Source organism: Crassostrea angulata, chromosome 1, assembly GCF_025612915.1.
Source record: "Crassostrea angulata isolate pt1a10 chromosome 1, ASM2561291v2, whole genome shotgun sequence".
NCBI lineage: Eukaryota > Metazoa > Mollusca > Bivalvia > Ostreida > Ostreidae > Magallana > Magallana angulata.
In genome coordinates, this window is record NC_069111.1 from 12,359,093 (window position 1) to 12,503,271 (window position 144,179).

Below are 144,179 nucleotides of genomic sequence, written 5' to 3' on the forward strand. Positions count from 1 at the left end.
CCCCCCCCAAAAAAAAAAAAAAAATTACATAAATAAATAACCACTTATCAAATTCTATTAACTTCTAAAACTATTCTATATGGTTCAAAAACACTACTTTAAAAAATCTTTAAAATCATAAATACAGAAAAATGGAATTATTCTTCATTTCAGCGCAGCCGTTTCTAATAATATATAAACCTACAAGAGTTACCTCTCTTGGATAACTGATACGAATTTTTTTTAGATGGTTCCGAAATAAAGTTAAAACAATAAACCAACAAGTAATATATTTGTTCTATACCACAATTCTTACATAACAGCATAGCACAATGCTTTAGAATGTTAACTATCAAATCAGATTGGTTAAATATGAATCTGTAAGTTGTCATTTCATCATATTGTTTTGATGGGGGATCTTGAATTCATATTATTTTTTGTATTAATTTAAACTTCTTGACTTGCTCTTATTTTTTTTTAATATGAGAGAGATTTTTTTATGTCATAAAAGAAATTAACAGACATACAGTTTTTCAAATTCTTAAGTCGAAATATGCTTGCGCACACATCTTTATAAGTCATTTGAAATAATAAAATTGAAATACATACTATGCAGTAGTGACCACATGCATGTATCTCTAAATGTTAGTTTCTTTATCTAGAAATAAAATTAACATTCATTCTAACTGTCTACCGGACGGTTAGATTCAGCTTTATCCGAATCATGAGGCTCGTAGAACCGAGTTGAAGCTTATCTCCGGTTTCCTCGGGTGCTAAGCGGATGAGAGTCATTGACTCCCCCTGGATGGGACACCAGTCCATCACAGTTTAGGCTTAACCCACTGCAGCCGGACGGATTGAGACAATGCAGATAAAGTGCTTTATCTGAAGACTTAACACCCACATCAAGTGATTCAGCGGGGCTTGAACCAGTGACATTTGAATTACTTTTAGTACTATCCTTTAAATATGACAACCGCATATGCACATAATTTTTTTTCCCAAAACTTTCACGTATGATGTTTTATCTATTTTCTCATGATGCATACATCTACGACGAACCGGCTAACAAAAAAAAAAAAAAAAAAAACCCAAAAGAGAAACAAAAACAAAAAAAACCCAAAAAAACCCCCAGGAATCACGAACTTACAAATTAAATTTTTTGCATGAAACGCATTCTCAAAATTTTGTGAAACCTCCACAACACAATGTGAAGTAAACTTTATAATTACATCTAACCACACACACACACACACGAATATATTTATTAATTACATCTAACCACACACACACACACACACACACACACACACACACACACACACACGAATATATTTATTAAGTTTTATAAGTTTGGGAAAAATTATAAGTACATGTTTATGGGGTTACAAAAAAGCTGATTAATAAGAAATGAGTCAAGGATTCGGTTTAGTCTCTGGAATAGTTTTACTTTCATTTTATTTTTATTATGAGGGGGAAAGTGTGGACAAATATTTTTGGACCCGAGTATCGGACACATAATATATTATGTCATTTATGGTCAATTGAATACTTTTAAATAATGACTATTTTGTAAATGTAAAGAGTTATTCTTCTTTGCATGTTTTGGTTTGTGTTTGGAGGGGAGGGGGCTTGTGTGTAAGTGTGTGTGTGTGTGGGGGGGGGGTGGTGCAGAAAGAAACCCATGTGTCACATCGCCCACCTAAAATCATTCCTTCTGAGATCGAGAAAAAAATAGCAAGTCATTGATGGCTTTACATAAAGGAAAAAGTTTGAAGATGTACAGAATTAACAGTCCATGTATAATTTTTATTCAACCATTTTTCAAAATAGACCCTGGTGGGGTTCAGATAACCGCTTGATATGTACAAATAATAATTATGACAAAATTTTAAGGAACACGATAATATTTGATATGATAATATTGATCCCTAGATATTTTTAAGGTCACCTGAGCTAAATACTCAAGTGAGTTTTTGTGATCCCAATTTGTCCATTCTGTAAACGTTTGATTTTACTTGTTCCAGCCTCTCCTAAACATATGGACCATTCTAAACCAAACTTGACACGGAAGCAAATTGAAAAAAAGGGGGGGGGGGGCTAGACTAATCCTCAGAAATCTTGACAAAACGTAATTCCCAAAATCATGAAAATCCTAATTCGTGGGGGAAGTGTACCTAAAATACCTCCGGGGCGGGGGCTAGTATGCCTATGACTCCAACTTCTCAATATTTCAATCTTTTCAAGGTAAATTTAAGAACAATTATGTTTGTTGCAGCGAGAAAAAGTGTGTGTGTGGGGGGGGCGGGGCTGAACCCTCTATGATGCTATGTGCCTAGGTCTAACTTTGCAACAAAAGTGGGGGGCTAAGCACCCCCGGTTCCGAGGCCTATGTTTGAAAATAAACATCTTTGAATAGTTTATTATTGGTGGTTCATGAATAGGACTGAAAAAATGAAGCCCCAGTATATCCCATGCACTATCAAGATACTCATCGTATACATGTATATTAGTGTATAAGATATTTAGTACTAGTAATTCTCACTTACGATTCGGACATACATTTTGAACATTATATTACCATGATCCACCATTACAAATTGCAATTATTTATTATATTGACCAATCGCTGGAAAAAAGCTATCTTTTTTTTTTTATAATGGAGACCATTTTCCCCCAAAGAATCACAGGCACTTGTTTCTGAGAAAAAGTGTTATTATTATACCATAGGGTAAATTTTTTTTTCTCAGAAACAAGTGCCTGTGCAAAGAATATTGAAAATGAAAAAAATTATGACGTATTTTCACTATATTTCTCAAATGTGAATCATCTATCCTCCACAATCTAATTGTAGTCTACAAATATAAATAAATGAATTTATTTCTATCGTCTTTAGAAAGCCATCGTTTAAAACACTCACTGCTACTTTGACAAAGGCTCAAACGTAATTAATTAAGCACCTTCTGGAACAATTACAAGATAGCTTTTTGCTTTTTTTACTCACCAAATTAGGTGTGTACAGTGCATAATTAACCTAGTGTATTAATATTGTATGATTGTAATTAAACTTTTACAAATATTTCTTGTTTGGTTGAAATTACCCCTGTGTTTCTAGAGAAAATGCACTCCAAAATGTGATGTTAACATGTACATCTAGACCATAGACAGACGCCATACAAAGTATTTGTTATTAGAATAAAGAGAACCAGTGTAATCTATAAAGACCACTCCTGTGGTATATAACTAAAAACTTATGTCATTGATAATACCTATGTGTATTGTAAGTATATTGTATTATTGAGAGCATTTCGTCTTACTGCAATCACTATCCATGACACTAAACAAAAGTCAAATGAACTATCCGACTGTAAGTACTCCATAATTTTGATGTAGTGTTTTAGCCTAATAAGTATCAAGAATGCTTTTGAGTTCAAAATGTGCAACCTCTGCGAAGAAAATGGAAACCGCAAATAATAGGAATTTTTCTACGTCCAAGGGGCATAACTCTGACGAGAATTGCTCTATCGTACCCAAAAATCGAACTGATATTATTATGTCGAAAAATTATTCGTCGAAAATGAAAATCATTTTGTACTTTACTGTTCTGTGTATGACTTTCTTCGATTTCATTATTGTGATATTTTCAATGATAAATTGTACTGTGGTATTGATCCCATAAAAGAAATTGTTAATCCATGTGATTATAATACTACAAAACGTCTATGAATGTTTTATGCAGAGAAAACAGTTCCAGGGACTATGAAGTATTGTATAAAACTGTCTTGCATGCTGTAGCGTTTATGTTATAATTTTCTTTTGTCTGTCATTTGATTTCATTTTGACTGTATGCCAACATGGTGATGTCAATAAACCATTGAATTGAATTGAAATTATAAATCTGTATACCAAATTTCATGCAACCTCTGCAAAGAAAATGAACTGAAATTGTTGGTGCACTGGCCGACAGACAGCAGCAAAGCAATATGGCCTCCCTTCTTCTAAGAGGCATAACAAATTGTCTTGCAATTTATATATGGTAAAAGTTTAGAAAATCATTTTATAATCAATTATCCCTCGTCTTACATACACCAAATATCAATAACATTACCCTGTATTACCTTCATACTATATTCTATAGAAATACTTGATATCACCTCTACTGACTGTATTTTGGAGAGGGTTTACATAGGTTATACCTGTAACCTAATCCATTTGAATTCAATAAAATATGTTTTAATCAAATTTCACTACTAGAGTATTTTTTATCCACATGAACCATAAAAAAATTGTTATTGTTCAAAGAAATTGAAAATACATGTAACACCTATAATCTAAATTCACTTGTTTAGTATATAGTCGAAAACAGTGAAATGATCAAAGAACTGCTTCCATTGTTCAAAAATTAATATCAGATGAAAGAAATGGAAAGTAAAAACACAAAGACTTTTTCAAGGTTTGACACTTTACTTCTTTAAAATGTTTATTAACAAAAGGGTAACATTTCTGCAGTATATGTTTGGCAAGGAAAACCTCTACACAGAAATAATTACATAAAATCTGTTCATTTAAAATATAATCATGACTAGTAATTAATAACTAAAAAGACAATGCTACAAGATGTCATGAAAAATATTTCTAAAATGCCTCAAATAGAATTTCCTTTGTACAGTTTTGTTTCTGACAATATGATCTTTGATTTTTACCGGTACACATTAATCTATGATAGATTGTAAATACACAATAATTAACAAATGACGGCTGGAAAGAGACACCAAATTCATTGAACAGAAAAACTACCTCTCGAATATCGAGTACAAAGTGTGAAGATGTTAAAATGATATTTGTATCACAAATGTCGGCACTTTTATACATGACTACCATTTGATTAGAGGTCTGTTTTCAGAACGAAAGATTTGTCCCTGATGTATAGAAAAAAAAATATCACTGATATCAGTTAGAGTATTGGTACAAAGACACCACTAAATGCTGAACAGACAACAGGATGTTTTCTTTTACTGCAGACAATGAATTGGAACACCAGTGTGGTCACACACACTCATACCTATTATGCTAAGAGACATTAACAAAATCAAAACTTTAATTCAGATTCTAAACAGTATGCATTCGGTATAAAACAAAAAGGCAGTAGCTTTCGTAAAACTTAATTGGTATATTTCTGACATAACTAAACTATCATTATACCTAACTAATCAGTTAATATAAAATCAACATTCCTGGCATATACATGTTATGATGTACATGCATGTTAAAACAAAACATCATCTACAACAGACCTCAAAACTTTATAAATGTATGTCAAAATCACCATCACAAATGGTGGCTATGAAATAAAATGCACAAAAACTCATCCACTAACAATGGAGGAATACAAGTAATACAGCATTGCATTGTGGGATGCTTACCGGTAATTCACACAAGAAACTATAATGAGTGTGTTAAACACTGCAGCCAACAGCTGAGCTGCTAAAAAATGCAAAGGGAGTAGAGTCTGGGAGGAAAAAATCTGCCTGCAGAATGACAAACTTAGTGGACGGCTATAAAAGCACAACAAAAATTATGGCATCTACAGATTTGTGTCTTCAGAGTTTAAACTTTCATTGTATGAAATTATCTTTATTAAACCTCGGAAAAGACAACTGTTTAACACTTAACTCTTGTGTTAAAATTTTTGACCCCAACCCTCTCCTACCTCCCCCCCCCCCAAACATTTGCATTAGGAGATTTAATTTTAAATGAATGTTCTTTTAAAGATGTAAGATACAAATTACAAAAGTTTTGATTTTTATTGCATTCATATTACCATCATCGTTTATTGCCTGCTAATTCCTTGATTTGAGTAGTTTGGATAGAGCTAGTTCAATCGGTTACAAAGCTCTTAACAAAATATACTAGTAAATTGTTTGGGTTAGTTGATTTCCAGACATCACAACACAAGAACAATGCAGTCACACAACAGATTCACTGAATTTACATAAGCGTGACCAATCAGTTTTCACCCTAATGAAAAAATTAATTTTATGTTGCTTTTTTTCACAGAAAAATTGATGTCCTTTGATCAGCAAATAAAAAAAAAACACTTGTACAAACACACCGTCCTCTGAATGATGAATCACTGGGATGCAGCTATGAGCAAACTGAACACAAAATCTGAGTTATCTTTCCTTTCACAACTTGGAAATGTCCGAACATCCTTGTAGCACCTTGTTCAGCAGTTAGTAATTTTTCCTTGGCATGTTCGAGTTATTTTTTTAATTTCATGAAGTCACACGCACACAATTATACACAGAAACCATTTATTCATTTTGCTGGTTTTACCGTCTTCCCCACTTGACTGCGAGTAATTCTGTCCCATACATATGGAAGATGATGTCTAGCCTCACTCTGATTCAGCTCCTCACCACTTCCACTGTCAATCTTCCCTTTGTTCAAGGACTTATCAGTCCTTTGATTTTCTGAGTCTTCAGCCATTTGAACTGAGTTTGAGTCTGACTCCAAACTTGTACAAGAATTTGAACAGGGACTATCTACACTAGAGGACAATTTCACTTTCTTAACATCGTTACTTTCATTTTTCTCTGATGAGAAAGCTTTCCTTTTGAATTTCTTGTGAAGGTATTTCATTTCTGAGCAGTCTACGGATTTATCTGATTCCGAGTCACAACTTGTTCGTCTGGAGACGACAGGTGGTTGGGACTGTTGAGTTGATGACTTCACCTCTGAAGGAGAACTCTGGGAAGTAGTGACGCTGGCTGTTGTCTGGCTGTCGGCCTGAGAGGATGCAATTGGATCACAGCTACTGTCAGGACTAGCAGATGTCACTGCATTGTCAGCAGACATCTTCATGATCTGAGATGTTGGTATAGCTTTATAACTCTTATCCAGGTCGCTTGGAATATTCGCTGATTCTGGATCAATTCTCCCATCCTTTCCTTGCTTGACAAAAATTTTTCCCTCCTTTTCAATGGAAGTCTCAGGACATTTAAATTGGGAGTAACTGGGAGCAGTCAGATTATGCATTTTCTCCATGTGAATTTTGAACTGATCATAGAGATGAAACTTTCCATTACAAAGAATACAGATAAGCTTCTTCGGTTTATCTGGATGCTGTCTGGAGATGTGTTCCTCTAGAATATTGCTCACTTTACTTGTATATGTACAGTACTTACATACATAAACCTCTATCATAACTTCTCCATCCTTACAGCTAGATTTACCATTGGATAATGTCTTGTACTGTTCCTCTGATGGATGCAGAGGAACAGAGTTGTCTGTTATCCCACCAGTGAAGGGATCCAACCTGGGGTTTCCATGAGTACGACAATGTCTTTTGTAAGATCCAAAATCATTGAGCTGAAATGTCTGTCCGCATTCATGGCACTCTAAATACTTGGGACTGGTTTGTTGTTCTGATTTTTCCTCAGGTTTGAGTAGACGCTGAGGGTCAAGCGCAGCGCTCTCACTAGCTGGAGTGACTTGTGGAATGGTATTCGGCATACTCTCTGGCCGCCTTATTTCATTGCCTGTAGGTGAATAACCATAATTCCCAACACCATGTCTGATACTCATGGCACTTGGAGGTCTTTCATAGCTGTTGGATGAACTACTATGGGATATGTTGTACTCTCTTGGACTCCTACTCTTCGGGTTTGGAGAAAGATGAGAAGGAACTACCATCTGGTTCATTCCTTGCATCTCAAAATGAGGTCCAATGGCAGGTGATTGTAAGGCCTTCGTACCGGATATAGTCTGTACGATTGTGTGCTCTGATCTTGGTTCAAATCCATGCTGGTTGCGAAAATGTTTTCTAAACCCATAAGGGCTTCCGTACGTTTGATTACACAATCTACAGATGAGATATAGGATGTCATTGGGAGAGTGGTTTCCGATAATGTTCTGAATGGGCTCATGCCTGGACACACTGGCTGATCTCTTGATGCCCGAGGAGGTAGCATCTGAGGGAGATTCCGGAGCCTCTTGAGGAAGATGATGATGAGGAGAAGGAATGGGAGGCCTGATAGGCATTCGAGGTAAATGCTGCTGATGTACTGGATGGGGTCTGACAACCTCTAGTCTTTCTTGCCCAGGATTTGGCATCATGGGTGGATTGTTGTTTTTGCTTCCAGAGCGTGAAACATTAGACCACTGTGGATGATTTGCCATCAAAGATGGAGGATAATGTTCATGTACTTTCATGTTTGGTGGCATTCTATTCATAGATATGTCTACACCAGGGGTTGCTGGCTGACAGAATTTGTCCATGCTGTTTTGTAGCTGACTGATGTGAATACTTTTGGAAATATCATGTTGTTTATCCATTTGCAGCGGATAAGCCACCCCAGAGGAATATGCTGGATTTGGATGAGATGGGGAGGTTTTGGGTTTCTTACAAGTGAGGTCCAGAGGCTGTTCCTCATTTCCTGATGGAGATGGCTGCTTTACTGACAAATCCAACCCCGATGCTTCACGTTTTCGCGAGTTACTTTGACTGGATGGAGAGAGATCTTGTCTTTGCCAGACTTGCTTGGCCTCTGGTTTAACAGGCTGGTAGACAGAAGGACTAGCCTGTCTAGGACTTCGTGGGGATGATGGAGGGAGATGATTTGGAGAGGAGTTTGGCAACACTGGAGACTTCGAAATGGAGTTCCTATTACCAGGCACCAAGAGATGGTCTTTTGTGTTTGTTGAGTTGTTGAAATATTCTCTTGGTGAAGGTATGGGAGGGTTGTTGGGGTAAAGCTGTGGCATCCGGAAATGAGAATTTGGATGACAATATCGTTGTGCTGGTAAAGGTCCTGGTGCCATGGCTGAGGGGATGCTTCCTTGGGATAAATCCTCCATAGGTTTCGATGGATAACGCATAGGAGTTGGATGAGGATATTTAGATTTATCCATTTGTGGATACTGTGGCATCATGTGCATGTCGTGCATGTGATGAGGTGAGGGATGAGAACTCATATCCATTCTGTTCCTTTGAGGACTTTCACTATTTGACACTGGTCTTCCAATTTTCTCACCATTCTTAAGTGGATATCCAAGATAATTTGAGTAAGGTTCCAATTTGTTATCATATTTTGTATTTTGTTTATAGGCTGTGGGATATTGTGAATTCGGTTTCAGATATGGGGGATAGAAGTATGGAGGCTGTGAGGCAGCATGATACATTTCTACATGATTATTCCCTTTCCCAGAATTTAGCACCTTTTGTTGATACGAATGTTTCATTTCCTGATTTTTCATTCTATCTGTCCGAATTTCCTCGACACTGTTTGAATAACCCACTGAGTCACATTTCAGGGGCTGCTCCGGTTCACACTCACTATACATCTCCTCTTGTAAACTCTTCCACTTTTGGTCTTTAGGGTATGTCTGTGATTTCTGAGGGGGAAAGCTATCGTTTACAGCTTTCTTGATGATCCGATCCACCACAGTCTCGACGCTGTGACATTTGGACTTGGTAGGAGTGGGTGACTGGCTGTTTGTCTGTGGGGCTTTACTCACAGCATTGAGCACTTTGTTCTTTGAGCTTTCAGTGGAGTCGTACCCACCACTTGATGTAGTCACAGTGTTCTTCTTCACATCTCCCAAGCTCTGGCTAGAATTTACTAACTTTGAGAGGGGCGGAGAGTCGGATGATGCACTGTCTTTACTGAGGTGCTCGTCGATAAGCTTTTGCATGTGTTGTTCCAACGTTAGTCCAGGAGTAAGTGCCACTGGAGGTTTGGATTTTGTTTTCACTGAGGTCTTTGAGTCCTCATTTGTGTCCTCCTTCTTACTCCCGACATTAGGAAAGTTTTTCTCTAAAACACGCTCAATGTGATCCTTCAGAAACATCACATTCTTCTTGGAAAGACTCATGTCATCACTAGCTTTATCACTGACACTTTCACCCTTTTCACTATTCTTTAGAGCTTTATGTTCCTCTTCACACATTTCTAATATTCGTGTCTTTTCACTGTTATCCTCGACATTCGTCATGGAATCCTTTAATGCCCGTTCAATCATAGTCTCAAACGAAGCCACATTGGACCCTGCTCCATCAGCAGATGACCCAGCCTTAGTCTGAATTTCCTCGGTCTTTGGAGGAGATGAATTTCCGTGACTGGAATCCCTTTTCGGAGAGCCCGATTTCTCGCTCTCCCGTGTTCCATTCGTCACAATCTCGTTATTGTTCTCTACTTTATTTTGTACCGTTTTCAGTAGACTCTGGTCAATCAGGAACCCCTGCTTATTGTTCCCGTCGCTAGACGACTGACTCTCTCCTTTATTCATGTCCGGAGATTTCAGGTAGCCTTCAATCAATGTGTCCAGCTTCTCCTTGATGCAGGACGAATCGGTGGCCACCTTGGAGCTGGGTGGGGCCCCCGAAGGATTCATCTTGATGTGATCAGGGCTATCTTCTTCTGTGGGAGTGATCATGTGGTTACCCATCAGATTAGATCAGGTCAGCATTATATCTGGAAATACATAATATCAAAACATACATTAATAACTGCCCAATAAAGAGTCCTTGAACAAATTACCAGTAACTATAAATATTTTTCACTATCATTTTAAACAGTACACTTCTTCAAATTTCAGTTGTTTTCCTTATTCATCCTCCAAAGCAAAGTACTGGTACAATTTTACGTGATAAATGAGTCAGCTGTTGAGACTTAACTATTTTTTCCTCTCCAATTTTGTGGCTTGGTCAGACATAAGTATCTATCAATGGGAGGTGTGGAAGAGAATGTAGTAGACTCTTCTTAAAATTGGATCACACTTCCTCACAAACCTCACAAATTCAAGTGACATGCAATTTAAAACTTAAGAGTGTAAATTCCCAGATGGATAAAAATGACTCCCATTATTATCATTCATAAGTACGTGACATAAGACAACAATAGCTGGATTATCACGTACAGAATTGTTAGTTGATAGCACTTGATACTGTACTTTTGTATTAAAATATTACCTGATAATGAAAAATATTGTACTGAATAAATGTTTCAACTTTAATTGCAGAAAATTTAGCTTCTGATCATTGGTACACAATAAAATATGACTCAAGAAATTTCTCTGCTTTTCACAGGACATCAAATTCCCTAAAAAGTACACTTTATATTACAAATTGTCCATATGGGTTGTATTGCAATTAAAATGCATAAAATACCTTGCAAGACAAATTCTGACAGAGAGTACTGAAGAACTTGACAACGTTAGGAGGAAATATTAGAAATTCATCTTTATAAATTTTTTTAAAAGTAAATTTTCAATATTAATGTCTTCCTAAAAGTAGTACGATTTTAACATGGTTCATGCATTTATAGCCGTGAATGCCCCTGTGGCCTTCTTTACTCTATATGTCATCTTCCAGAACAACAGAGATCCAACCTAAATCTACAGGTAGAAAACCAAACGTCATTATAAATGATTGCTTAATCTTCAAATCTAGAGAGCCTCCATTTATTTTATTAGATGCAGATACCAGTCAACTAGAACAAGTATATTTTTGTAATCTGAAAAAAAATTTCCAACTTCTCCTTAAATTAATATCTGGGTCAGGTACTGGGGTCATTTTGGGGTCAATATTTAAACGATGTGTATAAATAAAACAACAACTACCATCTGAGACCAAAATATACAGTGTCCGACTTATCAATGACTTCCACTGACTTTCACTCTAACAATTGGGTTGGAAAAAATAACAAAAAACTAGTGCAATCAATACAAGAGTAGAAGGCAATTTATCCATCAGAAAATGTAAATATACATCAATATATTCAACTATAGCAAGTGACCTTAAAACCTATATGGAAAATTAGAGACGTCAATCGGATAAAAATGTTAGTCGAATCTTGACAAATGTCAGACAAACTTTATAAAATGTCACACTGAATTTCTGCATTATGTCATGTTGGAATAACCCAGGGGCTACAATCTCAGGAAACCAATAAAGATAAAAAAAATAAAAATGGCAAATTAGACTGAAAAGATTCCTCATTAAAACTATCACCGACCAGATTTTCAGACATAACATGAATTCAAAATCCTATTACAACATTATTCTGAAATCAATGATCAATCAATAAGTGCAAGAAAAATAAGAGTCAAGTATGAAGGATCTTCTTAGGCAGTTGGAACCACCAAACCCAAACTCAAATACATCAAAACAATTCAAACTTGATGTTTTATTTTAAAAATCATTTTGTTTGATTTGATTTGGTATTTTCTGAAATGTAAGTTATGTCTGAAATTTGAAGAGACATACCAAGCTATTCTGATATACATGTATATGAAGGGCTACAACATCATATTCTGATATATTTGTATATAAAGGGTTGCACCACCACTTACATGTTCTACTTAATGTCACACACTTCCCTTTTACAATATGACTGATAAAGCTAAAGTACTTTGAGTACATTTGGGGACTTGAGCACTAGTAAGCAGTGACCTTGACATCTTGCATGATACTATGTATTCAGGTCAAGGACATGATAGATTACAGTCTAAAAGGTTCAAGAGAATTTACACCCATGCCTCAAATCCAGATTTTTAATCTAAGAGAGACACTCAGAATTATCTTATAAAATTTAGATAGTCTTTGATCTGCCTGAAAATATAACACAGTAACACAAACCTGTACTCTCCTTCCTTTAACCCGCCCTTCCAATTTCCTTCCAAACCTATTTATCATGAGGGTGTTACATATTTTCTTGTCATTTCAGTTATCACTAAATAATTCAGAGGGAAAATCAATCAAATTAAAAGGCACCAATAAAACCCCTTTTATAATCCAATCTTATGATCAGTCATATCACAGAATAAGTTCTATTTTGACCGTATATGGTAAATAAGAATGGTAAAATCTCAAACACACACACAAAAAAAAAAAATCCTTAAAATTTCCAGAATATAAAAATGAAATTACCATCCACTTCATGACAAAGAGCTCTTTCAATGGAAGGTGATTAATCCTGACAAACAACCACGAATACACGTCTCCCAAATGGAATGGAGGACTGCAGACACTAAAACGATTGCCTTCACATTCACTAGGAGGCCTTCACCTACAGATTTAAAAATATGCCACTCCAACTATTTGTTATCTAAATAGCTCTCCGGCACACAATATCTCTGGTTTACTGTAACATGACATAACCAATGAACAATCTCTTTCAGTATTTCCTGCAGATAAAAATAGATTTAGTGTTAGTTCACTTGAGCCGGCAGGGAGAGAGCCTGAGACAAGAAAAGTCACACAGGTATAATTCCGTTGAAATTTATGTTCTCGGACCAGAAAACTTAATTTCCATAACAATCAAAGCATGAAGATGATTTTCCATTGCAAATCACCAAATTCCATTTCACACACAGTAAAAAAAAATAAATTCAGGTAAACAACACATTAGAATTCCCGACAAATAAATTGAAACGTACCGTACAGCTTTGTCAATTGGAAACGCGCACTTATCTGACGTTCGTCTCCTACCACCTTTATGCCACCAATGAAGTCAAACACCGATGTCTTAATTAAAACTCATTTCTTTCTTTTTTCAGACTTGTGGCCCCGAGCTCTTACTTTTTCCTTCCATATTTAGAATGCCACATTACGTCAGTTAATTCACAGACAAAGATGTATTATTTCCATACCAAAGCCAACATTTAAACCCCCTTAAACCAAGGTAAAGGTAACACTCTCTACGTGTTCTTCCCAAACACTTGGGAGATACATAAAATTACAGAACATTCTTCAAGTCTTCCCCTAGAGGCTCTTCAATCATACATACAAGTTATTAGAATTTATTTCCATCTAATCTCGATGGCAAGTGTCTTCATTACTTTAGCAATGCCTTAGCTTCCTTAATACCAGTAATAATGCCACACTACTTAAATTCTGTCACGACTTTAAAATGGAATTCTGGCAAGAATGCAATAAAAAATAAAACAAAAATAATTCGCTGCATTCACACATAAAACATCACGTTACCTTTTTGTTCCGCAGAGAGCACTCCGGCCCAAGTTGTTTATTTTTACCCATGCAATCCTGGCCAGGAGACCCCATATCTTGTGATACTATTGTATTCAAGTGAAGGTCACGGTCAATAGCCATTGAACCTCTCTCTCATTCTTTAGCATGACAAAAGCTTATTCATACAGTGTTCATGTGCACTTAGAAATAATCAGACCACGTGATTATGGGAGCCAAAGGTCTCTCTCCATCAATAGAGTGAGACTGCTGGCACTCAATGCAGAAAGGGGGATTCTTTAAAGTATTTATGTGCAGCAAGGGTGGCTGAACTGTTGGTGTCAGGTTTCCCACTCTTTGGGTTATAATGATCCTGATCTCCTGTTTTATTCATTGTGTGCATTCAGCAGAAAGAGTCAAAACAAATTCCTTTAAACTCGGTCATCCAATTCAGCAGACGATGCACCCAAGCACCTGTATTAGACCACCGAAAAAGGAACATGCAAGGATCAAGTCAAAGAATCAGCAACAGATTACTTTACATAAACATTTTTTGCCCTGACTTGCAAAGTCATTTTTTCATTGCTATTACCAATGCAGGTTCAAAAAAAAAAAAAAAAAAAAAATTTCACTGAACATGACAAATTCTCCTTTAAAATTCGTGGAAATGTTTCTCTGTGCACTTTTGTGAAAACTGGTGACGAGTACGTTGAAAGGAAATATCAGTGGTTATCCTACCACAACAGTCGTCCCGGATCTATATTAATAGCCCACTTTGATGGTACTGATTTAACGTACAAAAAAACTGACAATAAACTCTCAGGTGTGATGAATTCATAATCAATCTTTGGAAATCTGGAAATGTCACATTTAAATTTTAAAAAATCATTTTATCCAAGCTAGCGTTGAATATATAATACATGTACAGTGACATATTAAATTTAATATGAGGTTTACACTAATTCCAAAGAGCTTAATGTTTGTCCTCTATATTACAAATCAACAACTGTCTGTTCATTAAAATAATCCATAAACATGAATGAAACAGACAAGAAATACTACACACCACAAAATGTTCCTAAAAATTACCCTGTATATAATGATCCCTACCATGGCTATCAATCTTTATTGACTGGAAACATTTTTATTGTCTCCATGAAATATGGATTTTCTCTCTCCATTCTGTTTTTATCCACAGAGCTGTGTCTTTGTGTAGGATGTTCAAAAGCTACCAAGGACGTCAAACAACGATTGTAATTTAACATGGCCCAAGGCCCGGCATATTGTTTATTCCAAAACTGTTACAGTGATTTTAATTTGCTAGAATAGCATGCATCCCTGTCTTGAAACTGGAACTAAAATTAATAAAACACCATCATAATAAAACCATGCACTATTCTCTAATACATGCAAAGTCTTATTATTGCATACTGTTAGTAAATTTTGCAAGTGGTCAATGTACAATTTTACCAACTATACAATACTCTCTCTCTCTCTCCCCAACATCTGGGAGGAAAAATAGATAAAAAAACACCATCTAACATTATAACATAAATACCAGTATATTATTATAATACTTGTCCAAGAGAGTCAACCGATGCATTAAACATTCCCAGTAATATGACCTTTGAACCTTTTAAAACCTCGTAAAAGCATTAAATAAAGAATAAACTGACTAAAATTATCCATGTCAATGACAAGTTTACTGACCTGCTCAGCAATGGCACAGGGCTTATGACGTCTGACTTTTACTGTCCTGACTCATTTCTATATTGTTGGAATAGTGATGGGTTGATACGCTTTACAACAGGTTCAATGGGAATTTTTTTGGCGGCAAAAAACCACTTCTCTTTACCTTGACATTGCTGTTATGTCAATAACGAGAGAGATGGGAGAAGAAAAAAAAATAGTCAGGCATTCAGCCTTTGATAAATAGGAAATATTGGCCTCTTTTGTTTGAACTGCTCAAGGCACAAAATGGCATTTAAAAATCATTCTCTTTCAAAAACTCGGCCTATTTCGCACTGTAGAAGTACACCTAAATTTAAACCGCCAAACAAATATTTGCGATTTGTTTCTTCAATAAAAATGCATTTGCTTATTTAAAAGGCTTGCATTGTGCGATTTCTAATCCCCAACCTTTAAATCGTTCAAGCCAGTTCTACCTTTGATCCATTAGCTACCCCTACAACCTTGTCCTTTTACAATGGAGTCTATTTACAGCAAGGCGATATTACTCAAAAAATGGAGGCTTATTGTGCCTTAGACAATAGATATTGACAGGCCTTACAATGCTATTCACTATGTCCTGGTCTCCTTTTTTTTTTTAAAGAACCCCTAGTCCAAGGGTCAACCTATTCACAAGTACTTGTGACTGACCTATATATTGTTTGTATTATCACGCAACACTATTACAATATATTGAACTTGACAGTCTACTTTATAGGTTCTCTCGTGAGAGCAATGTGAAGTTAACAATTCAGAGATAACAGGTCTACATATTAAGTACATAAAGTACTTAATACATCCCAAAATCTACCATGGACAGTCAATCTAAATTAATGCGCAATAAAAAGGAGTCATTTTCTCTCATAGTGCCTTCACTGACATTGGGCAAATTTAAAACTGGCCTTATTGAAAACTGCAAAGATACTTCTTTTTAACCGCAAGTGTATTAGGAAGAGTTCAAAATGGGACATGATTGGGCAATAAATAACAGTATAAAAATAGCCTTGTATACAGTTATCTAAAGTTCATCTGAACTTATTGAAATACTTTGGCAAGTATTATCAAATAAAACAATGAAATTGATTTTCCGACTTCTGAATGCAATGTACCAGGTAATTCAAATTTACTTACAATGCATAACAATTCTGAATAGCTTATTTCGATATAATTCCCCCTTTTGTATTCATCAGTGCATGAAGGTTACTGAGGGTTTAACTGAGGAAAAGAATATATGTAAGTAAAATCCTATTACTGGAGGATTTAAAAGATATTACATGAAACAAAAACAAATAATGCAATGATGTAAGGGTGATTGAACTACTTTCACTAAGGTTTGTAATTCTGACCCCAACTGTACTGTACGCTATTGACATTTTTCAGAGTTTATAGCTAGTGTGAATGACTGTCATTATTATTTTTTTAGAATTAAGAATTTAGCCTCATGACAGAATGCTGGATAGGATTTTTCATTTCTTGTTCAATAAATTTTCTTGTACGGCACACTGAACGACATGTAACTTTGAAATAAATTTATCTGCATACGAAATGGTACAACAAAACGATTAACACGATAAGATATACGGAAAAACTGCTGTAATTGAACGATAAACCTGATAGGATTAACACATGATACGATAGGATTAACACACAATAGAACAGTATACACGCACAATATGATAGGATTGATACACGATACGATAGGATAGGATTGTAAAAAATAACGTTGCAGGTACTGTATAATCACAGTGGTACGCAGTTATAGGCAAGTAGGTTAAGACTATCTGATTAATAAATGATACATTATCTATCTTGTCATCACTGACACATGAAAATAAGACATTAATTGTCAATGATATTTTAGGAGATCCAAGTTTATCAGTGGCCTATATATTCAAGGATCAATCAGTGTTTTATTCATCATGGAATAACAACATTTGGCAATCAAATTCTTCTCTCCTTTCATTCCTAAAATCCTGACATGAATAAAAATTCTACAGCTGCCCCCCCCCCCCTTTCATTTCAATACAGTTGCACTTCGATATCTCGAACACGGACATCTCGATTACAATGGATATGTCGAAGTGATTTTTGAGTTCCAACCACTCATTTTTTAAGGATTTTACCGTCCATATCTCGAATACTCAGATATCTCGAAGTTTTTCAACAGCCCCATCTAGTTCGAGATAACGAAGTTTGACTGTAATTACCTGTGGTCTCCCTTACACTTTTGTTTCAAGATTTAAGAAATAATCAGGTCAGCCTAAGTATATGTATATAAAATAGAATGTCTTTTAGAACTTTGAACTCAAACACAAACTTACAAGTGTTCTAAGGTTGAAGAACCTGAAGATGTAACTTCCAGTGTCTGCCAGCCATTGTTTTACATGTAAGGTGGAGAAACTTTAAAACACGATACTGAAGGTCACTTGAAATAAACAGGACAGATGGAAAGTCATTGCAAGATGACAATATCTTAAACAATGAATCATATTCTGAAAAAAATGTCTAACCTGACTAGATGACAATTCATTACCCATGAGGCATTAAGCTAAAAATCATTCGACAAAAAAACCCCCAACAATCCAAAATTTCTCCGGGTCAGAGATCTACAGCCCATTGTGATAATACAATCATAATACCAGGTAGTATAGTGGAGAGGTAATAAAGAGGTCAAAAAGATGTCCCGTAATTCCCAATGTCCAAAAACGAGCACACTCTATTTGTACAAATTGCTGCAACTTTTCTAAGCGTTGTTAATTTGCCAATTTCAGACAGACGTCCTAGGAGAAGTCTGCATAATTCACTCTACAATTAACTGTTTATTTCCACTGTACAAACAAGGTGTGGGAAATTTCATATCATAAACAGTATTTGTTTTGAAGGAAAAGTCTACAAACAACACTGGAATACTTCAAGGCAACAGACTTAAACTGTATTGCTATATATCATCAATACATTACCAGTATATTTGCTCAGTGCAAAATGGGTGCAATGGGAATGAAACTAAATGGTGAAATGGTGAGGTCTATCAGCATAAAAAAGATTCTCCATATATCACATAAATATAAATGTGTATCACAATCTTTTAAACTGCACTGAGAATCCCAATCAGATGACCAATAAAAAAACCCATGCAATTATAAAATTATATTGATTAAAAAATACATATATGTCATTTCTTTTTAATGTTGAAAATCACTGTGACAATAAAAAGGTTAAATTTTCTGCTAGAAGGATGTCTTTATGCAGACTCTGTGACAAAACATGATGGCTGCACTTAACAGTATTCATGTATCATTTACTTTTTTTTGTATACTTTTACTTACACTATTTTTAATCAATACATAAAACAATCTTTATCATGATGACTATTCCATCAGTATTCAATATTAATAATTCATCTTTTAAATAATTAGGTCAAATAAATAAAAAAAAACCCATCATAAAATATTTACATAAAACAATTTCTATTCAATTTGCTGTTGTTTCATTGTTACATTCATAAAAATAATGCTATCTTTTGTGGACATTATTGTAGAGTTGATCGATCTATACAATTCTCAAAATAAAATGCTCATCAAAGTGAGAAAAGTGGTAAAATTTTTATAAATGAGAATTCTCAAAAGTGTGATTTTACTAAAGCCACCAAAACTGATTACCCAAAATACATTGTATTATATTTAAATGAAACCACAGTACATGTTTAATCATACTGTGTCATATAACAGTATATAAATAGTGCCTGTTTAGGAGGGTAAGAGTTGAAAATGTAACCCCGAGAAAACTACTGTAAACCGACGCAAAGCGGAGGTTGACAATGGTTTTCGAGGGGTGTCATTTCAACTCTTACCCTCCTAAACTGGCACTATTTATTTTATTATACTGAATCTCTTAATTTAAAAAAAAAACTTAACTTCTTTTATATGTGAATAACGTGAATTCTGTGGCGAACCATACGCCCATTGTTTACGCACATGTAACAATTCGTTGTGTTACCCGTTGCTAAGTGTGTTGCTAACGCTGAGGGTAATAGAACGGATTATCAACTGCATCTAAACCAATCAGATTTCAGTATTTAACATGAAAGTATAATAATATTATATGCTTTCATTTGCAACACTAATACTATAGTTGCTTCAGTCACTTAAAATATGTAGAGAAACAAGTGCAGTATCATGAGTATGTCAAAAAAGAAGGAGTAAATAAAATATATTGACGTGTAAATACTGGAATCCAGATTTTATTTCTTTACACTACAAAAGAGTTGCTCCGGGAATGGTAGTTGAACTGATATAGGGTACGTGTAAAACATTTCATGCTGGAGACTCGGGCCCCATAGAGCTAGCTCTGGGTACACAGAATACATGAATCAAATTACTGCAGTGGATTGTACTCAATGACAGAACCAGGACAGATTCATAATGGCTGCGGAGACACAACAACAGGACATTTTTATCTCTAAAAAATCAAAACTGTACTGTATGTACTCATGACTCCTGGTAGCCCTGTGCAAGTATGCACAAATCATCGATTTGCTATAAAGATTTGCACAAAGGGAGCATCAAGTACTAATATACCTTTTTAAAAGTCTTATGTATAATATGCACCTTTTTTCAGCCAAATTTTTATCTAAAGTAGAGGGTGCGTCTAAAACAAAGGAAGCTGCAGAATGACTGCCAATATCACGTGTTATGCAAGTTGTATGAGTGTATAATGTACACTAAACATCAAAAATACCATAATTTTTAATTTTATTTCCATGTACTAGAATATTAACAGACCACTGTTCCTTGCATGAGACAAGTTCTCACCAGTGTATTTGCCATTCGGTAACCAGCCACCTGTTGACTCGTAGCGTGGTAGATGGCATTGTTCCACTCTAGATTCAAAAACGGCCTCTTTTATCACAATTCTTTAGAAAAAACTCAGAGCACCTGATCCTTATGTGAAAAAATAAAAGAAATCTGAGTCATCTTTAATACAAAACATGCTTTTTAATATCAGCATGTGATACTAAACAATAACATTTCTATTTTCTAAACAGAAAGGATCTAGTCATGACATAGAATTTATGGGTTTAATTTGTACCTTAATAAATGGAATGTCAATCCTATAAAACGACATTCTTACCAGTAAACGTGACACTGACTTTATCTGTTGGGATACTAAACAATATCATTTCTATTTCTAAACAGAAGGGAGTCAAGACATAGAATTTATGGGTTTGTCTACATTAGTTCAAATATACTACCCTTCAATATGCTCTAATTTCTTATAAACAGGATATTAAGATACTGGGGTCTGAAATGCTTGAACAGAGAGCGGATTTTTATAGAAATCAATCTTTTGAGTTTTGTTTAAAGACAAAATACTTATCTACTCTCAATTCTTAGTTTGGAGGCAAACTATCTTGATAAATTTTTAATGTCAATGATAATATTATACTGAGCCTTGAAACATAATCTCTAAAACTTTTTGAAACCGAAATTCAATGTTTCTTATAATTGTTAATGTCAAGCAGTGAATCTTTGGTGACCTTATTAACACAGTGATCACAACAATTTTGAAAGTCATTTGGCAAGTCAAGAAAAACTACAGGTACTGTGAGCAAAGCCCACAAATGATAACCCCTGCTAGAGTGCCCAAATCTCCTTGATGCACCCTCAGGTCATAAGCAATCATTAATTGAAATATGAACTACGCTCCAATGTTTCTTCCAAAGAGAGATATATACCAGAGAGGCAGATCAAGACACGATTGCAGACAGATGGATAGACAGATGGACAGACAGGATTGACAGATGGACAAGGTGATTCCTATAAACCGGTACCCTCCAAACTTTGTTTGGAGGATGTAATCAGGACTGTCAATTCTATAAAACGGCATTCTTACGAATACATGTAACACTGACTATCTCTGTTCATTCATAACTGCTCACTTATACTTACCATATAAGAAGTGTAGTTACAAGTACTCCCCATTACACCAAGCATATCATTTATCTTGATTCATTGAGTTCCATAAGAATTCAATTTATATTCTGTTTTTACCCGACATTTTGAATTTCTTCCCATAAACATACAAGTGCACATTAGCTTTACACCAAAGTCTATCCCATTTATTTGGACTATCTCTCCCTACCACTTTTAATAGATAATCTACACATTTTTTTTTCTTTTCTTTTTTTAACAATATATTGGTTTTTTGTTTGTTTGTTTTGTTTTGGTTGTTTGTTTGTTTGTTTTTTTTTTGGGGGGGGGGGGGGTCTAAGAAGTCAGTTTGGAAGCCTTTCAATCAAAAACATGATCAAAGCTATATGTACGTGAATGTAGAATAGTACTTAGCATTGATATTGACAATCATCTATAGAAAATTAGTGCTTCAACACTCTTGATTCAATTCATAATAAAAATTATCTCAACAATATTAATACGATATAAGCTCATTTCTAATTTTGATAACATAAAACGTTTATGTCTGAGATTATATAGGAGGTTGAAACTTCAACCAAGAAATTCAAAATTTTCATAAAAACATCCATGTTTAATGTAATTTCCAGTACCATTTACTTAATTTCTGAGGAAAGTTTTAAACCTGTGATCACAGTTTTTGAGTTGATAGATCAAAATAAGACAGTTGATTGGTGTTACTGTAACCTGGCCCACCAAGTATATTAAATCCAGTTTAACTTGACATAAAAGATAAAAAAAAAAAAAAACTTTGATTCTATGAGAATACTGCCAGGCTTTCAATGATAATGAAAACAGAAATAACAGCTAGATCCTAAAAATCATGAATTTTTTTAATCCATGGGGATACTGACCATGAACTTAAAAAATTTATTATTATTATTAATAATTAAGGTCATAATTACCGTGACCTGCGCATTGACAGCAACCAAAAAAAAAAAACAAACCATAAATACCATCATACCTTCTGTCGATCAAATGCCATTTCCTTAACAGATTTTTATCTAACACAGTTGGAGTGTTAAATCTGTGTCAATTCTCTTCCGTTAGGAGTACACGGAGGTACTAAGTCATTGCGTAGGTAAAGCAACAGGTACAAGATAGGTCTCTATTGGGGTTAATGGTGTACTCTTCGTGTGTTAGATAAGTCATGCTGATTAAAGTATAACATTAGGGTTTTTTTTTGCGTGTTAGAATTTCAATATAATAAGGACATAATACAATGTAATGATAAGTTGCAATATCAATTTTTTTTCCCGATTTTCATAATCATACATACTTATGTATTTTCTCCTAAACTTTAAAAGCCTTTAAAAGTTTGCCTTTATACAGCCATAACAACAATAGTACTTTCTGGATAGATCTGGTTAAACAATTATTATGCCAACTGTAGGAAATGACCAAGTACAGAGAAGTAATTCTAAGGTCAAATGTACACTATTTATTCCATCTCAGATAATATTCAATTTTACTCACTACTGTGAATAATTAAAAAAATAGATGTAAATCTAAAAAAATATCAATGGTTTCTTTGTTGTTTTATTGGGGATATGATTGCAGCAACAATAGTAAACTGAAATTACCATACATATCTATGAAACCCAATGTCTACTTACAGTTGTTACAACTGAGTGTATGAAACAGTGAAGAACATTCTATCATAGGTTAGTTGAAATAAACACAATGTGCTAACACTCTGTAAATTCATGTAATAAATTCATTGAGCAAATACTGCACTGTTGCAAAGAAAACTTTCATGCAGTGCAAAGGCAATGCAGAGATAAACATAAAGAAGTTAAAACTTTGCCGCACTTATTGAATAAGACATACTTATTGTAAATTAACTACCGGTATGTAGATGAAAAACCCTATTAAAAATGTACCATTATGAGATGTTATATGGGAATTAGCTGTTATTGATTTTTTAAAATAAAGAAAAAAAAGAAGAAAGATCTACTTTGCTTAATTGACAACTTTAAAGCATCACCAAGTACTGATACAGAAAATTGCCACGCTTGACAGGGAAAAAACTCCCCACAAAATCTCCCTGTGGCTAGCCCACAATCTAAAACTCATTACATATTAATGAGGCACACTTTTGTTTTGAAGATGACGCATTCTCCTCCATCTCCCCTGAGCTGATGAAATCACAGGATTGCTACAATGAACAAGAATGTGTTCTATGGTATTTACCCCCCATAAATCACAGATATCATCGCTCTCAGGTCAGGGTCACTGGCAGGTGAACTCAGGCAGCCTACTTTTGAACGCGACTTGACATTTCTTCATTATATTATTAGCATACACATAGTATCATCTCCCATCAATGTTAACGACCTCTGATACTCAGAAGGAAGTAGTGACTTGTTCATTTGGAATGCAAAGCAATGGGGAGCTAGCCACTCCAGCTCCTCTAATCGGCATCTTCAAAGATGATCCTTAATATTTTTCGGCTATTAATAAGAACTAAATTCTCACCTGATCTAAATATAAATGATTTATTATGCGTTTTAATGATCTGATAAATATAACATCTATGCCCCTTATCTTCCATCTTAATCCATTGAAACCCAAGGTTAACTGATTAATCAATTCTAGGAACAAAAGCATCGCAAGAATGGCTGGGGACGAAGACTTCTTTTTTGTAGAAACTATAATTAACTAAAATCAATCAAAATCTTTTTCATGATGAAATACCAACATATTTTTGGGAAGAATGTTTTTGAAAGATTGGAACAATGATAATTGTTCTTTGAATTCAAACTCCCTCATAAACATCACATTTCTAGAGTACCTACATCAATTATTCTTTTGGCCCTCCTCTCCACCCATGCAAACAAACAAAAAATTGAGAAATAAAACTGCCTTTTTTGCAATTTAGTCTGTAATTACATTTCTTTCTATATTTGTCCTTTTTTTTTCTGATTAAAGTATATTGATTGTTCTTTTGTTTCCAATATTAGACAGGTCACCATCTATTCAATTCAAATAATATATTCTAGTACATGTATACAAATATATACATACAGATTTTTCCTTCAAGGTCTTGGTAAATAAAAACCCCTCCATAACAATTAAATGATGCATGAAAATAAAAAATATCAGAGTACTTGCATTGTCCCTGACCAATACACCTTTCTGTATCCTTATTACATCTATACTACCTACCTCTGTTGAGCACTCTTCTTTTACTAAGTAATAGGTACAAATTCAGCATCATACGGATTCACACAAGTAAACACCTGTGTTGGGATGTCAGATGAGTCTCATTAAACTTATCCATCTTCATTATAAAAAAAATTCTACCTTACCAGTAATTGGAAACAATATATTACTTGTTTTAATAAAAACAACGCAAAAATTTATCCCCTCCATAACCTTATTAACATTACATAGTCAGTAGTTTCAATATAGAAAGCAGATCTTGTTATTTTATAACGCAGAATAGCTAAAAATGGTTGGAAGCTGTGAGCTTTAGGACTCTTTTGATATAGCATCTGCCATAACACAGTTCATTATGAGGTAGATCTATGCTTTAACCTCCCCCCCCCCCTTCAAAAAAAGAAGAAGAATATAATGGACATATGACAGAAATATCCAAATCTTATTATGTGCTATGATGTACAATTTCACTTTATACTTCAATTGCCATGATCTTAGAATCCTGACCTCCAATTTTTTATGTTTATATTTACCATGCCATATAATACATCAAAATTAGCAAAGAATACCTCATGCATGCATCAAGGTTTTTGAGACACCAATTACAAATGAATGATAGGGTGTAAAGCCCAATAATTTGCCTGCATGAATGCCACAACGATGGATTTAGACCCCACGGTAGACTTCTCATGATAATAGGAATAAAAGATAAGACCTGGTATTGTGGAAGATTAAAATCCCGATTGATCATAAAACTGACAACCCTGAGTGTGACCATGGTGACTCATCAACGGTCAATAACATGTTACCTACTTCAAAACACCACTCCAATAAAACACAAATCAAAATTTCATGATAATCATGATCCCCCTCCCAAGTCTGCACTTTTAAGCATAAAATTAATTCTGTTCTTTATTTGTTTGCACTTTTTTATTTCTTCATCAAACAAAAGTACAGTGTCGTTTGATACACGATGCTAAATGTTAAGCCGACTTTTCAATAAGCCTTCTTCTCAATGGGTTTTATTGACAAAGCAATCATCCCTCCCATACCGAATATTATTAACTATGCAATCAGCAACAACCAAAATGAAAACTGCCAGGTAATTTTTAATCTGATTGCATTTTATTACCATAGTGTAACACAATTTTCAGTATGCAGTAAATAAAGATTTTTTCTGACCTAGATGGAGACACAAAGTGCAAAGATACAAAAAGATCTAAGATCTAGCTAGATTTCCTTGAATGATAAAGATTTTCTATAAAAATATGAGGAAATCAAGCCAAGATTAAAACTCAAAGAATAAATTAGTATTCCTCTTTTTACGCAGCATGTTGAAAAATACCAAAAATACTTTAAGTATATTCTAAGTTAGAAGATAATCAATAGAGAAAACTTGGGCAACATTCTAAACTCCTCCAAGTTATTGCATATTATATATAATTATTTTGAAAATCATCACAAATGTAAAATAAAATAATATTCACCAAGGCCTTGCTTTCTTCAAATTTGAAGATTTACAAGGTACTCATAATAAGATCATTATTTGAATATTTAGAAACAGGTTGACAGATTTATTAGTATGTACTAAGTAGAAAAAGTCTACTAAACTTTAGTCTACAAAACTGTGCTGTTATCTTTACTGTTCGAGCATTTAGATCTTAAATGTTTACCTTAGCGAGTCTGAACAACTTTCTGGATCTCTTTTGCAATACAATCCAGCTGGTCTCTACAAGCAACTAGCCCCAGGCCAGTTCTTGTTAAGTTTTCCAAAAAACAAAACAGCATCAGACACTTCAAAATTTTGGATATTGGATAAATTGTATGCATCAAATACCATAAATGGCTCTTGGCAATATCAAACTTGTCCCAAAATTACTGTATCCAAAAATACTTACAGAAAATTCAGACTTTGTCATGTACCATGCATATTCTCAACTACATGAACAGTACCCGGTAAATTCTTTTATTAACATTAAATCAAGCCATTTTTCAGTCTTCGAAGTACGACACATCATAACAATAATAAGCAGTAACCCCGCCTCACATTGGTCCAAATTAGCATGTTACAGCAGTTTTCATCTCATTCACTGATAACTTTTCTCTTATAGGTGTATCTCACGCGCCCCTTATTCCAAACAGACACAAACAAACACCTAGCTCTGAATGCCATTCAATGACTGGGCAATTAGCATGCTGATCATTGCTATAAGTCTTTGGTATCTAATTCAAACCATAATTAATAATTTTGTCTTCATTCTGAAACAAATGAATTTTCGGCAGAATTATTATGCTATTAACACTTATTAAACAAGCATTCTGAGAGTATTGCATAAGCAATACACGTCCCCTACCGGTTTGTAGAAATTTGTGAAAACAATGCACTGTTATTCTTACCGTCTCAACAGACCAACCCGATAACGAACCCAATTGTAATTATACAAAAAACCTGTCGATTAAATTTACAACACAATGCTTGATTTTTACATAACTTATTTGTTTGTTAGAAACAATAAAAGGAATGGTCCAAGTAATGCACGATATTATTACTGACAACATACTTTCCTCGTTTATCTGATACACACCGAGCCCGATAACGAACCCGAACATTAAAAAATTGGAATATAAAAAATTAATTTTCTTGAAAATATGTCAATTAGACGCTACAAAAGTGTAAACTTGATCAGTAGTTTGATATTTTGAAGCTGCTCAGCAAGTTTCATATCATTCGTCCAACGCATAAAGAAAAAAACAGTGGAAAACTGAAGTGGCCCGGGACAGACAGACGGACAGACGGACGGACTGATGGACGCAGAGGAAAGCTATAGTCCCCTCCGGTGAAACCGGTAGGGGACTAATAACACTAGTATTGCACTATGCAAAAGAATCATAAATTTATTTCATGAAAATAGTGACTTCCGCTAGATCAACTTCGAAAATGTACTGCAATATCATTTCTAATTCCTTTTTATGAAATGAATGAAGCCCATAGATTTCCCTGTTGTTTTTTGTTTGTTTTTTTTTATTCATGAAAAGGTAACTTTTTGGAGAGATGAAGGATAATTGATAAGAGCAAAGAGTGCATTTCAGCATTTCATAGGAGAAATTTCTCGAATTCTTTGACTGAAGAAAAGCAGGCACCCAACATCTATCTTATATTCATTCAGAAAATTGCTACTAATCAGTAATCAATGGACATGCACTGAAATCAGATTGGAGGGTTCATTTTGTACATACAGTAAAGCCTGGGGGGGGGGGTTTAAATATTTGTGGTTTGAGTTAACAAATTATCAGCTTATGGGAATTTGATTTCATGGTTCCCTATAATTAGGAAAGAAGCAATTGAACTTGTTTTTTTCCAGTTCAATATGGCATTCATGGCTCATGGAAACAAACAATAGAATCCCCTAAAATTGAATGCTTTTTTTTTCTTTTATTCCTCTGAATGTTCATGCATGTAACTCCTACCTTAATGCATTGAAAAGAAATGAACTGGAATGATTACTTCTGAAATCAACTTCTGTTTGATTTGTTTGATACATGTATTATATTGATTATTGTAGTCAAATCAAAGTAACTTTCTTCTTTTATAGAAACCCAATACAAGGAGCAAGAAATACCGTTTTATTAAAGAATATAATGCTGAAAAGGACTTGCTAATAAGTGGTGCTTTGACCTGAACCTTTCAACTGTTTATAAAACTTAGTTAATTAAAGGTAAGTTCTACAAATAATTTACCAATACTCATGGACTCTCTTTAGTTGATGTGTGAATTAAATTTGGGTAAGGAAAAGAAATATGAATTCAAAGGACATTCTACACAGCCATCTGCTTTGACCTTGACCTTTGATTTACAATACTAAACACTTATTGGGTGAGGTGTAAGATGGCAGCAAGGAAAGAAAAAAAAAACATGCTCCAGAAATGGTTTTCTGCCAAAATCTTCTTTGCAGTCTCTGTGGGTGAAGTTTGAGGTAGACTGAGTCAATGTGAGAAAAAATATGCCACAGATTACTATTTTCTAAAAGCCTTAGACCTTGGATCTAGAACTACAGTGTAGGTTCAAAGATCATTACACATTCTTTAGCCAAAGTCACATACTATGTGGGTGAAGATAAAGCTAGATCAGTCCTAGGGGAAATTATATGCCATGGACAAGGATTTACAGAAATTTGCTATAACCTTCACCTTGGACCTAAAACATGAATCAAGGTCACTACACATCCTTAACCTATATAAAGCATTCTTTGGGTGAAGTTTGAGCCAGATTCCTGTGATTTTAGGGGAGAGAAAATAAATAAATTTTATATCAGTGCATATATTGCTGACTGGACTGATGGAAAGATGGACAAGTTAATCACTATACTATAGGGTTCATATACAATGTTCGCCCTTATTAGTGATCGACAGCGCCACTTCCGATTTCATTATAATCGTAGATTTATGTCTTAAAAGTGTTTCACAAGTTCATTACGACTAGAATAGTCACTTGTTAATTCACTGATAATGCATTAAAGATTTTAGTGGACAAATAATCTATGTGACTTCAAACAATGCCAATAAGATCTACACTGTGGACCTATTGGCACATAACTTTCTTTCAGTTTGCCATAAGTTGTTATATTAGTGAGTTACAAAAAACTTTGTTTATCATCGATCACAAAAAGGATTAAAAAACAAGCACTCTGAGAGTATTGCATAAGCAATACACGTCCCCTACCGGTTTGTATTATTCTATGAAAGCTTCCAAGCACACAACTATTTCAGAGCTATTTTAAACGAGATGTCATGCTTTAATTAGAGATAAAAGAACAGAGGAAATTAAAACTATATAGCTGATATAGAAATTATATACAAAATAGGTAAAATAATACTCTTTATTTCATCTCCTGTAATTTCGCCAAGTCTATTCTGTATTCGCTGGTAAAAATTTGTGAAAACAATGCACTGTTATGCACAATACTATTTCAGAGCTATTGTAAACGAGATATCATGCTTTAATCAGAGGTAAAAGAACAGAGGAAATTAAAACTATATAGCTGATATAGAAATTATATACAAAATAGGTAAAATAATACTCTTTATTTCATCTCCTGTAATTTCGCCAAGTCTATTCTGTATTCGCTGGTAAAAATTTGTTAAACAGCCCAACCCGACTACAAACCTGATTGTAATAATACAAAAAAACCCTGCCGATTAAATTTACAACACAATGTTTGACACTATTTTACAGAATTTATTTGTTTGTTAGAAATGATAAAAGGAATGGTAGAAGTAACGCACGATATTATTACTGACTACATACTGGCCTCGTTTATTCAGTACACACCGAACCCGATAACGAACCCGAACATTAAAAAATTAGAATATAAAAAATTAATTTTCTCGAAAATATGTCAATCAGACGCTACAAAAGTGTAAACTTGATCTGTAGTTTGACATTTTAAAGCTGTTCAGCAAGTTTCATATTATTCCTCAAATGCATAAAGAAAAAAAGTGTGGAAAACTGAAGTGGGACAGACAGACGGACGGACGGACGGACAGATGGACTGACGGACGCAGAGGAAAGCTATAGTCCCATGCTTAAAGTATGTGAAGACCTGAATTTTGCACCATCAGAAGTAGGTCATAGAAAAAAAAGTTGTGAGAAGATCAACCTTCCTTTCATGTACCACTTAATCATTGTGTAGGCCAGTAATGTTTTTCTTTTCAGGTAAAATTTAATTATTGTCAGATTTATACGTATTTCATGTGACAAATGTCATTCTCTAAGGGCATCTTTATCACAATAAACCGGATGTACATAAGAGTTTAATGCAGAGTATACAGCAAATGCTTCTCTCTTTAGAGAAGTAGACAGGTATGTAGAGAGAGCCATTTCTAGCTCTTCCATTAAGAAATGAAGACAAATGTCCAGCTACCTGCAAGAGAGGAAAGCTAACCCAAATGCCAGTTCTCTGCACATGCTTTATAACAACGAGGGAATTGATTTTGAAAAACATTTTAAAGTGCATGCATCATTATGATCCACAAAACTCAACAGATGGTATACTTGTGTCACCATCGGTAACATCTGTATACAATATACATGTTTGCATGTTATCATTCATTTGAAAAAAAGGGGCTTTCTCAAAAGGAAATAATCTAAACAAAAATTCTAGGGAGGAAAAAACTACTTAAGGTGGAATAATTAACACATCATCATAAAATGGCCGACTTCTGATCAAAACGACATCACGTAATATAAAAAGGATTTTGTCAACAACAACATGTACCTTCCTTAATAGCCGAGTGGATAATGTGTCTGGCTTATGATCCCTACGTCATGAGTTCAAATCCAGCAGGGGCTTCTGTTTTTACTTTTTGAATCAAGTATTTTAGATATTCATTTTATCCCCAAACTGCATATTTTTCGCTTATTTGACATATGTACAGTTTATTTATCATTATATCTTTCATAATCAAATAACTTACTGTTAATTTGAGTAACTTTTTCCAGGTGTGTTATTCCACCTTAATATGTAGTTTACCTTTAAAGGTGTTGCATTAATCTGACTCTTAATGATGCTAATTTCTTTTATAAGAATTAACGATGATGAAAATCAGAGAGTACCAACTTAATGGGTGAACCGTACCACAATAAGAAGACTCCCTGCCATCACATAATGAGGGCTGACCTTAAATGACTGTCAACGACCCCACCAGTGAAACAAACATATTCACAGCAAACAACGACTCAGTAGTAGACTTTTACCTCTCTGCCCTTATTCATCCAATGACAGCATGAGCACAGATAGCATGACTTTTTATGAAGCTTGGGCAGGAGAACACTAACATTTCCCTAACTGTTGATGTCATTAATGATTTGAATATTTCAGCACAGGTACACGTGCAACAGAGTACATTGAAGTCATATATTAATTATTATGTGCCAAAGGTTCAGTTAATCAGAATTAGCATTTTGTTTTACATAAGCTTTGTGTTTTGTAGAATGTAGCTTTACAAGTAAAGGCCTTTGGCGTGATCGAAATATAGGCCATTCATTTGATTGATTCAAGTTGGGTGCAGGGTGTAACAGGGGTCAGGTATTAACAATATTACTTATCTTCCTAGTTTAAGAGAAATCTGCTATATTAAATGTTTTGTTGTCATTTTCCTTTATTTTATTTTGAAGTTTTTTTTTTTAACGTGTACGTAATTTGGTTTTGAGCTGATAAACAAACAATAATAAGTTTTGCATTTTAATGATTCTCATAAAAAACTTATTTTCTTAGTTGTTATGACTCGAAGCATTAAATGTGCAAACTTTGAAAAGCATCACAAGTTTTCCCATGACATTTATTTAAAGGTGTGATTTTTCACGGTAGAAGAGAGTTGCATGCATACTTAAAGGAATGAAAATAAATGCATGTTGTCTGTTGGAAAATAACAACATAAAAGAGCAATATCTATTTATATATTCTTTAAATCTGTGAAACACTTTAATAATGGGCAGGCATGTGGGACGAACATCAAAGAATAAAAATCTGAATAATAAATACAGGTAAATAATGTAATATTGCACTTTAGAGCAGTGATGCAATTATTCACAGAAATCATGCATCAACACTCACAAATAAAACGGCCAAAAATGTCGGTTAAGAAAACATGAAAGGTTGCCTGTACATGGTTTTCCTGTGATCAATTTCTGTTATCATATACCAAGGGCTGCTAGCTCAAAGGTCAATGTAGACTGTCAATGGAGTGTACTGTAACTATTCTTATATATGTTAAATCCAAAATAGTATTCAATAGAAGTGTGTCAAACAAAACTTTAAAGAGAGGAAGAGCATGAGCTAAACTCGATACCTCTGATAAATTTCTCTTTTTGCCAAGTCCTGCTAATTGCATCTACTCAGAAAGAAATTTGCATATATCTTCCCTACAGTCTCGAATGCTATATCTGTACGTGTATTACGTTAACAGGTTCCATAAATAGACTGGGTCAACTTCTGCTGAGTACATATTATTTCTGTGGCCCAATCAAATATGTGTTAGATTAACAACAAGTAACTAAACTCTCTAATGATCAACCTTTATAACCACCCTCTGATGCAAATAGCTAACATTTCTACGGTGATTAATTAATTATTCAAGCTGTGCACACTCTTCCCGGCCTTGCAGAATAAAAAAAAAATAAAAGTGAACTTTTTCCGATGCTTTACTTTCTTGTAATGCATCAATCAGGCGGACATTTTTAATTACCAACTGACCTAAAAGAACACGACGTGTCTCAACTAGCTTGGTTTTTCGTGATCACTTGTGATCCGGTGATTGTTGTGCCTGTGTGTGCCTCAGACCTGACAGACGACTCTACGACACATCCTTCTTTTTGAAAATGAGTTAATGAGACTTAATACCCATTCATCAAAATGTCTTCATAAATTAATGGACATTTGATATAAATAAATTGTTCAATTTTTTTCCCCCCGAAGTCAGAAAGGCAGACATGAAGTGAATTTTTTATGCAAAGTCTATTTCCTTCTGGAGCTAACGATTACCATTTTTCTATGATTTCAAAGAAAAAAAATTACAAAAAGGAATATTTTTTAATTAAAGCATGTTCTAAAGAATCTGTATGCTAATAAATTTATATATTTAAGCAAGAATAACGCCAGTGCATTAACCTTTAATTACCAGAATGATGAAATCATTAGAAATTCATTAGTTAAAATGTAAACACAAAAATAAGCCCTTTATTATACATACAGTCATGTCAACATCCTAAATTGCCTTAATACTGTCTGAAGAATGCATGAACACATTGGGATGTCAACAAGTTTGAAAGAGGAAATCTCAGCAAAACCCTCAAGCTATTTTTGGTCTTACTATAAATATTGTGTTTCACTACAAAGAGTTATATTGCATAGGCGTATAGGGATATCCTGTTTATTGGGTAATTTTGGCATCAAGAATATAGTGTACTTAAAAAATTCAGTCTACAAAGCAACTTGATATATTTATGTTTTGGTGTAGTATCAATATATTGTTTTTCAAAGTGTTGGCTCTTTTTTTCCCTTCATCTTACCCCCCACCCCCAAAAAAGTCCAAAACATCACACAAGTTATGGTGTCCTTAATCACCCTTGCATTTCCATTTTATGTATTCCAGATCTTAACAAATCTTTATTATGCATTTATGGGTTAATCCTTTGATGGCTGTGTTTCTACATTATGAAATTTTACTTTCAACTTTTTTATCTTTTCTTTATCTTCTCTCCGTTTTTTTCTTTTCTACTTGGTTGAACAAGATATAGTTGAAATGTGCAACTAATTCAAAAATAAATCACATTCACTTGTTATTCAGCATACAAATGTTCCCTATTAATTATGACTGAATGCATGAATATAAATAAATCATAAAATATGATTGGGAATCTGAATTCTAAGTGCAGTTTTCTAACACCTTGCTGTCCTGGCGGACACGCATTCCATCCTTTAAAATCCACCTACACCTTTTTTATATGTTACCTTCATTAAAAACACAGAGCTACATTTACTGACAGCATATTCATCCAAGTCATCAGTTTTATACTCATCAAATGAGTTTCTTATAATATCCCCCCTAAATGGCAGCCCGAAACAAAGCCTATGACAAAACAACATACCTTATGTTTTAAATATCCTCATAACTGTCAGATGTTTCAATGGTTTGCTCATTCTCTTCTCAGTTTTTTTTCCCTGTGGTGAAAAAAAAAATCAATGAGTTACTTTGTAAAAAACTATATGTCTACATTTATTTCCAACAAAGAATTCCTTCAACCTACAAAGACAAAAAATCCCGCCAATCTTATCTAATGACATGCATTTTTTCCCTCATTATAAATCATAGGCAAGCAAGAATGGCTCTAAATATAGAAAACAGCTCTTTATGAGTCGGCAAATGGAAGGTTAAGGCCATCCGCAAAGGCAGACGTCATTTTTCCTCTAGGAAAAATCACTTCCTGGCTGCCAAATCGGTGATATCACATCAGACTGCGTCCGCAGTTTTATTATCACACCTACATGGAACAATTACAGAATCTGTCACCAGGAAAATTCAAACAGAAATAGTCAAAGCCATCCTCAATAATCATTAAGTGTTCAGGAAATACACTCGGGCAATATAGATTTATTTTTATCAAAAAATGTTTTAAAAATTTGTGTGCACTCCATGTACACATAAAGCCAGGTGGTTAAGTACAACTTCACCTTATCATCATTCACGGCTGTCTTATCTCATTCAAGTTAACTCGTGTTTGATTTTTTGGCCCCCTTAATATTTAAATGCTTTGAAGCCTGAAATGGATGTTGCGACAAAGCAGATGAGTGTATGTGTCCTAACTCTAGATGGAAGGAAACCAAAATTTTACACATTCCGCTTTCCTGGTTGGTGACATTATCATTCAAGAGAATAATTATCTACAGGATGAGAGAGAGAGAAGTCAAATCCATACAACATGACCCACTTAAAGCAGTACTTATGATATAGCCCATGCCAGCCTAAACATTCACCTAAACATCACTTATTGTTACATAAAATTCCTATCCACTTCATGTGTGTTCTTCCGCTAAAAAATAGACAATGTAACCTTTCACACTTCAGTACAACAAGTATTCTTTTTATTCACAGTTTTTCTAATCAATGGCTGCTTCCAAAAACAGAACAGTGACATTATCTGTAACATGTACCAGGTACTATTGTGTCATGGAGTCCCTCTAATCTTGAAGATCAAAGGTAGTACGGTTCTGACATTTCACTCCGACATGAAATATCTGCCAACATCATGATCTTATGCATAATCTGAATGAAACTGCCATGTTAGAAAAAAAAGAAGGTCTGTGCCTGAATCATGGCACGGAATCAATACAATGCAAGCTCTTCAGCTCCTCTGGGGTGCACTCATAGACCATATATGCCTTGCAGTCCTTGTGATCTCCTCGAGGCTAGCATAAATGCAATACACATAGAAACCTGCCATTGAGAGCAGTTCAAAGGATTCAAAAACATCCACATGGTGCAACATTTATTCTTTTGAGACCAATATTTTGGTCAGGAAAATACTCAATATACGAGATTCTAATGGAGAGATTGGCAATTCTTGCACTAGCTTATTGCTTTAAAAACCCTAGAATGTACTTCTGAATTTTTAATAATCCCTGCCATTGAGAGACAAGAGTACAGAGAGATCTTTCCCCAATGGTCAAGGTCACTAGATCGATTGAAGACAAATTATCTCAGTGACCAACATTCACCTAAACATCCATTATTGTTACATAAAACTCTATACCTTGGACACATAACAAGAGCTATTTATATCCACTGGCTGTTTCCCATCTCCTGGGGACAAGTCCTTTTAAAAAGTACATCAGTGGCTCCAAGTATAGTATTAGTAAGACATATATACTTGAAAAAGTGAGAAAAATAATCAGTCTACCACATGATCTAGAATGACGTCAATATTCTAACAGAATGTATGAACAACTGACACTCATTAATACTTATCACTGAGGGGAAAAAAGGAGGTCATATGCAAAACATTTGGCCTCATCAAATACTAATAGGCTGTTCTCATAAACCCAGATACATAACTAGTTCTTAGTATTTATTTGATGCAAAACGTGTATGGTAATTAACTAATTCAGGACAAAAAGGACAATATTGCACCCCCCACCCCTGAAAAAACCTCAACAAACAACCCCCCCCCCCAAACCAACCAAACAAAAAAGAACCAAAAAAAAAAACTTCTTTAACTCTTTAAAATTTTTCAATTAAGGATGTTTGTTACACAAAATGCTTATACAAATTGATCAATTCCAAACTACATGTATTCCAATCTCTAATTTGTAGATATAAAATTGGAAAGTTGAACCACTTATCTGAAATAGGCAAAATAATTTGGGTGCAAATAAAAAACCGAATAAGCACTTGCGTCACAAAACACATTGAGACATGATCATTGGGACAAATATTTTTAAAATATCAATGTATCTGATCATTTAAATAGCAATGTAATTAAGGCACAAAATCCTAATAAAGATCCAATACAAGAAACATTAGTGCTTTTCTATCTTCCATTAATGTTGTGTCTCTATATCCTGTTTTTATTATTTCAACTAGCCGCACTCTACAATATCCCCCCCCCCCCCCCCCCCCCCGCGCGAAAAAAATGCCTTCTATTGTTCATACTTACAACCAATTTTGTAAAGTGAACAGTGCAAGTATCTACAGCTAATCCTGCAGGCAACCTTTACAGCAGCATACCTATATCCAAAACTATAAATTTTCCCCAGACATTTTAAAACATGGTTGTTGACAGTCACAGGATATGTTCATCCCAAAGAAAGTAGTTTGTACTTAATGCCTAGTGATGGGGGTTTCAATTACACGATTAACCATGTATTTATCTTTTCTTTTCACTTGGGGAGTTCACGATAAACCAAGTAACCTCAAGATATGTATCATAATACAAAACTTTTATTCGTTGACATTAGTATTAAAACTGATTCATCATTCATTGATGCAAATAAATAATCTATAGGATATGTACCAGCTCATTATTTGGCTGTTAGCTGAGACCGGCAAAATGTCACGTCACCAGTCTTTTAAGGCAGTGTTTTTTGTGGCCTGATTTGGGTCCAAAATTAGGCACCAGTCCCAATTGGAAGTTTCCTAATACTTTCCTAATTTTGGACCCAAAATTCCCAATTGTAATTTTTTTTAAAAATTGGTATGAGCAGTCCAAAATTTTCAAGAAAGACTAAACAGAATAATAATAAAATTCCAAGAACTCTAGAAAAGGAAACACTGAGCTTTAATTAGTATTTCAATAAATGATATAAATCATTAAATTTCATTATGATTAATAAAAATGAATTTTCTCAAATTTCTTGTTTTGTCACTAGTTTTCCTAATTGAAAGGGCCCAAGCCCCCAGTCCCAAATTGGTGAAAAAAACCCCACTCTGGTAAAATAATCCTCCACAAAACAAGATACAGCTTTTACCATCTCCACTATAATTCACAATTTTTAAAGGTGTTTAGGTACATTAAATTATTGTGTTATTTTTTAAAATTAAATAGTTCATTTATTATATGTTTTTCATCTATTTATTTGAATTATTTACACTCAAGATCACTGGAAGTAAATTACCTCAGAAGTGATGCAATTTCTTTAAGTCAAAAATTGACATTTGGAAAATATGGAGCCATGCATTGAACAAGAACAATTATTTGGCACTTAATATAAGCCTTGGATGGACACATCTTTGATGAAAATATTTTGTTTGTTCATGTAATCGCTCAATGTTTTCTGAAAGAAAAACGGGTTGCTGGAAAACAAGCTGTTTTTATACTAACAATGCAAAAATGACAGGAACAGTTTAATTTTTGTTGTCATATTTAGTGGGCATTTGGATCAAAATTAATATTAGGAAAAAACTTCACATGTATATCCGTACATTAAGGAAGCAAAGTATTACAGTAAATTGATGATGTTCATTTTAGGGGGCCATAATAGGCACATGTCATATATAATATATGTAGTCTTTCAATATAATTTTTAAAGCATCAATTAATGACAATTATGAACGTTATTTGATCATACTTGCACGAAGATGACTTAACAATCTGTTCAAATTCTCAATTAAAAAGGGGGGAGGGTGATGTCATTGAGAAATCTTCATTCAAAAATAACGGTAACAAAAGGATATGATGGTATTCGGAAAATAGAAATCATTAGGTCTAATGCACAAGTGTTTTACTATTGAAAATGAAAACACTTTAGGGTGCGAATTTCACAATAAGTGTACTCATGTAGTATAATTACGTTTGCCATGCTTGGTCAGGTCATATGATGGTCTTTAGCCTACAATCACACAGTAAAAGCCAAAGGTCAAGTCACTACTCATCAATTTGTTCTGTTAATTTTTTTCATATGCGCAAGACCACATTTCATCATTTTGAGAATGCATGAGTTATGACAAAATTATTCTTTTGATAAATTGAAAAAGAAATGCCACACCCAATGAAACCTATTGCTATTATACCAGAATCAAATTCTTCACCAAAAACAGCACTTGACATTCCTGCATTTCTTAATGATGCCATGTTATATGAAGTGCATCAGGCATTCTTGGTGCATTAACTGCAATTTAATCTTGCATCTTCAGCTAGCGAAACTTACATCGTCACAAAAACAGAAGACATCATCCCAAACCCGATGATTCCAATTATCTTACACAGAGACAGTTATGGGAATATCTTTGTGTTTGAGCCATGCATTCATTTTTTTTTTCATTCATAAATTTGTAGCACATGCTTCTTTGTATCCTACCCATTATTAGGTCAATCATTCACGAGTAATTACATGCATGTTTCGTATTTTTGATGATCTTTAAAATAAATCAAATCAAAAATAGTTAATTTACCTTAGAAATAACGTAAGTCCAATTGATTTTCAACCGTAATTTGAAGATTTTTAAAGTGCATCTCTACATTTCTCTTCTTCCTCCGCCATTGGAGGTCTCAGACGGTGACAGCAGATTTCGTCCCCAACATATTAGATTCCAAAACAGTATTCGCACCCAATTAATTTCGCTCCGGATAAAAAATTTCAAAATCATACCTGGACACTAGCCAAAGAATATGATAAACATTTTACTAGGGCAGACAAAATAAACTGATTAATATTTCAATTTAAAATGACAATACATAAATAGTGCCTGTTTGGGAGGGTAACTGTTGAAATTGGCACCCGGAGAAAACCATTGTCAACCGACGCGATGCGGAGGTTGACAATGGTTTTCGAGGGGTGTCAATTTCAACAGTTACCCTCCCTAACAGGCACTATTTATTTTATTATACTGAATGTCTTATTTTTAAAGAAAATTTTACTGCTTTTTTATAGAAATAAAGTGAATTCTACGGCGAACCGTACGCGCATAATTTACGCACATGTAACAATTCGTTGTGTTACCCGTTGCCAAGTGTGTTGCTAACGCAGAGGGTAATAGAACGGATTACCAACTGCGTTTAAAACAAGCAGATTTCAGTATTTAACACAAAAGTATAATAAAACTGATTATTACACACAATAATATGATATACAAAATACACATATAAAATGAATCTTATTATTTTTATAAACAGTATATCAAATTTTTTGGGATGACGTGTTGTAGACTCCCTGACAAGATACATCCTAAATTTAACAATTAATTAAAACATCACAGAAAAATTGGTAGATGTAAGATAACCCAGTATTTTATATAAATTACCGCTGTACTGCGAGTGCAATACGATTAAATTGCCTTTTGGATACAATGTAACTGTGAACAGCAGGCTGACATACCTGCTAAAGCACCTATTGTACAGATTGGTTTATAATAATGGTTTATAATGCAGTAAGGAGGAAGTGCATAGAATTCTCTTTTGAACTAATCCCAAATGTGTTTAATGGGATCAAGTTCAGGGGATATGTAGTACAAGACATAGGGCATACTGTCATGTAATTTAGTTGCTGCAAAAATTGAGTTGTTTTACCATTTAAGTAAGGAAGCATTATCTTGTGAGTGAAATCCCTCCTCTGTTAACTGTGATATGAGGGCCCCGAGCAAGAAAAGGTCTAATTACAGTATATCCTCATGATTCTTTGCTGAAACACTAAATTGTTACGGTCATCAATTCTTCAAACAACCTTCCAGGATAATTTATTTCACTACGGTATGGCAAATGAAAATGACATATACCCTTCCTTAGAATAAGGCTTCATTGGTAAACTTTTTATTGTTTCATTATATCATCATAAAGGACTTTTGCCAAGTCAGCTTGAATAAACTTGAGATGTCTTCATGCCCATGCCAGGTGTATGACTTGATGTTCCTGGGTCAGAGCCTAACAACTCCTTTTACAGCAACTGTGTTTATGTATCTCTCAAAAACATTATAAAAGTATGTGTATGTGATTGTAAGTATGGAAGGCCAAGCACCTATCTTTATAATATTTAATCTTTATTTTAAAAAAAAAGTTTAAAGGAGTTCAATGCATTTACCAATACTTTTTAAAATAGAAAAAAAAACCACTTTCATATTGTACAAGTTACTGGTAATTCACTGACACAAGCCAAAAGTTAATTTGTATTACTGCAGAACTAGCATTCCAATACATTTTGTTTCATACGTGTAAAGTGATGCATGTTAGTAATTTAATTCTGGCTGTAATGCCTCATTTGATTGGCTAAATTAATTTATCTGTATCATATAAATAACTTAATTGCCTATGTCACAATATAAGACAATACATATTAATCAGCTTGATGTTACCATTAAATTTTACACATTTTAATGTCAGTTTTCAAAATAATGGGCCTTATTTTTTTTTTTTAAATTTAATTGTAGAAAATGAAATTATAAGGAATAAATTTATTATTATCTACCTATTTAACATATGTATAACATATAACTTGGGACATTTTTAATTGTTCAAAACCACTTTGGGATTTATAAAGTGTAAACTGCCTTAAGTTATCATATACAGTTGAACTTCAATATCTTGAACACTGATATCTCGAATACAATGGATATGTCAATGCGATTTGTAAGTACCAACCACTTATTTTTTTAAGTATTTTACTCTTGATATCTTGAATACTCGGATATCTCAAAGGTTTTAAACAGTCAAATCTAGTTCAGGATAACGAAGTTTGAGTGGATACGCATAGATAGATAGAAAAATTCATTCCTTAAATATAAAAACATCAGTAATTATAGAATTTCAGTGATTGTAGTACATGTATTAACATAAACTAGATCAGTCTCTAATAAACTTTCAAATCATATAAAGGAAAAATTTCAGCTTAATTCTATTATAAACAAAGCCAACACATATTCTCTTTTGTTAGTGATATATTTTCTGACAAAAAATTGCATAATAACTATTTGATCACAGCTACATGTATAGGTTAACAACCAGACAGAATTACACATAAGTTCCCATTGCCTCTGAAAGGGGCATACACAAGATGTGGGATCACAATTGTTATATTCTATTTATCACTTTTTTTGCATATAATGATTAACTTGGGCATTTCCAATGCTTCACAGAAATCTGAATGTAGTTTAGTTACAAGTGAGTTATGGAGTTGGAATTCATTGTTTGTAAATAAAGCTCAAGCCTTGTTTTTGTTTACATAGATGTTATATTTTTCATTCAAATCTTGTTTTGTCTGGCATGCAACATTGTACAACAGGTTGTCTTGATTGTCAAAAGTTATTTGTTTTTAAGATAACATAATTTCTTCACAGTACATGATATGTAAAACCAAAACGTAATAAGGAAAGCTTTCTTTACATGCATATGTATAAACAAATAATAAAGAGCTCAGTATCTTTCCATCTATGCAAGCCAAGGCTTTTTCGGTCCACTCTGGTAGCAAAGATGACTTAAAACTTAACCTCCTTTTACATTAAAATCTTGGTCAAGCATTAGAAATACCTAAATTAATCATTAAAAACTGAAAAATAAATTTCATTTTTTCATGCTCAAATTGTTTCTTTGTCCCTTTTAAAACAAATAAATATTTTTATCAAATCATGAAACCAAGATTTATATTGGTAATTAGCCTTCATCCTTTTGGGTTTGGATATAAAATTCCAACCACAATACAAAAACAATTAAATGTTATGGAAATTCCACATATATTGTTAATTGTTTTATAACGCATAATAATACCAAACACTGGTCAATATCTACCCCACATTTGACAGTATCCAATGTTATGCTCGTCATTAAATGTTTTCTATCAAAACTGATAATTTTCTTGTTATTACTATCCTATATGGCAGACGAAAGTTCAAATTAACACAAATCTACGTGTTGATACATGTATTTATAAATACAATGTACTTTTCCAAGTGCTGGTTAAATCAGGAAATCATTTAATTGACACTTATGAAAAACAACAATAAATTTCACTTTAAACATAGCTTTCAATACTAAATATATCTCTATGATTATCTAAAGAGAAACAAAGATCATGAGATACATGTTCTAGTGAAATCTTATCTCCGAAAAACTGACCAGTAAGGTATTGTGAACAATAACGTTTTGTCTGATCTTGACTTGTACTGACATTACACTTGTGCATGGGTCATACATAATTTAAGCAAATTTGATGCTTAGTGAAAATGTACATTCTCATGATAATTTTCAGAATTGATTCAAATAAATCATAATTTCAGCTTCAAATTAATAGAGAATCTACCTAAACATATGTATAAACATTCAGCCTAATATTGACAACTACTGTAAAATCATTTTTATTCGTGAGGGTCAATGTTTGTGGGTAGCCAAAATTTTCCCGGTCCGTGGGGACGTAATTTCGTTGGTAGTGCAATCGGGATAATTTTAATAAATATTAAACAAATAATTGTGTATAGGTTCGTTGGCAAGGGTTACCCACAAATGCCACAAACATTGGTCCCCACCAAACAATGATGATTCCACGGTATTAGAACAAGAAGCCTGAGGTTCAATGTAGTCATGGCACAATCATCTTCAGGATGCATCAGGTTTGAGTTGTAAACCAATGTCAACCAGTACCACGGTCATTGCAGCAGAAGTTCGTATGACAATGAAACTGTACAAAACTAATCTAAATGTAATACAGAGATTTTTGCGTCACTTCACCCTGCCAACAGTTTGAGGGCACGCACTGCTGGAATGATCTGGTCCATTCTTTGAATATCTGAAACATTGAAAGGTTTTGGTTGAATATCATCTACCAGTATCACCTGTCATTAAAAAATATGTTCTGGAAAGCATGCATGCTAAATTCTACATTATCATAGTTTATATTAAAACCATATTTATGAAAAGCTAATTTTCTGGCCTCAAAACACTCATACAAATTTTCAATACCATCACCAAAAAAATTAAATATCTTTAAAAATGGTGGAATTCAAAGATAAAAAGAAAACTCATAATACAAATGTATATATGATGGTTTTTACTCCATTCATTATTTAAAAAAAATCACCTAAAATCTCGAACAGTTTCCTGACAATTTCTTGAAATGCTGGGAAGAAATCACTGTGTTCCTCAAGACGTCGTATAACTCTGAAACACATGGATATAAGGTATAAAAAAAATGAAAGTGTATTTTGATAAATGTGAAAGTAATACATGTATAATCCAATTTTCAAATTCATGCTGGGCTGTTCTTTGTCAATACATGTACATGTATAAAACTTCTATTGATCTACTTTAACTAAGGAAAAATGAATTAAAAATCAATGCTCAATTTAAACATTGAATGACGAAAGCACGACTTTTTTTAAATTTCATGTGGGGCATATGTAAATCCAAAGATACATCAAGTACTATTTTGATATTCCAAACATTAATGTGAACATAAAAGAACAATGATAACATTCAATAGAGCTTTGATGTATGAGCATCTACATCATGTAGCATTATCCAGTTCTTATATTTCATGCCAAGTTTATGGCCATGATCAACTTATGGTAATTCGAAACGACTCCACCCAGCAAATGACATTTATAACTGTCTGCGAAATGGTGGAAGGCTGTCCTGTAGACTTACAGGACTACATGAGCTGCTTGGTCGTTGTGCGACATGACAGTGACATAATAATTAGTCCTTGACATTTGGTGCTTACCCCTCAAGGTCTTCGGTCTGTAGTAGAGACTTCAGCTGTTTGGAGGTAGTGTTCCTGTAGGTTTGACACAGATGGCCTACAGCATCCACTATCTCTGAGGACTTGGCATCTCGTTCTGTCATACAGTGTAAAAAAAAACATGTAGCATCAGACAAATTCACACAAGGGAAACTCCTCTGAGTCAGTCAATAGATGACTGAAATGGCATGAAAATTATTCATGAAATTTAGAAAAAAAAATGTATAATGTTTACTTTACAAATTATTTAAAAAAAAAATCCTAACAGAGTTTACAACAAATTCAATTTTAATTTATAACCAGACTTTTGACCTGCCTAACACAATTGGATCCACCTTAGTTTCCTCTTAGCAGTTTTTTGATACATGCAAACTTTTTTATTGCATGTGTTGATATTTCTAAATTTCAAAAGTCTTTTATATTGTAGTTGATATTGTTAATTACATGTACTTATCAGAAACCCTTACTACTTATGTAAGCTAGTACATAAAAATATGTGCTATCAAATATACGCGAAAAAGACCACGCACAATGCTACCGCCTCTTGGTTCTAAATCTACATCTTTTTCACCACTGGAGGTTAACATGTATGCTCTTACCAAGTCCGAGCAGATTCCGTAGAGTATTTAGGACGTTGTGGACCTCCCCCAATTTTGTGTAGATGTCATTCATTCTTGGAAAAACCCCTGACACCGACGGAACATCGAACAAAGTCTGGAAGTGCTGCACGATGTTCTCCAAAACTGTACGGGATGGGTGCTCCTTTCCATCCTGAATGAAAGAGGTAAGTAATAATTCAAGAAATTGTAAAACACATGGATGAAATGCAACCTGATAAACATAGAAATGGGAAGAAGGGGGGGGGGGGGGGTCAATCAGACGTTAGCTTTCCAAATGGTACATGTATTACAGATCATTGTTGGCTTTAGTACATTTCAGGTCTCTCAGTCTTTAGAGATTTTAAAATATGTTCTTATACAACACATGTACCCCAGTACTAATAATGGGCAAGAAAATACTATGTTTGAACAAAATAGTTTACATGAGAATTATCAAAACCAAAATTCTCTCATGACCTGTACATGATTCATTTGTGAATTTCCACTGAGCTGACAAGATGGGGAAAAAATGATCTTTTGGTAAAGAATTTAATTCATGCATTTAAAAAAACATTTTTGTTACATACTAAACAATCATAAAACTAGAAGTCAAATAGTGTGTGGAACCATAAAAAATGTCAGATATAAATTTAGTTAATGCTGCACCTTCTCCCTGATAATCCCATCATCATATACTATCTTATCCACCGCTGAAATAATCTGGGTCATCGATGAATCACCACTCATGCGGATCTTCAGCCATGGGGCCACTCTCTCACCAAGTCTGTTTATGGAAATTTGTAACTCCTGAAAAATAGGTTCCATGATTAAAGCACTGGTTAAACCTTTTGAGAGCAACATACACATTACAAGATAAAGAAAGGGAGGAAAACGACATACAGGTGAATAAAGACGTACAGGTGAATAACACAATTTATGAAAACATTTTGAGAGAAATATCTATTACTGATACATGAAAGGTCTCAAAATTGCACTATATCTCCCAAATGTTGATACATTTTATTAAGTATATATTATTTAACACAATGTACATATTGCTACATCTAAGACAGTGACTTGAATCAAGAGCTTGCTCAATCTGTTAGCATTTGGTAATTAATATTGTTATACTTTCATGTTAAATACTGAAATCCGATTGGATTAGACGCAGTTGATAATCCTTTCCATTACCCTCAGCGTTAGCAACACAATTAGCAACGGGTAACATTACGAATTGTTACATGCGCGTAAATTATGAGCGAACGGTTCACTCTAAAAATCACGTCATTCCTATAAAAAGCAGTAAAGTTTTCTTTAAAAGTAAGACATTCAGTATAATAAAATAAATAGTGCCTGTTTGGGAGGAAAACAGTTAAAATTGGCACCCCTTGAAAACCGTTGTCAACCTCCGCTTCGCGTTGGTTGACAATGGTTTTCTCAGGGTGTCAATTTCAACTGTTACCCTCCCAAACAGGCACTATTTATATACTGTACATTTAAAACTATTACCAGTTACTAAATATATGTTATGTTTGCAAAGTCTAATAGATCATCACACTCATGCTAAAACATGAGTTCAACATTCTGTAAATTAAAATTAACTTGATATATTTAGCACTGAATGAAATTTGCATGAAAAATAAACATTACAGTCAAAATTTTTTGGATTTAAAGCAATTAGAAATTATAATAGGTGGCAAAACTTTTTGAACCTTATCAATAGAAACTTTATTTCCCCACATAAAAAATACATGTATTTACTTATTTTATGCAAAATCTATTACAAAAAACTTATGTTTTTCTCTAAGTTGAAGCTAATTTTATCACATATTTTGTTTTTTAATAATCATATGCAAATTAATGATGATCAGGATTATAAACAGGTCGAAATAAAATATAACTATGCACTGTAATTTCACCTTGAGAATGTTACTTTGATATATACTAGTATAACCTTAAAGGTCTCATTCTAATGCAAACATATTCCATAACCCTGACGGGAAATACATTACATGTAAATTTCATGCATTTCCAAATTATCTCCATAGATCATCAATTTGGGTCAGACCAAATGTAAATGAAATTCAGGTCAAATAAAAAATGCAAAACTTCAGTGACAAAGCAATATTATGAGCCATTAACAATGTAAACCGTGACCTTTTCGATATTCTATAGATGACGTAAATCATCAGTAAGTATCCGATTCGACTGTCACTGATACCAGCCTGTATTAGGAAACCTCGCCTTTATTTAGGTCTAAGGACTGTCACCAAATCTAGAAATTAATTACACTCCCACCTTAGCTTTAAAACATAATTATCATGTTTGCTCCAAGCTATGAATCTCCGGAAATGATATGTATAAAAAAAGGCCCGATATAATGTATGATGTAATGGTAATGAATGGCAGAGATGCATTATTCATCAACAAAGCCCTTCCAAAGTACACAATTTTCATTAAATTTTGATGCATGGACTTTAATGACATATGATGAATGAACCTTTTATATTCATGGTGGTGAATTTTAACCAGCTTTACTCCAACGAGCACATTAATGTCTTGAAGCAGTTCCGGAAATATCAGCTCTCCTGGCATTTTATTTTCTCATTAAAGTCTATTAGGCCATTTTTTGTTCTTTTATAGCTTTGTAATGTCATGTTTTGTCCATTATGGCTTTATTTCTACTAGATCTCCAAATTATTCTGAATACACATGAACACGGTTATAAATCAGTACACACAACTTTTAAACCTGATTGGATTTATGTAATCACTAATTAATTAATTACATTCACAGGCATACCAACATTTATTTTGTTTATTACTCAAAAGGAAGGAGTAAGTAGTGCACTTTTTGGAGATCTATTTTACCATTGTAATCAAAAGTGAATGACCCAGCTTGAACTAAAACAATACACCATTTATGTAAATTGTCCTTTTAATTTGTTCATTCTAAAATACATTGTCATGAACTCCTGTCGGCAAGACGGAAAAAAGTGTACCACGCATGTCATCCAGAACGCTGACATTTTACTGATGTATTGCCGTTTAAATTTTCAAAGAAATTAGGTTGTTGCCTTGGCATTCAGTCCCTCTATAAGGTAGAGGTTGGTCATTCATCACAGCCATCACTTTTTAACCTCAGAATATTTTGATATAAATTCCTGTGAGAAGACATTAGCATGTCCCCAAGACAGGCGTACTGTAGTCAGCTGACATTTATCATTCACGGAGAAAGGGAATTTCAATTTTTAATGAAAACCAACTTGTCGCCAAAACGCACAGGCCATGAATAATAATGGCCAGAGAGTAACTGCGTGAGTGACTCAATTGATGTTTGGTTAATCGGTTTTGACCTTTATTCCTATTCGGATGGAAAAAAAAATTCTTTAAAATTGTTTGACAGTTTTTGAAATATGTTATAGATATTTTAATTTTTAAGTAAATAATTCACACTTCTTCTTTCGCAATGGCTATGTGAAAGCCATGTTGTTTCTTTTTATAATTAAGTTTGTCAGTTAGTTGACACTTTTACTATCATGAGCTAGCAATAGAACTCTAGGAATGTACACAATTTATAAATTTTTTTTGGATGCTTTGAATATTATTTAATTGTGTAAGCATCATAAAAAAACTTTTTTTGGACATTTTTATGCAAATATATATTTCAACATGATTATGGATTTTGAATAAAAATTCTTCAGTTATAAAAAGCTTGTTTGATAACTGGTTTTTAGTGTCAATAAAAAATTATTATCTCTATTTTGTCCCAGTTTACAGTTTAGTACACTATTGTACTGGTAAGCAAATTGTATAAAAAAAAAAAAAAAAAAAAAAAATTGCAACAGGTCAAATTTCAGTAACGTACTCATTAAATACTTGGGATGATAATAAATATGGTGTGAGAAAAAAAATAAGATACATGCAGTACAGAATGAAATTATGAAATTTTATCATCAGTGTCTGTAGAGTAAGGGCAAACAATGATTTAATTTAAGCTCCATATTTATGATCCCGATATGATTTATGTAATGGCTTCCTTAATATGTCAGGACAGAGATGATTCTAATCATCATTAGAGAATTTCCAAGAACTACAGATGGAGTCAATAACCACATTCATCATTTTTTCATAATAAACAAGCAGGGCATTAGAAATAATTGAGATGAGTGCAGATGGTACATTAGAAAGGACAGTTATACAATGTTTATATTTTTTCATGCAAATGAATCTTTACTTACACAGGTTCCCTTACAATATATCATTTACCATTTCTAGTACTACAGAATCATTAGATTTAACAAGTGATTCAACATCTAAGCAATTTAAGGGTAACGGTACCCCTAACTCACATAATACTCTAAATACCATCCATTATTTTGGAATCTATGAAAATCTGTCCCCCAAATTATAAAAAATAGCAATCAATTAGAAAATTAGCCCCTTTTGTCTTTGTCAAGAGTTAAGGAATACTGTAAAATAGAACATTTCTCTGTGTTTTTCATTATGCTAATTGCAGATGAGAACATCATGAAATGGAGGTAGCAAACTCATTTTTTCAAAGAGATAACTTACAGGTACCTGTAAGTACCGGTAAGTACGATGGGAAACTTTTTTCTCATATATACTGGTATGAAGTGTACATTCAATTAAAGAACCTCACATTTATAGAAATATCTTTTAAGAACATGGTAAAGAGCAAAAACTTCCATTTCTGCATAACTTCTCAACAGGTCAATGGGGGTTCTATTTTTGAAGTCATGATTAAAGGGGCATGGTCACGATTTTGGTCAAAAATTATTTCTCCAATTTTAATGTTTACAATGCTTAAGTAAGTCATTTTTAATGTACAACCAAAATTTGAGTGTCATTTGTTGAGTTATAAGCGAGTAACAGAGCTTACAACTCTTAGCTATGTAAACAAAGCCTTTGTTTACATTTTAAATGATGAAGTGCAAATTACATATTTAGACCAAAAATAATCTGTTAAACGTTAGGAACTGTTTATTTATGCTTAAAATGAATAAGAAGATAGACAAATCAGTTTGAAAAAGATTTTTACTGGTATATTTAACATGTGTAAACAAAAAAAGGGCACGAGCCTTGTTTACATGACAAAGAGCTGTGAGCCCTGTATCTTGCTTATAATTCTACGATTGACTCTCAAAACTCATTTGATCATTAGAAATGCATTCCTTAAGTATTGTAAATAATAAAAACAGAACTAGATCGTTCTCGTTGCGAGCAACGAGTGGGTCTTCCGTCCAATTTTTGAGTAAATGAGATAAAATCCTTCACCTTTAAGACTAAATTGTTAATCAACGCAAAAAAATAGGGAAAAAAAATTTCGGCACCCAAGGCTTGAACCCAGGTCGCCTGGGCACATGTCCACCACTCTAACGAATGAGCTAATCGGACTCTCGCTTCAGGAATTTGATGCTTAATATCTCGGGAACGCATCAATCGATTTTATTTTTTTTTTACATATTCTTAATCAGTAAAAGAGTCTCTATCAACCCGTTAGAAAAATATATAAAAAGCAAAAAGTTAAAAAAACCGATTTTTTATCTTTCCTTCCGGTGACGACCGGAAGTGACGGTGGACGTTTTTATGACCATGTTGCAACAGGTAAAGTGAATGTCTATCTTCACTGAAAATTTCAGCCCTATATCTTTATTCGTTTTTTGGATCTCTAGCCGACAAAATTGACTTTTAAAAATCGTAAACGGACGATAACTTCCGACCGGAAGTGATTATCAAAAAATTGAATCGGCGGTACAAACTTCAGATACCGACACATCAACCCTCAAAATTTGAAGAAAATCGAATGAGCCATCTTCGAGAAATCGCCTGCACAAAATTTGTAAGACAAAAAAAGAATAAAAAGAATAATAAGAAAAGTGAAAAAGAAACAATAGAATAATAGTAGGGTCTTCCGCTGAAGACGGAAGACCCTAAAAATAAAATTTGACCAAAATCGTGACCATGCCCCTTTAAGAGTATCACATTAGCCTATAGTTTGACTGATGCATTATCAGTACCCATCATTTCGAGCAATGAATTTCTCAAACATTTAAAATATTTGAAAATTATTTCATTAAAACACTGATCAATTTTCCAAGTACACAACAAATTGTGTTTAACTTCATTTTTTTGAAAAAGTTTGTTCAATAACTTAGATGCCAATCCTAAGTATTGATATATATTCAGAGTCAGATTATAAATTGAGCTATCAATAAAAATTGTTACAGCATGACAGAGTATTTACAATCAGGTATTTAATGAAAATCTTTTTACAAACAGAATTTTTTGATAACTTCAATCTTAGAGATCCTAGTTAATAATCTGTCTACTGATATTTTCATGAAATTGTTAATTCAATTTTAACCATGAAGTATAGTGTAAAAAAAAGCATGAAAGAAATATATAATCTGTAAGTGATCTTCCACTGCTTCTGCAGTAACAAATTTTCAGGGTTTTTTTTTTTTTTCATTTTCTGATTCCAATTCTCATTTGAAGAAAACAATTAAATTATCTGACTCTTCATCTGTAAGAGATGAGAGAAATTCCATTTCTTTTCTGTAATTTCTTTACTGATCAAGTAGTTACTTAAGATACATGCACGAGGGTTGATCCAAAAGTAATGTCACAAATGCGATAAAATCGTGAAAAATCTGCATAAAGTGACAAAAATTTGTGCTTTGAGATATCTACCTAGTTCAATTCAGACCTGAAAATTTTAATGCATTATTATAAAAATTTCTGATGATAATACATTCTGTAGAGCGTGAGGTAAAGGATAAGGATCTCTAGATCTTTATCACTCTGGTAAAATTTTGTAATTTAAGACTCTATATAAATTTGTCACGATGCTATATGTTACATTTTTTTTCATAAAGTAACTAATTAATCTTTTTGTAATTGATGGAGCAGTATATTGGATTATGTAATGCGCGATCAGTTTGTCAAGGTCTTTTCAAGAAGTCATGAACGTAGCTTTATAATATAGCCATTGACATAAGAACTCAGCTTTAATTTTCCTTCAGAGCGTCTTCTATCTAATTTATTTATTAACATGACTTATGCCTTTATTAGGTATTGGAGCCATGTTAAAGGTACCCTGTTCACTCGCTCTCAATTTTAGGTTGATATATCAATTTCAGTACATTTTCTAGTGATTTCTATCCATCGAAGCAAAAAATGCATTGTATCACTATTCGCATGTCCAGCCTTTTTATCCCTTGATCTAGAGACAAAAGGCATTCGTTAGATATCTGAAGTGGACGATAACAGTCCGTAATTTTTCAAAACAGTTAGAAAAAAATTATAATATATCTGTTTTAAAATATTGTGTTGTTTTAGGATTTTTGAAAATTTTAAGCATATAATTTATTCATATATACAAACCTTAAAAGAAGTTGTAAATTCATGACGCGGCAAAGTCACATATATATCATGCTATAAACATCAATATCTTGTTAAGAGTTCAATGAAAATTAAAAAATTTGAATTTGAATTTTGATAAGGAAAATTTTGATGTATCATTCTACCGGTATACAACACAGCGCCAGTGAGAAGCCCAGTGTATAGTGTGACATTACTTTTGGATCAACCCTTGTATATAGCATACTTTATATCTTCTATCTTAGAACACTAGAACATTATAAGACTGAAAGTCTTCATAGCAAATTATACATTAAAGTCCTTTTCTCAATAAATGTATAGCAAACAGTGCTTACAGAAATAAATACACATATTCCTGTATTCTATATTAGTTTTGCCGACAGCTATAAAGTCTATTTAATAAAAAGTCCTCCCAGCTACATTGGTCCTTCAGAACAGCTTTAAAACCCCAACAGATTACTGGTACACCACCCCACATGTAGGAATAGCCAATATTACCTGCAGGCTATCCTGGTCTTGTTTCCAACACTGAAGCTTGGCTACTGTTCTCTGAAGGGATTTCTCTGTCAAAACGTTTTTCTTCTTGGAAGGACTGAGTAATCTCCCTTGCTGGTCCTCCTCATCTTGGCATATATCTTGGACACAGCGGCAAAACTAGGAGAAAGACAAAATATGTATGATATATATGTATTAAACTCTTTGTTGTTGAGCATGCCCACATCAGGCAAAAAATTGATTTATTACAACACATTGTGTCAAATGCTACACATCTCCTTTATCCGTAATGTTGATAAACTGGATATGGTACATACATATAATTATTGAAAGGGTTTAATTCTTGAACTTCCTCTTAAAGTGTTTAATTTCATTGTTTTTCTAAAAGTGTTTAATTTCATCGTTTTTTTTTTCAAAGGAAAAATAAGTCCATTTTTAAATTTATTCAAACTGAGTTATTCCCCTTCTCATATCTTCAGAGATTTTAAAATGACTCTCCAAATATTTATAATTATTTGGACAGTCATTTTAAGATCTCTGTTTTTAAACACCTGTATCTACACCTAAGGATTAATGAACATGCACTTAATGAACAAGACATCTGTATAGTGATACCCCCACTCTGATATGAATATACAAAATAAGCAGTCAACATTTAACAAGAAGTTGACATCAAATTTGTTAAAAAATGACTCCAATTATATGGCATGCCTAAAAAAGAGTGCCTTAAAATTTCAAACATCTGCGAATCATAGTTACTGGGAAATCTTTGACAAAAAATTAGTTAGACAGACAACAGACACACAGACAGACAGACAGACACACAAGGGTAAAACAACACCCCCAACCTCCGGAGCAGGGTATAATAATTGCAACTAAAACCATAAATATTTCCACAAATTATGTAAGATAAGCAGAAAACTGAAGGGCAACCCTTGCAAGAGAGCTTATTTCTAAGCATGTAGCAAGAATGTACAGAAAGAAGAACTATGTACCTTATTGCATACATCAAATTATTTATCCAGTAATGAATAATATTAAGGTAACAGCATTAAATGATAACAATGGATTTAATATACACCATCTTGATACACGAGACTATACACAAATGTACCTGCTCATATCTCTGAGAGGTTTCGAGATACTCTTTCTGTTTCTGTAACAAAGGAATGACTTCCTCAAGGTCCTCTGCATCAGTTTCGGTGCATATGTCCTGAAAACAGATCATACAAAGTTCAGCCCATAATTACATTTGTAAAAAAAAGAAATCTCGATTTTTAGAAAATAGCAGGTCAATGTTTTATTATTTGAAATCAACGTGCCCTGCGGCAGTTGTGCAGGGTAATAATGTGTACTTCTGACGATTTTTTTTAAATGTCTAAAGGTACTTTAATTCATAAATATGCATCATTGATTTTTGTCCCCCCAGAAAATCTTGTTCCGTAATGACACACATCCTTCGTCTTGTTACCCAAGGGCATGTCATTACCTTTGTTATTAACCACAAAATCATTAAAAGAAGGTGGTGATAGGAAAATACTTGTCATGTCAGACCTCTCAATGAATGATTTTTAAACTTCGTTAAGTCAGTACTGATGTGCACTATCACTCGTAATTATATATGTAATGACATTAACAAGGAACTCTAATGATTAGAGATCAATTATTGTAACCAAACCGCCACATCCCTGAGGTCTAAAGGATATGAATGGAAATACACCATCCTATTTTATAAAAATTTCAACACTGACAAAATTATTGAAAATGAATTCTGCAAAGATACAATGAGACTTACTGGCAATCCATATAGAAATTATATTATGTACTAGTATGCATGTATATCAAAATCTAAATTTAATTAGAGTATTGTATGTGTATGAGACTGATAAAAGTTTCACGTGGGAAAAGTTCTGCATACAGGCTCAATATTCTATATTTCTAAAAGATATGAATTTCTAGCATATGTTCGACTTGAAAATGACAGAAAAAAATTCAATTGGGGGGAAAAATATCAACTTTTTTAATGCTACAGCTATTTCTGAAAATAAAAGGTCCTGCAGTATTTGAACTCTGGACGAGTGGGTCGGTAGATCGAAGCTGTACCCATTGTGTCACAGAGATAGACATCAAAATTTGGCGATATAAACTGTGTGTTAAAATTGCCACGTTGTGATGTACTGTCATAAAAAGGAGAAGTCATGGGCTGTCAAGAATCCTTAATGAGAAAATCAGTTTGACTGACTTTAATGCTAAAAAAAGCTAAATGCTAATGCTAAAGTCCCATCCATGTTAAAGGAGGGGGTTTACGGGTTCTGTTCATAAGCATTCTTGGGGACACATCTTTAATTTGATTAAAATGCATTGCAAAGTTTGAAATAATGTGCCAGACAGGATCCAACACTCCACACTGAGAGCCACTGGGAGTCAGTTAAGGCAACTTACCATTAACAGTCAATTTTCAATGACAAAAAACACAGCTCACTCTTCTCAGAGGGGAGCTCACTGACAGTTGAGAAGTTCAAGAACCAACTCTGTATTACTTCTTACCCTGAGGTGCTGCCTGCAGAAATCTAAAGGGAGGTAATCCAGGTCCTCTAGTTTGGTACTGTACTTCTTTTTCAGTCTATAGGGATCTTTATTTGGTTTTTCTCCAGGTATGCTACAAACATCAAAAGTAAGCATTTCAGTATCTTATACACTTGCAACCCCCTGAAATTTCAAACATAAAAAAGCATAGCACACTGGGTTTTCTTTTAAGTAAACTGTATCCATAATCCATTTGTCAACCCTGAATTTGTGAACAATACCTATCCAGAGAAATGGAGTACCCTATAATGGCCTATATGCAATATTCTGCAAGAAAATGTCTCAAGTTCACAAGCTGGTATTTTTTTCCTAAATTATCAATAAATCTGCTACAGTTATTGCAAAGATCCAAGAGATGCCACGGACATTGATCTCCACTATACCATTAACGTCATCAGTAAATTATCAGATCAGAAATACGTATTTGTCTCGCACTGATCATGAAAGTACAACTTCAAACCTTAAAAAGATTTAAAACCATGTCAATTTCACGTGTTAGTTCCAGTCAATACGATGTGTATTGCCTCAAATGTTTATTTTTAAGAGATCAATTGTGGCTGTTCCTAGGACCTCCTTAGCACATTTTCACTGTGTGTTTTTACATAAAATATATAATGTGTAATAGTAATAATCATATTAAAATGCCCTTAAAATACAGTACTGTACTAGGAATATGATTCCAAGACATTTAATAAATAAGTGAAGAATATATATTAAAAATCCAAAGAAAAAGTCTGTCATCTGCATGTGATTCCTTTGATCGATACACATGTAAATATTACTAACAAAACCGTTCGGGTTACACGGAACCGTCAAAATGACTTAAATTGTCTCCCTATAGAAGAAGCAATCTGTAGAAATACTGGGCTGTTAGTAGAATAGAAATAAAGTTCTTGTTTTTATGAATGTTGCAGGATAACCTCCTCGGTCTCGAAATGTTGTTTGAAACATAAAAGCCTCAGCTTTTATATTTCAAAACAACATTTCTCAACCTCGGGGACATTCTGCAACAATCACGAAAACTCATACATTATTTTTTAATCAAAATCCAAATGTTTTTCATGATCACAATCTAATTTATTTTGATTCTCTCATTCCACTACAAACCTGATGTTATGGACAGCCAATAATTTTTCCAGTTTTTTCATCCTTTGTTGGGCCACTCGGTAGTCTTGTAACTGAGGTCTAAAGAAACAGTGGAATAAGAATTTCTCTTTTTTCATTTTTGTTGTTGTGTATAACTATTATTATTTTACTTACACGTTACAAAAATAAAAACAATCATCATGTGAATAGATGAAGAGGTAGCACTTCATGCCTCAGTTTACCCTGTAGACAAATTTATTTTCACCCCTGTTATTTTTGCCATTCTACACCTGCAAACGGTTTCGCCTCACCTTAAATTTGCTCATACACAGTTAGAAATAGATACTGTATTAGTTAGCACAGTCATTAAAAATGTAGTTAGCACAGTCATTAAAAATGGCTTTGATAGCTTATTTCTAAACTTGCCAGCTAAAAACAATAGCATAAGGGGCGAAAATAAAAATGGGTGCACATTTCCCTGTATACAGTATATATAAGTAATGAAAGACAATGAACACAATGAAATAAAGTGGCCTTACCTGGAACCTGCATCTAGTCTGATTAGTTCCCTGTCATTCTCCAGCTGCTTGATCTTGTCTTGGGCTTTCCTTAACTGCTTTTCATAAGTCTATAATGATGAAGATAACATTTAAGTCTGATTCCATGATGCATATTGAAATTGAATGCCCTTTCTCTCTCTCCTCTCTCTCTCTCTCTCTCTCTCTCTCTCTCTCTCTCTCTCTCTCTCTCTGAATTTGTATTTAGCAAACCTCTACCTTTACACAATTATAACAAAATAAACAATAACATGCATTACATTTTTTCATAGTTAAAGAGAAGGGGGGTTATCAAATAAATTAAACAAAATTTACCCTACAGAAACAGTAACAGTTCTATCATATGGGATAAGCAAAAGTAAAGGAGTGTGTGATAACTAACAACTAAATTTGATTACATATACATCAATATGTGTATTTGTTCACTGATGATACCTGACATATTTTACAATAAAACATTTGCTGGACTCACCCTGACTAAAGATTTCATGTTATTGGAGGGCTCTGTCTGAAGGGAGAAAATTGACTGGTCCTCGTCATCAAAATCACGAGATTCACCAAGCTCTGCTGACCTAAAATGTTTGTTTTAGAAATCAATATTTTAAAAAAAAAAAAAAAAGAAAGAAATAAAGAAAAAGATTGGACAAGAAAAAGATAAAGCTGACATTTTCAATTGAAAGAAAATAAATGAATAAATGTTCATGAATATTAAATGCATCAATCCACCAAATATATAATAATTGTACATGTATATGGTAAACAAAAAAATTATGTTCTTGAATACATGATTGAAAATTGCAAAGAAATATTTCTCTTTCTATGAAAAGGTTACCCTTTACTATTATCATGTTATTAAAATTCATATTAGCAGTTTTCATAACTAATTTGAAAACATGACGTACATAATGAGTATCTAAGATGACACATCACACCTTTCAGTAATATCCAATATACTATAATCAACAAATTGGAAATTCTCAAACTGTAAAGGACTATATATGGTATGAGCCTAAAATGGCCCCCTGAAAGGAATATCATTATTTTACTGTAATTCTTTGTTTCTTTGTACAGAGATATATGTGATGTTTAAACTTAATGTTAATTTTGATTCAAGTGCCCACAATTTAGAAATACGGCATTGTAAAGACAGCCTTTTGCCGCCATTTTTGCATTTTAGCAAAAAAAAGCTTGGTTTCAAGCAGTTTTTCTTTCAGGAAACATAGAGCGCATGCTTGAACCAACAAAATATTATAATCATAGATGTATCTAGCCAAGTCTAATAAGTGACAAAAAATTTGTCTTGGTTCAAGCATGCGCTCTATATTTCCCATTCGTAAAAAGATAAGAAAAATGTCAATTTTCGACTAATTTTGATTGAATTATAGAAAGAGCGTCACTTCTGACGTCATATACTGCAAGTGAGTGCAAATAAATCAAACAAATATGTAAAAAATATAATTTATATCAACTCTTCTAAATTATAACATAACATTTTATTGTACCCGAAACACTTTAAAAAATGTTGAATTATGGGGGCCAAATTTAACTCTTATCATATATAGTTCTTTTCTCTAATAGTTCTAGACTCAACAAATACACAACAAGAAAGCTGATAGATATGAACTGGATAATGAGATATTGAACTTTAATCTGAAAGGTAGAATGAATAACCCTGACCTTAGCTCAATGTCCTAAGCTCCTGTTATTAACCGCTGGATGACTTTAGAATCTGTGACTAACACAGTGGTGACTAATGCGAGACAAATTATATTGACATAACAATCGGAGAATGTCAGAGTGGAATCTGGCCACAGGCTCGATTGAATACTAACCAAGGTATTAGCTTTTACCTCTGAGTAATATTGGGATTGTCTTGTAATCGTGAATAACTAAAAAGGCCAAATGTAGGATGTACCTGGAGAGTTCACAACAGATGTTGAATTGTTATTTTTATTGTCAGTTTGATTCTAAGGTGTTGCCATGTTTTTTGTTTACATAGGTAATACAGTGGTAAAAGTTTCACTTGAATATTGTTTGTTTATGTACTTTCATAGTTATTTATGAACATTACGTAAAAGTTTCTATTGGCTTTCACAAACGCTTTTAAAAAATGGAATTTATTTACAACACAGAATTGGCACAACTCATGCCCCTTTAATGTCTCAATTCTCAATGTCTCAATTTTAATTCTTGGTCCATTGAGTCTGCAATATCATTACTTAGCACCAGTGCATGTTTAGAACAATGTAATATAAAATGGAATAATTGCATTTCCAATACACTTTGTAAATCTTCCAATAAATCTCCATCAGGCAAAAGAAGGCTATTATACATGTAGATCTATATTAATACTTGCATTTAGTATCATAAAAATGAATAGGAAATATACATAAAGATGCTTACTTATAAAATTCAATCTGTTTTTGTAAGCCTAGTACTTGTTTTTCATATGCATCAATAATATCTAATAACCTGAAAAGAACAAAACAAAGCTTTTTAAGCTGCATGAAATGATGAATGATTAGAAGGGAGAAATCTGCATTCTAGAGTAAAGCACACAACAAACGATGAATCAACATCAAAATATCTGTTTTTATCTTCTTCATCAAGTATTCAGTGGAATCTTTCAAAAGTAGAGAAATCTTTTCAAAAAAAGAAGTTTTTGTTTAAAAATATATTTCATGAAGAGCCATGAAAATTTCGAGGTAATATCTTTTAAGGTATTCTGTGAAGAATTTGTGTCAAGTTAACAATTCATTATAAAATTTCATGTTGTTACCAGAACAGTGATTATTCAGTGAATTCATTTCTTTTGAAAAGATTTGAATTGATATCTCCCATGACACTGGGATACTCAATCGCAATACTTGCCAAAAAAGCTTTAAGTATGAATGCAATGAAAGGTTTATAAGTTTGGGTGTGAGATTTGAGGGAGAAAACGTTACAGAAAAACTGTTGAGCTATTCTCAGCACTCGAGTAGGCTCACTTACTTCTCATCCATCACGCTGTGAGCTCGAGCTGTCCGCTTCTTGAACTCCTGAAACACCTGACTCTGTCTGTTTGCTCGCTTATCCTCCTGAAATGAGATATCAATGGCACATTTTAACAATGACCCTTTTTAAAATACAGTTGAACACTGATATCTTGAATAAAATCAATATGTCAAATCGATTTGCAAGTCCCAACTACCTATTTTGTAAGTATTCAACCCTCGATATCTCAAATACTCGGATATCTCAAAGTTTTTAAACAATCCCATCTAGTTTGAGACAACGAAGATTGACTGTACAAGGTACTGACTTATACACGTATTAAGTATACACAGCAATAAACAGTACCTCCTCTGCCATTTTCTGGAGCTTGGTTTTAAGTCGCTCTATTTCCTTCTCCTGACTTTGACATCTCTGGGTCAGTTGTTTACATTTGGCATGCATCGCTTTCTTTGTATTGACCAGTTTCTCCTCTTCCACCAGTATAGACCCTTCCTCCTCCTCAAGCTCCTGTAAAAATAATACCTTTTATCAATATACAAAATCAATCAGCCCAAAAACAATTCTTTTTATCTTAATCAATGTATTGCCATTTCTTAATCAAGTTCAAAATTTATAAAACATATTCCTTATCTATGTTAAAGTGGAAAAGCTTCTATAAAAAGTCCCTTTTTACTCAAAAATACAAAATTCAGCTATTTTTGTCCTTTTCATATAATTTATCTCATCAATTATCATATTACCACTCCAATATATACAGATAAAAAAAAATGTTCTATACAATAATGTAAAAAAAATTTAAAATACATTTACTGGAATTCATTATTCAAATACACATGTGCATGTCAATATATAATCATATTATTCAGTCTTTACCCTAAAAGATCATTAGTGATTGGTTTAGAACACACTTTTCAGAAGTGATTGAGAGTTTGGTAGGTCAAGGTTACTTGAAGCCTGACAGTACTATAAATAAATACTGGTATTCAAACTGACTCCCTCATCAATGACTTAAATATCTCATTTTGGAAGTCAAACAATAAAAGTAGAAAAGAATTATTATTTCATTATTAGACTCTTTATATTCACCTGCACTCGTGATCTTGAGCTTTCAAGTAACACTTGCAATTCTTTCATTCTTCCATGATACTTTGATGTTAAATTAGTCTGCTTTTCCAGATCCTCCCTGTAAAGTCCATAGTTGAGGTAACAAAGATAACTTTTAAAACATGTATAAATTCCAATAATCATAACTTCTTTAAAATATGAATTAATTAAATTCTAGTCATAATGAGCTATTGGTTGGCTGAAACTTTTAAATTATATCATTTTAAACCTTTTTTTCCTAAATTACACAATATATGACCTACCAGGAAAATCCCAAACAAATCAATCAAGTTTAAATTTTTAACAATGTAATGTCATTGTTGAGAGAAAAATTTGTTGCCAAGGTGAAATAAAAATCAATATCTTTTTCATGCACCACTGGATCAGGTAAATACTGTGACATAGATTACATGTGCAGATTCAGAAATTTTTCCCCGAAGGGAGGTGGATGAGGGTTGTTAACAATTTTTTTTTTTTGGGGGGGGGGGGGGGAGGGTGTGTGTCCAGTTTGAGACCTATTTCAAATACCTTTACCTTATGGATTTCAGAAGTTTTAATTTTCCAGGGTGGAGTGGGGGGAGAGGGGTAGTTCCAAAGCCTGAATTCCCCTCTGGATCCCCACATTGATTATCTGGTAGTTTTATAGGCAGGATATTTTACAGGGAAATAACTTGATTTTTTATTTACCGGTACTGTGAGTTTGTGTAAGTTGAATATCGAGTTGAGTTATCCCCCTTTGCAAATCTGAATCTAAAAAGGTCAGGCATTGACTGCCAAATCAAAGGCAAAAGAGACATAACTCAAACAAAATAATCATTTGAAAATTATAAAACAATCTGAATTAACAGCTTTACTTGAGTTTGTTGTTGGTGATGATCAAGTCCTGAATTAGAGTCTGTCTGTGATCACAGTCTGCAACAAGGGAGAGAACATTGTCTCGTAGTGCTTTACTCATGGCTGAATCCAGGCACACAGTTCTGCCTAAAATGTAAAAGAAATTCCCTTCATTTATTTTAATTTTTAATAATGAAACAAATTTTACTAAAGGACATATTACAACATTTAAATAAAAAATAATGAGTACTCAAAAATGTATTGTCAGTTTTTTTAAAAGAGTGAATTATAAATCATTTATGAAGATCCAATGTTTTTTTAAAATTAATAAAAATATCTGCTACTGCATATTACAAAGTGCAGCTAAACGTTAATTGGCAAAGCCCATCTTGCGAAATGAGGCATAATGGTAACAAGTCCATGAAATTATGTATAAGAAAATGAGTGAGAAAGTTTAATCAGGGGAATTAACAGCTAAAAAAAAATCTAGCTGATGGGCACCACCATATTGGCCGTCATTTGATTAAAAAAAAAAAGCCACACACACAAACACAAAAAAACGTTACCGGTATTAAGAGGAACCAACCTTTACGGTACTTCACTACACCGAGACTTATACTTTTTAAGATACTACGTCACAAGATGGCGATATAAATGTTTTGTTTAACTGTTTGTATCAATCGATTCAGATGTATATTGTCATAGCTCAGTGGTTAAAGTATCAGGCTTGTGAACCGCAGGTAATGAGTTCGAATCCACCTGGGGCTTTTGTTCATGTTTACTGAATGACATTTTTGAAAATATCATTTTTTATCTAAAATTGTACATTTTCTTGCCTCTTTGATATATATAATTCTTATCCATCATTCTTTTTATCATAATCAAGTAAATTTCTGCTGATTTGAGAAACTATTTTAAGGTGTAGTGAGGTACCTTAAGATAATGAATAAAGAAGTAAATTTTTAATTCATGGACATTTGAAATTAATAAGTATATTGAAAGAAGAGAGAAAAATTCTCAGAATCACTTTCATTCAGTTCAGATATATCCAAAAACAAAACTTGTTTTACATATGAAATATGACATCATAATTGTATACAGAGCATTTGACCAGTGTTTGAAATAACTGTCTGTACAATCCTCCTTTGACACATAACTTTTGGACCAGACAAACAAATTTGTTTGTACAAGTGCCAGACTGGACCTGGTGATTTTTTTTAAGTTAAGTGTACATAATATTGGGATCAGGGGTTTAAGATTTTTTAACTGATTACATCCTAGTCACAATATCGCTTAATTTCCATGTATGGTTATATAAGAACAGTCAATACAAGAGTTTAATTTACATGTACGTAGAATATGCTTTAAAGCAAGGTAGAGTCCCCAGACATGCTACGAAATAATTTAGGACTATCAGCCTTGAAAAGAAAGGTGGATGAGAACAACCAAATAAAAAAAAACAAAACAAAGTTTATGATGAAACCAAAAAGAAAAACAGATTTTTAAATGTTTTACATGCAAAAAAAATTCATGTATGTTTTACATTCAAATGAAAAAATTAATCAAATGTCAACTTTTTTCTCCGGGTTGGTTGAATTTAACAGGGCTGACAACTTATACTAGCTGTCAGCCCTGAGTGTCTAGCTAGTTTTCTGATAAGTTTAAATCACTGATGTGACATTAAGTTTGAGTTTAAGGGATGATTTGAGTAGGCAGGCAGATCCAACTGTTTAAGGTGGCTCACTACACCGTGAAATATTTTCTAATATCAGCAGAAAATTACTTGATTGTGATAGATATCATAATGGATAAGAAGTATTTAAGTCTAATAGGCCAAAAAATGTGCAATTTTGGACAAAAAATACATTTTCAAAAATTTAATTTACTAAACATGAACAAAAGCTCCCGACAGATTTTAACTCATGATCTGCGGTTCAGAAGCCCAATACTTTAACCACTTAGCTACGACGATATACAACCGAATCGAACAATATTAACAGTTTAACAAAACATTTAAATCTCCATCTTGTGACGTAGTGTCTTAAAAAGTATAAGTCTGGGTGTAGGGAGGTACCATAAGTTCAACTTACATTAAAAAATGTCTCAAACTGAGCTTGGCCCAACAGTCACACCATTTACATGTTAATAAACAGAACATATCAGGTTACTTTGATTAAGAAAGGTACCTGTCATGAGAGCCACATCTGATGGATGCAGTAACTTAATGATGTGTAGTCCATGATTTTTCAGCTTCCTGTTCACTTCTGTCCATTCGTCAACTTCATTCTGAATGACAAAAAAGGCTTATTCACACAATATAAATAAACTTAAAAAGAGTTTGAAAACCTTTATGGAAATAAGCTTATAGGTCTAAAATATTTCATTACCCTGTAATTTATGGTTGCATTAGAATCCATATCTCCTTCATAGGGTGCCTACAACATAGAAAAGTCAATGTCATTTCCAGTATATAAAAGAAACAAATCATTTTTTAGGCTGATAGCAAATAAATTTCTGAATTAAAACTTTTGATCCGTGAGAAATATTACATTATATTAAACTGTCTAGTATATTGCCATATAAATAATACATAGTTGTTTCCTATCATATCGCGGGTTCTATGGTATCGCTGTATTTGTATTTAAGAAAAGTAGCAAGCGCTGAAATTGACATTTATCACGGGATATTTTTAGACATAGTAAACAGAGGCATGCTGAACATCACTGAGGTATTTCAGTGTGCGAAATTAACTATTTTGTACTATAGACAATCGGTCTACAACATTTTCAAAACCTATAGACCTGACTGATTTCCTATAGACCAAAAACAACAACAAATAGTATTCTTTATTTGTATTGTAATTCTATTCAGGGTGAACATGGTGAAATAACCTGATACTTCACAACGCAATAGGAACTCTTCCTATAGGACATGGTGAAGGGTGCCTGGCTCTAAACCCACACACAGTGACATTGCCTTGTAATGATTATTTTGTAATACCAATCAAGTAAATTCAAATAAAGTAATTAAAGGAAAATAGATATACAAAATACCCTATTCCCTTGAATACTGTAGATAACACGATACAAAAGGAAACAAAAGTGCAGAATCTAAGACAATGTAAGGAAAACTGAACATCGGTCATGAATTCCAGGTGTGCAGTCTAGGTTCATGACTGCGAAAACTAGAATAATGTATGACTAATCTGGGTTTTTTTTCCCAGGTCTAGCACCTTGTGAATACTTCAGTTTGTCAAAAAATGACATATGCTCTGAATATTGTTTTTGACTTTTAAATAGCACATGGCAATTACATTCTGCTTCTGATCGCAGTGTATTTAAAAAGGTATTGAGTAAAACGTTCAATCGACTAGACGACAGGCTGCGTTCTTTCTATAGACAAGTTGGTCTACAAATATTCGAGTTATTTAATATAGACGGGGCGTATTTTCTATAGATTTTGTCTATCGGTCTACCGTTAATTTCGCACACTGTATTTAATAGAGGAAACTCACAATAACATTTGTTTTTGTAAATATTTCTGTGATGATAGATTTTTCGACAAAATGATTTAATTACCGCATTATCATAGGACTGGCTCATACATGTAACTGTGAATTCAATTCTTATGTGTTTTCTCGTATGTGCTTCCCTTCTAAAACTATAAATGATAATGAAAAATTGCACCCAAACTATAAAATCAACAATGCTTTCCATTTAAATCTTTTCATCTGAGCCTGAAGTTGTCAAAAGTTGACTTCTACATGTTAAACAAAATATCATCTGTAATTATTTTGCTATAGACAAAACCGATCTGACATACAAAAAATGAAAAAAGAGATTACGAAAACCAATTTTGGCAAAGAGTGCGGGACTTGAATGGCAGCAATGGCTCCTCGGATATAGAGCATGATGCCATCAGAGGGATAATCCATAAAATTCCAGCTGAAGTCAATCAGTAAGATGTATATTGTTCTGATTGCTGTGGTTTAACCTGTTAACCCCCATAATTTTTTCCAGAGATTGATGTTTCATCATAATTTTTATCCCGATAATTTATTTTCGCATGGTATGTTTTTGAATTTTATTTTGGTTTTCGCGCTTTAGCATTTATTTTTTTCTACCAGTATAGGTTTTTCTATGCAAGTCTGTGCAAGTGTCAAACATTGCTAATGCATCTACAATGTATGCTCGATTTTCTAAATGCATGCTTTGAAAGAAAAAATTGTTTGATATTCAACATGCATTCGAATTCAAATAAATTTTATCACAATTTCTCAACTGAATTTCATTTTTTATAAAAATTACCTTTTTTGACGTTTGAATGTCCGCCATATTGTTGCGACGGAGCTTTGATAACTCGTACGTATTTGAGATATTTCACCGACCCATATTTCACGTACAAGTTAATATTTACTTTCGTTTCCGTTGGGAAGGTACCCGTATTTTGTGTAAGTGTTGCCCAGCAGCATACTTTACAGGCATTATAAGCTTTTCTTCCGATAAAAGTTCATATTAGCATATATATTTTCTATCTTTATCCAAGATAAAATTAAAAGTTTTAACAGGAAACGAAACAGGTTTGCCCAGAACTGCATAACAATGCTACAAATGTGACTGTGTTGTGGTTAAATCTAGATCAAGCAGTTTCACACTGACAGACTTCACACATACCTGTATTATTGATATTAATGTTGTCATGCATTATATTGGAAAATTTCAATTTTTTGAGAAATAAATTTATAGAATTCATGTTAGTGCAATATTATCATGAATACATGTATAATTGATACTGAAAGCAACCAGTTGCGGTTGTAAAACATAGTTTATCTGATAAATATAGATTCACAATTGTGAAAATATTATTAACTCTTAGCTTAAGATAATGACTGTAAATTATAGTTTACAAACTTGAATCTATATTTATCATGTTTATCAGCAAAATCTATTGTCAACGTTATTTGCAGACAGATAAACTTAGAATAGTATTCACTAACTTAAATAACTGTAGATTCAAAACTATAAGCTACTGTTCTATTATCCTCAGTTTCAAAGGAGGTCCTGGTGATCACCTGCTATTCTCTACTAATTAGTCGGATTAATTAGTTCAATTGTTTTCTATTTTGTCAATGACCTGTTACAAACTATGAAGAATAAATGAGCCATATTGTCAAATTATTAATGTTTTCCTGCCAATTTTGATATTAGATCATGTTTTGTCATGATATATACGTATATGTAAATAAAACAATTGTAAAATATTCACACACCACAAGGAGTTTTGAAAGAAAAGTTCATTTTCCTATCTCCTGTCTAATACTTTAGACAATCTAATTCCTGTACACCAGATTTTAACTTGGTTTGTAAAATGTCATTTTGTCTCTGTGTGACTTTGTTTTTTATAAGTAGCTGTCAGTGATAAAGGTTTCTCTTTTATTGGTAGCTTTAACAATGTCCAACGACGTGGTAGCCACATGGCAGGTGGCCCTACCTGATGGAGTCCATGACATTGAGTTTGAACATGGGACAACATCTGGCAAAAGAGTCATCCGAGTGGACGGAAAGGTATGTTACTTTTATTGAATTCGACAAGTGTTGAAGAATTTTTTGCATAGTTTGAATATACCTGTTTAACTGTTTTTGTACATTTTGTACCAAACAAAATATTTTAATTTAAAGACATGAACTCCTTTTTCCTGGTGTTTTCTCTTCAGCTATATCTATTCTGATTTCAGTTGTAGATCTTTTTTTGTTATACTTTTTGATAGCCATGGCCTGAACTTACATACGGTATATTGGTTATATACAAAATAATGAAATGATATCCAAATTCATAATACCAATATTCAAATGCTATTTATTTCAATCTGTTGTTTTTATAAAACTAGTCTACTGTCAGTAAATAAAACTCCGTCTGTTATTCAAATTCATAATACCAGTATTCATATGCTATTTATTTCTGTTTTTTTATTTTTTATTAAACTAGTTTATTGTCTTAATAAAACTTTGTCTGAGCCCCCAACCCAGAAATGATTCATAAATAGCATTTCTAATATGAATCCAATTTTTGTTATATTGTAGGAGATCTATAAGGTAGACTGGATGTTCAAGTTAGTCGGCAAGGAACACTTTCAGGTAGGCCACAGCAAGGCCAAATGTACAATCACTATAGACGCTGTCAGTGGATTTGCTTATGAATACACACTGGAAGTCAATGGGAAAAGTTTGAACAAGTTCCGCGAGAACCAGAGCAAAGTTCAGAAGGCGTGGGTTCTGACCATTGCAGGGAACCCCATCAGGGTGTGCTTGGGTGAGAATATGTTCTTACAGTTTAGAAGGGGTGTTTTTTTGTCTGCTGAAGTTGCATTTACATGTAATAATTTTAACAAACAACTGTTGTTGTCTGACGTATGTAAACAAATCAGTTTATTTTCATGGCACCTGGTAAAACTACTTCACGTCTCAATTTGGTTTTCGTAAGACAGATTGCAAATAACAGCTCCCATTCATTTAGGTTTAATAACCCGTAATATATCAGTCATCCTTATTGTTTTTGAGACATAGCAATATTTGTAAACTGAATCTCTTATTGAATATCAGTTTAAAAAAAAAAAGAAAAGAAAAACCGAGTAATTAATTCAACAGCATTTATTGGCTGTTTGATTTTACAGTTTATTTATTTATTTATTTATAATCTTCATACAAAACAGTGCCTTACATGTATTATTGTTTTATCAACAGAAAAAGACACACTGGATGTTTGGGTGAATGGAGACAAAGTGGAAACATTTGTAAGTAATTTGATTTTCATTCAATATTTAAGAAATCTGCAGCTAGTTATATTGTAAAAATTTAATGAAGAAAAAGGTTGATTATGAATAATAATTAAGGAAGTACTGAAAAAATTACTCATATCAATGTTCATGGGTTACAGGAAGTGACCTCCTTTTTGGAAATAATATGGTTACAAATCTCTAACCCACAATATTACTACCGTAAGGTTCAGTGGGGGTATATATTGTTAAAGACAGATGCAACGTTCCTCAGTTTTATATAATTTTCCTTGACAGATTATTTCTGCATTAAAATCTGTTAATGCCCAAAAACTCAGGGTGCATTACCAGGCTAATTTCGGAGTTAGAATATTTTGAATTTTTCTTTTAATTGTATACAAAATGCAATTAAATGCTTTTTGGAAAAGTCAAAACATGTATTTTCGATTGAAACCATATATCAAAATTAAAAAAAAAATCATGTTACATGAAAATATAAATTTGGCATAACGCAGTGGAAAGCTTCACATTGCGGAGATAGAAAAAAGAGAAAATAATGGAAGATAGGTCGTGTCTGACCTCAAAGTGAAAGAAGGACTAAGATAAAATCAGGTAGTCTATAATCTTGTTTTATTTCAGGGAGAATTTGGGGAAGAAGGAACAGAGACTCATTTCCAGATCGGGGCTCACTCTGCCCACATCACCGCCATTAGCAGTGGGCGGCGGCGCGACGGAATTCTACATAAACTGTTCGTAGACGACACAGAAATCCCAGAATGCAGCGATTGACCTAGCTTATGACCTAATAGAGAGATATGATGCTTTTTAAAGCTGATTTATTTTATTTCATTCCAGAATTTCTTTTTCAGGAGAATTTAGATTTGGTTTGATAGTTAGATTTATGTTTTTTTGATATACCATTCCGTCCATATACACTGTACCCTACACTATTGTAATGTGACATCAGCATTTTTGTTCGAATATCATTTACTTTTTTTTCGTGATTGCATGCATTTTTCTCAGTCATAATCTAACAGTTTTTTCATTATAATTTTATGTATCACTCTCTTTTGTTTTTATGGTGGAATGTATCAAAGTTAATTCTTTCTTATTATGTGAAAACAAAGTTTTGCGATGGTTTTGTTCCTACAAAAATACCTCCACTTGTAGATTGGTCAGAAGGGTATTCAGCTTCATGCATACTTGTACAATGTACTTTGAAAAATGAGCAACTATTAAACAGTTGTATACTGTAGATTCCTATTTAAACACAAGGAATTAATATCCAAGTAAAATTGTGAGAAACACCCGGGCCCGTACAGATATTAAACTTTCACCTTTTTTAAGACAGTTGTAAAGTATATGAAATTATAACAAAATTTTGGTGTTTGCGATTTTATATTCTCGCAATTTGATTCAAAATAGCAGAATTGCAGAATTAGGTTCTTGTGTATAATAAGGAATCTACAGTCTTTTGTTCCTGTTAGATATGAACCACTTGTTGCAATGAACCTGTGTGCAATTGTGCAACATATCAGAGGCCAAAACACATGCTAAAAATGCTACAATTACTACAACAGGTACCTCATGATAATATCCCAGGTGCTGTTTGACCAATCTACACCAATGGCGACATAGCATATATTGTGCCTCCTAACATGTTTCGAATCTTTTGATTAAATTTGTGCCTCATTTTTATGATGTAATTTAGATTTCTTGGGTTGATATTTGCCATATGTATGTGTGTATCTGTTTATTTTGTTATACACATTCAGTGTATTGATTAATTATTTGATAGGATAATACATATTTTGTAAGGACTCGCATATAATTACGGTAAGAAAAGTAATTTGTCAATCATTTTGATACACAAATATCTGTATAAGCTATAAATTCCAACATTCCAAAATAACCAGATATACTTTAATAGCGATTATGTATGTACAGGTACATGTATTTTGTATGTATGTACATGTATTTTGCTAGACAAAAAGGTTATTTCTGATTCTTTCTTTTGTTCAGAATAATAAGAATGTGCTTATTTAAAGCTCTTGTGTTTGGTGGTTATAAATAAAATAGAGAAGCACAATTTTTAGTTGATTTAGTCCTGATTAATAAACAAGCCACCTTGCCCTATTATGGCCAATGTGTTAGGACCTGTCAACATTGCTGTGACTTGATCTCAAATTTTGAACTGCCCCTGTATCCATTCATGTTCTAAGCAAGAAAATTTAGTTGTAAAATTTCATGTACATGTTTTCATTTATGAAAATTTCTTGCTTTGATGCCCAGTTATACTTGAGTAGATCTGCATTTTATTTCAGTCTTGAAAGAATTATTGTATTGAATTTTTTATTTCTGTGATCAACAATATTTATGCTCATATTAAAATCAGAAAAATACTGTAAATTTATCACATCATCATTTTTGTTTTGGCTGTATAGTGACAATCTATGAGATTATCCCGACATTGTGCGTATATCCAACCATTTTCTTAGCACTCTGCATGCATGGATCTGCAGTATCTTTACAATATTATTTGTGATATTTATCAACTGAAGGATCTTGTTGTCACATATGTATCTGTGATTCTTAAATGATTTTGTTTGATTATACAACCCTTTCTATGTAGTTTTTAATGTTTGAAATAAATATAAAAATAAATTCACTGAAATTTTTCTTCATTTTTATTAAAGGAATAATATATTAATTATTAATTCTGGAATTAATAATGTAAAGTGCAAACAGAGTATTTTAAAGTATTTTTGAAAATAACAAATGCATATCAAAAATATACTAGGTGTAGAAAAAGAAAAACATTATACTTAAAAAAAAGTTAATTAACAAAATTAATGAATTCAAGAGGAGAACATCCTCTCCCATAGTTAACGGTACATAAAATGCACATCAAAAAGTATAGAGATTCAAATGACAAAAAATTATGAAAATAGTGAAATAATTCAAAAAGGAGAAAACACAAACATGCACACATACTCTCTCTTTCTCTCCCTGTCACTGAGTTTAGATGATATCTTATGTTTATAAATCACGATAGCATTCTTTCAGCTGCTCCTACAGATTTGCAACTGTAACATCGGCACACTGGTAAAACTGTGGCGGTGCTTTAGGATTATTGGTATTGTATGTTACCTACAAACAAACAGTCGCAGATGATGTGAATAAATGTTCTGGCATTAAGGAGGCTGGATGGATGGTCAACAAACTACCCTTCAGATCTGCCTTATCATTTCATAAATGACTTCCTTAGCCATCAAGACAAAATCCAAAAAAAATTCTCTTTAAAATTTGAATATATAGTATCTATACAGGTATCTTTATACACTGTACAGAGCTCTTCTTCTTAAGGACATCGCAATTGATAAACGATGTACTGGTCTAAACATGATCATCCATTCAGCCTTCTCAATATTGTATTAAATCTTAAGGTAATATTGAATTGTCACTTAATTGCATTCTTATGAATAAGGTATGATTATATAAACACAATGTACATGTTTCTTTGTTGATACTGAACAATTTTTGATTGAAAATAACTTTGGATTAACTTATCCATGGTACATCAATGAGTGTAAATATAAAATCTCTCACCTGAATGGCATAGTTTCCTTTTACCATCCTACAAAACATTCAGAAAAATTGTGTATTGAATTTAATTTAAACTTGTGGTAAACCTAACTTGGTCAGAATTTAGTCTATAGATATGCATGTAAAATGTACATTTAGGTATATGCATTACACCAATATGTAATCTGGTAGGATATAATTACCGGTAATGTAATGATTATTGGAAATTTTTACTTACGGAATCTTAACTTGAGCAGTATAGAGAGTCAACGATTTTTCCCCTTCATCTGGTATGGTGGTTAGCAGCTGAAATTTCTCACCCGCAACACTCCCAAAGGCAACAGTAAAGTTTCCCTGTACAAAATCAATATAGAAGTAGTATAAATTGCTTAAATGTTTCATTATTTGTTTCATACTTGTACAGAATAATAACTAACAAACTGTATTACAGTCAATACATGTACTTACAGGTGATGCGCTCAGAAAATGATCCAAATTTTTCTGGAAAGTAACACTCAGCATTTGCCCTGGTCTATGAAAATAAGAGATATATACATACATATACCTTACTAGTACAAAGGGATTAATAATAACTGTTAACATTAAAATGAAACTGCCATTAATATAATGAAAATATATTATATTTCCATTATAAATAAATAGTAATTTATTATTATTAATAATCCATTAATAATTAATTAATGGATTAATGGTTAATCCATTAACCATTAATTAAATGATTTAATTAAAATCATTTAATGACATAAGCTAGTCTGACTCTCGATTGTGTATTTTAACTGGGCTGATAAAAGAGTTTTCTCAAAGGAATATGTAAAATTCCCATACTATCCTAACCCAAAAGATTATCAAAATCATAAATATGTGGATATAAAACTGTATAATAGTTAACTTGCTTCATGTGTATTTCTGTGTATATATAACAAATCAGAACTAAAGTTTATAACAAAACACCAGAAACTAAAATCATGACTAGTTTTGACCACCAAAGATAGCATTTCAAAATTGTTTTAAAGTACTTCTTGTTACAACCATCGGCCCACCTCCTCCCTTCATCATCCTAGTTGCAGGCAACAGGACGAGGAGTTGATAAATTTAATCATTCTGAGACCTGAAGTTGATGATGTCCAAGCACACACGTACAAACCTTATGATGACATTGTCTTTACTTGCTGGTAGTTTTCCACAGGGACCCTTAATCTGGAAGCAGTTGTCATTTCCTGAAGACAAAAAAGATCAATTAACTGAGATTCACACCGACATATAGGTAATGATTAATATTAATGGGAAGGGGGGGGGGGCGACCCTCTATATCTAGATCCGCGCATGTACCGTCTCTCACGCGATTCAATTATTTTCCGGTATACCTGGTATATATTTTACAGGTTTTTTTATATACGCCTTATGCGGTGTAGACTATACTATAGAGCTATCGAGTAGAATGCAGCATGAACATGTGATCACGTCTGTCAACTGTTTCGTAATCGCATTTTTTTAAAAACATACATGTATCATACCTTGTTTGTTAATTCCTGCAAGAGAGCCTCTTTGAGTAGGATTTATCAGACAGAGATGTGCATGACATGCCTCCAGCAACACAAAAACCCCCAAAACGCTAACTGGAATTGCTCGCGACATGTTTCCCTGGCTGAAAAAAATAATCACGTGACTATCACATGAGTCAGGGTTCAGCACAGGGAAAATGATCGTTTTATTTTATACTTCACCTCTTTCATCCGCAAACAAAATATTTCTTTTCTAATCCATAATAAAACACAAAGACAAAACCTATAATCGATTGTTTATTATTAGATATGAGTTGTGTACTCAGCTTTAATTTACATGATTATTAATAATTCCGGTCCATGTGATTTCTTCTGTTGAACGTATACAATTGCTTGGTAACTTTTCTTGTAATTTATTAATAAATTTGATATACAAAGTGTGATACTGTAAAACTACCTATAATATACAAAATATTTCAATATTAATCAACCTTCACGAACTTTTAACTATATATGCTGGACATCAATATAAACTACAAAAGAAAACAAACAACTATAATTATAAAACGTTTCAAACAAACAACACCAAATTATCCAAACTAGTCATACTTGCTTTTTATCTGTTTATAGCTGAGTACTAACTCGAATGACTTAAAAAAACCCGAGACAGAACTTAAATACCCTTAACCGAAGCACACAGAAATAATTACGCAATATCTCTACTCCTGATACTAGTACTACATATTTCTTATGAAAACGAAAAGAAATTTTATTATTTTCTACTTCACTTCTTTCATCCGCAAATAAAATATTTCTTTTCTAATCCATAATAAAACACAAAGACAAAACCTATAATCGATTGTTTATTATTAGATATGAGTTGTGTACTCAGCTCGAAATAACAAAACTAATTCATTAATTTAAATACCTAAATTAAGAGAAACTGACAGTTTGGATTTTATATTATCTTGCACATAACCATCTTTCACACTCTCCGATTTCCATCTACCGTGTATTTTAAATAACTTGTCTGGAACTAAATTGTTTGCAGCCGAAGTTGCACCACCACTTCGTAATGAATGAAGATCAAATTTTTTTTTTCAACTCCAATGCTTTCTAATCTGGATTTAAACAGTTCTCTCACTCTAGAATATGAAATAGGCTTGTTACAAGAACTCAGACAATGTGCACCTTTTTTAAATTGCATTGCTCCAAATAAAAAATCATCTCCTTCCAAAATGTTTGCCACCTTTATGTAATTTTCGAGGCATGCGACAGGGCAAGTATTTTTGTTAGTTCTTGCAATGTAAAGTTTGTTACCTTCTCTGAATATATCTGTCTTACTTCTCGGGATGAAAAGCTCTACATGAGATGGACAGAACCTTATGTCTTTAAAACGAATATTGACAAGCTCGTTAAACCTAAAAAAAACCCTGAAAAAGACAAACTAAACATACAATAAATTCTTATTTTTGCCAGTTCTTGAGAATTTCCGAATTGTTTGTACAACATTTTCATGCTTTCAATTGTAACAGGCTCTTTCTTTTTGACTGGCTTTGACAAAATTCTCCTTGCACCTCCAATCGTAAAAACAACAACATTTTCTTTACATGGATTTTTGACAAGATTAAAATCATGCTTCCATGATATTTTGAAGAAATAAGAATCAAGAACTGAAACAGAAACATTTTTCTGTACCAAAAAAGAAATGTACAAAACTACTATACAAGCGTCTGCATTTTTCCAAAAATCTGCATGCTTACTTAATCTACCTTTAACATTTACATTTTTAAAATGTTTTTCCTTGAATTCAGCTTTACATTGTAAAAAAATCATCTTGTAGCTGTTCATCTTGTCTACTTGCTTTTCTTGTCTGTCTCCGGATTAGAGATGGTTGCCGTTGGCATTGACACTCTGCCTGTTCCTTGTTGAAGCTTGAGGGGGCACTGGGTGGAGACGTGACCCTCGTTGAAACAGTAGAAACACACCGTAGATTTGGGATAGTTGAATCTTGTGTTCGGTTGGGGTCCAGACCAAATCCTAGGGGGGCAACTCCCCGGTGTGACTGTGGGTAACCGTATACAGTGTTAAAATACTGCCGGACAGCTTCTGTATTGTAGACGCGAAAAAGATCATTCCGCATGAGTGCGCTTGGTCCAGAATCGTTTTTGTCATATGGCTTTTTGTCCTTGCTCTCTTTTCTGCGTTTGATTGCGCGTGACTCTGCTTACCTAAGCTTAGCCACCTCATCAGGACCATCAACAAGATCATCACCCAAATATTCCTCCAACGTATCCCATCCATACTTGTCTGCTATCTTTCCGTGGGTGTTGCGCTCCGACAATTTGTTTTTGGCCTGCTTCAAAATTTCACTGGCGTCCTCAATTCTACCAATTCTCAGATAATCGTCCGCTAGCTGTAATTCTGAAATTCTTTGAGAATTAAATTCAAACTGATTTTTACAACCTGAATACTTGAAGTTGGTCGCACTTTTATTGTCCGACTTCCGAATGACTATTTCCCGTCTAATGTCCGAGACCTGTTCCCCCAATTCCTGCTTAAAATTGGCTCTTTTGTCTCTAAAAACTGACTTCAGTCTTGTGGAAAAAAGACTTAATGCCTCGTCTATAGTAATATTTCCCTCTCTAGGATCCTCTCCGTGCCGCTCGTGTTCTCGTGGTATAGCTTCGTTTTCGATATCCAAACTAGTCATACTTGCTATTTATAGCTGAGTACTAACTCGAATGACTTTAAAAACCCCGAGATAGAACTTAAATACCCTTAACCGCAGCACACAGAAATAATTACGCAATATCTCTACTCCTGATACTAGTACTACATATTTCTTATGAAAACGAAAAGAAATTTTATTATAAATTACATGTACATACGTTTTGGTAATCATGGACAATTTTATTTGGACTAAAATTCAAACACGAAGCAAAAAAAAAATAAATATTCGTCTCTCTAAACAACTGAAGATTAATACATGATTGTATCTTTATAGAAACATGCATCATGCATGCAAACTACATACAGAACTGCACGAAGATATACATTACATAATGTTATAGATGAAACCAGAAAGACTCACATGTACTGTAGACCAGCTATGTATAAATGTTCAAAATCTTAGGCAACATGGAATATACACGCATGTACATCACTGAAGCACACACGAAGCAGACATATCCGAACATCTTGAACCCCCCCCCCCCCCCCAAAAAAAAACCCCAAAAAAACAAAAACAAAAAAACAAAAAAAAAACCCAACAAAACAAAACAAAACGTTTATTACAAAAACAAGTGCATGTGCCCCTAGACGAACGACTTCTTTTTAGCTCAACTGAGCTGAAACACACCCATCATACCATGCATACGGCTCTTCCGAACGCGGAGGAGTCTGCAGAACACGGAGCAGTGTTTAGTTGACACGGAAAAGCTAAGGGTTTTAGTTTTCCAACATAAAGAGATGATTAAGCTTTCAAAGTACAAAATTCTAACAAATCGAGAAAGAAATATTTCCGTTGTTGGTGTTTAAACATCAAAATAGTCGATAATTTTTGTAAACATAAACTTTAAGTAACAATTGTGACCGTTCAACGCCATTTCAACGCAATTCTAAATTATACAAATCTGTCAAAATCGTAAATCTACATTCTATCCAATTTTCAAGTCATAAAGCAATATGAGCTGTATTTTTTTAGAATTTGATTTTGCTGCAAATACCTGCTAGTATGATAAGTCTGCATGTAACTTAAACTCTTATGATATATAAAATTTGAAAGAATCATTAATTTCGTCAGAAGAAAGATTTCTCTTCTAAGGAATATATAGCAGACCAATTTTTGTACAGGACGACAGTATAATTCAATTTTGCTTCAATTAAGGCTTCTTTACGGCTTTTAAAATAAACACATGCCTAACAGAACTTTAAAAACCATGGTATTTTTGTAAATTTTAATTGAAAATAACATTTTTTTTTTAAATTTCAGCATGAAAATTGCAGCTCATATTGCTTTAACTTTGTTATGAATTATAAGGGTTTAAAAGGAACGGGTCGATAGAAATTGGATCGTAGGAACGCGGATGTTCGTTCTGCTGAACTTGAGGAATATGTTGAAATGGAACTGACTGAACGCGGATGTTGATTCTGCCGAACTTGAGGAATATGTTGAAATGGAACTGACTGAACGCGGAGGAAAGTTTTAAGGAATAAGGATCATTCTTTGAATAACATGTTTTACGGTGCTACCGTTGTGGCGAGCGCAGCAAGAAATGCACATACCTTGCATCATTGTCAACTTAGTGTTATTCAGGTATCAACGAACATTAAAGAATTTTTTAGAGAGAGAGAGAGAGAGAGAGAGAGAGAGAGAGAGAGAGAGAGAGAGAGAGAGAAGAGAGAGAGAGAGAGAGAGAGAGAGAGAGAGAGAGAGAGAGAGAGAGAGAGAGAGAGAGAGCGGTCTCTGTTTGTAGGTGTGTAATTACCCAGGTTTCACTATCTGCAATATCTGCATAAATATTTTAACTGTTTATATTTTCTCTTTATTCTTTTTTATTTAGTTCAAAATGTTCTGTTGTTTATTTCCCCTCCCTACCCATATACTGACCTGCTTACTGTACATGCATGCACAATTACAAAATGTAGCTTAAAATTGGATCGATATGACAGTAAAGTATGACTCTTGCTAGTATATATTTTTATAATCTCAATATCAAATAGAAAACAACCCAAAAGAAATCATATGTCATTGAGGCAGGTATCTCGGTTATGCTGTAAGACTTGCCCATTTTGTGTCACTCATGCTTTATGAAGTTATCAGGGTTTAGGGTTCAAAATTGATTCGTAATGTTATCACAGACAATGACAGCTGAAATTAAATGTAAATATTTGTTTATAATATCCAAAATTAAGTGTTTTGCCTCTAATTTCTATCCAACAGTTCTAATAAGTGACAATTTGTACAAAATGCGACCTTTTTACATTGAGATGAACCAAACTGTATAAATTCGGCATGTTTAATCATCTGTAGTGCCCAAATATCATTGAACAAATATGATTACCCGGAATGTCTAAACGTGTATTTTGGATTGTTAACCTTAGATAGTATAGATTCAAATTCGTCAAAATATTTTTCAGGAGTAGGGTGGAGCCACATTGGGGAAAACATTTTAAATTCACAAAAACTCAAATGTTTTATTAAATGTACGCTTTTAATTTGAAATATTGTTGATTCTTTTGAGTCAGAATTTGGATTAAATTAAAGTTGGCCTGACGGAAAATGCCCAGCAAAGTTCCTACTGCGGAATTGCAACTCCATATCATTGTTCTAAATTCTGATATTATTGTTAGCATTTGATAAGTAACATGTTACTTTACTATTATCACTCGACGTATACAGTACTACATGTATATTGCATAATCACTTGGCGCATACTATATTGCATCTTTTCATCTTTGCATATTAGAGTACATTTGCAATTGATCGATTGCGTACCGACGCAAAATTTAATGCACTTATTATTTAAAGCAAAAATTCGATAAAGTCGTTGGTTGAGTGCCGGTGATAAGAAAGGGGTGAAAATTAGGACCAGAAAGCACAGCACCTTGCCCCTTGGTTATAAAAGATAAGACAGCGACTTTAGTGAGTCATATTAAGGCAGACATGAATCTCGGTGCTTTGGTTGTTTTGGTGAGTCTCTCTCTCACGGGCGCCTCGCCGACAATTTCCATCGTTGGAAAGTCGGGCCTGAAACTGAGCATACCCGGTAATCTCGACATCCTGAATTAGTCGGAAAATTCGACATTGTTACTTTTTTTTTTAAATTTCATATGCTTACGTAATAAAAAGAAAGAGTTGCACAATGATGCCTTATAATATTTCAGACGAAGATGGCATTTCTCTCGTGATTTTCAGCGTTAGGAACCAGAATGGAGAATCTAGAGACTACGTGGTTGAGACGAAGAACAAAGGTAATCCGAAACAAATCCATGTCTAAATCTAAACTCGATGTAATGTGATAAAAATAACAAAAAACTGTCTAATCACATGTAATTTGCTGATATATTTGTATAATTTTGACTTTTCTCTTTCGCAATGGATTTGAACCAGAGTCCGACAGTTGGGAGTACGTAGACACCGAAGCCAACGCTGGACCAGGAGATGAAGTAGAGTACAAGGTAGCTACGATGCAGAACGGACTGTTAGTGGAATCCAAATGGACGTCAGGTATATTGCAAAGCTATATTACTTATCACGTCATAGTTGTTATTGATAGTCACATGACCTTTTTGACTTGCCTATTCTGTACGAGCAAAAGTCCACTACTGGTATCACACACAGTATAGGTTCATAACTCTTGACTTTGATTTATTCACTGCCAGTATACAAAGAATCGGTCATCGCTCGGACTTTTCCGTCAAGTCTCGACGGAAAAGACCATGCGATGTTCAGATTATGCTAACATATAGCATGGGTAACCCACCGTTGGTATCGTCCTTAATATCACTTGATTGGTCATCCGTCTATTATTAACCTAACCATTATAATGCAAAAACAAAAATGATACGACATTGTAAATCACGAAAAAATGACCCCCTATGTCCCCAGAATCATAAAAGACACTAGTACTTCAGCTGTTTAAGTTGTTCCGTGATTCAGGTACTTTTTTTCGCATTTCAGTTTTCTTAGTGAAGTATTTCGAACCAGGGCAGTTTCGCAGTCTCCGACAGACCGTGGTTTTCCGGGACGATTTTAACCACTTCAATAAAGGTCACTTCACAACAGAAGTGAGCGCCTGGGGCGGAGGGGTGAGATATTGTATACTTATTCTATGCCCGATTATATTTGCATTCTTTATGTTGTGAAGTACATATGGCTTAGTCTCTACGAGATGCAATAAATAGCTTTAACTATAAAACTGTTGTTAGCCCTGGTCATATAATTTGTGAAAGATTGAATTTAAAAAACACAAAAAAACTGAATTTGGTGACTTTTTATATTAGTAAATAAATATAATTTGGACATTGATGTATATAAACAAATTATAAATATAAAAGAAAAAGTGCCGGATTGGTGAACTTGGGGCAGAGTATGGTAAATGCGAACTCGATTAACCTGTGAAGGGACCCCCCCCCCCCTCCTCCCCACCCCCCGGTCAAGGCTTTCCAAAGTTTTAAAATTGCGATATTTCTACGAATACAGAATGGTGAATTCCAAGTGTACACCCCCGAGACTGCTAATTTATACACAGCTAATGGATACTTATACCTTAAACCTGTAAGTATCGTTTTCTGTGAATTTGTTTTTAAATTCATACACATAATATTTATTCATTATGAGGTAAAACTTTTCCTATGGTATATTTTTAGTTTATTTAGTTTGTATTTCATTTTTTTTTTTTTTTTTGTAATACGTTTTTGATGGTGAAAATTTTCTCTTTGCGTGATTTATATTTGCAACGACGTCCGTGACTGAATATTTCTGCCGAATGTTAAACAACAAAATAACGCACATGTGAATATAATTATTAGTGAAAACCTTTCAAATGTTTAGAAGTTTTACCATTTGTTGAGATATTTAACAAAATATCATTACAGACACTAACGGTTGACCACCATTCCTTCAACGAAGGGACGCTATACAACGGCAATATGGATGTCCGCGGTCTGTTTGTATAGACAGCAACAAATTCTCATTTTATTTTTTTACAGTAAATATCACACGATTAAACAACAATTTTTCATTGGCATCATCAATTTATTCAGGAATATGGCACACCTGTACAAATGGCGTTAACAACGGGTGTCGTAAGTCAGCATACGGCCAGGAGATTCTTCCGCCAATCATGTCAGGAAAAGTTACCACGCACGCGGCCATTACATATGGAAGAGTCAACGTTAGAGCCAGGGTTCCTAAAGGGGCGTTTTTATGGCCAGGTTTGTTTTATGAAGAAAAAAAACCGCTGTAAAAACTAAGATATTCGAGTTGCATGGTTTTTTTCTTTGAAATATATCGCCGTTTAATTTCCCCGTAGCTATTTGGCTGTTGCCGCGTGACAACCATTACGGGAACTGGCCTCGTTCTGGAGAAATAGATCTTATGGAGACAAAAGGTATGGACACTGTGCTAGCATACTTCTTTCATTTGTTTTTTTAACAGAAAGGGGGTTCATTACATGCATATAAGTTCGAGATTTTAAGACACTCTTTGAATCTTTAGGAAACGCCTGGACCAGTGAGTGGGGAGGCGATCACGGGATCCGCTCCATTGGTTCCACACTTCACTGGGGACCAGATGCCGGACACAATTGTTTCCAAAAAACTCACGGTGAAAAGTAAGCCGCAAAAAAATACTAGTATACAATTGGTGGTTTCACATATTTAGTTCCTTTATATATATATATATATATATATATATATATATATATATATATATATATATATATATATATATATATATATATATATATATATATAATTCACACACTTAGTTACACAGTAATAAAGTTGCAATCCCGTTTAAGAGCTTTTATCCTTGAGAAAAAGCTTTCCAACCATAACAGCAGAGGTTTGGAACGGAATATTAATTCTCAAGTCTAAAAGTTTCCATCAACAATATTCAATGTTGTAATTGCCATATGATCGCAAAAAGGCAGGCCTCCAATTTCTATACCTTGGGCCACAAACATCAAAAGCAAAGGTTCTTTAAAATTGGTATGACAGATGTTACCAACCACCATAGTTTTAAATTTCCGACAACAACATAGAAGAGCGTAGATCTCGTATACTCTCATTGTTGAGGACACCAGATGCAATATAGCATAACAAAGCAGCAATTACAACAAACTTCAGCGATGGTGGATGCCATCACTAACAGTTATGGAGTAAAGTAATGTCTCCAATCGTTATTTTCTTAAAGCAGTAGCTTGGATCTCAAATGACTATAGAGTAGATTTTCAACCACATTAATTCCAGTGCAATACTATTTATATATATTAATAAAAAATTTGATAAATTTTCTTAGTTTCCCTTTCAACGCGTTAAAAAGTTAACAAACAGAACATCCTTAACATGAATAATCTTTTAAGGTACCTGAACCAGCCCGATGGATGGCACGGATGGCATACCTATTCTCTGGACTGGACCAAGGATCACCTAAGGTTAGAATAGCTAAAACATACAACAACTTCGTAAACACGCCATATTTCTAGAAAAAAAACCCGACTAGACGGAATATCAAGCTCTATTGTTAATTACTTCAGCATTTTAGTCGACAACCAAGAGATATACAGACTAACCACCCCCTGGAATGGGATGTACAACTATTGCCCCTACCATAACATAGAGGACCCCTGGAGAAACGGTCCACATAATGCACCATTCGATCAACCAGTAACGTATCATTTCGTGTGATGATGCTTCAATTCATTAATTGGTTTCATTAGATATCATTTTTTAAACAAGGCATTTCTCTGGGATTTAATTAAAATATGAATACATTATCAAACTCTTTTGTCAACAAATTTTCTTCTTTAACGATATAATTCATTACACTGGATCATTTTGTTACGATAGTGAAGTGCAATCGTCGTTTTTTTATTCGGTCAAATTCTTATGATCTTTATACTGTTAAACCAAATATTATTATATTTTTTGCGATTTTTGTCTATATTTGACAAAATGATTCGCGAAATTTACTTTAAAGATAAACTTTAAGACATTTAATACAATGAAGCGCATTGAAGTGGTAAAATTTCACGTTTGAATGGAATCTTCTAAACTTTGTATCGAATGTCAATTGCTACAGAAGTCACGCCCATTTCTTTTGAAACGAGGAAAATAGTATTCGTCACAATGTAAAAACAAATAAATTTGTTGCAATGCTAAAAATATTCTTGACTCTTTATTTTGAATATCACTGTTTCTGAACATACATTTGGAAAGAAAATAAGTGTGTTTTTGTGTATAATGCACGTGTGTGAAATTCCTGCTTGTGCTGTTTAGAAGAGTGGCGGTTCCGAAAGCATTGTGACGAATACTGTTTTCCTCGTTTCAAAAGGAATGGGCGTGTCTTATGTAACAATTGACGTTCGATACAAAGTTTAGAACATTCCATTCGAACGACAAATTTTACCACTTCAATGCGCTTCATTGTAACTTGTTTGCGGCAAGGCGACGATGTTTGGCGACCTCGCGAAGTTTTCACTTCCACGAAAAAAGTTGGTTTTACAGACTTCTTTATTTTCTTGCTACAGTTCCATCTGATTCTGAACGTGGCAGTGGGAGGAACCAGCGGTTTCTTTGCCGAGGGGCAGTACGATGTGCCCAAGTCCTGGCGTAACGACTCGCCCCACCCCATGAGGGACTTCTGGGAGCACAGAGGGGAGTGGCTGAAGACCTGGCACGGGGACGATGTGGCTATGTTGATTGATTACGTAGAAATGATCCAGTATTAAACATGTATAAATGACCCAGTGTTGATAAACTCACATTTATAAAAGTTTCTTATAGAAATTGATACAGGATATAATTTCTGCGTATTCATTTATTTATGAATAAAAAGAGAAAAATTGATGATCGTGAAAATTACCAGATATACTGTATATCATAATTTATTAGATTCAGACATTACTAGTTGTCTTAATAATACATTTTTTAATAATCAAAATATTTCGGATCGAAGGACAATGCCGTCGAATGGGGTGTTCTGCATAATGCTACTGTGCTTTTTCAGACAAACGGAAAAGTATCGTAATTACCTTAGTAAAATTTTTATATCAGAGTTACTAAAGATGTATCAAGATCAATAAAAAAAACCGTAAAAATCGAGGGACCATTTCAAAAAATCTTTGTATTAATTCTCTTTTCCAATTGAACGTAATGGTGAAAAGCGTTCTTGTGAGAGAAATGATAAATTAAAAAAAAATTATGCAATAGATTTTCAATCCAAATTGAAGTATGATACTTATATGATGATGTTGAATTAATTAAATATCATTTAGAAAATGACCATGGCTTCGACTTCGTATTTACGGGGGCACATGCCAAAGTGCGGTGTGTCGTTTTTTTCTTCAATTTTTCATGAGAATTTTTAAGAACTGCGTAAACTCTAAGAAAAGGGTTATGTCTGTAGGGGAGATGGATTTCCCGGGGAAAAAATCAACACAGTCCGTGGACAATAACGCAACTGGTTATGCGAATTTTCATTAAAATTAAATGAGACGAAAATAACATAAATACGCCAATATTCTAATATTTAATTGAACAGTTGCTGAAAATTACAGAAATACATGTGTATAAGTAATAAGGAATATTTTTATTAAATATTATGAGGTGATAATTTTGGTCGGGGCGTGATCAAATCAAGTTTAAGGTTGAATAACACATCGTCATAAAATGGCTGACCTCTGATCGAAACGACATTTTGTTTTATTGAAAGGATTTTATCGATGGCAACATATAACTTAGCGCATAGCCGAGTGGATAAAGTGTCGGGCTTGTGATCCGAACATTCCGAGTTTGAATACTGCAGGGGCTTTTGTTGTTACTTACTGAAAAGATTTTTTGAGATATTCATTTTTTATCCCAAATTTGCAAATTTTTCGCTTATTTGACATATGTATTAATAGTTTATTTATCATTATATCTTTCATAATCAAATAATTTACAGTTAATTTGAGTGACTTTTTCCAGGTGTGTTATTCCACCTTATTAGATTTGACCACGCCCCAACTAAAATTATCACCTCCTAATACCGAAAGAATGATTCCTTTTTTCTTAAGAAACAACACAGGGAGCTATGATCAATATAAAAAAAAAGTAACAACATTTTATTATGAAAAGTCACAAAAAATGACAGTCAATCAGCAGAGAGTATAAAGTAATGGTGTATAATGTCAAATCTCAGCGTACAGAAGTACAGAATATAAATAAGGAATAAGGAATCATTCTTTGAGTATTATGAGGTGATCATTTTGGTCGGGGCATGATCAAATCCAATAAAGCCCGAAGGGCTTTATGATAGCTTTGATCACGCCCCGACCGAAATCATCACCTCATAATATTCAAAGAATGATTTCTAATTACTTTTATTTATATAATTTTAAGCCATCGTACGATTAAATATTTAAATATAAATGAGCAAATCCCCGCTAGCGCCTCAATTTTGCGTCATTTGTATTATGGGTTTTATAGTACAAAATCGAAACGTAGTGTTATCACAGGCGCAGACACTGGAAAATGTAAATATACAAAAATAACGTATTGCAAAATACTGTAAAAGTGGTTATTTATTTTCGCGTGGGGGAACTTTACACTGGTTACGCGGTAAACTTAATTTGAACTGAGTAAAATATCCCCGTGCGTATGGTAAAAAACTCAAAACTTATAAGTGTGGTCAATCACGCATCCGCGTATTTAATGCCTACGCGTATTGTTTGACCATTGAAAACGCGTACTTAACAAACCAGTGTAAATAACCACTTTTACAGCATACAAGGTTCAACACGTCTTGATTCTTGTCAGTGCGCGGGTTCCATACATCTTATCTATCTATATGTAACATGTAATTGTCTTTAAACATCTTGAAACCTGAGACTATGATACCGTCTCTTGTTCTTGTTTTTCTAGTCGTCTTTCCATCGGCTCTTCCGGAGACCGAGAGTAAGCATATGGTTTCCTTTTGTAGTTGTTTTTTTTTGGGGCCTACATGATATCCGTTGAGGATCTACCAATGTAGAATTTGTGTAGGATTTTTTATGCACTAACTATTGACAATGATTAATTTTCGATGGTCATACACTCTATGATTATTATCGTTATATATTATTTTTTACCAGGTTGTCACGTGGGCTGGATACAGTTTCAGGAAAAATGTTATTTTTTCAGCCACACAACAGCCACTTGGTTCGATGCAGGAGTAAGTACTTAACGGGGCATGGTCACGATTTTGCTCTAATTATATTTTTTTACAATGCTTTAGGAAAGCATTTTTAATGGTCAAATGAAATTTGAGAGTCAGTTGCAGAGTTATAAGCAAGATACGGGGCTCTCAGTATTCTTTATCTTGTAAACAAGGCTCGTACTATGTTTTTGTTTACAAAGGTTCAATATACATGTACCAGTAAAACTTCGTTTTCAAGCTGATTTGTCTATATTCTTATTCATTTTAATTAAGCATAAATAAACTGTATATAACGTTTTAAACATTCATTTTAAGTATAAAACTGGAATTTTCACTTTAACATTCAAAATGTAAACAAAAGCATTAAAAACTCAACAACTGACTATCAAATCTTGATTGCCTATAAAAAAAATGCCTTACTGAGGCATTGTGAACATTAAAATCGGAAAAATAAATTTTGACCAAAATCAATACCATGCCCCTTAAAGATTTCTTGGGTTTTTTTTTTTACGCAAAAGCGTGAGACGATTACGTCTTTTAAAAAATCCTCTACGCAAAAAGTTGCTCAAACAAACCTTAATTAGATTATTTTTGGGACGAAAGTATGGTATTCTAGCATGATTTAAAAAAAACAATTTTAAATATGAATGGAGGAGATTGTTTTGGAGAAAATCAGAACTTTTAAAATGTTTGTGCGATACAAGTATAAAACAAAAGTACCAGTAAATGCTGACTCGAATGATAAAGAAAAAGTATTGATTTCTTTATTTGCTGATAGTGTGAAGTTATTACTAGTTTGATTTACTTCCGTTCAAATACGCCAAGTGCAGATATAACATGCAAAAGTTAATAGTGATTTATAAACAATATGAGTAAAATATTACAAGTATTGTAAAGACGAAAAAATACAAATCAGAGTTTTTTTTCTTAAGTCAAATGTATACGATACTGTTTGAAAAAAAAGTTACAATTTCCTTTTATTCCATTATAATAGTCATAGGAAAAAATATACGATGGAAGTTTTCTTGAGATTGCTTTTTGCAGAGCGCGTGTTCACAGTTCCACTCAAAGCTGGCTGAACCACGATCTGACGCTGAAATATCTTTCTTAAGAAGCCATAGCCAGTCCCAAAGTAAGAAAGCTTTCAAATTGATTTTGTGTTGAACAACAGTTCAAAGTAGTTTATATCCGATATATGTTTATAGTAATAAAATCCAATCATGAATGTATTTTATGTATTCATAAACGTCATTAAAGCACAAAAAATCCAGAGCAAATAATTATGGAATGATTTATACTTGTATGTACGGATTTTATTAAATTATTTTTTCAAGATGATTTGATTTAGGTGACAAATCAGACTCATATTATTGCTTTTTAAAAAATATTTTATTGAAACTCGTATGTAGAATGGAGTTTGAGTAGTAATAGTATAAACTTTCTCTACATAATTTTCATATTTTTCGAAAAAAGTGGGCGGCACAGTTTCTTAAAATCTATATTTTTACATATAATTAAAAAAAAAAACCTAGCCCCTGATGCATTTAGATGAAACATGTTTTGAAGGGAGCGATTTCTTTAAACTTCATTGTATTATTTTTGCTGGTCATTTAAATAGATAAGAATATGTGGATCGGGGTGTCGGACATTATAGAAGAGGATCGCTGGGTGTATTCCTCCACACAAGAGGTAGTTCCACACAATGATTTCAATCCTGGGGAGCCAGGCGGTCACCTAAGTCAGAACTGTGTCGCCCTTTGGAAGGATCACCACGGAAAATGGGCGGATCATGGTTGTTCTGAAAAGGAATATTACATCTGTGAAGAAGTTATGACGTAAGTAAAGATCAAGCAAATCTTTGTATTGTGTAGAATTGTGCTATTAACTTTGATTCTCTTGTAGGTCTGATCCAGTCAATGTCATTGGTTGAAAATCAAAATGCAGAATATTACCAACGTACCGGAAGAAATCGATTGCGGCCAAGTATATCAGTATAATTAGAATGTAAATCGATGAACACAATTATGGTATTTGTGTAATTCACTGTTATTGGATTGGAATATGAATAAAGTTCGGTATAATAAGTATTTGCAATAAATATTCCATACAATGCATAGAATATGCCTATTGGCGTACATGCTTATTACGTGTATCTTTAATTATTTACTGGGAATTGAGTCCCATGTACGAGCAAAACAGAAGGACAACAGTAACATAGTTTAATAGATAAGTGACAAACAAAACTGTAAAAGGACTTTTAAGAGACATTATCATTAAAGCTGACTTGAATTCATAAAAGCATTTGGTCGCAATATTAGTTTAGATCGCTCTTCTACTGCCACTGAGGTATACTAGTATATATATACCGGTTGAGAAAGTTACGGTTGGTTACTTTCCGATCGAGGCATTCAGGTTGCACGGACTTCTAAATGCATGAACTGCACATTGTAGTAAAATGTTTTTAATAAAGAATAAAGGAAACAACAATCAATAAAACACAAAATATGATCATTATTCGAAAGAATTTCCAAGGTATCCGATTTTTTTTGCACCGATAGTCTTACTTTGAATGCATGCACAACGAACATGTGTGTCGTTCAAACATAGTACATAACGTCTGCACCTTTTTAAAAAACCCCGACTGCACTACATCCAACATAGTAGCTGAAGTATCAAAGTAACATCGTTTCCATTGGTTTCTGCAAAAACACCCCTTTTCCAAAATCCATGCGATCACTGACATTGCACTTGGTGGTACCCCTACAGCCCAAATTTGAGACCGCGAAATAATATTCCCATATGTCCCCTACACTGCCCTGATATCCGTTTGATGCACACTAAAGAGATACGGAAAATAATGGATCACTTTTTATAACTATATCACTGTGAAGTGCTAAAAAGATAAAAGATATCCAAATATTAGGAATTTACTATATCTTACGGTATGTAACGAGATAAGAGAAATAATGACGGACCAGACCAGGATTCGAACCCGGGCCCACTGAATCTCTAGTCGGGTGCTCTACCAACTGAGCTTTCTAGCGCCGGTATTCGAACCGGTCTGACCGTCACATTCCTCCCCCACTAAATGATCTTCGCCCTCGAAGATCACACCAGGCTCTTCCCCTGGCAGGAGTTCACCCCTGGCAGGAGTTCACCTGTCAATTCCAGGGGTTGGCCACGGCACGGGAGAAATAATGACGGACCAGACAGGATTCGAACCCGGGCCCCTGAATCTTTAGTCAGGTGCTCTACCAACTGAGCTATCTGGCATATTCGGTATTCGAACTGGATAGACCGTCACAGCTTATTTGGTGGAGGGATAGGACAAATCATCCAGTCATTCTGTAATTGAGTTTCATTCCTATTTTTATCAAACTACTTAAGATATCAGTGATTTTCGGGCATGACTAATTTCATAGCAATGAACTTACGAATAAGTTCTTTCTTAAGATATAAATTAGTCCTAAGTATGCTTTGTTAAACGGGACCCTGTACTAAGGCATCATTCATTTACTAGATCTTGAACTTAAATGAACTGATATTGTAAGTAGGTGACATTGGTCTTATCTATCGGGATTTCTTAAAACAAGTGACTATGAGATCGCCTCTTGCTCTTCTATTCTTCCTTTCATTTGCTATCCTGGAGACTGAGGGTAAGGTTTTCGTATTATATATATCCATTAATTAACATTCTACGAATACTTTTTTTTGGGGGAAACACTTTGACAATTCGTTGACAATAAATAATTTTCAATAATTATACACTGAATAATAGTCGTTATATATTATTTTTGACCAGGTTGTCACGTGGGCTGGATACAGTTTCAGGACAAATGTTATTTTTTCAGCCACACCGCGGCCACTTGGTTCGGTGCAGGAGTAAGTACTGCAGGTTTCATGTATATTTTTGTTTTGCTTTGCTTGTTTGTTTTTTAAGGTTTATATTCGGTTGATGTTTGCATTAAGGAGTCTCCACACCTTTGCGAAAATTTTCTCATACAATCAATTAAATCTGAGTGTTGTTGCTTGTTGAATATTCATTATATATTAAAACGTCCTATTATTCGAATACAATTACTCAAAGAAATACATTTTTATCGAATTTTCTATTTTCAGAGCACGTGTTTACTGTTCCACGCAAAGCTGGCTGAACCACGATCTTACGATGAAATAAATTTCTTACGAAGCCATAGCCAGTCTTTAAGTAACATGACCCTTATTTTGTGTTAAAGAACAGTTCAAAGATTTCATATCCAATGCGTTATGAAGAAAGAAAACGCTCGTAAAAAGCATTGAAAAATTACGGTAAATATACATGTATGCGATTAGAGCCCCGCTCTGTGGGCGCCATGTAGTGGCCGTTCTTTACTTCAGTCCGTCTCTCTGTCCGTCTATCTGTCTGTCCGTCTGACATTACTTGTCCGGACAATACTTTCTCTCCCTTTAGCAAAATCTGGTTCATACTTTACCCAGAGAGTCTCTTTGAGTAAAGGATGTGCTTGGTAGTTCTTCCACAAAAAGCGTTTGCAATACACTGCAGTTTACAGTGAATCATGTCTTAGGTCAAATGTCAAATTCATTTCAGAACTCTTTGAACAAATCTTGTCCTGACTTTATCTTATTTGCCCTTCTTCCGATCTTACCATGTTTCACATAAATTATATTTGTGTAACGTGTGTCCAGCCGAGCGGTTGCTATTATGTATGTGGACACGTACCCGGTTACACCCGTGATTCTGCAGAACACGTTATTATAAACTGTCCTGTTAGCTTTCAGTCTAGTAACAAACTGAATCAATATATTTACGCTGATTATTTTAATAAATTTACTTAATCAAGATATTTACGACGATTGGTACTTAAATCAAATGTTAATTTCACAGGGATTTACCTAAGCCCAAATCAAATCAACCACAAGTCTCCCCTTGTTTATTTAAAACCAATGTCCCTGACCACTTGCCCGGGCTTTCAAACTACCCCCTGACCGATGCCCTCCGATAGTTGGCCTTACCAAGGGTTCTGGCTACTGACCCGAGGTCTCTAACCAGTTGATTTCCCCAGCTCCCTTTCACACTGGTGTTCAGGCTTAGTCAGCCTTTATTGCCAAGTGTCCAAGTACGGTGGTTGGTCAACTGGCGCAACCTATACTATATGGCTTCTTCAGCCCTACGTAGCCTTTAATCTAATAATGCCTATTCAGCCCTACTATATAGCCTTCACTTACTCTACGCTCCTAAAGATGTTCCCAGTCTGGCTGCAGTGATCACACTCTCTGATTTTGTCGATTACCGCTGTTTATATAGCTTCGGCACATTCCATCTTTACCTCCAAGGGGGAACAGGCTATTACCATGGAAATACCCTGTACTACCCTATTTTCTGTTATTGGTATGACCTAATTCGTCACATCACCCACCCATTAAAGTCATATGCCCCGTATGAAAACAACTACTTTTTCCCATTTTATTAAGCTGCAAACAAATGGGGACCTAAGAATATCTTTCTAGAAATCCAGTTCTTGCATATTCATTAGGACATTTAAAATGTACAATTATTCACAAAAGTTTCTTTTTCTCGATCTTCTTGATCTGTCTTCCGTCTTCTATCCATTTGGTGATGATCTTGACACTTTCAGTAAAGTACAGTAGATCATGTTGGCGCTCTTTGTCTTCAAAGGAAGGTCTGTCCGCGGCTGGCTCACAAGGCAGAGAGACAAAGCTAGTCGCAGCTTTCACTGGAGCACTTACAGGCAACAGCCTAGTTGGCTTGCGGTAGATTCTCTTTTGAAATCATGGATTTCTTCTTGCTCCTCGCTTCAGCCGATTGCGAGTCATCATTATCACCATCACTTATATCCTCTTGTAGTAGGCTTTGGAGGTCCCCGGGGTCTGTCTGACCCAAGAATCTGCATCTGACTCATTGCCGATACACTCAGATTCAGCCCATCTGCCTCGCCACTGTTTTCTTCACCAATGTAATGTTGCCTCTTGAGACGCCTTCTCAGATTCTTGGGAGTGGTGGAACTAAAATCTCAATAGTTACAAAATTAGAGATTCTGGCTACAATTACCGATGTGTTTTGCTAGTTCGTCATCTCTATTGAACCGGTAAGGACAGAATGGACATTTCCTGTCCTTGTTCAACGTAATCTTCGTCTTTGGCATTGCAACCTAAAAAAACAATGCAGATGTTAAACTATCTTTCTAATAACAACAGCTATCAACAATACAGATTTCTAAATGTTTAGCTAATTCTATTTCTAAACTAAATTAATCTCTAATAAAATCTGACATCCACGTAGGAAGACGTCTTTCCCTTTTCGAAGGACCAAGCGAACGCTCATCATTTTGACACTGTTGTCCTAAAGTCGACTCTGACAATTGGTCGCCAATCTGATTATTCTCACTATCAAAATCATCTACAACATCAGGTTCTTTCAGTTCCACGATGTCTTCCGGACTTTCGTGCTCAACTTACTCATCCAGCTGACTGGACTCTTCCCTTAATAATTGGGGATGTCTAAGTGTGATCCGATCTACGTGGACAATTGTTCTTTACCCCTTTGTCCACAATCTAACCTATAATTAAGTTCTGAGCACTTGCCCAAAATCTTGTAAGGTCCCCGCCAGAAAGATGTCAATTTTGCAGATCTACCAACTGGAAAGTATACAAAAACTATATCACCAGGGGAAACCTTTCCAAAACTAAGCTTCCGATTATGATATGTCTTTTGTCGACCCATCGATTGCTTTGTATTCTTTCTTACTATGCTGTGGGCTTCTTCTATGCGTTCCTGTAACTTCCAAACCCATTGGTTTATAGGTGTTATTTTCAAATCTCCTGACAATTTGTACATGAGATCTAAGGGTGTAGTTGTCTCTCTGCCTAGCATTAAAAAGTTCGGGGTATAACCAGTGGTCTTATGAACAGCTGACCGATAGGCCTGCATAACATATGGAAGAGATTCATCCCAATTTGTCTGATGGTCGTTCACACAAGCACTAAGCATGGTGGCTAAGGTTTTATTAAACCGCTCTACCATTCCATCACTTTGAGGGTGGTAAGGTGACGTCCTTGTTTTCTCGATATGCAGTAAGGCACAAAGTTCATGGAACAAATTGCTTTCATATTGCCTACCCTGATCGGAATGAAGTATCCTAGGCACTCCAAGTTTCGCAGAGACTTCTTCAACCAATATTTTTGCAACAGTTTGAGCTTCCATGTTGGGCATGGCAAAGCTCTCTGTCCATTTGGTAAAATAGTCAGATACCACCAATATATATCGGTTACCCCTCTTTGTCTTTGGCAATTCCCCTAAAATATCGGTAGCTACTCTTTCCATGGGGATTCCAGATTCAAAAACTTTCATCAGAGCTCTCTTGGTAACGTTTGGACCTTTTCTTTTCGAACACTTCTCACAGCCTGCAACGTATGTTCTAACATCTTTTCTGCATCCAGGCCAATAGTATTTGCTTCGTACCTTTTCCAGTGTCTTTTTATGACCAGAACCTTTAAAATCATGGCAAAAGTAAAGTACCTTTCGTCGTTCCTTGGCTGGTATTACAGCTTGTTTGATGGGTCTTGCATCCCGAGTATCATTTTTTTCTTTTTGCTTCACAATGTTGGTTTTCCCAAGTTCATTGTTACTCTTGACAAACAAAGATCCGTATTGCAACAGAAAAGCTTTCACTTCCTTGGCTTGTTTCTTTGAAAGATGTTTTACAGAGTCTTGATATAACTGCTCAATGTCATTCCGCTCTGCTAAATTACACGAGTCGCTTAAGCTCACCGCGTCTGTTTCTTGAAATTGACCGATTTCAGTATTCTTATAAACAACCTTTGGCTCTGGATCTACATTCAACAACCTAACAGGTACAATGTTTTCAAGAGGTCTGACAAATGTTCTGGCTGTCAGTGGCCTATTTGTGTCTTCCCTAACTTTAGAGTCTACAATACCTTCGGATTGCAATTCTCTATCATCCAAGGAACACACTTTCCCGGGTACAATTAATTCGCTTCGAGGGGGTTTTCTGACCGTTTCTTTGGCCTCTACCCTAAAGCATCTAAATTTACCTTCGCAAAGCACTGAAATCCGTTCATCCTGAAATGACAATACTGTGGCTTCATCAATTTTCGTTGAATACCAATTTTCGTGGATTTCGTTTTTAAGTTGATCCATGAAATTAAATGTTCATTGAAATGCAATTTCTATTAACATTTTGTATTGATAGGGTCATTGTCCATGAATTTACATATCCTTGAAACTGTGATTTTCACTTTATCCACAAAAATTGATACCCTTGAATATTAATGAAACCACAGTACACCATTTTCGTATCTATGATCATATCAAAATGCTTGATCATATCCAATCCCAGTATACCCTTAACCTGGAAATCGGCTACCAAAGCTAACGTCTTTACAATATGGTTCCCTATTTCCACCTCAATTTTGACTTTCCCTTCCAATGTCAATTCTTTGCCATCTGCAATAAATACTTTCATGCCAGGTTCCCGAATCTGTACTTCACAATGATCTTTTACCGCTTTCATTGACACTGACGATAACATGGTAACAGTAGCCCCTGTATCTACTAATTAATATTTTTACTTTAACGCCATTAATCATGGCATATATGAACATTCCCGCTTCATTTGAGCATGAACCAAGTCTTCCAGTCAGATGACCATTTGACCTCTTATATTCATACTTTTTCACAGTATCCCGCTCCTCTGAAGTTTTATTACTTTGTGTATTCTTGACCTTCTCTGGACAGTCCTTTTTATAATGTCCTCTCTTATGACACCCGTAACATTTTACTGCATCCATTGCTTTACCTGGTCCAGGTGAGGATTTGAAAGGCTTCCGATCAGACGGTCCTTCGCCCTTTCTGAGCTGTTGTATTTCCTTGTTCATATCTGCTTTTTTCTATTGATGCAATCCAGTCCTTCAACTCTATCTTGAAAGATTCCTCACCAGCTGATGTATCATTCATCAGCTGGTGTTGGTAGGCCCGATAACCTCGTTTGTCTTCTGCCCTAAGGTATGCCTCCAATTCTACGGCGTGCTTTATGGCATCATTTAAATCCCTTGGACGAACTTGTTTAATTCTTATCATCATGTCCGAGTCAGGCAAAGCATCCAAGAATTGCTCCATGGCCAGGGTTTCCCGCACTTCAGATAGGGCTTTTGGATAGGCAAGATTGGCCAGTCGTCTAATAGCTTGTCCTAATTCTGGGATGGTCTCTGTTTCTCTTTTCCGCCTTTCCCTCAGTTGAAGTCCATACAACTTTGGTTGGGTGGGGCAAATCGTTCTTCTTATGTCTGAACCAGATAGTAATAATCAGTGTTATCAACTGGCAAATTTCCAAGGACCGCTTGAGCTTGACCACGAAGAGATGCTGCGAGAAATAAACCTTTCTCCTCTTCTGTCCACTCGTTAAGTTTACCAACGGTATTAAAATGGGTCGTATAGTCCAACCACGAACCACTTGCATCGTAGGTTGTAGCTTTGACGACCCGTCTGTTAAACCTCCGGGTCTCCGTCTCTTTTCCTTGGACAGTTGGTCTGCGATAACGCCTCTCAGTGACATTACCAGTATTCACCCTAGGTTCAATGCCATTCCTATTTGTTTCAACCCTTGTATCCATTTTCTCATTGAACCTTACTTTAGTACGAGTATGGTCAAGTTGTCTATCGGGTCTAGCATCCGGAAAATGGTCAGCCATAGGGCTCCTGGGAATATCGAAAAAGGTCCACCACTGGCAATTCCCGAGGTCTTGGCGTTGAATGCATGACATTTCTTTGCTGTCGGATACTTGTCTCTAGCTCTCTTATTTCTTCATGTAGAGCCGCCAGTTCTCGTTCCAAGTCAGCAGTTGCCATTATTCACAATGAAATATAAACACACTAAACCTTAATTAAAGTACCAGAAAATATCAGCACAGAAAAAAAATGAATCTGCAGAATCCTACCACTGCCACCAAAAATTATGTAACGTGTGTCCAGCCGAGCGGTTGCTATTATGTATGTGGACACGTACCTGGTTACACCCGGGATTCTGCAGAACACGTTATTATAAACTGGCCTGTTGTCTTTCAGGCTAGTAACAAACTGAATCAATATATTTAATCAAAATATTTACGACGATTGGTACTTAAATCAAATGTTAATTTCACAGGGATTTACCTAAGCCCAAATCAAATCTACCATAATATTTAAAACCAATGTCCCTGACCACTTGCCCAGGCTATCAAACTACCCCCTGACCAATGCCCCCAGACAGTTGGCCATACCAAGGGTTCTGGCTACCGACCCGAGGTCTCTAACCAGTTGATTTCCCCAGCTCCCTTTCACACTGGTGTTCAGGCTTAGTCAGCCTTTATTGCCAAGTGTCAAAGCTACGGTGGTTGGTCAACTGGCGCAACCTATACTATAAGGCTTCTTCAGCCCTACGTAGTCTTTAATCTAATAAGGCCTTTTCAGACCTACTCTTTAACCTTCGCTTACGTACTCTATGCTCATTAAGATGTTCCCAGTCTGGCTGCAGTGATCACACTCTAATTTTGCCGACTACCGCTGTTTATATAGCCTCGGCACATTCCATCTTTACTTCCATTGGGGAACAGGCTATTACCATGGAAATACCCTGTACTACCCTATTTTCTATTATTGGTATGACCTGATTCGTCACATTTGTTTGAAATGTTTGCCAGGACATTTAACCAAATTATTGTCTAAAATCTCTCTTTTTTCCTCTTGCTACTGTTTCTCTCTTAATATACCCATATAATGTCTCTTTAATATATGATGTGATAAAAATTTTAGAACTTTAATTCTAAGCCATAGGTCCAGGTACCTTTAGCAGAAACATTGTTTGAAGAGAGTGGCTTTTTTAAAATTTACAATGTTTTATTAATTTTGCTGGTCATTTAAATAGATAGACATATGTGGATCGGGGTGTCGGACATTATAGAAGAGGGTCGTTTTGTATATACTTCCACACAAGAAGTAGTTCAATACACTGATTTCGAACCTGGAGAGCCAGGCGGTCACCTGAGTCAGAACTGTGTCATCCTTTGGAATGATTTTCATGGAAAATGGGCAGATTTTTATTGTGCCTCACGTTTATATTACGTCTGTGAAGAGATTGTAACGTAAGTAAAGGTAAAGCGTGGATCTAAAACTTGGTATTTTGTAAAATTGTTTTATTGTCGCTTATAATATAAGCGTCACCGCAGTTGTAAGATACCTTAACAATACGAATAGCAAAGAAAAACATATAGATGTATGTTTTAAGTTAATTTTTGTTGAACTTTTCTGATGACAGGTCCTATCCAGGAAATGTAATTGGTTGAAAATCTGAATTCATCAGGACATCACCGACGAGCCGGTGAAAATTTGTTATGACCAAGTATATTGAAATAATTTGAAAGCCGATATTTGTGTAATTCACAATCATGATTTTTACCCAATTATCGCATTAAAATAATTTAAATTAATCACAAGTGCTTCCTGTATTTAAAAAAGTCCTTTTAATGCATTTTCATTTTTTTCAATTCAGTTTATTCACTCAGACCATGAAATGGTACATGAGGTCAGTCATTATCAGTAAATATACAGTTCAAAAGTCAGAGATACATTTTATAAATGCATAGATAGGTAGTAAATAAATAGTAAATAAATATAAATATACAATACATATGTTGAAAAGGATAAAGTAGAATTATGGAGGACAGACCATTATATCAGACTGTATATTTTGATAATGAAATGACGTAATTTTTTCAGATTTGCAATAAGTATTCCATAAAATGAAGAAAAAAATGAATCACCAGAAATTGAACGTTTACATCTTTCATTCTGTAAGAATGTTCTTGGTGTTAGACGTAATGTGTGTAATTATATGATTTATAGTGAATTAGGTCGACGTCCGCTTATTTTACAAAGAAAATTGAAAATTATGAAATACTGGTGTAAATTACTAGAAACAGAAAATTGTATTTTAAAATCGTCTTATAATTACTTACGAAATAGTGCTGAGAATTGTGCAGCCTCTAGTGTCAATTGGGCAAGAGATGTCAAAAATGAGTTGTTTCATGTGGGTCTAGGAGAATTCTGAATTGGACAGCAGTCACTTATTCCTTGTCAGTTTTTACATATATATGAGAATAGAATTTTTGATATTTACATGCAAGAAAGCAATGCCTTTATGGAAAATTCTTCAAAGTTTATTTTATACAGATATCTTGCAAAACACAATTATTCGAAAATCCAATCATACCTAACAAAACCAATCCATAATAATCTTAAGACACATATTTCTCGCATAAGACTGTCTTCACATTGTTTAAATATTGAAACAGGAAGATACCAAGGTAAAAACAGGCAGGCTAGATTATGTGATGTTTGTGATACTCAACAAATCGAAGACGAGTTTCATTTTATTCTTCAATGTCCAAAATATTACAATTTACGAAAAAAATATATAAGCGAGTACTATTTCAAGTCTCCAAGTACATTTAAATTACTTCAGTTGTTGGGCTCTGATCACGTATCTACCTTGGTTGGTCTTGCCAAATATATTAAATGTGCTTTGTTGGTCCGAGATAACTGACTGTCAGATTGCACGAAAATCATCTAGTGTGTTTGGGAGACATGTTCTCTTGTGTGTTGGCGTGTGTTTGAGATTTATACTGTGCCTTAGATATGTGTGACGCTTGTTGACTTTTAAAACACTGTATTTTCAATTAGTATATAATTGGTGCATTTAATTTGTTGTGGAACTGTGGAACACTTGACGAGGGGTTTCACCCCCCCCCCCCATTTTAGACTCCAAGGAGTCTGTTTGTATTGTAATGTATTGTATGGATTGTTGTAAACTGATGGGCTGTATTGCCTAAGGTTAAATTTATGAATAAATAATATTCTATATATATCACCTGTTTACAATATCATTATAAAATGGTTGAACCAGAACTTACGCTGAAATACATTTTCTGAAGATCTACTTCAATACGTCAGACCTGTACACGCCTTTTGTGTTGAGCGTAAATTACAGATGTACTGACCCTGTAGAAACTATATGGGTCAGCATCAGCTCTAAAGTCAAACAATTTATTTATGTAGATTGATAAACGGGGAAATCACATTATTTCATATTCGCGAAATCTTGCATGTAATTTTGCAAAATACATGCATTACCACGCCCCTTTGTGAAATATATCCAATATAAACTCAAACAGTAAATGCAAAATCAAACCTACTTACACTTTTATTAAAGAAACAAATAAAAAACGACTCTGTGAACTAATTACATGTAAGACTAATTAATTACATCAATTGTGAACTTGTGACTATTGGATCGGCGTGTCCTGTAAATAGACGAGAGCAGGTTAGCGTTTCTTCTACAACAAGGTGGTCCAACACGGAGATTTTGGTCCGAAAGAACACAACTGATACACCTATCAAAATTGTGTGGCTCCATTGAGATGTCAAATAAATTCAATTTATACGAAGATATCACAATGTCAAAGATTACACACAATGCATATTGATCTAAGTCTCGTGACCGCCCCCGTCACTTCATCATTTCCCAAGTAGAACCACCTTAAAAATGCAAATATATAAGCATTAAAAATATCTTTTATAGATGTAGTTTCACAACTGCAATAATTTAAGCCAAAAAATTTTTATAATGCACCTTCGGAAAATAAAATTATCCCTCGGAACCCCCACCACCCCCACCCCCCCCCCCCCCCCCCGAAAATAAAATTCTTGGACCGAGAATGTAGAGAAAATGACTTAAGGTTAAAGAAATGGTAATTTCGTTCTTTACATTATATGACTCGAGCTTTGTTTAAAAACTGGTTCCGTTCCGTTCCGCACAAAGTACCAATAGCCATAATAAAAAAATAAAATTTTAATCCTAAATCATGTCCAAGTCCCTTTCAAATTTCAAAATGGTTACGCAACAAAATCAAAGATTAGGAACGACTTTTAAAATTGTGTTTTCCCACAACTTTTATCCACCATTGTAATGAATACTTATCCATTATAATATTGTACAATACAAATATATGTTTTGAGTTCCAAAATTATAATGTATGCAATACTGTGTGTTCATTAGGAATGAATTATAACAATTATTATACTTTTGTTAATGAAATTTATTTTTATGCAAAATGTCAAGTGAATATGAAAGCCTCAATGGAAAGTTTAAAAAAAAGACTCCAATCTGTGATACAGTGTTACCAATCAGTTAGGCATATGAAAATGAATCATTCAATGAAGTATAATTTGGTTCCCACTTGGTTATAAAAATATAGGAATATGTGCTACCATACATGTGGACATACTGGACACGGTTTAAATACCTCTGGTATGGCATTTGCTCTTTCACATGTAATAAAACACTTAAAAAGCTTTTGTGTTATGAATGATCAAAAATCAAAATGAAATTCATCTCCAACTGCGGATTTTTGCACATGGAAATATGTACACATATCAGATGAAGACCAACACAAAGTTTAATACTCATAATTTTCAAATCTAAAATTAAGAAATTAGTGAATATATATTTACTTAAAGCCATTTCATTTACATGTACAAAAACATTAAAGATTTTATAACTTATTTCAAATGCCTCGATTTTGTAAAATTTAAATATTGTAATTTCTTGGCAATTTCAGGGGTTGTTTATTTCCATAATTTATATTTCCTTTAACCTTTATCTTGGCTAGATAATTATTTGGACTAGTCTTGCTATTTCCCAGAAAGCCCAGATTCAAAATTTAAAGCTAGAAATAAATCTTACCTGAGCAGTATCTCGCTGAGATTATGATAAAGATAGCATACCACATCACATTTGGTTTCATACTTATTTTTTATTTATTTTCTAACTTTTCTAACTAAGAAACGCCAATTAATTCATTTTACTTAACAACATGAAAAATTTGCCTGCATGAAAATTGATGATTTTATTGTTTTTCATATTCCCTCTGTGTTCACATGATTTTTTAGAATATAAAAAAAAAATAGTCTTAAACATTTATTACATGTACAAAGCATTAGGAAAGTGTGTACATGTACCATGTATAAAAGGGAGATCAATTTATAAAACAAACTCAGCCATACTCCCTATATTGACACATGTACCATACTGTACATAATATAATTAATCTTTTGAGTTTTCATTTTAACAAAAATTCTACAAACACAATAAAATCAGGAATTCCAGTACAAATATCATCTCTTTGTGTCTCAAAAAAAATTATGCATTTTAATCCAAAATTACTATTGAATTATAGACATTCTCACAACACCACTTGCTTTGCATCATGCAACATATGGTCCAATAAACAATGAACTACAGGCATTGTAAAAAAGACAATCTTTGTTGGACACATTCATCAGGAAATCTCCCTCCCCAAAAATAAAAAAAAAATAGTTTGCGAGTTTACATCATGTGGCTTTTCCAAGTTCAATCTTCTTCTGTAGAGCTCTTGAGGAATGATATATCATGGAGTCTATAAGTCCAGCAACTGGAAAGAAAAAAAATAATTGCATTTAATTGTTTACTGGTACATGAAGCAGAAACAAGTCAAAAGACAAAATGGTATTAAATCAAATACATGTACAATGGACTTTTCATTAATCAAGTACTCTCTATAGCTAAAACTGAAGGCCTTTTTCATAATCCTTTTCTTGTATTAGCCAGGTTGATTTGTATTCCTTTCAGTTTTGTATACAGACAATCTATTGAGATGAGGGTATCTTCAAGGGGAATGGATAAAACACCTTTAATAAGTTACTTGGTAATGCATGTACCAGACTATATGGTATTTTTCAAATAAAAATGCATGCGCACTCCCAAAAAATATAAAATTACCTGTAAATATTCCACCTATAATAGCGCAAACTCCCGTTAAAAAGTGCATAAACGATCTGAAAAAGACAAAGAATAATTATAAAACATTAATAGCTTCAGGATTTTTTGTTACCTAAAAATGAACAGTTACAATTTGAAATTCAAAGACATTCTTATTCATTAAATAATTCTGACTTATTTCATCTTAATTATATAATAACAGTAAACAAATTACATGTATTTAAAAGGGAAAACAATTGATTAAAAAAATAATTATTCAGGTTCAACGCTTCAAAATTATCTAACCATTTCAAATAAGCATGGGAATGTTTATGTTGTCAATCCCTCAGTAATTTTCAATGTCAAATACCTTTGTTTTTCTGTATATTTCACCATCATCGGTGATAATTCGTAAATAAAAAACACCCCTGGCAATCCTGAATCCCCCATTCCGTTCCCAACAGTTTTGGAATGCTTATTCACTGAATACTGGTTTGTATATAAAGTCTAAAAATACAAATGTTTAAATACAATCAATAAAAAATATTCCAAAATGAAAATAAATGAAATCGATTGAAAAAAAATTATATCATTATGAAGGTGATGATAATTGTCTTTCAATAAAAAGAGAGAACTTACTTTTCCTTTTACATCAACATATGTAGTAGGTACAACTTTTACATAATACTGGAACATGGTCTGTTCTGCAGGAGAAAGAAATATTCATTCATACACATGGTTAAAGATAAATTATTTATTATAGATTAATAAAGGTGTTGAGATGCAAGAAAATTCTGTCGCCAAAGAAAAAAAAATTCTACTTGGGCCAAGCCGGGATTTGAACCCGGGACCTCTCGCACCCGAAGCGAGAATCATACCCCTAGACCACTTGGCCATGTCAAAACTGAAAGACTATAGTAAATTATAACAAAATAATTTGTATACAGATGTCACGAATCAACTTTATCCCGGCGAATCGTAAGGAATCAAAGAAACAGTGGCTATTTGTAATGTGTTTACTGGTTTATTCCTCGTTTATACAGTTTTCTCTTCTTTTTATAAAACCGGAAGTTGCACACCGGAACTAGTATGGTCGCACACATTGGAAAAGGTTGAATATTGTGGAGAACTGACACTGCGTTTTAGTACATTTTTGTCATTTAAGAGACAGTAACGTGAGTATGAGGGTGACTGAATAATTATTATTTATTAGTTTGCTTAGTGTTTATTCTTTTGATGCGTTTGCAACTCAGCGAACGGCAAAATAAATTGTAAAGGGGGGGGGGGGGGTGAAAGCCTATACAGTTACCATGTAATACCTAAAATGATTTCATAATGATGATGGTTATAATACTGATAAATTCTATTTTTGCCTCATTATTTGGAAGACGATAAACAGATTGAGTGTCTAATCATTGGACAAACTCTATGAATTTTTGACAGTAACTATAAAACGGATTTTTAACAAAAGATATGCACATTTCAGATTACAAATCAATCATTTAAAATTTGATTGGGAAACAAATGTTAGAAAAAAGGACATAAATTTTATGACGTTATAGTGACTGGCTCTCCTATTACACATGCACAGATCAGTGGTATGCTGTACATTAAAATCAATCATTTAAATTAGATGGAAAGAAAACTTAAGAGCCAATTTGGTGTCAAGATCTTGAGTTTGGTACTCTTTATCGAGAAGTGAACAGGGATAGCCTTCATCTCTGTTATGCTTGTCCACTTCTGAAAACCAAATAGGACTTGGGCAGTTCATGTCAAAGGTGGACTCATCATTAACTGTAGATCCAGTCAGATATATATACAGTAAATGCAACGAGACTTGTTCCACTTTATCAATGGCTGCATATTTCAGTTGAAACAGTAGCAATTTCATGGGACAGAGCAATAATCTTTTTTAAAAAATGATTTGAAAGCTATGAATATCGTAGGCCTCTCTTGGCGAATCAGAAAAAAAGATGGTCATTATTTGAAATCTAATTTTGATGAGGAAACTAGATGATTTTATCCCATTGAAAGTCCAATTTCTTTTTAAAATGACTCTAGATTATAAAAAGAACATCAGGTTCATGACATAACAGTGACCTTGACTTTCTATCCCATAGTGACAGATCAGTGGTATGCCGTACACACCCTCTTCAGGACATGGTGGCCCAAGCTGTTATCAGAAAATGAAAATGGGGTTCTTTATGGGTTTCACAGTTGGAATGTCTGCAGGGGCAATATTTGGAGGATTTAATGCATTAAGGTTTGTATTTATCTCATAACACTATTTCAAAGACATAAGAGAACCCCTTTTTCTAAATTGGGAATATAAATCTGAAATTCGAAAAAAAATCATTTTTGACAATTTGGGAACACATGTAATGCATACTGTTTACTTATACCAATAATGTACGGAAAAAACACTGTGTATAGATACTAAGAAGCACTGTACGGATGTAGTTTCTAAAACTTATTTTCTCTTTCCCTCACCACTCTTAGAGCATTTGTTTATTTGGTGAGAGAGTAAAGAAACTGTAGAGATGTTTAATCTTTAATAATTGTGATTGTGTAAGGTATGGTATACGGGGAAGGGAGCTGCTGCATTTAACAGGAAAATCCATGTTACAGTCTGGAGGAACTTTTGGAACATTTATGGCTGTTGGAACAGGAATTCGGTGTTAAATTGTGATATTAACTGTGAACAGAAAATCAATTATTTTGAATATGAACACATTATACCCTAGATTTAAAGATGTCATTCAAACTGATGTCTTTAAATTTTATACATTTATCACAACTATGGTTAAGCAGTGCATTGACTACAAGAAAGTTGTGCATAAATCCATGCATATAAAAACTTTATTAGTTTTCTTCTGTGACCATATTTGTGCACTTGAACATTAATAACTGTGAATAAATTTCTATTTACAATGTTATCCTGTGTTTTTTTGTGTGACTGTGTGTGCTAAGTTCCTATTACCTGGTCTAATATTTACAATACATCTTTAAACGCCAGTGTTTTTTTAAAAATAAACTTTTGATTTGATTGTTATATAAGTACTGTACATTTCGTTCATTATAAATAAATTATATTATTTTTAAAAGTTCATTCATTACAAAACAAAAAGCATGCAAATTACCATATTGGTAAAGTCTCATCCCTATTTAGTTAACTATCATTCCATAAATTTGAAAAATCATTAAATAATCTTGTGGTCTGTACCTGCCCGCCTTGCTACCACCCCCACCCTTCACCCTTCCTGCAAGTACAGCATGCACAACTACAGGTGGACAAGTTCTTCATCCAAAAATGATCTTTAACTTATCCAAATGAAATAAGAATGATTTAAGCAAGGTTTTACCAACCACAAATATTCTTCAATTCATTTGTTCCAATTAGTACATACCGGTATATAATTGCATATATCGAAAAACATTGATAGCCAGTACCCTACTGAAGCATGTCTTTAGCAAGTCTGAATAAGAGACTGACCAGTCCAAGTGTGTCCAACAATGATGAAAAAATATGAGTAGATTTGCACAAGCCCAATAGTTGAAATTGAAAGAAAAAAGTAAACAAACTCACATACCCCTATGCTTCTACATAACTTGACAATGCTACACATATTAAACAAATAACTGGGTATACATTAAATACATAAAATAATTTTATAAACTGGCATAACTCCCCCCCCCCCCCCCAAAAGTCATTCACATCAAAACACCCTGGAAGTACAGCATCACAACTGTATTTATGTCTTTAACAACAACAAAATCCTAAGTTAAAGAAGAATTGTGCTGACAAACTGTTCAGTACTATTTTAACAAATGGCCAAAATTCTAAGATTCCTACAACAATTCTGGTATTGAAAATTCCTGGTAATATGCACATACACATTGTGACCTTATAGCCTACAAAGTTTCATGAAAATCTGTGCAGTGCAGTTCAAGATGAATTGCACTGACAAACTGTTCATTTACGGTACTTATTCAATAGATGACCAAAATACTAAGTTCTATAGAACCAAAATTCAAAGGAAAAATAAGGAATTGGAATTTCCTGGTTATATGCACATCTAAAAATTGTTTCCTTTTAGCCTACAAAGTTTCACAAAACTCTGTGCAGCGGTTTAAGAGGAGTTAAATACGCTGACAAAAAAGAAACAAGACTAATTCTAAATGTTTGACTAATGGACAGGTCAAAACATTTATACGCCTAACTTGTTGCATTGGGTATAAATAGCTTTACTAGTATTATTTTAGTGTATAGATAGAAAATGATTTTAACAGATTGTAGCCATCCCTGTGGGATGGCCAGTATTTTGGGAGACTTTCCAACCCTGCTTGTGTTTAGGTATTCTGTACAAAATGGTTTTTTTTGCTCAGTTTTTTTTACTCAATCACAGTTTCAAAAGTTTTTGACCCATTTTAAATTTATCAGAACACATGCAGAGTGTTCAAAGAGAAGTAACTTGCAGTTTTCAATCAGTCCCCTCTCAATGAGGGCGCAAGGGGCCAAAATCCTGGCAAACATCAACAGCTGTGTACATGTGTTTGAACATCAAAAAGACCTACCATCTTCTGAGAATTGGCTTGTCTGATCCAATGGATTGATGATTCCTGGATAATCTTGTCCAAAAGAAAGATGTCTTATTGCATGGCTTAAATTAAACTGAAATCAAATAAATGTATTTGTTGTGACAAGTGTTGCTTGTTGTATCATGCAAAGGCTATATAGTATATATCATCTTATTATAGAGTATTCTTAGCTTTGATAAACTGTATTTCAGAATTGATTTTAAATAGAATTCCTTACCTTTTGTCCTCCAAATGCTTGTAGATCATGAACTGAAAACAACGAAATCTCAAGTACATTAGATATTGTACACTGCTGCATAGAGGGCTATTTTTGCTGAAGTAATTTTCGGCCTTCTACACTTGCAAACCGTTTCGCCCGTCTTGAATTCCTCCAGACAGAGTTGTTTTTAATGAAAGAAAATCTGAGAAATTTGAACTCTCTCGGTATTAAATTCACCCACTGACAAAATGGACGAAACGGGCGAAAATAAAACAGGGTCTAATATTTCCCTGTATAAAGTATTAATATATGTCTGAAAAAATGAATTCTGGATCAAAGCTTCCAACACAATTTTTTATGAGTCCCAGAATTCAGTTTTTATTTTATATACTAGTACTGGATACATGTATTTGTATTCACTCCCAAATACATGTATTGCTTTTATTTTCTTAAACACTCACATCAATACTGCTTTTTGGAGTTCTCTTCCCAATAAGAAACTCGAGGACCTACCGTGAACATGATGCTGCTGAAAACTCTTGCCGGGGGCGAAGTGGAAATTGCCCTGCACCTTGTTGACCTCCAGGTAACCATACACCTGGCATCCCTCCTTCTGTTGGGCCTTCATCTTGGCCGTCCACCCCTCCCTGTTACATTGTTCTATCCCCTCTGGGGAATTGAAGGCCCAGCCTTTCTTTCGATAAGCTTCTCTTACATCTTCACATGTATTGCAGCATCTACAGAAATAAAAACATGTACACATGTAAATGGTAAAATTTGAATCTACATGTAAAAAGCAGGGATCATGGATCTCATTTGCAACACTGTTGGGTAAAAGCTAGTCGATTTGTATTATCAGATGTGGTTGTCCCCCCCCCCCCCCCCCCCCCCCCCCCCCCCCCCCCCCCCCCAAAGGATACATGCTATCCTATCATTTCTTGACATTTTTATGGATTGCTTAACTTTCAATAGAAAGATAATTTTGATAGTAAAAATGTGCTTAAAAAGTTGTAATTCATGTACCTAGGTATATAAACAGTGAGTGAATATTGATGGGACCTAAATAACCAAAAGGTAAAGAGTAAGTAAAAAATTCTAAAAGCTAAAAAAAAGTTGACAATAAAATCAGAGAGCAGCAAATCATTTACATAAGGAAAATATGAACAACTAACAAAGTAGAACTATTTCATTAAAATTTTTAACAAATCTGTAATATTAAAAAATTAAAAAAAAGATAAATATATCTGTAAATTAAGCAGACTAATATTACCCTACAAATAGTAAAACAATGTGCAGAGATTTGACTCTGTTAATTCTGTGACTGGTTCTTTACACGTACATACCAGTACATGTACATGAATATCAATATATTAATTTACTGGTAGATGTAATTAATCATGTCTTATATCATTGATGATTTCAAGGTGACACAAAGGTAACTCACTTTAAATCTCCAGTCTCAGCCCCATAACAACTTTCACAGCGGTCGGGGTCTAACTTTTTGGTCACTGCCTGAAACCAGATTACAATGCATTTAGTGTTGTATTGCTTAACTACTGAAATAATCTTATCGAAAAGATCCCAGATATTAATAGATAACTGATTAATATTTGAAAATAAATAGAGAAAATTTTTCTTATGAAATTGATTACCGGTATATATAATTCAAAGAATTAAACCTTTCTATAGTAAATACATGTGCAATGTGTTAATCTTGTTCAAAAAATCTTTGTAAGAGAAATAAAAGATAATGTTTACCTCCACAGCATCTTTGGATTTATCTCCAAGTTCTGTAAATTAATACACAAAATCATACATGTATTGGCATTCAGAGCTGGGCCTGTTTATGGTTATTTAAAATACTAAATTAATGTATACCGGGTAAGTTCCTTCATCCTTAAAGACTACATGGGGACATATACACTGTACAGTAAAACTCGTTTAGTACGAACATGGTTATAGCAAATTCTCAGATATAGCAAAGTTTTTTTGAGTTCCCAGTAAAATTCTTAACAAACCTTTGCAAAATTTTACGGTTATAACGAATTCGGATACAACCAATTTACGGATATAGCGAACTGATTTTGAGTCCCGTAGAGGTGAATAATAACGAAATTGAACACTTTTATATCAAATTTCTTTACAGTTTAAAAAGTTTGCACTATCATTTAACAAAATAGTTTGAATGAATTTATTTTCATATAATTTATTCAATTCACAATCCGATTTTTAAAGGTATCAAGTAATTTATTTTTATTTTAAGCCTCAATTAGCATAAAAGTATAGTCTCATGAAAGAAAACATGTATATAGTGAATTCGCTATATATATTATTATGAATTCGTTATATGGATATAACAAATTCAAGATATAACGAAGTAAATCCAATGGTCCCTAGGACTTCACTATATCCAAGTTTTACTATACATTGTATGTTAGATGCATAAAAATAAAGTCATTTTTAATGCTCGCTGATGAGCCACATTGATCTATTCTGAGGAGTACGTGTCACAATTCACTTAGAGATTCTCTATATGAATTAATCAATGGAGATTCGATGAAATCTTTCAGGCAAAAAGTTGTTTTACAAAAAATTGGCTCATATATACTGTATACAGGGAAATATTTGCCTTTGAGATTCTCTATATGAATTAATGAGGATTTGATGATTTAATGATAATTTGATGATCTTTCAGGCATAAAAGTTGTTTTACAAAAAATTGGCTCATACATACTGTATACAGGGAAATATTTGCCTTTGTTTTATATTTCACCCTTTTCACCCTCGTTGTCAGCAGGCAAATTTAAAACTAGGCAAATTTTAATGTCTTAAATTATCTTTCTTTTAAACAAAATTGTATCTGGTTGAATTTAAGACAGTCTGAGAGTAAAACTCTTTGCAAGCTAGTGTAGAAGGGCAAAAATGGCGAATATTACATGGGTTGAAAATAACCCTGTATACATTAATGATTATTCCAATGAATTGATTCTAAATCATTTTTTTATGTTTTGAGTAAAACGAAATTCATCCGATTAGTTTAAAATAATGAGTATGGCTTCGAAATGTATTTACTAACAAAAATGTGCATGTTACTATAAATGTCAATGAAATGGAAAGGGAATAATCATAATGATTTTGTTCAACAAAATGGAATTTTCTACAAAATTGCTACTAGCCCAAAACAGTCACAAATGTCAATGTTTCAATGTGGCAAAAGCTTGATTATTGATTTATCTACATAAAGATTCATATTTTGATATTTTTAGCATTAACAGATGTTGCTAATAAATGTAGATAATTTCCATAAATTTGAAAATTTTCAACAGTCAAATCCTGTCAAAAGTTATACATGTACAATAGTTAAACAGTTTGGTATATATAATTCCAAATGTAAACAAAAAACCATAAATTGGCAAAATTTAGTACGTGCCCTCCTTCTCTGGTTCTGTGTCTTTTATTTTCTCTCCATCTGCATTAAGCCTTTGCTTGAACAAGTGATGGTCTACATCTAATTGTTGTTCCCCTGACACATCCATAGCATCAATACTTAAATCTGTATGAGCCAAAAAAAAAGAGATCCACAATATTTCAGCTTTACACAGAAGAACCAAGGAAAATAAGAATAATGTTTAATTTCTATACATGTATTTATTTCGAATCATATTTTTCTTAAGCAATGTAAATCAAATTTTTTTAGTACTGTATACAGGGAAACATTCCCCCTGGTTTATTTTCGCTCCTTTCGCTCTCGTTTTCAGCAGGAAAATTTAAGACCTGACAAATTACAATTTTCATAATGTCTCTCTTTAAACACAATTTTGTCTGGGCAAATTCAAGAAGGGGCGATCCATATGCAAGTGATGAAGGGTGAAAATAACACAAGCGAAAATAACACGGGGGCAAAAAATAACCCTGTATACAGTATGCCTGTTAAGATATATGCAGTTGCCTCTGATGATTACAGACTCACATGCACATGGAACTTTTGGAAAGTCGATATCTATGTTTATGCGTAGTTTCTGTCCTCTTGTTGTATCCACAAATAATTCTGGTTGAACATCTTTTGTAAGATAATAGTTCAGCTCGGAAATAAACAGTATCACCATTAAAAGGCTACTTATTACGGTCACTGAAATGAAAAACTATGTATTATAAGAGGAGAAAGTATAACTTTGTTCTTTTTCAAAGATTTTTAAAAAAAAGTCGCTAAAAAATCCCTTATCTATAATTGTAGTGCTATCATTGAAAACAAAATGAATAATGCTCCAGTATAAGAGGCATTTTAAGTTTTTAACAAGACCATAGACTTTGGTATGATGTAGCTATTCTATTCCATATATGAAAACAAGTTCAAATCAATGCTGGTCTCAAGCGAAAATGCACCATATTATAGTCTGACAAAAATTGTTGAATCCTAAGTCCTCTGCTCCCCACAAATAGTTTGTGAGGAATTGAGTAATTCAAACACTCCTGGCTGCTAAAGATGATGTACCTCTTCAAATTTAATTTGATTTGAAAAAATAATACACAGTAGAGGGTACACAATATTATTATTGTTTGATGGTCAATCTACTATTCTCTTTTGAGAAGTGGACAGGCATAGCCTACATAATATGCCTGTCCATTTCTCAAAAGAGAATATTGTGGTTTCACCAATATTCGTTGAATACCAATTTCCATGGATTTCGTTGTTTAGTTGATCCACAAAATTAAATCTTTATTGAAGTTCAATTTTTATTAACATTTTGTATTGACAGGGTCATTGGCCACAAATTTATGTATCCTTGAAACTGGGATTTTCACTTTATCCACGAAAATTGATGCCCTTGAATATTTATGAAACCACAGGAGTCAGTCTACATGAATCTTTTTATGGCAGAATTACATTGATTAAATGTGACTTCCTGGATGCATTTTCTCATACACCTGTGCACAAAAATTTACACATATCTTTGAAAAATTCATATATGAAATATATAGGCAGGAGTCATATCATATAGGTTGATCTGATGCAATTTAACCAATTTTTACTCAAACAAAGCAGGTAAATGAGGTATCATTGATTTAGGTGTTTGACCACCAATTTACACAACCAAGTGAGTATTATATCTCCCTCAAATTGTGTCACATGTTCAACCTGATAACCTAAAGTAAAACCACTAGAGCTAGTCACGAACTGTTTGTTTTCTTAAAGTTCTTTTTTACCATCCCTATAATTATACCCTAAAAAACACGCGTGTTTTACAGTATAGGGTGGTCAAAATGTGAGAAGACAAAAAGTTCGAGACTAGCCCGTGGTTAAATCTATCCATTTATGAATATACTATGACTATGAACTATGAATAAGCCCGTTAAGTACATGAATGCGCTCATAAAACAAATCAGACAGGAGCAAACGTATTTAAGCTGTTAAGTGTGCCACTAAATAAAAAATCTGTATTCAACCGACGAACCGAGTGCGCCTCCAAATGTTTTCACCCGGAAATCCTCTAATGTCTTGGGATATGCATCAAACTGACGAAGTCTTTCATAAAAGTTATTTTCCGACATGATGAAGAATTAAAAAACTTCCCGCTATGTCTGATTTGAACGACAGAGGCAACAAATAAATGAACAGAACCTGAGAACGTGTCGGCGAGAAAACAGGATGTTGACATCAATTTCTATCTCTGATTAAAAAAGAGTGTTAAAAGGGGGATAACTCAAAGATCCTCGCGAATTCTACGAGTCCAATCCACTTCATCAGTAACTATTTCAAAATTTAACAGCACTATTGCTGAAAGTCATATAAATCTAAGTGATAAGGAATTATTCTTAAAATATTTTAGATGATCAGTGAAATACGATCGGGCGTGATCAAATCTATCCTAGATCATTCAAATAAAGCCTGGCATGGTCCCAGGATCATGAAAGTCAAACAGCCTTAAACTTGGCCAAAAGCTGTACACTCTCTTAATTAATGTCTCTAAAAGGAAAACATCAACAACAATATTGAAATGTTATAAAAAGTATCTTTATATATAACCTTGTTAATTTCTTTCAGTCGTTATTTTATGAAGGATCAAGTGAACTTTTATTATCTCTTGTTGTCCGTTGTTCGTCCTTCTTACAGTAAGTTTTTACTTTTTGACCTCTTCTTAAATAGAACCACTGGATCAACTATAACCGAACTTGGCATAGGCATCTTTATGGGACGGGCAAACTCTTTTTAAAAGACTTGGACACGATTTGAGTTTAAATTTTTTTTATTTTTTGTGTATAATATGGTTTACTGGTGCATTTTAAATGATTGACCAAAATATTGAATGTTAAAGTCAAATTACATGCGAGATACAGAGGTAAAAGTTGATCAAGTTGTTATGTAAACAAAGCTCGAGTCTTATAGTTGTTTACAAAAAAAGTATTGTAGGGAATTACCATTTCAGGCTTAGACAAATTTACACGTAAAAACAATTTAAACTAATTCAATATCTTCATAAGTACTAGTTATTATCAACAAAAGAAAGATACATTTGATTGAAACTTACACCAATACTATACATATGTAAAAAATGACAATATTCGAGCTTTGTTTACAAAACAAAGTATAATGAACTCTTTATCTTGCTTATAACTTGATAGTTGACTTTCAATGACATAGCATTATAAACTTCTATATTTATCATTAAACATATTGAAAATGGAAAAATAAAATTTGGAAATTTTATGTCAAATCGTGTCTAAGTCCCTTTAAACAAAATTCTCAGTCAAGGAAAAAGAGGGGTTCAAAGTTTAACATAGAAATATACGAGAAAAATGTTAATAAAAATCTTCTTACAATGCTACACTTTGTGATATTACTATGCAAGGTTTTGAAGATTCTAAATTGTTATGACCATGACCCCGGACCAATACTGTGGCCCCAAGATGGTTAAAGCATAACATAGAAATATTAAGGTAAAACCCTTTTTTGTATTCTTATTCTCAAGAGCTACAATTTGTGATACGGTATTAATTACTATGCAAGCATCTCCTAATAGTGCAGATTCTATATTCTTAAAATCGTCACTTCCGCACCATGATCAATGTTTGGGCCAGAAGCGGGGTCAAAGTTCAACATAGAAGTATATACGGAAAATTGTAATAAAATCATCTTTCAATGACCATAATGCTACATATTTCGATATTATTATCAAGCATCCTCAAACTGAAGAGTTTTACATTTTTTTTTAACATATCGAAAGAGAATGATAAAAAAAAATGCTGTTCATGTGAGCGATGTGACCCATGGGCCTCTTGATTTCAGGAACTGAAGGCGAATACACTGGAATGACTTTATTTCCGTGCCATTGATACTTAAACAATAAAATGCTTTCTTTGGTGATTAATCCGTGTTATGAAGTTAGCGATCATTGCAGAAAAAAAATTACTCAACTCACTAACGCGGGTTATATGTATTTTTTTCCTGCAATGTCGCCACCTTCATATCTTGCATGTGTCACAAAAGACATTTTATTGTTTAAATATATGAGATAAGTATGTGTTTTGATTTCCAGTAGAATACATCTACGTGTATATCTGTATTGGATGTGTAATTATTAACAGATAAACAGGATTAACCTTAAGCATGTTAAGTGATAGCTCAAATGATTTCTAAATCAATCGAAATATGAATGTGATAGAAATGGAATCAACACGCTTCCAAGAGATCATATCTCTGCAAACTGAAATAAATGATGCCATTTGATAAAGAAATATATATGGTAGAGTAACATATATCATAGTTTTTTGTTCGTTCAATTGTTTGCCTTTTTTAAAGGGGCATATGGTCACGATTTTGGTCAAAAGTTATTTTTCCGATTTTAATATTTACAATGCTTCAGAAAGGCATTTTTAATAGGCAACCATAGTGTCATTGGTTGAGTTATAAGCGAGTTACAGAGCTTGGAAATCTTTGCTATGTAAAAAAAGCGTTTGTTTACATTTTGAACTTTGAGGAAATAATTTCAGTTTTAAACATAAAAAATGTGTTAAACGTAAGGAACTGTTTGTCTATGCTTAAAATTAATAAAAAGTTAAAAAATAAGCTGAAAAAAAGTTTTTTACTGGTATATTGAACTTATGAAAACAAAAACAGGGCACGAGCCTTTTTACATGACAAAGAATTGTGAGCCCTGTATCTTGCTTATAACTCTAAGAATGACTCTCAAATTTTATTTGATCATTAGAAATGCATTTCTAAAGCAATGTAAAAAATAAAAACATAAAAATAGAATTTGACCAAAACCGTGACCATGCCCCTTTAAATAAAAGTGATTAAAACTATTAGAATTTATTCCTATAGAATTTCAGTTGCTTTTAAATCTATTAGACAGGCCGTTTTAAGACTTGACTTCCCAGTAAATATCGATTTCTCATATTGATCCCAAAGATTATATCAGCACTGATCAATAGGCAATTTATCTGTTACAGACTCTCCGTAGCTTCATGCCGGATTTCCCAATATATAACCACAACTCGGGGACCGCGCTCTTCGCTCGAAGTGTGCATCATATAAGAAAAGAATGATAAATCAATGAAAGCAGAATATGAAGTTATCAAATTATTAAAATTCGAAGGGGTGAAACGCACTATAGAGATTTCCCCGACTATTTTTTGAAACGGCTTATAGATTACTCGCGAGCGGAGGATTGGACGCCTGAAGTTGGCAAAGGTCAAGGTCGTATATTGTTGATTTACAAAATATTTTGGTCATTGATTCGCATACAACATGGCTGAAAAGAAAGGACGTGTGTTTTGTAAACCTGGGTGAATAACGTTGTTTTCAGTGTACGATTATTGAATAATGGAGAAATTTAAAATTACTGTTGTAAGACTGTCACTTGGCGTTATTTTGATCGCCAGTGTACACGTGTGTTTATGTGCGGAGCAGAATAGTCACGTCGAGGAATTTCATATGGTCCAAGGTATACGATTACTATTAACTCATTCTTACCATTTTTTCCTAGGACAATTTTTTCTATTATTAATATTAATTTGATAAATATAAAATCTGGAATTGAAAAATATACCTATACAGTACATGTACTTCATTTTAACAAAGAAAGCAAAACTTGGAAAGAATTTTGTAAGTTTCTGACCAGAGATGTCAACAGTGACATTTTGGAGTCAAAAGTTTGTAGTTAAATAAGTATATGACCAGTCCATTGGAATGAAAAAATATTGAATCATGTTAGCCAACTAAAGTTTTGTACCTAGCTAAAATACTGTACATCATCTGTAGCTGTAAATCCATCACAGGCACCTATATTTTTATCATCAGTCGCTCAATAAGCCAAACAAAAAAAATATACCCCATCTAAATATAAATACACCTGAATATTTATCATCAGTTGGTCAATAAGCCAAAAAAAATAAATACACCTGAATTTTAATCATCAGTCGCTCAGTAAGCCAAAAAAAAAATATACTATATGATGAATTTTTATCATCAGTCGCTCAATAAGCAAGAAAAAAAAATCTACCCCACTCTATATAAATACACCTGAATTTTTATCTATCAGTCGATCAATAAGCCAAAAATACAGAAAAAAAATCTACCCCTACTATATATAAATACACCTGAATTTTTATCATCAGTAGCTCAATAAGCCAAAAAAAAAATCTACCCCTACTTTATATAAATACACCTAATTTTTTATCTATCAGTCACTCAATAAGCCAAATATAAAAAAAAAATTCTACCTCCTCTTAGTATATATGAATACAATGTATTTATATATAGAGGAGGTAGAATTTTTTTATAGTTTGCTTATTGAGCGACTGATTGATAACTGATTGATAATACCTGAATTTTTATCAATCAGACGCTCAATAAGCAAAATACAAAAAAAATTCTAACTCCCCTTAGTATAAATAAATACAATGTATTTATATATAGACTAGGTAACAATTTTTTCTTAAATATTTGGCTTATGATTGATAAAAATTCAGGTGCCTGTGAATCCATTTGCAACACCTGGTAACAAATTATAACATATAATGTCTAGAAAATTTGATTCGGAACTAAATTCGAACTTTTAAGCTTTAAACAAAGATAATGATAGCCACTGACTATAGATATGATATAGGTTTCTGTGGAAAAAAATATAATTGAAGGTTTTATAGAACCATGGAGTCTTGGTGATGCTTGTGATGTCCTGGTTAACGAACTCTAAGTTATAATACAACAATACACACAGGACTGTGGTTGACAGTTCTTACCAATAGAAATCAAGAAACCATGCTGTCTTCAATCTCAGGACTGACTGATTCTTAGACATGCAGTTTCTGCTATGATCATGCAAATATATTGATTTCATTTTTGTTTATTTCTATGTAATGATCTGCATGATATATTACCATCAAAACTATTAATATTTATTTCTAAACTGAAATTTTATTATTTAATTTTTTACATGATTGTATATATTAGCCTCATTTGGAACATATTATTAAGCTTTCTGTGACTTAATTTTTCTGATCACAGGGTCTGTCATCTGATGACTCTCAATCTGTTAACTTTCATTAAATTTTTCAAATTTTCCCAAGTCACTGCGCCAATTTCAACCAAACTAAATTTGAACAAATCATCCTATGGTAAATGACTATAACTTGTTAACAAATTTTTAACATGATGTCCCCAAGCCAAGGAGAAATGATATGGATGTAATATATGATGTGGGTTTGTTTTTTTTTTTCAAAGATATTCCTTTCTTGAACCAAAAAAGTTAGTAATATTATAACACTAAACTATTTATGAATTTGAAAATAATGAAGTAAAACCTTTTAAATATCACGTATTACGTGACTGAAACAAGATGCCAACATCCCCAGAAACCAATCATATTTCACTTTGGTTACAGACAACGCTGGTGTTTCAAACTTAGTCTGATCGTGATGCAATAAATTTAATTGCCTTTAATGTACAGGATATAAAAGCAATCTCCTACACAAACGTTTCTTCATTTTGATGAAAAAAAAAATCATTTTTTCAAAATTGTATTAAATTTCAGCATGATTTCTTATAATACAATATGGTACTTGGTACATGTAATTGTTTTTATTGAAAATTTAATTATCTTGTCTAAATGCAAATATCTTTTAAAGAGTAAAACATGTTTAATACATAAATTACATAGATTATGCATGCAATCCAAGTTTATCCTTGTCAATTTAATTGCAAATGAGAAACATGAAAGTCAATACTGGTATTCATTATGCATTAGAACAGAAGTTTGACATTTTGTCTTCAGTTTTGATAACTTGATCATGCTGATTTATACACTGTGACAGATTTTAAGTAAATGGTTAGAATATTAAAATTCAACTACATACATTAGTTCCAGAAAACAAGATATCTTTGCTATGTTTTTTTTTTATGTCAATGTTATGTACCAGTACATGTATATAAGGCTCACTCAAAAATTTTATCGATCAGTGTTCTCTCACTGAATCTAAATGGATGCATAAACACGACATTTACAAAACAAAAAAACAACATTTAAGACATACATGTATACACCCTATTTGTATAATTATATGATAATATACTGTCTCAGTGATATAACACAATCAACAAAAAAAATACATGATTATGGAAGATGATGTGTAAACATTTGAGTAAAAATGTAGATTAGTCATCTAATGCTGTCAGACATAAAAAAGAGTCTACCAAGTCTGTCCACTTTGTCTCTCTGTTTTGGGCTTGTTTGGGTTTTTTTTTCACCAAACCCCCCCCCCCCCCAAAAAAAAAAAAACCCCTCCCCAGATTCATAAAAAAAAGACACACCTTTAGTTGATTTGTAGATGTTTAGTGCAGTTAGCAATGAACTATTCATTTTATGATTTAACGTCTAAGAAAACATTGAATTTTCTATCATATAATATTCTAATAAAAAGTACATCAGTAGACATGCATGCATGGGTGTAATACAAGGTCTTATTTCATATAGACAAGGGGTAACATGTATTTTGCATAGAAATATTGTCTCTTCTAAGAAAAAAAATCGTAAATCCAATTAGTTGTCAATGTCTTTAGAAGTTCACCTGTTGATGTACTACAAGTTATTAATATAATTGAACAGATGGAAATTGATAGAATATCAGTATCTGAGCTCATCTTTCCTCAAAGTCGTCACAAAGCCAAGCCTAGTTGATAAGATCGACAGAGTGATACATTTTTCCCACTTCAAAGTGTCTTTGTTTAATTACTTTTGAGAGGACTTAATAATGTACATTTTACATGTTACATCACTGGCACCTTATTTTTTCACATGACTGCATAGTACCGCGTGGCACTCTTAGCGGTAATCTATTATTCATCAAAGCCTGCCAACTGGATACATTGTGGTGGCAGTGTGCAGAACTGAACATGTTCCTACTTTATAAATCCTACTTGCTGCCACGGGCTGTAGAAAATTGGAAAAAGGGGGTGGTAGTTAAGTCCAGTTATTTCCATGATTACACAAAATTTCCGATTTGTAAAACACATGATAATATTGTGCATGTTTTGAATTTATAGTTTTTTAATGCCTGTCATACTTGTGGTTGATTTTTTTTTCATTTTCAAGAGTACATGATTTTATTTTGGAAGGAAATTAAGCAAGATCAATTGATCGTGGGTTTCAGTAGTGAATCTTTACAGGAACATTGCAAGAAAAAAATTGTAATGTTATAAGGCATCTAGGTATTTTCATTATTGGAAAACCATGATCAGTCTGGAATATCTGTGTCATACTGTGACATTAAGGTGGTTTATGTTGTTATGAAAGAGTTTTTTTTTTTTAATTCTCAGTAATGTTCACTTTTTAATAAAGTCTTTTGCGAGATGTCTCCAATATAATTTATATTCATCTGATTTTGCCTTTCAAATTTGATCATTTTTTGGATTGCATAAAGTTAAATTTAACTAATTCAAAATGAGGCAATGGAATGCATAGTGATAGGGCTCTTCTTAATCAGAAGCAGTATAAAATTAACGGTATGATCTAGATAACTAACTTGGTACATAACCCACTTTTTCATCAGCTGATTCAAGTTTCTGACAGGTACTATTGTAATTCAGACATGTCAAATGTTATGTCTTTTTTGTTTGGTGCATACCAAATACATTTTCAAAATTCAGACATGTATCTACATGTTTAAAGTATTGCGCACCAATTTACAATCTGCAATTATTTAGACAAAGTGTCACCATTCGAGCATTTTTGTCTCACAAACTTGTTACAAATATGTCAAATGTTTTTTGGATGAATATGAATGTAAAATCAACTAATCTACTGTTACAATACATTTGATTGAATGATTAACAAAATATGTGTGCATTATCAATTTTAGATACATTTATTGTCTTAGATGCATGTATTAACGTAGCTGCGTAGGTTAATATCATGTTAGAATATCAAAATTAAGATTGGTTTTTCAATGCATGTGTTAAGATAACATTTAAATATGTGGTCTTGTTGCATAAATAATTATTACAGTTAAAGTTCAAATTTTGCCAAATTCCCTACCCCCCCCCCCCCCCCCCCCCCAAAAAAAAAAAAGAAGAAAAAAACCCCCTTCACAATCTCTTGTTTTCAAAATTTATTTTACATTCTAAACATGGCAAAAATAATTGAATTCAAACTATGGAAATAAGCCCTCCCCAACCAATACTTTGAATGCAAGTGAGTGGGTTACAGTCAGCAATGTGGTCCCCTAGATCTATTGCTCTGTAATTTTTGTCAGAAATGAGCCCCTGTACTCTTCGCATTTATTGCCTATTTGAAGTAAACTTCACTAAATTTATCAGGAGCCACCCACACAACATGACAATTTTTGAAATACTCAGTGCTTCAGTCTGAATCAATATGAGAGAGACATCTATTGTCCTTTATTCTAAATTTATTGGCATCTGCTTCTTTGTTATTTTAATCAACTTTATATGAAATTAAGAAAACTTAACTTTTCATCAAGCATTTACATTGCTACAGCTGATCTGAGGCTAACAAATACATTTTCATTAGTTGTTAAATCTAGTTTTAATATTTTAAATTTTCTGTTGATTTCCTTTACTTCTCTTTTTGTGACTGAATTTATTTATAAAGACCTCTAATTTCAGATAAATCGTTTTCCAATGTGACGATTTATGACATGGAGGTAACATGTGGGAAACACCGTCCTGGGATGTTTCCTTCCCAGACCTGGACCTGTAATGACATCAGGTATGTTCATCAGATGTGTAATGACATCAGGTATGCTCATCAGACCTGTAATGACATCAGGTATGTTCATCAGACCTGTATTGACATCAGGTATGTTCATTAGATCTGTATTGACATCAGACGTGTAATGACACCAGGTATGTTTATAGACCTATATTGACATCAAGTATGTTCATCAGAAGTGTAATGACATCAGGTATGTTCATCAGAAGTGTAATGACATCAGGTACATTCATCAGACCTGTATTGACATCAGGTACGTTCATCAAACCTGTAATGACATCAGGTAGGTTCATTAGATCTATATTGACATCAGACGTGTAATGACACCAGGTATGTTTATCAGACTCGTATTGGCATCAGGTACGTTCATCAAACCTGTATTGACATTAGGTATGTTCATCAGAAGTGTAATGACACCAGGTATGTTTACAGACCTATATTGACATCAGGTCTATAACAAAAATGCAGCGTTGTACTGAGTCAGACAGGGAATCTTCCAGACTTCTTTTCACAGAACTCTTTGGCATCTTTTTTGTGTCAGTTTGATTGATCCACAACCACAGGTTTTTTTTTTGTCGCGACAAATGACCGGTAGTTCTTTTTATTACATCATTGAAGAAGCCCTACAATTTATCAAATGTGCACCAAAAGAATGCTGTTCAATTACTCTTCCTGTGAAGGGTTTGTTTTTGCATCGTAAACGTGATAAAGCCAGCATCGATAATATGTTCTTGAGACTCTATGGAGCAATTATCCATTGCACAGTTTAGGCTTCAATTTTCCAATTGCAAGAATTTTTGCAATTCTCAAATGATAAAAGAACACTTGGTACAAAAATATTTGTAAGCTACTCCCCCCCCCCCCCCCCTTCCCACCTCAAAAACAGAAGACCTGAGAAGATTTCTGAAATAGCTCATTGACTTTATTTTTTTTCAGAGTGAATGGAATGCGGATGGCCTATGGTTACTACCCTGGGCTAGGGGCTGACACCAGATGCACAGAGTCGGGAGGATTTGATGAACTGAGGCAGCTTTGTTACAAACTAATGGAGTCCATCGCCTCTAACAGACAATTGTGGGGAGCTCAGGTATATGTGCTATGTACTCTGTTGTTATATTGATTCCTCCGACAATATGCAGTGGAGCTATTTTTATTTTATTTTTGTTCGACCTTCTGACAAAATGTAGAGCAATTCTATCAGATCAACCCACAGACAAAATGTCAATTTATTTATTTAATGAATTTTTTAAAAAAAATCATTAAGTAAAAATCTTGTAAAAATTTGTGTGGAAAGTAAGACCGAGATTAACATACATCATTGAACTGACTATCAACCAGATCAAAACAGGCTTTTGATGTAAGCTAGCATACATTGGATCAAGTTTGTAAGCCTGTCATCCAGAAAAATAGATCCTTTTATCTGGGGAAATGAAGCCTTTATTATTATCAATACCTAATGGATTTTCAGTTTTACAGAGTCCTAGATTAAAGATATTAAATTGTATTTTTTAATGTTGATCTTCCCATTTGTCTCAAACAACATATTACTGTAAGGTAAAAACAAATTTTGGGGTCATTCCAGGAAGTCTTCTAAAAATATGTCAAGGTTCCATCATCATTTATCAAGGTCAAATATTGCAACATTTGGAATTACTGGTCAGGTCCCTTTAAACATAACTATAACATTAGTACTCATAAAAGAAGTTCAAGTAGTTGTCACTTCTTTGCCTAAACATGAGCTTGATATATATGATTAATTTAGGATTGTACATTTTGATATTTTTTAGGACTCAATCCCTCCCATCCCCAGAATATTTTATACTTGAATATTAGGTTGAAGAATATTTCCTGATTTTTTCATTGGATAATTATCAATTCATTGTGGGTTTTTTTTTTGCTTATCCAAAAGAACTTGTTGGATAAAAAATTATATCCATTCAATGGTTTGAATTGACTGAATTCTTAGGACACAACCTATGTTCATGCAGATAAGCTCAAATGTAAGAGACAGCAAAAAGCTGTTTTGCAGCAAAATGATCTGTAATGCCATTGTATTCACCTGAAAAAATTGTTTTTCTATGCATTCAAAAGTTGGTTTTAATACAGAACATTGGATTTTTATTTATTTTTTTTAAAAAAAAAAAAGCACCGATAACCTATTGTTACTCTCCTTGCTTTAATTTGTAGGTTTCCAATGCTAGCTGTGATTATATAGAAGAAAAGAGAGTGATGTTGAACCTGAATCTTGATGGTTACTACTGGAAAAAGATGGATCCTGGATATGGCTGGATAGAAACCCTGCAGTGTGTGGCCTTTCCCAAAGATGATGCACTCTCATTCCCATGATGCAATCTCTGTTCATTATACATAACACAAAAAATACGAGAAATAACAGTTTATATGCTTTGGTTGCATGATCTCAGTTCATTTGATAAGAGACTGGTTTTTTTTTTTTAAATGTTCGCTAGAACTACTGTATTGTTAAAAATTTTGTATGTTCATATGTTATGCCTGTAGTGTGGCTTTTTATTCTCTTGTTGAAAGAGAGAAAAAACCCAACAGATCCCCTGAGTCATTTCAAATCAGCAGGGTTACATGTACATAAAGCTTATTTTTTCTCAGTCAGTAGTTTGATCTGGAAATATTTTCTCATCAGTTGCTATATTTCTAATCATAGCCTTGGGCACATCAGGTTATTTTTCAATAGTCATGATTTTTTGATTGCATATTTTAAAAAATCATTACCTCTTTTTTTTTGGCTACATTGTATTAAATTTCATGTTTCTTTTGTTTACGAGCTTTCGATCATTATTAAGCAAATGATTTGCCTTAGCAGCTCAAATTTCTCTCAATCGTGACTCATTAAAGATAGTCTCAGTTTTAATATGCATAGAAGGAGAGAAAATGCGAAAAATCAATATCATATTTGTTGCTGTGTTATTTTGACTATCAGCTTGTTTATCCTAGCATGAAACACATTGTATGTTGATGGAGTCGGCAGTAATCTTTCGTTCCAAATTTTCAAAGCCAAATCAAAGCTAGTGAGTTTATTAGTTTAGGATGTACATGTAATTTGATATAAAGTCATTTCTTGTTTCAGATTTCAAATAATGAGGATATAAAGAGAGAAAAAGATCTTTTGATTAGCCACATAAAAGATAAATTTGAAAAAAAAGAGATTTACTGCACTGCTGATCCATAAAAAAGCTATGTTTTGGTCATGTTTTTATGTCTATATTAAAAACTTCCAATATTATCACCATATTTAATTAAATTTTGCTGCTGTGAATTGTTTGTTGGAAAGATTCTCCCTTCAAACTTATTCAGCTGAAAAATAGAGAACCTGAGAATAAAGAATTCTGTAGAATCCCTGCTTGGTATTGATTTTAAGATGATTTTTTTTTCTCTTGAATTTTTCTTTGACAAAACAAAATAAAAATTGACAAAAAGTGCTTTAGGCAAAGAGGTTAAATAACAATTATGCAAACAAATACAGATGTATTAAATGTTTATTATAACCAGAGGTAGGAAATGTTCATATCTTTTTCATCTCGACAAAAAGCAGCATATTTTATGTGATGTTGCAGATGAATTGCAGTCCCTTACTGTTTTTAATGATGAATACTACTCTATGCAATATTTTTGTGTTTGTGGAAGGTCTGTGTTTATTTGTGAATGATTCAATCACTGTAATCTATCAACAGTATTTTGGTTCTGGTGATCATGTTTCAACTGGCCAACATTATTTTCTTTTTTTTGCATAATAGTGCCTATTTTTATGATATAGAGGAAGGATATGTATACCAATAGTACATGTATCACCTGTAAATGATTCATTCAATATCTACTGTGTAGTGTCATTGACAATCACATGTTTGCTGTAAGATTTCACATGTAAATAAAATCTTCAAGCTCACTGTAAGGTGTGTCTGTTTACACTAGTCATAAAACTTTATGTGAAAATATATAACATTGGGATTGCCTTATGTAAAGAAAAGTCACTCTTTGTTGTCACATATGCTTTTAAAAGGGTTGTAACAGCTGGAGTTATTAGCTCACCTGAGCTGAAAGCAGACAGTCCGTTTGTCTGTCTGTCTGTAAACTTTTTACATTTTCGACTTCTCCTGAACTTGGTCAATTTCAACCAAACTTGGCACAAAGCATCATTGGGTAAAGGGGATTCAAGTTTGTTAAAATAAAGGGACACGCCCTATTTTAAGGGGAAATAATTAAGAATTATTGAAAATTTGGTGATATTTTTCAAAAATCTTCTTCTCATAAACCATTAGGCCAGAAAAGCTGAAACTTGTGTGGAAGCATCCTCAGATAGTGTAGATTCAAGTTTGTTCAAGTCATGGTCCCTGGTGGTAAGGTTGGGCCACAATGGGGGAGGGGGGTCAAAGTTTAACATAGGAGTGTATAGAGTTATACTTTCAAAACATATATCTCAAAAACCATTTGGCCAGAAAAGCTGATACTTGTGTGGAAGCATCCTCAGATAGTGTAGATTCAAGTTTGTTCAAATCATGGTCCCCGGGGTAAGGTGGGGCCACAATGGGGGGTCCAAGTTTTACAGAGTAGTATATAGAGTTAATCTTTAAAAATCTTCTTCTCATAAACCGTTAGGCCAGAAAAGCTGAAATTTGTGTGGAAGCATTCTCAGTGTAGATTCAAGTTTGTTCAAATCATGGTCCCCGGGGGTAAGGTGGGGCCACAATGGGGGGTCCAAGTTTACATAGTAGTATATAGAGTTAATCTTTAAAAATCTTCTTCTCAAAAACCATTTGGCCAGAAAAGCTGAAACTTGTGTGGAAGCAGCCTCAGATAGTGTAGATTCAAGTTTGTTCGAATCATGGCCCCCGGGGATAAGGTGGGGCCACAATGGGGGGTCTAAGTTTACATAGTAGTATATAGAGTTAATCTTTAAAAATCTTCTTCTCATAAACCATTAGGCCAGAAAAGCTGAAACTTGTGTGGAAGCATCCTCAGATAGTGTAGATTCAAGTTTGTTCAAGTCATGGTCCCTGGGGGTAAGGTGGGGCCACAATGGGGGGTCAAACTTTTACATGGGAATATAAAGAGAAATTTAATTTTAAATCTTCTACTCAGAACACGACTGGCCAGAAAAGCTGTAAAGTACGACGCATCATCAAGTAGGATAGATTTAAGTTTGTTCAAATTATGATCCCAGGGGGTAGGGTAGGGGCACAATGGGGACCGGTTAAATCTTTACAAAGGAATATATTGAGAAAAATCTTTTTCTTAAAAAAAAAAAATTTTCTTAGAAAAGATGCAACATTAGTGAAAGCAACCTTAGATAGTGTAGATTCAAATTTGTCAAAATCATATTTTTCAGGAGTAGAATGGAGCCACATGGGGTGGGGGGTCCAATTTTACAAAAGATTCACCAAAATTCAAATGTTATAATATATGGTTTAACTTATATGCAAGCATTTTGACATATTTTTCATTCTTTAAAATTGTTTAGACTTTGGCTTCTGGGCAATTCTTTGGCTGACACAAGTTTGATGTAGGTTTATATCCCATTTGATTTAGATGTTCTTGAGAACTGTAATGCTCAATATGTGAAATGACTATACTGCGACAAAAAGGGATCAATGATAAACAGAATATCCTGGGAAGAAAATGAATTTTTGATATACAGGATCTGTTAGACTACATTGTCCATATTTTTTTGGTATGTTACTCCATTAAAGCTGATTTGATAATAATGTCTATTATTGCTCAGGTGAGCAATGTGGTCCATGGGCCTCTTGTCTTCAATGATTACAATGAGTTGTAGTCTCCACCTTCAATGATTAAAGTGAGTTGAAGTGTCCACCTTCAATTATTAAAGTGAGTTTTAGTCTCCACCTTCAGTGATAAAAAGTGAGCTACATTCTCCATCTTCAATGATTAAAGTGAGTTATAGTCTCCACATACAATGTTTGAAATGTGTTAAAGTTTCCGCTTTCAATGATTAAATGAGTTACAGTCTCCATCTTCATTGATTAAAATGAGTTACTGTCTCCACCTTCAATGATTTAAGTGAGTTGTAGTCTCCAATTCAATAATTAAAGTGTGTTATAGTTTCCACCTTCAATAATTAAAGTGTGTTATAGTTTCCACCTTCAATGATTAAAGTGAGTTCTAGTATCCACCTTCAATGATTAAAGTGAGTTTGAGTCTCCACCTTCAATATTTAAAGTGTGTTAAAGTTTCCACCTTCAATGATTAAAGTGAGTTCTAGTATCTACCTTCAAAGATTAAAGTGAGCTTGAGTCTCCACCTTCAATAATTAAATTGAGATGCAGTCACCACATTCAATGATTTAAATAGGTTACAGTCTCCACCTTCAATGATTAAAGTGAGTTTTAGTCTCCACCTTCAATAATTAAATTGAGCTGTAGTCACCCCAATTAATGATTTAAATGAGTTACAGTCTCCACTTCATTGATTTAAGTGAGTTAGAGTCTCCATCTTCAATGATTAAAGTGAGATGTAGTCTCCATCTTTACTGATTAAAGTGAGATGTAGTCTCCATCTTCAGTGATTAAAGTGAGCTACAGTCTCCACATTCTATAATTAAAGTGAGCTACAGTCTCCACTTTAATGACTAAACTAAGTTATAGTCTCCACCTTCAATGTTTTAAGTGGGCTACAATCTCCAATTTCAATGATCAAAGTGAGTTGTAGTCTCCAACCTCAATGATTAAAATGAGTTTTAGTATCCACCTTCAATAATTTAAGTGTGTTATAGTCTCCACCTTCAATAATTAAAGTGAGTTATAGTCTCCATCTTCAATGATTAAAGTAAGTTTTAGTCTCCGCCTTCAATAATTAAATTGAGTTGTAATCACCACATTCAATGATTTAAACGAGTTACAGTCTCCACCTTCATTGATTTAAGTGAGTTATAATCTCCACCTTCAACAATTAAAGTGAGTTGTAGTCTCCACCTTCAATAATTTAAGTGTGTTATAGTATCCACCTTCAATGATAAAAGTGAGTTATAGTCTCCACCTTCAATAAATAAAGTGAACTACAGTCTCCACTTTCAATAATTAAAGTGAGCTCCTCCACCTTCAATGAATTAAGTGAGCTACAGTCTCCACTTTCAACGATAAAAGTGAGTTATAGTATCCATTTCAATGATTAAAGTTAGCTACAGTCTTCACCTTCAAATGATTAAAGTGAGCTACAGTCTCCACTTTCAGTGATTAAAGTGATAACTTTATATACGATATCAATGATAAAAAGTGAGCTACAGTCTCCATCTTCAATGATTAAAGTGAGTTATAGTCTCCACCTTCAATGATAAAAATGAGTTACAGTCTCTACCTTAAATGATAAGAGAGAGATATAGTCTCCACCCTCAATGATTAAAGTGGGCTGTAGTCTCCACTTTCAATTTTTAAAGTGAGTTATAGTCTCCTCCTTCATTAATAAAGTGAGTTATAGTCTCCACTTTCTTTGATTAAAGTGAGCTGTATACGTAGTCTCCACGTTCCATGATTAAAATGAGTTGAAGTATCCACCTTCAATGATTAAAGTGAGCTGTAGTCACCACATTCAATGATTAAAACGAGTTACAGTCTCAATCTTCATTGATTTAAGTGAGTTATTGTCTCCATCTTCAATGATTAAAGTGAGCTCTAGTCTCCATCAGGAAATTGCAAAGAAATGCAATGAATGTGACGAAATCGGCCGAGAGTTTTTATATAAGGTTAGGCCATTTTTGGACGTCTAAAGACAGTCAGCACAGTCTGTATGCACATTTAACATCAAAAGTATGAAATAAGAATTGAGTTATCTTCTCCATTTTCAATGATTAAAGTGAGTTATTTAAAGTCAATGACAACTGAATACTTCGCGTTAGCGAGGTATGAGTCTGCACTGCTTGGTGTATCATAGGACCGACGACATCCAAAAATATAAGCATTTAATGCTTATATTTATATTCATAATGATGTTTATTTTTATAAAATATATGTGTATTGTCGTTGTAAAGTCATTATATACGCTCTTTGTCAGGGATATGAAACATACATGGCACAGCCATATTAACATGTTATTTAGTTCGCCTCCGCGGCTAAAAATATTATACCAGAAACTTTGTAGAGAAAGATCCTTTTTATTAAGGAGTAAATATAATTTAATGATGATTTTTCAAAAGTACATAACAAACTGTTTATTTAAGATCGAACATTTCATTTATTCTAACAAAAATAAATTTACTCAAAACACGCGGGGACGTTTATGTTTGTGCACATGGCGCATGCATTATCAAAGTGTATTCATAGAAAATTGAACAGTTTTCCAATGAAAAGATAAGGAGAAATGTACACTGAATGTAAATATATTATATAAAATTAAAAAAAAAAAGATTAAGACTAATGTAATCGTGACTTGGCTTAATTTGCCAGTGATTATATGAACAGGATCAAAGGAAAGGGGCGCATGAGGCGTTAGATATACCTCACTTCGAGTAATGAAGATGAGTATTTTTCAAATGTAGTTAAAATATCAACATGAAAGGTAAAGCTTTTTAAATGAATATATTAATGGTTGACAAACTATATATAAGTAATTCACTATCCGTGTATTTTAGCAAAGTTGTTCAGTGTGATAGACAGATGCTTGTAGTCACTCCTTTTGGTCTGCGAGGATGTTCAAATTATACTAGCGGGCATTTTCTTCTTAATTTTTTCGCTTTTAAGGTGGTATGAGACACCTGTCGATATCAACGTGGATAAAAGTACGTTAAAATCAAAGTACTTTTACCGGTAAATGATGTTTTAAAAAATTTCGGAAAAATATCTAAACCTCTCAGATAACGACCGAAAGATAAATGTTAATCATTCCCTGTACACATTAGCGCTTAGCTCAGAAATCGTCTGAGATTTTGCTGTAATGTTGAGAAAGAAAACTCGCACATATAGTTAAATGTGTCGAAAAATGTAGTTCTTTATTTCACAAGTACTGATGGTCACCTTCAAATGTAAGATATCTTTTAAATTTTTTAAAGTAAAGTGCGTTTGTCGTTTCAACAGAGAGTACATACCTTTTTGTACGCTTTTGTCTTTTCTTATTTATGAGGGTTTAATGGTCATGGCCACTTTTAGACTTTACGAATCTCCCTGGGAAGAAGAGCTCGGTATCAAGCTATTTCAAAGCTAAACTATTTAGATTTTCTTCTTGTTTTCCTATGATATCTTTATATAGATCTCTAAAATCAACCGCGACCATCCAGACCTATTGAAAGCTTGACTACTACGTACTATAGGTGCATTCTTTAAGTTTATTTTGAGTTCAATTCAGCTATTTTTATTACATCAATTTCATTCAAGAGAAAATGATCGATTAGCACCAGATTTACTTATTTTAGCTTGCTCATACATCTATCGTTTAAAAAAACCGAAGGTTCCTTAAGCCACATGTTCAAAGATTTTGACGCATACAAATGGTGGAGAAAAAATCTGTGTAAAAAATCCAGTATAATTATCCACAACATCCCCTAAAGCCTAAGTCTCGTAATTCTCAACATATACAAAGCAATCGTTTTGTCATTTTATCAATGAGAAACAATCTTGTGTCGTCGCCAATGATTGACAATCTTTTGCTCCAGGTTAAAAAAAAATATCAATAGAAGACGAGGAAAAAAAATCGTAGTATAAGAAGTAATCAGAAAGTAATGCGGGGGGGGGGGGATTAATTGGGCGATTTGTCTGAAAATTTATAGACTTAATTTTTATGCATATCAGATCAGAGAGTGACTGCATGTTGTCGTAGAACTAGTAAGCATTTGTTAGAATTTTTCTTTTCTAAGTAAAAATGGGTCCAATCGCCTCTACTGAGGCCTCTCTGTGATCTAAAAGGCTTACAGATCGTATGACTTAATTCAATAATTCGCTTGACACTTGTATTTTTTAAAAACTTTAACAAATTATTGCCCCTCCACCTTCCCCCCATTTTCTTCAGAAGAATTTTATTTGTAAAGTTGTGTCGCCTTATAATGTCATCTCCATGACATTGAGGATCAGATCGAGTCAAACTTGTAGCACTTATATTAAAACTAGCTGCCATATTTTTTCACCTTGCTGCTGTCTGTCGGAAACTTGGCATGCAAAGTTCGCCAACACTTCTAACCATGATACACTGGTTTTGGCTAACTAAGTTAATAGGGGCATGTCACGATTTACGTTTATTTAAATATTTTCAGTTTTAAAGGGACTTAGACACCATTTGAGCTCCAAATTTTCAAATTTTATTATTCTATCTTTAATGTCTAGAATGATTAATATAGGTATTTTTAATGCTTCCTCAAAATTTGAAAGTCAAAAATTGAGTTACAAGCAAGATACTCGCTGATATTCTCTGTTTTGTAAACAAAGCTTAAGTCTTGTTATTGTTTATATATGGGTTATATTGCTAAAAGTTTCAATTAAAAGGTGCTTTCTATTGTTGATAATATTATTTATGAACACATTGAATCAGTTTATCTTGCTTGCCACTGATCAATTTGTCAAAAAAAAGGTAACTCCCTTACTTTACATTATTTGTAAACAATTATAAGACTCGAGCTTTGTTTACATAACAATGAGTTCTTACATCTGTATCTCACTTGTAACTTGACCTCTATCATTCAATTTTGGTCAATCATTCAAAATGCACATGTAAACCATTTTATGCATAAATAATTAAATTTTCATCTCAAGTCGTGTCCATGTCCCTTTAAAGAATAGGGGGTCTAATCAAATGCTTGTTTCTACGACAAACCTATTCCAACAAATCGATGAACTAAAACTTTGTCAGTTTGTTGGATGTCACCTTATAGAAGAAAATACTTAAGTCAATTAGCATGTATGATATTCAAAATATAGAGAAATATAGGAAAACATCAATATAAAGGCAGACGATTGCCGACAAAGCACTCGCACATTGGTCCGTGTCAAAACCAAATTACAATTTTGCTGTAGAGGTGGAATTACGTGAAATTAAAGGAAACACTCCCAGCACGATTAGCGGTTCAAAATCGTCCAGTGATAAAAATAAAACGCAATTGATTCATAGTGCAAGGTAATGTTGGGCTTTGAAGATTGTAGTTCAGCCAAACCAATTATGCCGAGTACTGCTAAAGTACGCTACAATCAATGCAGTTCTTAGCGTTTTTCTTCTTAATTTCCTTTTGAAAACAGAGTCTTTAAAAATTTGTTTTGACACTCTGAAAGACACAAGGAATGGTTTTGGCATACTAATGAAAACCAATCGATTGCCAATGGCATCTTCTTTTGCACATTAGAAATTAATGGATTTATAAAATAAAAGAGAATGTTTAATTTTTTTATATACATAATCAAAAATAAAGTTTCTTGTAGAATGCGAATATTAGTATAGAAATAATTATTTCCAATTATTGCAGTGGACAATGCACGCACTTCCAACCGCTGCAACCCGAGTTCTATTCCCGAGATCGACATGCAGTGGTTGTATGTGATAGGGTATGGCGGCCGCCAGCTTGGAAACGTGGGTTCTCTCCGGGTACTCCGGCTTCCTCCCACATTAATGTCCCCCTCGCGCTGACATCCGTGCCAACGAGATATGTTAATATAAGTTGTAGAATTTGAATTTGTGTATCTATCGTTGTAAAATAAAGTTCAGTTTCAGTTTCAAGGGTCTTTTTCGCAAGTAACTGAGGATTGAAGTAGCCAGGCTGTCTGAAGATACATTTAGAGAAGAATTGTGGCCATGCAAATGTTTCCATAACATTTTTATCATATTTGGCCAATTATAGTTATTAATGATGGACCAACAGCCGACAACTCTGGTGTGTATTCTATGTAGTGTTTTTGAGGGAAAGCAGCATTCGTTAAATCAAGTACATCGTGAAACAACATACAATGTATATATGCATAATGTTAGGTACGTTTAGAAAAACGTTAATGCTAGTCCACACTGACGTGTTGAAAACTCCAACTATCGTATACGCTAAAAAATACGTTTACAGTACTGTAGCTTCTCGTCATTTCTTGAGAAATGAAATTAAGCTATTGTAACGGGACATCTGGGATGACCAGTGAAGAATTTCGCCCAGCTGACGAATTGCAATAGAAGCTGGGTGATATGTTCTTCAAGTTGGAGAATGGCTCATTGAAAAGTTTTGCATGGAACGTGTAGGGTGTTAGAAGAATTAAAGAGGCATGGTCACGATTTTGGTCAAAAATAATTTTTCCGGTTTTAATATTTACAATGCTTCAGAAAAGCATTTTTAATAGGCAACCTAAATTTGAGTGTCATTTGTTGAGCAATAAGCGAGTTACAGAGCTTGAAATTCAAAGCGTTTGTTTACATTTTGAACGTTGAAGTAAATTTCAGTTTTAAATCTAAAACGAATGTGTTAAACGTTAGGAACTGTTTATCTATGCGTAAAAAAAATAAAAAAAAAATAGACAAATAAGCTGGAAAAAGATTTTTATTGGTTTTTTGAACCTATGTAAACACAAACAGGACACGAGCCTTGTTTACATGACAAAAATTGTGAGCCCTGTATCTCTACAAATGACTCTCAAATCTTATTTGATCATTAGAAATGCATGTCCAAAGTATTGTAAATTATAAAAACATAGAAATAGAATTTGACCAAAAACGTGACCATGCCCCTTTAAGGGAAAGTTGTCTTTTGGCCAGTTGTTTGCAAACTAAAATTTAAGATGTGGAAAAAGAGGAGGAAGAAGTGCAAGTCGATAGAAAAAGATTTATTTCAAACAGCAGTGTCTCCAAAAACAGATAATTAAAGAGAGAAACATAAAGTCTAATGATGACACACAAAAATTACAAAAAACAATGATACAATAACAAATAACGTGACGTAGGCGTACACGCGAAACAATAGAAGCAAGAAATCCAAATACAGAAAACAGTGGGGGAAATAAAGAAGGCAAAATAAAAACTAATGATAACTTAGCAAATGAACGTAAAATGATGATTTTTTTTACTCTGCAGCTGAGACTTGAATAACGTAGGCTTAAACGCGGAACAAGGAAAGCAGGGAATCTAAAGCACAAGTCAGAATTAATGGGATCAGATTGCAGGGCATGAGCAATATACCATATAGAAGGCAAAGCTAATATAAGTGTCATAAATGAAGGAAATCAACGTAGGAGAAAAAATCTTCATGTAAAACTTGGAAAAACTTAAAACAGAGGAATTAAAAATAATGTTTATTATATAATATTTGTTTTAATATTGACTACGCATGGGAGAGATTAGCCCTTGTATTTATATACATTAAATCAAAAGATATGCTTTCCTAAAGAAAAACTTTCTCACAGCAATTTCAGAATGCAGAATATATTTAGAAACTTTTCATTTAGAACAGGACCAAAAAAGACAATCATATGTTTCTAAATGACACAAACACTGTCACATTTCTCTACACTATTTTTATTTGGCAGTTTGACGTTGAATTAGGATGGCCAAAAGTAAATTGGTTAAACCATAAGTCTCATAGATTTTCAGCCATTGTCCTTGATGGTTTATAGTAAGTTTTAACCTTTTAATTTATTGCTTTACATGTGAAATTAAAAAAAAATGCAGATATTTTTCTGTTCTTTTTTTTTCTTTTTTTTTTTACAAAATTACACGGATTTTTAAAAAATGGTTGCCATGGTAATTCATGAAAAATTTGCATTTGTAATGTATGTAAATTTATCATGATTAAAATGTTTTTATACCAACAAATTATCATTTTTTTTCAAAAATATTTTTTAAGGAAATTGCCATAGCAACTCCATATTGAAACCTAAGGTTCCTTTAGAACAAACTTCTCTCAGAATTTATGATAAAGTAGAATGGTATGTATGCAAGTTGTGCTCTACTAAATTATAAATTTTTGAAACAGCAAACAAAATAAATTAGTACTTCAAAAGAATTTTTTTCTGTTTACAGTTTCTTGCAGTAGTTAAATTGCTTGCCATAACAACCATTAAATGTTCCATCAGATACTGTCATACAGTAGAGAGTCTGATACCCAAGTTTATGCTGTTATAATAACGACAATCATCAACACTGTGAAAGCAAATTTCAGTCATTCCCTGTGTTCTTTAATGAATTCAGGAAACAATATCTAACAGTTTTTGATAATATTTGGTTCATTGTACTGAAAATAATTGAGTGTTTTTTCCGGTTACCATGACAACAAATGATGACCTATATGATAAATGTAGAATAGTATATAAATTATTGGTATAAACCTCACATCAACTTTGAAGTCTTGAAAATCTTTGCTACTAGGATCTGTTTGTACATTAAATTGAAAAACACAATTATATGAAAGTCTGCACAGGTTACTGTGAATATAGCTTGACTTACATATAAAATGGTCTGTCATTCCACATTGCTGACAAATATAGATTCTTTAATCACTTTAGCGACTTAGTCTATTGAATTCTGGTAGCAAATGAAAAATTTGAATTATGAAAGAAATGCATAACAAAATGATAAAGTTTATAAAGATTATATTCTAACGATATTCATTTTCTAATTAGCAAACAAGAACCATAAATATACGGGTACGCGCGTCTCTTGCTAGATTTAAACTAGAAGCCCAAATCTTCCTAAAATAAATAAATTCAAATACCTTGGCATTTTGGATAGTCTGGTAACGACTTTATGTTTAATTTCTTCCACACAGTGTGGTAACGACCAATTTTCAATGAATCTGCAAAACTAACTGACTTAACACTAAATTTCTAACGTTTGTACATGACGTAACACCACTAAACGTGACATTCGATTTGGTTGACTTACTCAAGGTTAAACATCGAACATTGTACCGATAATATGAGATGAAGTATAAAGCATACGCTATAAACATTTGATGAATTGTAAGGTAAAACACTGATATACAACATCTTAAATATATTTTAAACATATTGTATTTCGGTTCTTATGTTATGTGATTAGAAATATAAATGCATTTTATCGTAAAAAATAAACAAACATAATCTGAGATTGTTACACACCAAAGAGAAAACAACTCGATTTTCCTTTTATTTTTATTTGGCGACAACACATCTTTATTGAGTCGCTGACTCAATATATAACCCCTTCATACTCCTACTTTAATGGACTCTCAATAAACGTCTTTTACTTTATTGATCAGCTAACTTGTTTTTTGCGCCTAAAAGGAAAACCATAGGAAATGTTAGTCCGAAAAATCTGACGTTTGCCTTCCTTTTTAAAAACGATTTTGATACTTTCCTGTTTCTATTTTCCATTTAGCAACAAGCAGAAAGCCGAGTGGCATCCTGTCGAGCTACATGTATTCTCAAATTCAGTAATTCATAAACTGTGTGAAAAATCATTCACTGGCAGAGAAAATTTCTGTTTGAAAATTATTCGTCAGTGTAACATAACCGAGTGCAGTTTTTTTTCAATGAATCATTTATCTAAGACAATAAACGAAAAGAGAAGACGAATATCGATCATTAAACATATAGCTTTCTGAATATACTTTGATAGCCGTCTTTTCTATTTGAAAGTCCCCGTACACAGTCTATAGTCCAACACATCTGTAAAAAATAGGGTTTTTCATAAAACAAAACATCAGTTTGAAGAAGGGAACGCATACTGCTGTGATGCTGTCTGGCTGTCATTCGGTCTACACGCAGTTTTTGTTCATTTTCTTCGCAGAGGTTTCACATACTGAAAAAAAACCCTGATAAGCAGTTCGAGCAAACTTTGACAGTTATGCCTCTTGGACTTAGAAAAATTCCAATTATTTGCAGTTTCCGTTGATAACATCTCAAAAGGTTGAACAATTAAATTATTGATATATCATAAAAAACGTGTTTTTTCCAAAATGTGATGTAGAAGATTTGTGCAACCTTAAATTCTAAAATTGTTTAGCTTGATACTTTACTATATAGTTTGATGTATCTCAGATAGTTCTAGTAGATGACCCCTATTGATTTTAAGTTCGAAATTTCAACTTTATTTTCATTTTCATGTATACTGTCAATAATAAATACTGCACTGAATATAGGCTTAAACACTCTATAATGCATGTGTAATGGAAGGGGCATATGTTTTCTACAAACCTCTCTCGTTAAATATTCCTTTCATTTCATTAGTTCCCAAAATCCCACAAACTAGTGCACATTCTTTCGGATTTGTTTTATGGGTATTGTTAGTGAGACGGTATAACCGTTCCTTTAAAAAACGCAACGGAAGTTGTCATACTATAGAAAATCATAGTATTAGGACTTTTTCTTTCTGGAGAATCTTCTACAGGTTAAAATGAATTGTTCTTCAGTAAGATTGGTTAGCAAATCCAGGTGAACTGCTCTTGTACTGTCTAACACATGTAGAGCGACATGTGTCAATTGTGTAATGATAATACGTCGTCAATATATCTGAAAGTTGAGTTGAAAGCCAAAGCGAGTGATTTATTTTTTTCAGGTACAAGGTTTTGAATACGATAAATTCTGCTTCATTTGAATACAGAAGTAAGTCTGCTAACAATGGGGCACAATTGGTACCCATGGGAATTTGAACGGATTCTTGAAAGAACTGATTTCTAAAAACTCATGCATCTTTTTTATATCCACTTCAGAGTGCTTGTGTGCACAATCCGAATTGATGTATCGAACTTGAAGGCTTTCTCTAGCACAAAGCTAAACGTAATCAAAAACGATAATCAGCCGTTTCTTTTTTTGAATGACAGTAAAAATTCCTCGTATATATTGACAATTATTAATTTGAACGCAACAAAAACATGTGTTGGACTCTTTTATTTGTTAATACGAAAGGTAATTAAATATAAAACTAATTTAATGTTTACGTTAATTAATTCGACAATAAAATAACAATATGCATAACTGTGATCAAAAATAACAAATACAGTTCAATATTAATTTTCTGAAATTCTGAAATTGCTCAAATAATTAGTAATCAGTAAAGAAAATAGCATAACCATCGTATATGTTAGTTTAATAAGGGGGAGGCAAGAAACAAAAAATATTGATGAAAATTGATAAATAATCTAAAATAACAAGATTATATCTCAACTGTTTGCGCCAAACTTTGCAATAATTAGTCTGACTAAAGTCAGCCACAACTAGATGTCTAGTGAAAAAGTAGGGACGGGCTTAAATCAGGCTGGCCGATAACTAACTATAAATAATAAATCTTACTATATTTACGTATAAATCACTCCTACCTAAACAATATTATCAAATATCGATAAAATAAGTTCTTTAGAATAATTAAATGTAAAACACTAAAAACGTGTACTAATTTTTTTTTAGCCGGGAAAGACTTTTATAATTGACTATACCCTTTGTCTATAAGCGTAAAAAATGAATTTTATCAACTTTATTGGAACTAATCCAATACTAACTTCAATAACAATTGACAATCGTATGAAATATACCTTACAACACTTACTTTGAGATTCTCTCACAATATGACAAATAAAATTATAGAATTTCGCACAACAATACAATTTTTCTGTTTGTGGAATTTTAAGATATAAACATTCATCACAGTGCACAAACGTTAACGTTAAAAATTAAATCAAAATATGTGCACATCATTTTACCTTTCAATCGCCGCCTTAGTGATGACTATTCAATATATGCGGCAAATGAATCTGTAGCTCCCAGACCCTGAAGCAGTCTTTTGGAGATAAGTATTTCTGTCCGTACGAAGGTAGATCCCTGTGTCCGGTTCCCCGTCATCCCACTTAAAGTAGGTTATCTGTCGTCCTTCATCATCCACAAATGTATTATTGTCTAATCTCAATCCTTGAAGGTATAACGGCCCAGCTATATTTTCTTCTGTAATATCATTCAACAATATACGTTATATATTATTTGGAGGCGTTTTATTTGTCCAAAATAATTATAGTAAACTATCAACAATATCTTTTATGTGAACCTATCATAAAATTCTATTGATTTTTATTCTAATAAAAAATTTAATAAAGAGACAATCTTTGAATTCCGAACAACTTATGATTATAATTATATAGAAAGAGGAATTGACATTAACAGAGTAATACTTTTGTAGTACGCTGATAAAAGTATCTTAAAAGTAGGTGAAAATTAGAAAATAAAGGTTGTATGTTTTTTTTTATTTACTAGTTATAGCAGTGATGAAATTGAACATTTCGTCGGAGTCTAAAAGCATCACACGACTTCTGGAGTCTTCTGACTGGCACTCTTCCTTGCATTGATCTGGGAGAAGAACTTCGGTGTGGTAACGGTAATATACACTATAGGTGCTATTCCAGGTATAGTTCAATGGAGCCAGGCTGTTGCAATATTCTGTAATTTAAGATAACTTTAAAAACCGTTTTTCCAAACGTATACTTCTAAATAGGATATAACTAATGCCACATGTCAAATACAGTGTGTTTTTATAAAAACCTCAATCATTGGATACGCAAATAGTTTTTGGTAAATTGAAAAGAATAAAAAGGGAATTTGCTCCTAAAACTAGGCAATAAACGATAATCAAAGGAAACATATAATGAAAGATAACCCTAAAATTCGTAATAGATTTTAAAAGTATGAAAAATGCCTTTTTAAATATCTTTTCAAAGAAGTTTCTTTGAAATCGATGATAATTTTTTGTTAAGTACACCGCATTTCAACCCTTAAATAATGAGAAAAATGTGAACAACAACGAAAACGGCGCCCGTAGACTATTTATAGATATTTATTAAAAGCTTTTAAATTCAGACCATTTTATTAAAATCTAATCAGTGCAACCGTTCAAATAATTTTCATCAGTCTTTAAGATTATAATATGTTGAAAAAATGCCTATGTAAAATTTTGATATATCATTCTTCAGTCAGCTTTCAATATTTTCAAAAATTAGAATAGAAAATACAAACCGAAATAGTTAATACTTTTATGCTGATTACTGGTTAAGTAAGCTACGTAATATTTTGTTCCGACCATCTTGGTTAGGCTTGTATGATTCAACGGGAGTACGAATTTGAAACCTTTACACGATGATGCTGAATAAAAAACGGACACACAACTTTTTGTATCGATGCATTGCCCTGCACAAGACACAAGTGAACGTTTTCTGGAGTTGAAATAAGGTTCGTCAGTGATGTCATAATCCTGAAGTAGCTTTACAAGATGGAATTTCTTTATTCCGCTTTCTTTAGAAAATATAACGATGAAGAGTGAACTTAATGTCAGAAATCTCATTTCTTGAACATTACTTCACTAGCTAGGTTTATTCTGGTGTTCTGTTTTTCAATTGTGTAACCTTTTGATAGGGGTGCTCAAATTTATATTGAAAATAATCGATCGTGCTAACTTTTTTGTGATTCTAATAGGAATACTATCAGAAAATGCTGCATCTTAGAGCTTTCAAAATGTGCAAGTCTTAAATCATCACAGCATAAAGCCCTGAAGGTTAGATTAAAAAATAAAATTGCATAGATTAGCAAGTGTTCATCTTACGAGAGTAATATTCATTATCAAAATATTAGAGAAAGTAGCAAAAAATATCAAAAATAAATGATCACAAGACAAAGGTGTTTGATTCATTTTTCCCCCCAGGTTTATTCTTGATGGATTGTAGATTTTTTTTCGTCTGATGAAAGTCTTCCTGCCTGATTAAGGTCTGCAGTTCGTTCTTTATGATATGTCTATCTAGTTTTTTAGTTCATGATAGTTATTAATTAGTTGATTGATGTTCGTTATAAACTCAAACCCTGGTCAGTGATATCCAATTATGTACACATAATCTCCAAACTAAACTTTTTGAAAATTGTATGATTAAAAGTATGGCTGTTTTGACATACATGATTTTAGATGTATATTATAAGATTGTTGAATAAAAATATTTCTATTTGACTTCTTTGTGGTATTAAGAATCGAAAACATGCTTAACAGTTTGTGACACAATCTTAGCCTTTTCATTTACTTTCTATGAGTGCGTTTTTCTCCTTATCTACATAATAGTAAATACTCATATACCTGCGCATAATTCCCATTCATACTTGGGTAGTACAAAACAACACATTATATGTTATGCAGTCCAATATGGATATCTGAACTATCAAAGAAAATGTATTGTTCATCTTTTTTAAAAAAAATTAATAATTCCATTTTGGTACACTTTAAGGCCATTCACACACATCTTCTTCTACAACTAGATGTTGTGTATTGACGAGGCCTTGGAGCAAAGCTGTGTTAGCATACAGAAAACTTTAAATCGAGATTACATGATGTAATAAAATGAATCAAAGTGGTTTCCACATAAATGATACACAATGTTCTATCACATCAGACAGACTACTGCAGATCAATGCATAATTAAATTGTAACAGTTTGGGGGGAAAGTCAAAAGTCAGCATGTTACAAAATCCGAAAATTGTCAAAATTGTTTTTAAACAAAACCACAGTAATTTCTTGCAATCGACCATTCATGTGTTAACTTGCAAATTGCCACTGGACGGTACAGTGGTACCGGTATATTTTATTTACAATTAAAAATGCCTCTATCTCAGCATTGTTGATGTTAAATAAAAATAAAATTTTCAAAAATATTATCTCTTACCCATGTTATATTGAACATTAAAATAAGGAATATGGCTGCAAGCAGAATTTTAGAAAGATGCTTACGATAAATCTATCTTAACATCTGATGCAGGCAAACTGTTTTAAACACGCCTTCTGAAAAAATCTGAAAAAAATTATTTTCAAATTTCAATCTACAAAGATCAAGCAAATTACATTAAATTTGAGGGCGAATTGGTTAAACTAATCAGCGAAAATAAATTTAGATCAATGAAGATCACAGGTCAATCAGAACAACTTTTTTTTTTACCTTTGTTTGTTTCAAAACATCAAATCATTTCAAAAATGTAAAATAAAAATATCTATTTTTTTTGGGGTCTTACCCAGATAGCAGGACGTCATTGGACCTTTGTTGGGCCAACAATATTCTTTATGTTGGGCCACCGGATCCATTTAACATTGGGACAACCGCAATATGCTAATCGGCCCTTAATCGGACCAACTTGTTGGCTTATTGTTGGGCCAATGTAACAGACAATAGTGGGCCATGTTGGGCCACTGTATTCTTTTAATATTGGGCCATTGTTGGGCCACTGTATTCTTTTAACATTGGGCAAACGTCACTTTTGTACGGTTGGGCCATTGTAAGCAATTAACATTGGGCCAACGGCAATTTGCTCATCGGCCCTTAATCGGACCAATTGGTCAGCTTATTGTTGAGCCAATGTAGCGAACAATACTGGGCCTTTGTTGGGCCACTGTATTCTTTCAACATCAGACAAAAATACCTGAGCAAAAAGAAAAGAGTAAATATAATCAAAATGTAACATATTTTATTGCTCATGCAGTTCATGAAGAAAACATCCATAAAAAATATCCCGAGTCTCCTCTTCCCTCCTGTTCTTCTTTGCCCGTTAATCCCCCTCCCCCTATCTTTTTGGTATACCTTTCCCATTGATATCATTCTCAATGTCTTTCAAGTTGTTTATGTTTTTTCCAACACTCTCTAAAATTGTAGTATTTGGTATTTAAATAATTTGTTACTTTTCTATTTTTCTAGTTAAGAACTTTTAGAAATAACATTTATGTTATCAATGTCTCTGGTTTGACCATGTGCTCGGCAGTCTTTACTCTAAATACTTGGCTTCTGCATTCCCCATTATCTGCTTTATACAGATTTGTACATGACATCGTTTAACCTTATAACGTTAATGAAGCTTTGTAAATGTTAACCTATATAAAAACTTACAGATTGGATGCAGATATACAAGGTATCGGTCTCATTATTCTCATGTCAAATGAAAAATGGTGCGGGTAGAATATTACGAAAGGTAGCCTGGATGTTGTTTACCCATGATGCTTAGCCAGATTCATGCCATTGGGCTAACACAGGGCCGATTTCAATCCCGCAACAAATGATAATCATCTTTCTAACTACAAGAGTTTTATGACCTAACCGTTAGCCCAACATTGGCCCCATAATACATCACCAACTATCAATATTTGGTGTTGAACCACCGTTGACCCAATATAGGTAACCCAACGGCGACAATACAACCATATTGTGAGATTGGGCCAACGATGTGCTTGCTATCTGGGTAGAATCTTGACTATTCAAAATAAACGATCACCTCACACCAGGTAAGTCACTATGATTAGCTTCAATTACGCAATGTTTCTCTGTTACTAAATATAAAAATACATGCAAATGGGTTTTCAGAAATCGATTTATTTTTAGCTTAGCCTGTTTTTGTAAAGTTGAAATGCTTCTTT

At 33.5% G+C, this 144,179-nt stretch overlaps 10 protein-coding genes and 1 non-coding gene across 23 annotated transcripts in view; 6 read left to right on the forward strand and 5 right to left on the reverse strand.

Annotated features, from left to right (window-relative positions):
- Positions 1-4,423: 4,423 nt before the first annotated feature.
- LOC128177737 (uncharacterized) lies at positions 4,424-39,355 on the reverse strand. Of its 10 annotated transcripts, none has more exons than XM_052844573.1 (3): positions 39,253-39,355; positions 34,454-34,526; positions 4,424-10,454 (listed from the first exon to the last, which is right to left on the reverse strand). In XM_052844573.1, the coding sequence occupies exon 3, from the start codon at positions 10,426-10,428 to the stop codon at positions 6,298-6,300; it is 4,131 nt and encodes a 1,376-aa protein (XP_052700533.1). In that variant the 5' UTR covers positions 10,429-10,454; positions 34,454-34,526; positions 39,253-39,355; the 3' UTR covers positions 4,424-6,297. The 10 variants fall into 10 exon arrangements, 9 of the variants coding, with proteins under 9 accessions (XP_052700533.1, XP_052700558.1, XP_052700549.1 ...); XM_052844598.1 differs by lacking the exon at positions 39,253-39,355 and adding an exon at positions 38,652-38,670; XM_052844589.1 differs by lacking the exon at positions 39,253-39,355 and adding an exon at positions 34,613-36,432.
- Positions 39,356-41,709: 2,354 nt separating this feature from the next.
- On the reverse strand, positions 41,710-66,545 carry LOC128177253 (centrosomal protein of 70 kDa-like). 3 transcript variants are annotated; one of them, XM_052843918.1, is made up of 19 exons: positions 66,485-66,545; positions 64,565-64,612; positions 64,364-64,463; positions 62,198-62,324; positions 61,326-61,422; positions 60,585-60,746; positions 60,237-60,322; positions 59,649-59,717; positions 57,718-57,817; positions 57,228-57,316; positions 56,710-56,787; positions 55,564-55,675; positions 54,131-54,229; positions 53,020-53,175; positions 45,785-45,925; positions 45,119-45,290; positions 44,502-44,616; positions 43,860-43,939; positions 41,710-43,568 (listed from the first exon to the last, which is right to left on the reverse strand). In XM_052843918.1, the coding sequence occupies exons 1-19, from the start codon at positions 66,509-66,511 to the stop codon at positions 43,507-43,509; spliced, it is 1,920 nt and encodes a 639-aa protein (XP_052699878.1). In that variant the 5' UTR covers positions 66,512-66,545; the 3' UTR covers positions 41,710-43,506. The 3 variants fall into 3 exon arrangements, with proteins under 3 accessions (XP_052699878.1, XP_052699861.1, XP_052699870.1); XM_052843901.1 differs by lacking the exon at positions 66,485-66,545 and adding an exon at positions 65,756-65,794; XM_052843910.1 differs by lacking the exons at positions 59,649-59,717; positions 66,485-66,545 and adding an exon at positions 65,756-65,794.
- On the forward strand, positions 66,501-71,617 carry LOC128177271 (fas apoptotic inhibitory molecule 1-like). Of its 2 annotated transcripts, none has more exons than XM_052843929.1 (5): positions 66,501-66,627; positions 67,620-67,741; positions 68,258-68,486; positions 68,918-68,967; positions 69,589-71,617. In XM_052843929.1, the coding sequence occupies exons 1-5, from the start codon at positions 66,501-66,503 to the stop codon at positions 69,736-69,738; spliced, it is 678 nt and encodes a 225-aa protein (XP_052699889.1). In that variant the 3' UTR covers positions 69,739-71,617. The 2 variants fall into 2 exon arrangements, with proteins under 2 accessions (XP_052699889.1, XP_052699897.1); XM_052843937.1 differs by having other exon boundaries at positions 66,588-66,684.
- Position 71,618: 1 nt separating this feature from the next.
- Positions 71,619-74,227, reverse strand: LOC128177287 (uncharacterized). Its single transcript, XM_052843948.1, has 6 exons — positions 74,070-74,227; positions 73,700-73,772; positions 73,003-73,066; positions 72,773-72,888; positions 72,559-72,586; positions 71,619-72,099 (listed from the first exon to the last, which is right to left on the reverse strand). The coding sequence occupies exons 1-6, from the start codon at positions 74,188-74,190 to the stop codon at positions 72,022-72,024; spliced, it is 480 nt and encodes a 159-aa protein (XP_052699908.1). The 5' UTR covers positions 74,191-74,227; the 3' UTR covers positions 71,619-72,021.
- Positions 74,228-79,668: 5,441 nt separating this feature from the next.
- LOC128187139 (beta-1,3-glucan-binding protein-like) lies at positions 79,669-84,531 on the forward strand. Its single transcript, XM_052857363.1, has 12 exons — positions 79,669-79,828; positions 79,947-80,033; positions 80,173-80,289; positions 80,743-80,870; positions 81,265-81,339; positions 81,660-81,726; positions 81,828-81,998; positions 82,097-82,174; positions 82,282-82,396; positions 83,150-83,221; positions 83,324-83,453; positions 84,317-84,531. Exons 1-12 carry the CDS (start codon positions 79,726-79,728, stop codon positions 84,515-84,517), a joined length of 1,344 nt encoding a protein of 447 aa, XP_052713323.1. The 5' UTR covers positions 79,669-79,725; the 3' UTR covers positions 84,518-84,531.
- A 2,061-nt stretch (positions 84,532-86,592) lies between these two features.
- LOC128155213 (low affinity immunoglobulin epsilon Fc receptor-like) lies at positions 86,593-89,049 on the forward strand. Its single transcript, XM_052816817.1, has 5 exons — positions 86,593-86,723; positions 86,900-86,979; positions 88,009-88,096; positions 88,583-88,799; positions 88,867-89,049. Exons 1-5 carry the CDS (start codon positions 86,660-86,662, stop codon positions 88,892-88,894), a joined length of 477 nt encoding a protein of 158 aa, XP_052672777.1. The 5' UTR covers positions 86,593-86,659; the 3' UTR covers positions 88,895-89,049.
- Positions 89,050-90,269: 1,220 nt separating this feature from the next.
- LOC128155220 (tetranectin-like protein) lies at positions 90,270-98,464 on the forward strand. The gene is made up of 6 exons (XM_052816828.1): positions 90,270-90,311; positions 90,519-90,620; positions 90,767-90,846; positions 91,084-91,171; positions 97,905-98,121; positions 98,295-98,464. Exons 2-6 carry the CDS (start codon positions 90,563-90,565, stop codon positions 98,320-98,322), a joined length of 471 nt encoding a protein of 156 aa, XP_052672788.1. The 5' UTR covers positions 90,270-90,311; positions 90,519-90,562; the 3' UTR covers positions 98,323-98,464.
- A 3,464-nt stretch (positions 98,465-101,928) lies between these two features.
- Positions 101,929-113,248, reverse strand: LOC128161129 (endoplasmic reticulum-Golgi intermediate compartment protein 3-like). The gene is made up of 12 exons (XM_052824367.1): positions 113,085-113,248; positions 111,602-111,760; positions 111,062-111,184; positions 109,390-109,421; positions 109,076-109,143; positions 108,145-108,368; positions 107,650-107,681; positions 107,409-107,505; positions 103,473-103,537; positions 103,204-103,340; positions 102,855-102,910; positions 101,929-102,507 (listed from the first exon to the last, which is right to left on the reverse strand). Exons 1-12 carry the CDS (start codon positions 113,179-113,181, stop codon positions 102,428-102,430), a joined length of 1,170 nt encoding a protein of 389 aa, XP_052680327.1. The 5' UTR covers positions 113,182-113,248; the 3' UTR covers positions 101,929-102,427.
- Positions 103,657-103,728, reverse strand: Trnap-cgg (transfer RNA proline (anticodon CGG)). The gene has a single exon. It is a non-coding gene; the product is annotated as a tRNA-Pro (tRNA).
- A 3,086-nt stretch (positions 113,249-116,334) lies between the features above and the next one.
- LOC128191016 (uncharacterized) lies at positions 116,335-125,776 on the forward strand. The gene is made up of 4 exons (XM_052863197.1): positions 116,335-116,576; positions 121,754-121,856; positions 122,796-122,946; positions 124,047-125,776. Exons 1-4 carry the CDS (start codon positions 116,456-116,458, stop codon positions 124,203-124,205), a joined length of 534 nt encoding a protein of 177 aa, XP_052719157.1. The 5' UTR covers positions 116,335-116,455; the 3' UTR covers positions 124,206-125,776.
- Positions 125,777-143,856: 18,080 nt separating this feature from the next.
- Positions 143,857-144,179, forward strand: part of LOC128160738 (ATP-dependent RNA helicase DHX58-like) — an 11,864-nt gene continuing 11,541 nt past the window's right edge. The window contains 1 exon segment of the mRNA XM_052824083.1: positions 143,857-144,047. The gene's annotated coding sequence lies outside the window, so the exon portion shown is untranslated.

Coding starts and splice junctions, on each gene's coding strand:
- LOC128177737 (XM_052844573.1), bottom strand. CDS start 10,428: ATGGGTAACCACATGATCACTCCCACAGAAGAAGATAGCCCTGATCAC.
- LOC128177287 (XM_052843948.1), bottom strand. CDS start 74,190: ATGTCGCGAGCAATTCCAGTTAGCGTTTTGGGGGTTTTTGTGTTGCTG. Junction 73,067..73,699: donor AAAGACAATGTCATCATAAG/GTTTGTACGTGT, acceptor TTATTTTCATAG/ACCAGGGCAAATGCTGAGTG. Junction 72,889..73,002: donor ATTTTCTGAGCGCATCACCT/GTAAGTACATGT, acceptor GATTTTGTACAG/GGAAACTTTACTGTTGCCTT.
- LOC128191016 (XM_052863197.1), top strand. CDS start 116,456: ATGGAGAAATTTAAAATTACTGTTGTAAGACTGTCACTTGGCGTTATT. Junction 116,577..121,753: donor GGAATTTCATATGGTCCAAG/GTATACGATTAC, acceptor CTCTAATTTCAG/ATAAATCGTTTTCCAATGTG. Junction 121,857..122,795: donor TGGACCTGTAATGACATCAG/GTATGTTCATCA, acceptor ATTTTTTTTCAG/AGTGAATGGAATGCGGATGG.
- LOC128187139 (XM_052857363.1), top strand. CDS start 79,726: ATGAATCTCGGTGCTTTGGTTGTTTTGGTGAGTCTCTCTCTCACGGGC. Junction 79,829..79,946: donor CCTGAAACTGAGCATACCCG/GTAATCTCGACA, acceptor ATAATATTTCAG/ACGAAGATGGCATTTCTCTC. Junction 81,340..81,659: donor GATACTTATACCTTAAACCT/GTAAGTATCGTT, acceptor ATATCATTACAG/ACACTAACGGTTGACCACCA.
- LOC128177271 (XM_052843929.1), top strand. CDS start 66,501: ATGTCCGCCATATTGTTGCGACGGAGCTTTGATAACTCGTACGTATTT. Junction 68,487..68,917: donor CCCCATCAGGGTGTGCTTGG/GTGAGAATATGT, acceptor TTTTATCAACAG/AAAAAGACACACTGGATGTT. Junction 68,968..69,588: donor GAGACAAAGTGGAAACATTT/GTAAGTAATTTG, acceptor GTTTTATTTCAG/GGAGAATTTGGGGAAGAAGG.
- LOC128155220 (XM_052816828.1), top strand. CDS start 90,563: ATGAGATCGCCTCTTGCTCTTCTATTCTTCCTTTCATTTGCTATCCTG. Junction 90,847..91,083: donor CCACTTGGTTCGGTGCAGGA/GTAAGTACTGCA, acceptor TTCTATTTTCAG/AGCACGTGTTTACTGTTCCA. Junction 98,122..98,294: donor GTCTGTGAAGAGATTGTAAC/GTAAGTAAAGGT, acceptor TTCTGATGACAG/GTCCTATCCAGGAAATGTAA.
- LOC128155213 (XM_052816817.1), top strand. CDS start 86,660: ATGATACCGTCTCTTGTTCTTGTTTTTCTAGTCGTCTTTCCATCGGCT. Junction 86,724..86,899: donor GGCTCTTCCGGAGACCGAGA/GTAAGCATATGG, acceptor ATTTTTTACCAG/GTTGTCACGTGGGCTGGATA. Junction 88,097..88,582: donor AAGCCATAGCCAGTCCCAAA/GTAAGAAAGCTT, acceptor TCATTTAAATAG/ATAAGAATATGTGGATCGGG.
- LOC128177253 (XM_052843918.1), bottom strand. CDS start 66,511: ATGGCGGACATTCAAACGTCAAAAAAG. Junction 56,788..57,227: donor AGACTAGATGCAGGTTCCAG/GTAAGGCCACTT, acceptor CTGTTTCTTTAG/ACCTCAGTTACAAGACTACC. Junction 45,291..45,784: donor ATGGGATTATCAGGGAGAAG/GTGCAGCATTAA, acceptor TCTTTCATTCAG/GATGGAAAGGAGCACCCATC.
- LOC128161129 (XM_052824367.1), bottom strand. CDS start 113,181: ATGTCGGAAAATAACTTTTATGAAAGACTTCGTCAGTTTGATGCATAT. Junction 107,506..107,649: donor AAGCATTTGGAGGACAAAAG/GTAAGGAATTCT, acceptor ATTTGATTTCAG/TTTAATTTAAGCCATGCAAT. Junction 103,538..107,408: donor AAGCCAATTCTCAGAAGATG/GTAGGTCTTTTT, acceptor TTTCTCCTGCAG/AACAGACCATGTTCCAGTAT.